At 44.6% G+C, this 133,216-nt stretch overlaps 2 protein-coding genes and 1 pseudogene across 3 annotated transcripts; 1 reads left to right on the top strand and 2 right to left on the bottom strand.

The window, feature by feature from the left end:
- Positions 1 to 15,521: 15,521 nt before the first annotated feature.
- Positions 15,522 to 61,092, bottom strand: LOC140196933 (uncharacterized). 2 transcript variants are annotated; one of them, XM_072256880.1, is made up of 2 exons: positions 60,971 to 61,092; positions 15,522 to 17,154 (listed from the first exon to the last, which is right to left on the bottom strand). In XM_072256880.1, exon 2 carries the CDS (start codon positions 16,756 to 16,758, stop codon positions 16,024 to 16,026), a length of 735 nt encoding a protein of 244 aa, XP_072112981.1. In that variant the 5' UTR covers positions 16,759 to 17,154; positions 60,971 to 61,092; the 3' UTR covers positions 15,522 to 16,023. The 2 variants fall into 2 exon arrangements, with proteins under 2 accessions (XP_072112981.1, XP_072112982.1); XM_072256881.1 differs by lacking the exon at positions 60,971 to 61,092 and adding an exon at positions 25,690 to 25,749.
- On the bottom strand, positions 61,022 to 106,485 carry LOC140197114 (uncharacterized; annotated as a pseudogene).
- Positions 106,486 to 106,489: 4 nt separating this feature from the next.
- On the top strand, positions 106,490 to 114,307 carry LOC140196931 (uncharacterized). The gene is made up of 2 exons (XM_072256876.1): positions 106,490 to 106,524; positions 112,770 to 114,307. Exon 2 carries the CDS (start codon positions 113,176 to 113,178, stop codon positions 114,295 to 114,297), a length of 1,122 nt encoding a protein of 373 aa, XP_072112977.1. The 5' UTR covers positions 106,490 to 106,524; positions 112,770 to 113,175; the 3' UTR covers positions 114,298 to 114,307.
- Positions 114,308 to 133,216: the final 18,909 nt, after the last annotated feature.

Raw genomic sequence — 133,216 nt, 5'->3', positions numbered from 1 at the left:
GGGAGAGATGTCCCAGTCCATCTGTGAAGCAGCTGCAATTCTTCACCCTAATGCCTATTCTTTCTTTTCCAAGGCTGGGGCCCGATTCAAATCCGTGATCCACAGCTGCATCAAACTGCGGTCCTTCTCGGCGGTGTGTTCCCGTTCTCCGAGATCGCCGAGCGGCCATTTTTGATATCTCCAGGAGTGTCGAGGAAGGAAAAGGGGTGTACCTCCGGGATGTGGCCTTGTGCGACTCGATTCCTCGCTGGTGCCGCCAACAGAAGCATCGCAGAAGATCGGAACATCGAAAGAGCGGACGTCAAAGGTTTCAGCTCTTGAGCACTCATTATTTTTCTTTCTCTTGAAAGTGATGGCGAATTTGGTGCTGATTTCCATTAAGGAAACTCAAAATAAAAGGTTCGTTACAGACTGTAACATCGAAGAAGCTGCTGCCTTTCTCTCTCTCTCTCTCTCTCTCTCTTTCTCTCTCTCTCTCTCTCTCTCTCTCTCTGTCTATTGATAGTGAGAAAGAGAGCCTGTAGCCTGACGAACTGTTGGGTGTACAAAGGTTATTAATGCTTTCTAGCTGATGGTCTCTTTGGGGTCTTTGCTATTGATTGCAAGAACCGGCTGATGTGGTCTAAGATTTTATTGAGGCGGTGGAGTATTGAATAGGGCGCCGTGGAGCGGTTTGATGCTATCCCGTTGCTTGCGTTTGAAAGCGAAGAGTGACACGAACGTTTTCCATTCATACATTCTTTAGGTTTTCTTCCTCTTTCGTTGAGGTCTGCGGAGTAAGAATTTCTGGTTGCATATTGTGTACATTCTCTGATATCAAACGGAATCACTGAACAACTGAAATTTAAAGTCCCTTCAAGATACAATCAACTCACAATAGCGAGTTGTGGTAGAATTTATTGATTGAATACAACAGAGGTTTGGTCCATACAAAACAATACAGATAAATTAAATTTGCCAGGCAAAGTTAACATAATTGTCACTTCAGAAATAATAAAAAATGTTTATGTAGGATATAGAAACTAGACTTGACGTGCAAAATTTCAGCAAACCTCGCAAAGAACTAACCACATAAAACACAAAATGAATTTAAGGTCCAATGTCTGGTCAAACATGTTGCTTTCCTAGATCAGTTAGTGTTAGTCAACACCTTAGATAAAGATCTCCTGTTAGGAAACGAGTTAGGACAAGTGGCAGAAGTCAGTGTAGGGGCGCACTTTGGTTCCAGTGATCATAACACCATTAATTTCAACTTGATCATGGGCAAGGATAGATCTGGTCCTAGGGTTGAGGTTCTTAACTGCAAGAATGCCAAATTTGAAGACATGAGAAAGGATCTAAAAAGTGTGGGTTGGGACAGGTTGTTCTCTGGCAAGGATGTGATCAGTAGGTGGGAAGCCTTCAAAGGAGAAATTTTGAGAGTGCAGAATTTGTATGCTCCTGTCAGGATTAAAGGCAAAGTGAATAGGAATAAGTAACCTTGGTTCTCAAGGGATATTGCAACTCTGATAAAGAAGAAGAGGGAGTTGTATGACATGTATAGGAAGCAGGGAGTAAATAAGGTGCTTGAGGAGTATACGAAGTGCAAGAAAATACTTAAGAAAGAAATCAGGATGGCTAAAAGAAGACATGAGGTTGCCTTGGCAGTCAAAGTGAAGGATAATCCAAAGAACTTTTACAGGTATATTAAGAGCAAAAGGATTGTAAGGGATAAAATTGGTCCTCTTGAAGATCAGAGTGGTCGGCTATGTGACAATCCAAAGGAAATGGGGAGATCTTAAATAGGTTTTTTTGCGTCTGTATTTATTAAGGAAACTGGCATGAAGTCTATGGAATTAAGGGAAACAAGTAGTGAGATCATGGAAACTGTACAGATTGAAAAGGCGGAGGTCCTTGCTGTCTTGAGGAAAATTAAAGTGGATAAATCCCCGGGACCTGACAGGGTGTTCCCTCGGACCTTGAAGGAGACTAGTGTTGAATTTGCAAAGGCCCTGGCAGAAGTATTTAAAATGTCGCTGTCTACAGGTGAGGTGCCGGAGGATTGGAGAGTGGCTCATGTTGTTTCATTGTTTAAAAAAGGATGAGAAGTAATCCGGGAAATTATAGACCAGTAAATTTAACGTCAGTAGTAGGTAAGTTATTGGGGAGAGTACTAAGAGACAGAATCTACAAGCATTTGGATAGACAGGATCTTATTAGGGAGAGTCAACATGGCTTAGTGCATGGTAGGTCATGTTTGACCAATCTGTTGGAGTTTTTCGAGGAGGTTACCAGGAAAGTGGATGAAGGGAAGGCAGTGGATATTGTCTACATGGACTTCAGTAAGGCCTTTGACAAGGTCCCGCATGGGAGGTTAGGTAGGAAAATTCAGTCGCTAGGTATACATGGAGGGGTGGTAAATTGGATTAGACAATGGCTCAATGGAAGAAGCCAAAGAGTGGTAGTAGAGAATTGCTTCTCTGAGTGGAGGCCTGTGACTAGTGGTGTGCCACAGGGATCAGTGCTGGGTCCATTGTTATTTGTCATCTATATCAATGATCTGGATGATAATGTGGTAAATTGGATCAGCAAATCTGCTGATGATACAAAGATTGTAGGTGTAGTTACAGCGGTCCCCAACCACCGGCCGCAGACCGGTACCGGGCCGCGGACCGGTACCAGGCCGCGGAGCATGCGCTACCGGGCCGCGAGAAAGCGATATGATTTGGCAACATGAGTCAGCTGCACCTTTCTTCATTCCCTGTCACGGCCACTGATCAGCCACTACGCATGCGAGGTCGTGACCCACGCGTTATCTGTGTCAGGGTGGGAAGGAGATCAACTCCTCGATCTTGTAAATGACGACGGGCTGAAAAGTATGTTTGACATAATATCTCTGTCGGTAATTGGGATCAAAGTCAAGGCTAAATATCCTGAGATAGCTCCGAAGGCACTGAAAACTTTGCTTTCATTTCCAACATTTTTCTGCGAAGCGGACTTTTCTGCAATGAATGCAACGAAAACTAAATTGCGGAATAGACTGGACATAGGGAACCCCCTTCGAGTATAGCTGTCTCCCATCACCCCTCAATAGGACCGTGTTGTTGCAGGGAAACAAGCCCAGGGCTCCCACTGATTCAGCGATATTGGTGTGTTGCAATGATTTTATATATTTATACGGGGAAAATATGTGCTGTGTGTTTAATATCTAAATGTTACTTAAAATGTTATGATGCTATTAACTTATAAGTACATTATATAACCATATAACAATTACAGCACGGAAACAGGCTATCTCGGCCCTTCTAGTCCGTGCCGAACGCTACTCTCACCTAGTCCCGCCGACCTGCACACAGCCCGTAACCTTCCATTCCTTTCCTGTCCATATACCTATCCAATTTTTCTTTAAATGATAATATCGAACCTGCCTCTACCACCTCTACTGGAAGTTCGTTCAACACTTCAAGCTCCCCTGTCCTCCCCTGATAATTGACTTATCCCTGTATTCATGCGAGGAAAATATGCGTTGTGTGTTTAATATTAAATTCGTTAGATAAACCCTTTTAGAAACAAAATTGAGTGTATTACCCATTTATCACCTATATTTCAGTAGTGATTAACACCCATCCGCACGAACAGAATCGCCAAAAGGATTTGCTGCTGCGGGGTGGGTGGGTGGGAGGGGAACGGGCGGGTGGGCGGGGCGGGAATTGGCGGATCACGACGCGCATGCGCAGTGGTGCCCGCGGAAGGCTTCATAGCCATTGTAGTCTTTTGGGTCAACACGCATTTGACTGCTACTCTTGTCCGTTGGCAACCCTACCCCCACCCCCTCCCCCCGGTTGGCCGGTCCGCAAGAATATGTCAATATTAAACCGGTCCGCAATGCAAAAAAGGTTGGGGACCCCTGCCCTACAGCCCTCCTTATCGCTGGAAACCTCTCCCTTTTGTGGACAACACTGCCACTTGGCGGTGATTTGCTACAATAACAGGCCCTCGTGATTTGTGGACTCTCATTGTCAACAGGTGGCGCTCTGCCGCAATAAGGCTGAGAGACCGAAATGTCACGCTGCAGCCTGTCCAAATGTTTATTCAAGATTCAAGGTTATTCAGTTCCATTTCCAGCAGACAAATGTAAATGAGATCGAAATAATTATTACTCCGGCTGCAATGCAGCACAAAAACGCAATAGCAAAAACATATATTCAGAGTGTATGTACTGTGCACGGATTGATTGAATGTCCATAAAGCGACGCTCGGCAGTGGATTCTGCCCATAAGATGATAGACAGGAAATTATAAAAGAGAGATGTGTGGTGGTGTGGAAGGTTGGGTTAGTGGGTAGAGATATTTATCAGCCTTTATGCTTGGGAAAAGTAGCTGTCCCAGAAGCTGGTAGTTCTGGTGAGGAGGCTGCGTAGTCTACCCCTACCACCCCCTGCCCCGATGGGAGTGGGACAAACAGTTCATGAGCGGGATGGGTGGAGGTAGATCATGAAAATCATGTCGGTGCTTGATGTCAAGAGAGGGAATTTGGAAAATACCAACGAGATGCTTTTAGAACAGCATGTAATTGTGTCCACTAGGGAAAGTTAATTCTAGATTGGGTGCTGTGTAATGAACCAAATTTGATTAAGGAGCTTTTGGTAAAGGAAACATGTGGATACAGTGATCATGACATGTTAGAATTCGCCCTGCACTTTGAGAGGGGAAAGGTACAACAAGATGCATCATTATTAGTGGAATGAGGGGAACTACGGAGGCACGGGAGAAGAGCTCACCAAAGTTGATTGGAAGGGGACACTAGCAGGGTTGATGGCAGAATTGCATTGGCTGGAGATGCTGAACTTCACAGCCTCAGGGTTGAAGAGAAACACCTCGTATTCCACCTGCGTAGCTCCAAACTGAAGGCATGAATATCGATTTCTCCTTCCAGTAAAAAAAACACTGCCCATCGCCTTTCCTTCTACTATCCAATCTGGCTATTCACCTTTAAAGTTATGTAAATATGTTGCCATTCATTACGGGAGGACTATTTGTAAGGATATAATGTTGAGATGTTATCAGGCATTGGTTAAACCACACAGACTATTATGAGCAGTGTAGGGACTCATCTCAGGAAAATTATGCTGGAATTGGACAGAGTCCAGAGGAGGTTCATAAAAATGATTCCGAGGCTGACAGGGTATCCAATAGTGTTTAGTGAAAAATGAGGGAGGTTCTTGAATACCGAAAAGCCAAGAAAAAGTGCCTGTGGACTGGATTTTTCCTGTAGTCGGGGACCAGGGGAACACTCCCTCAGAACAGAGGGGCCTCCATTTACAACAGAGATCAGCAGAAATTCTTCCACTGTGTCGTATGATCTTATGATTATTCAACACGACTGTGCATGATCTAAGCTCCTGTGCCCATTCTCCTCGTTCCTCTTAATTAATTATTTATCTCCACCTCAAAAATATCCAGCCAACCGGACTTTGCACCCTCGTGGTAGTGAATCTCAAAGATTGTACACTCAAATAAATAGATACCTCATTGATCACAAAGGAAATTATATAGAAGGTACAGAAATTTCCAGGAATTTTCACACATCTCCATTTGAAATACGCACCCCTTATCGACCCCTCTCTGCCACTCTCTAACTGACGAGAAGAGATGCTCTCTCAAGATGCTCCACAAATACCCTATCGTTTGTGAATATGTTCTAAATTCAGGACCAAATCATCTCACCTCTGCTGGTAAATCATCCCATGCATCACACTGGTAAAATTGCTCTGACTGGCTCCACAGATACTCTTAAGATTTCTTTCTGCTTGGAGATTAAAACTCTAGGTATGGCCTCACTAACACCCGTACAATGGTAGCTACACCGGCCCATTTCATAATCTCCACTCCCTGTGTGGTGAAGGCCAAAATACAATCTGTCTTTTTAACGACTTGATACAGAATGACAACGTCCTCATTAGATTTCCTTCCTCTGTTTCTGTGTTATCATCAGATTTGGACATCTCACATCTCGTTCGCTCCTCCAGACGATTCAGCAGTGAACATGTCTACTGAGAATATAAACATGTGCCAGAGCAGGTCTGTAGGGTTAGTACTTTACTCTGGTTGTCAGATGTGGGAATCCTGGGAGTCTTCCAATCTTCCAGATGGCCATACCTGCGCCAGGTGCACCGAGGTACAGCTTCTGAGAGACCGTGTTAGGGATCTGTTTTTCAAATCTTTTTTTTTCCAAAATAAACACGAGTAGATCGAAGTACACAATACTTACAATGTCTCAAGAAAAAAATATTTTATAAAGATTGAAAAAAATTTTGTGATGGAAAAAAAAACCTTGCTAAGCAAGAAAAGTAGGAAAAAAGAAAAATCCCATTAGGTGTTCAACCCCAGAGCCATGCACCATACGTAAAGCTTCTAAAGATAAACATCAAGCCGCCAGCAAAACAGAAAGTACAAAAAAAAATTTACAATTAGATCATGGAGAGTCCATCAATTAACTCAAATGATAATAACGAGTAAATGAACCCCATCTTTTCTCAAAATCAAACATAGGTTCAACGTGTTGGGGATCTGGAGCTGCGCCTTGATGACCTACAGCTTATAATGGAATGGGAGCAGGAGACAGATAGGAGCTACAAGGAGTTAGTCACCCTAAGTTAGATAAATGGATGACTGTCAGGGGAGGGATGGGAAGAGCTCAGAGAGTAGAGAGCACCCTTGTGGCCATCCCGCTCAGTAACTGTTATCTCGTTTTGGATGCTATTGAGAGGGATGACCTGACAGAGGAAGGCCACAGCGATCCGGTCTCTGGTACTGAGTCTGGTTCCGTGGTGCAGAAGGGAAAGAGGAAGATGAGGAATGTGGTAGTCATAGAGGATCCCATAGTGAGGGGAATGGACAGGAGGTTCTGTCAGCCTGATCAAGATACCCGCATGTTGTGTTGCCTTCCAGGTGCCAGGGCATGGGATGTCTCGGATCGGGAGCAGAGTATTCTGAAGGGAGAGGGTGAACAGCCAGAAGTCGTGGTACACGTCGGTACCAATCACATAGGTAGAAAAAGAGAAGAGGTCCTGAAGAGAGAATTCGGGAGTTAAGTAGGAAGCTGAAAAGCAGGACCTCCAGGGTAGTAATCTCAGGATTGCTGCCTGTGCCACATGCTAATGAGCGCAAGAATACCATGATCAGGCATATTATTGTGTGACTGAGAGACTGGTGTAGGGGCAGGGTTTCAGGTTCCTGGATCCTTGGGGCATTTTCAGGGAGATACGGCATGTACAAAAAGGATGGATTACAGCTGAACCCAAAGCAGTCCAAAGGTAAACCAGAAATTAAATCTGAAGTTAGTGAGGAAAGTAAGGATGAAGGGAGACATGTGCAGGAAAGACATTTTGGTCCTATTTGTAATTATTGTAAGAAACCTGGACATGTAATAGCTAACTGCTTTCGATTGAAAAAGAAAGAGAAGGAAGCCGTCCCAGATGCTTGTGTGCAGCATATTGAAACACCTGTAAATTCACAGAGTTTGATAAATACTAATGAAGATGTGTCAGAGTCTGACCAAGTTAAGACAGGATATGAAACTTTTATAACAGAAGGATTTGTATCCTTGAAAGAAGGGTCCAATTCAGTACCAATAAGAGTACTTAGAGATACCGGAGCTTCTCAATTACTAATCTTAGACAGTGTGCTAAAGCTTAGTGATGAGTCTGACATTAGTAAGGTAAATTATATGAGGAGTTGGGAGTGCCCATATACCAGTACATTTACATAGAGTAAGTTTAAGGTCAGGATTAGTTACAAGGGTTGTTAAAGTAGGACTACAATCCAGTTTACCTGCGAATGATGTTTCTCTTTTCTCAGGGAATGATTCAGCAGGTGGACAAGTTTTTCCTGAAGTGCATTTGACAATAAATCCTAATTCTGAGGAACCACAGAGGAATTCTAACACAGATTCTTCCTGTGTTGTAACAAGAGCTATGGCTAAAAAGACTGATGTCCAGGATGAGGTTGCTACCCATGACAGTTCAACTCAAGATTCGAATTTTGAGGATGTATCAGAAACTTTCTTACCTACATTATTTGATCAGGATTTTGGTAGTAAGTCTGACCAGGAAGATTTGTCTTTATCTCGGAAGGAGATGATAGCAGAGCAGGGTAGAGATCCTGAGATAGTTAAATAAAACGAGCAAGCTCTTCCAGATAGTGAAACTGAAAAAGTACCAGTAGGATATTATTTTGAAAAGGGAGTATTAATGAGAAAGAGGAGATCGCCTATAATTCCTGCTAGTGAGGAATGGGAAGTTAATCAACAGGTAGTAGTTCCTAAAATTTATCGAAATGAGATTTTAACTATGGCTCATAGTATTCCTTTGGGTAGTCATTTAGGGGTAAAGAAAACCATGAACAAGGTTTCTAAACATTTTTATTGGCCTAGTTTAAGAAACGATGTGGCGACATTTTGTAGAACATGTCATACGTGTCAAATTGTGGGTAAACTTAATCAGATTACTCCAGTGGCCCCACTGCCACCAATTCCAGTATTTGGTGAGCCGTTCTCAAAAATCATTATAGACTGTGTAGGTCCTTTGCCAAAAACTAAAACTGGACATCAATATTTATTAACTATTATGTGCACAGCATCTAGGTTTCCAGAGGCATTACCTCTTAGGAATATAACAGCCAAAACTGTGACAAAGGGTCTTATAAAATTCTTTACTTATTTTGGGTTGCCTAAGGAAATACAATCGGAACAAGGCAGTAATCTTATGTCTGGATTGTTTCAGCAGATAGTTTATAAACTGGGAACAAAACAGATTATCTCATCAGCCTATCATCCAGAATCACAAGGAGCCTTGGAGAGATTTCATTCTACATCAGAGACTATGATTAGGAAATATTGTGTGGAAAATGAAAAGGACTGGGATGAAGGTGTACATTTACTACTTTTTGCAGTATTAGAGGCAGTACAGGAATCATTAGGTTTTAGTCCTTCTGAACTTGTGTTTGGGCATAGAGTTTGAGGACCTTTGGCCTTGTTGAAGGTACAGTGGATTAATAAAGAGGTACACACTAATTTGCTAGATTATGTTTTAAAATTTAAAGAAAGATTATATAAAGCTTGTAGTTTGGCAAAGGAAATTTTTAAAATTAGCTCAAGGGGGGATGAAGACTTGGTATGATAAGGAAGCTAGAATGAGGTTATTTAAGCCTGGGGTTAAGGTGTTGGTTCTTTTCCCAGTGCAAACGAACCCACTACAAACTAAATTTCATGGTCCTTATGAGATTAAATCTAAGGTAAATGATATGGATTATGTGATAAAAACCCCAGATCGAAGAAAGCCAGCACAGCTATGTCATATAAATATGATACCGTATTATGAGAGAGAAGCTGCTACTATGACTGTTGTGATCAATAATGAGTCTGATCTTGATAAAAACTTAATGGATGATTGATCTGAAACTCATTTTAAACCCAACATTATTTCAGCCAGGTCCCAAATTCAAAAATTCTAGAAAATTTCTAGAACGTTTGGGAAAAAGCGTCCATTAGGAATTTGAGAGGATGAGCTGGAGGGCAGTAAACATTAAGAATACCATAAGACCATAAGACAAAGGAGCAGAAGTAGGCCATTCGGCCCATCGAGTCTGCTCCACCATTGTATCATGAGCTGATCACATTCCTCTCCATATATTGAAGCCTTAACAATCACAAATCTCCCATACTTATCCTTAATACAGTCTAATAACTTAAAAGATAAGTTCTTCCAAATTAAAATGGCCACCTCTCTACTCCTGGTATTAAAGAATGAAAAATAGACCTGATGAAATCCACTCTGTTGCAGTTTTAGATGTTCTTTATCATTTAAAATGTGTCTCCTGCAATAAGGCTATGTCCACCCTTTCCTTTTTCAGGTTTAGGAGGATTTTTTTCTCTTAATTGGTGAATGACTCCCCTTAATGTTCCAAGTGCACAATTTTAATATATTACTGGTCATAACACTTTATAACAATCATTTGACTCCAGAAGAGAAGAAACCCGACTTAAGATCAGCTGAACAGCAATAAGTGAATTTAAAAAACACCAAAAAAAACAAGGCGTCAACAGCGCTGAACAAGAGGACTTACCCCACAGTTAAAGAGGATATCTGAACCTTCTAGCACCCCATATTCTGCCCCACTGCCAATATGGCATTTATCGTAGTCAAAAATGAAAACAGGGCATAATTTATCAATCCACCGATTTGTTACCATCATGTTTAATGCTCCTTCAGGCTGGAGCAGCACTGCTAATTAAACAAATAATGAAACTATATTAATCAAAACAAGTACGTTACCCACCCTATAAGATTGTCATGGTCTGGTCAGTGAAGTCAGCATTCCGGTTCATCGATCCTTATTCCAGGTTTTCTGGTTTTCCTTTGTCCTGCATGTGCCTTAATTGAGGCACATGATTCTCATTTTGGGCCGGCTACATAAACAGCTCCTGGGTTCAGCTTCAGTTGTTGGACTGTTCCCTCCCCTTCCCCTTCCTTCTGAAGCCTCACCTGCTACCTTCGCCTGTGTCCTCGCCTGTAACGCCTTCAGGTTTAACCGCCAGGACAAGACCGGAGCCTTGCTGTGTCTAGATAAGGAACTGTCTTCCGTTTTCTGGAACTGTCTCTTTGTGTTCTCGCCTTCGCTAGGTAGGTCCAGCCGTTTGAAACATAGAAACATAGAGAATAGGTGCAGGAGTAGGCCATTCGGCCCTTCGAGCCTGCACCATTTATTATGATCATGGCTGATCATCCAACTCAGAACCCCGCCCCAGCCTTCCCTTCATACCCCCTGACCCCCGTAGCCACAAGGGCCATATCTAACTCCCTCTTAAATATAGCCAATGAACTGGCCTCAACTGTTTCCTGTGGCAGAGAATTCCACAGATTCACCACTCTCTGTGTGAAGAAGTTTTTCCTAATCTCCGTCCTAAAAGGCTTCCCCTCTATCCTCAATCTGTGGCCCCTCGTTCTGGACTTCCCCAACATCGGGAACAATCTTCCTGCATCTAGCCTGTCCAATCCCTTTAGGATCTTATACGTTTCAGTCAGATCCCCCCTCAATCTTCTAAATTCCAATGAGTACAAGCCTAGTTCATCCAGTCTTTCTTCATATGAAAGTCCTGCCATCCCAGGAATCAATCTGGTGAACCTTCTTTGTACTCCCTCTATGGCAAGGATGTCTTTCCTCAGATTAGGGGACCAAAACTGCACACAATACTCCAGGTGTGGTCTCACCAAGGCCTTGTACAACTGCAGTAGTACCTCCCTGCTCCTGTACTCGAATCCTCTCGCTATAAATGCCAGCATACCATTCGCCTTTTTCACTACCTGCTGTACCTGCATGCCCACTTTCAATGACTGGTGTATAATGACACCCAGGTCTCGTTGCACCTCCCCTTTTCCTCATCAGCCACCATTTAGATAATAATCTGTTTTCCTATTTTTGCCACCAAAGTGGATAACTTCACATTTATCCACATTAAATTGCATCTGCCATGAATTTGCCCACTCACCCAACCTATCCAAGTCACCCTGCATCCTCTTAGCATCCTCCTCACAGCTAACACTGCCACCCAGCTTCGTGTCATCCGCAAACTTGGAGATGCTGCATTTAATTCCCTCACCCAAGTCATTAATACATATTGTAAACAACTGGGGTCCCAGCACTGAGCCTTGCGGTACCCCACTAGTCACCACCTGCCATTCTGAAAAGGTCCCGTTTATTCCCACTCTTTGCTTCCTGTTTGCTAACCAATTCTCCACCCACACCAATACTTTACCCCAATACCATGTGCTTTAAGTTTGCACACTAATCTCCTGTGTGGGACCTTGTCAAAGGCCTTTTGAAAATCCAAATATACCACATCCACTGGTTCTCCCCTATCCACTCTACTAGTTACATCCTCAAAAAATTCTATGAGATTCGTCAGACATGATTTTCCTTTCACAAAGCCATGCTAACTTTGTCCGATCATTTCACCGCTTTCCAAATGTGCTGTTATCACATCCTTGATAACTGACTCCAGCAGTTTCCCCACCACCGACGTTAGGCTAACCGGTCTATAATTCCCCGGTTTCTCTCTCCCTCCTTTTTTAAAAAGTGGGGTTACATTTGCCACCCTCCAATCCTCAGGAACTAGTCCAGAATCTAACGAGTTTTGAAAAATTATCACTAATGCATCCACTATTTCTTGGGCTACTTCCTTAAGCACTCTAGGATGCCGACCATCTGGCCCTGGGGATTTATCTGCCTTCAATCCCTTCAATTTACCTAACACCACTTCCCTACTAACATGTATTTCGCTCAGTTCCTCCATCTCACTGGACCCTCTGTCCCCTACTATTTCTGGAAGATTATTTATGTCCTCCTTAGTGAAGACAGAACCAAAGTAATTATTCAATTGGTCTGCCATGTCCTTGCTCCCCATAATCAATTCACCTGTTTCTGTCTGCAGGGTTTGCTGCTACCTTGAGCTGAGAACTGTCTCTGTGTCCATGCCTTCAATAAGTAGGTCCAGCCGTTTGCCGCTATCTTGAGTTGGGAACTGTGTGTCCACGCCTTCGCTAGGTAGGTCCGGCTGTTTGCCACTACCTAGTGGTATGAACTGCCTCTGTGTCCATGCCTTCGCTAGGTAGGTCCGGCCATTTGCCACTACCTTGTGTTGCGAACCGTCTCGTCGTGTTCAGCACTCTGTGTATGAGTCCCAGCCCTACCCCTACCAAGGAGGGGTCCCGGCTCTGTATACCATGTTCCTGTCTCCCTCAAGACCAAACCTCTGCGCTCCTGTCTCCCAAGACTAAAGCTCTGTGTTCTGTGTTCCTGTCTCTCAAGTACAAGACTCCGTTTTCCATGTTCCTCCTCTCCCTTGACCAAGGCTCTGCATTCCTGTTCTCCCTCGGCCAAGTCAGGGCTTCGTGTTCTTGTCCTGTCCATGTGCCTTGTCCTGTGCAGGAGTTCCACGTCCAGTCCTGTAGCCACATCTTGTCTTCGACTGGATCCGGAGTCCAAGCCAGAGAGAAGACCCAGGTTCTGGGCCCCTGTCCAGTCTCTGGCTCGGAGTCCTAGCTCAGGCTCCTAGTTCCTAGTTCCTTGTCCTGGTCCTGCTTTCCTTGCCAAAGTCCTAGCCCAAGTCTGTATTCCTGTCCCAGCTCCTAGTCTGTCTTGAAATTGGGTCTGCTCCCGGTGCCCCCGTCATGACAAAGATATCTTGCCATTGAGTAATTAAAAGGTAAAATAAAGCGACCATCGAGCATGTTATCGTCCATAACCAGGGCTACTCAATATATACATTCTTTAGCCCAACATGTCTAGAAAAGTCTTAGCTTTGTCAGGAGATTCAAATATCTTGATGGTCCTGTTGTAGGTGACTTCTAGCACCACTGGGTGTAGCATAAAGTAATTCAGATATAGCAGTTTGGCACGGACTAGAAGGGCCGAGATGGCCTGTTTCCGTGCTGTAATTGTAATATTGTTACATGCTTATAAAGTACTGCCATTTCTTTATCTGGTCAAATCCCTTGTGCTTCCCAACAACGGCTGCCGAAAAATCTTGAAAAAACATAAGCTTGGATCCCTCCACTAAAGCCTGGGCATCAGTCCCATGGCGTCTCAAAGCCTCGATCACTCTTTGCTTGTCACGGAAATTATGGAACCGGACGAGGACGGGTCATGGGTGTTGGTCTGGGCCCGGTTTTTGGAGCCAGCGTACGATGAGCTCTTTCAACTTTGATGCATCCAGCCTTTGTTTCCAACTCAAGGAAATTAGGCAGCCAGCCCTCAAAAAACTTCACTGGCTGGCTGCCTAACTTCCTTGATTTTTTCCATATGTTCTTTCTCCTACCTCTATTCTCAAGATCATCGATATGGTCAGACAGGCTTTGAACTTGCTTTTCCAGCGCCTGGATACGGCTTTTGGCCTGATCGGCTACAGTCTCTACCGCGGAGACTCGGCCCTCGTCCTCATCATTCTTGTATCAATATTTTTAAGCTCCAGTGTGTGGTTCCGGAGTGTTAGAGAGAGTGGACCCAGCTTCTCGTCCATCATTTTGGATATGTTCTCCATAACTTCCTGAATTACTTGATGAAAAGCAGGGTCCAGCATGCCACCATAGCTAACAGCAGCTCGCTCCTCAGCCCCGGGCGAGTGCTCTGTGCAGTCCATCTTGGTCGCCTTTTCAGTACCTTTTGATGGCATGGTGTTGAAGCAGCTCAAAAAACTCATCAATGTTCATGTTATTAAATCCAACACTTGGGTATTTAAAAAAAAAATAAAGGGATAGGTTTATATGCGAAATTATCAGTGTAGCACTGCTGAGCTCAGCAAAGCAGACTTTTTACTGCACCACCATCTTGAAACCCCTGGGATCCTGCAGCAGTTTAACTCAATCTGATTACCTACACAGGTACAATCAAGTGGCAAATATCTTCCAACAAATATGAGGAAATCTGCAGATGCTGTAACTTCAAGCAACACACAAAATGCTGGTGGAACGCAGCAGGCCAGGCAGCATCTATAGGAAGAGGTACAGTAGACATTTTGGGCAGAGACAATTCATCAGGACTGACGAAGGGTCTCGGCCCGAAACGTCGACTGTACCTCTTCCTTTAGATGCTGCCTGGCCTGCTGCATTCCACCAGCATTTTGTGTATCTTTCCACAGATTATTGCTTTAAAATACAAACTGATGAATGACCTCCATCACTTCATAAAGGCACCATAAATTCAAGACTGAGCCAGTTTTAGAGTCAAAATCTTACAAATTATATGATAATCAATACATTATTACAGATAGGACAATCTATAATAACCATCTGGATATGATGTTACAGGATAAACAAGCAGGAACAACTCCCTCAATAAATATAACCATTCCCAACACACACATGTTCCTCTTATTTTTCTGTGTCAATCAGCTTCCAAATATTGCTACTCTGTCATTCGTTGCCACGCCCCACTGCTGATTCCCTTCTCCTCATCATACGTTCTTACCCCGACCATTGTCCAGAGCCCCAAACTCTGCCCTGTGCAGACCCGCCTCTGATTTCTGATGCTGCTCCGTTAACATCCAACTAACGGTTTCCCATTCTGCTTTCAGTCTTTAGAGGACAGTGGTGTTTTCAAAAACCCTTTAGAAGCAGGGAAAATGACCCATAATGTGGAAATGAGCCCTGAATAGGGAGGTTAACTCCCAATGTCATTCTTCCTCAGCCCAGAGATTAGAGGGGCAAAGAACATCTCAGACAGAACTGCAGTCATATCGACTTCGTCAGTCTGCAGAAAATTCAAGGGAATCCCCTTCGCACACCGAGTGGTGACTGTTTGGAACCCATCACCACAGGGAGAGTGAGAGATGAACAACAGGCGAGGATTTAAAAGGACTGTCGTGGAACTGAATCACTGGCAGGGTCCAGCCGACCTGAGTTGACTCTGTACTGTACACTAGATGTATAATAAATTCACTAAGCACCAGAGACAGAGTTCAAAATAGAACTGATTTATTTGTCTCAGATGCAGAATATTAAACTCCAGTCCCATAAAAGGTGAATGTGCAGCAGAAGAAACTCCTCCCATGCCCAGTGACCCGGGTGCAGAACTGGGTGTGGTGAGCAGCACCAATAATTGCAGAGTCCAGCACCAACTGTCACTCTCAAAACTGCATTCAGCAACAGTGATGGACAAATATTCAGCATGCAGCTTATTGAAACTTTCTCTCATTGTGAACCCGGTAGTGTGTTACAAGGTTACATTACTGAGTGAATCCCTTCTTACATTCACAGCAGGTGAACGGCCTCTCCCCTGTGTGAACTGACTGGTGTGCCAGTAGTTGACATGGCCGAGTGAACCCCTTCACACATTCTGAGCAGCTGAACGGCCTCTCCCCAGTGTGAACTGTCTGGTGTACCAGCAGATCAGATGACCAAGTGAATCCCTGACCACATTCTGACCAGATGAACCACTACTCCCCACTGTGAACTGACTAGTTTGCCATTAGGTCGGATTATCGAGTGAATCACTTTCCACAGTCTGAGCAGGTGATCGGCCTCTCCCCAGTGTGAACTCGCTGGTGTCTCTGTAGGGTGGATGACTGAGTGAATCCCTTCCCACATTCTGAACAAGTGAATGGCTTCTCCCCAGTGTGAACTCGCTGGTGACTCTGTAGGGTGGATGACTGAGTGAATCTCTTCCCACAGACTGAGCAGTTGAACGGCTTCTCCCCAGTGTGAACTCGTTGGTGTCTCTGTAGGTTGGATGACTGAGTGAATCTCTTCCCACAGACTGAGCAGGTGAACGGCCTCTCCCCGGTGTGAACTGACTGGTGTGTCAGTAGGTGAGATGACAAAGTGAATCCTTTCCCACAGTCTGAGCAGGTGAACGGCTTTTCCCCAGTGTGAAATCGCTGGTGTCTGTGTAGGTTGGATGACTGAGTGAATCTCTTCCCACATTCTGAGCAGGTGAATGGCTTCTCCCCAGTGTGAACCCGCTGGTGACTCTGTAGGGTGGATGACTGAGTGAATCTTTTCCCACAGACCGGGCAGGTGAACGGCTTCTCCCCAGTGTGAACTCGCCGGTGGCTCTGTAGGGTTGAAGAGTGAGGGAATCTCTTCCCACAGTCTGAGCAGGTGAAATCCCTCTCTGCAGTGTGAGCTGACTGGTGTCTCTGTAGATGAGATGCCTGAGTGAATCCCTTCCCACATTCTGAGCAGGTGAACAGTTTCTCCTTGGTGTGAACTCGCTGGTGAGCCATTTGTTCAGATGACCGAGTGAATCTTTCCCCACAAATTCAGCAGATGACCAGCCTCTGCCCAGTGTGAACTGACTGGTGAGTCCACAGGTGGGATGACCGACTGATTCCCTTCTCACCCACAGAACAGATGAATGGACTTTCCCAGTGTGAACTTGCTGATGTACCTTCAATTGAGATGACCGAGTGAATCCATTCCCAATGTCTGAGCCCTTCTCCTGTGTAAAATGACGGGCGTGCCAGTTGGTCAAATGACCGAGTGAATCCCTCCCCACAGTCTGAGCAGGAAGGATCGTAGATTGGATCCCTTGCTCCACTCTTTAAATATATCGACAGAGACAGCAAAACTGGCGTGCCGTGTTCGAGATTCCCGGAGACAAATTCCTTCTAATTTTTGACCTGTAAGAAGATAGACAAAATCCATCAGTGGGTGAAGGACAACATTTCAAATGTGATCACTTGAGTTGTCAAGGTGTGATCTGGTATCATACTGTTAAAGTGAGGTTCAACCCAAGTTGGACAGAAAAATCATTTTCTAACTGGGCACAGAGCTGGTAGCTGGAATGACCATTAAACTCTCTGATGTTCTTCCCGGCTCTGTAAGAATGGGGTATTTCTGCCATCTCCAATCTGTGACCTGGCTCAGTTTGACTCTCTCCATTGGTATTATTCTCTGTTTCTGCTGAGCTGCATGGGTGCCTGACCCCACAGTAACTGAAACACTCTCACACAAATAGCCTTTGTTAACGTGCAGCTAGGATTTTCTTTTATGTACTGTTAATTTAAAGTGCCACAGTTTAACGCCATATAAAAAATTCCTTCTGAGATGAATTGGTGGTCCGCACAGCTGTTTAAAGGACTTAGAGTGAATATTAGTATTACTTCAGGTTCTTGTCACAGTCACAGAAAAATACAACACAGAAACAGGCCCTTTGGGCCAACTAGTTTGTGCTAAACTATTTAAACTGCCCACTCCCATACTCCTACCATCCAGGTACCTATGCAAACCTCTTTAATGCCGAAATTGAGCTCGCATGCACCAGTTGTGCTGGCTGCTCATTCCACACCCGGATGACTGTCTGTGTGAAGAAGTTTCCCCTCATGTTCCCCTTAACGATTCACCTTTCACCCTTAACCAATGGCCTCTGGTTGTAGTCCCACCCAGCCTCAGTGGAGAAAGCCAGCTTGCATTTACCCTATCACCTCTCTATCACAATCAAATCTCCCCTCAATCTCCTATGTTCCAAGGAATAAAGTCCTGACCTGTTCAATCTTTCCTTATAACCCAAGTCCTCCAGACCTGGCAACATCCTTGTGAATTTTCTCTGAACTCTTTCAACCTCTTTTATATCTTTCATGTAGGTAGGTGACCAAAACTGCACACAATACTCCAAATTAGGCCTCACCAATGTCTTACACAAGTCAACATAACATCCATCTATGGTTGTCAACACTTTGGTTCATGAAGGCCAATGGGCTGAAATCTTTCTTTCCGTCCCTATCTAACTGTGACACCACTTTCAGTGAATTGTAGATCTGTATGCCCAGATCCCTTTCTTCAACAACACTTCTCAGTGTCCTACCAGTCACTGTATAAGACCTTGGTCCTACCAAAGTGCAACACCTCACACTTGTCTGCATTAAATTCCATTTTCCAATTCTCAAACCATTTTCCCGGCGGGTCCAGATTGCACTGCAAGACATGATAGTCTTCCTCGCTGTCCACTACACCACCAATCTTGGTGTCATCCACAAATTTGCTGATCCAGTTAACCATGTTATCATCCAGATTACTGATATAGATGACAAACAACAACAGTGAAACCCGACGCAGATTGGGGGACCACTTCTTGGAGCACCTCTGCTCTGTCCGTCACAACAGACAGGATCTCCCGGTTGCCACCCACTTCAGCTCTGCTTCCCATTCCCATTCAGATATGTCCATACATGGCCTCCTCTACTGCCATGATGAGGCTAGACTCAGGTTGGAAGAGCAAAACCTCATATACCGTCTAGAAAGTCTCCAGCCCCTTGGTATGAAGATAGAATTCTCCAACTTCCGGTACTTCCCTCCCCCTCCCTTCCCCCATCCCTATTTCACTCTGCCCCCTCCCCCAGCTGCCTATCACCTCCCTCATGGTTCCGCCTCCTTCTACTACCCATTGTGTTTTCCCCTATTCTTTCTTCACCTTTCCTGCCTATCACATAGTCATAGTCATACTTTATTGATCCCAGGGGAAAATTGGTTAAGGCACCTCCCTGCTTGCCCTCCCGCACCGCTTTATCTTTCCACTTACTGGTATTTCACCTGACACCTACCATCCTTCTCCTTCCCATCCTCCCCACACCTTCTTTATAGGGCCTCTACCCTACCACTTTCAGTCCTAATGAAGGGTTCCGGCCCGAAATGTTGACTGATCGTTTCCATGAATGCTCCCTGACCTGCTGAGTTCCTCCAGCGTGTTGTGAGTGTTGCTTTGACCCCAGCATGTGCAGAGTATTTTGTGTAAAAACAGATCCAGCACTGATCCCTATGGAAACCACCAGTCACAGACCTGCAGTCAGAGAGGCAACAATCTGCTAGCACTCTATGGCCTCTCTCAAAGCCAGTGTCTCAACCAATTTCCTGTCTCATCTTGAATGCTGAGTGACTGAACCTTCTTGACCAACCTCCCATATGAGACTTTGTCAAGTGCCTTGCTAAAGTCCATGTAGACAACATCCACTGCCTTGCCTTCATCCACTTTCCTGATAATTTCCTTGAGAAACTCTGTAAGATTGGTTAGACATGACCTACCATGCACAAAGCCATGCTGCCTATCTTTAATCAGTCCACATCTATCCAAATACTTATATATCCATATCCTGCACATCCGTTCCAATAACTTTACCCCTACTGACGTCAAGTTCACCAATGTACAATTTCTTAGTTTATTTTTAGAGCCTTTCTTGAACAGGGGAACAACACTGGCTGCCCTCCAGTACCTCACCTGTCACTGTGCTTGGGCCCCAACAATTTCTGCACTTGTCTTCCACAGGGTCCCAGGGAACAACTTGTCAAGCCCTGGGGATTTATCCGCACTAATTTGCCTTAAGACAGCAAACACCTCCACCTCTGTAATCTATACAGGGTCAATGAACTTGATGCTGCTTTACCTCACTTCTATGCTCTCCTTGTCCATCTCCTGAGTAAATACAAATGCAAAAAAAATCTCCCTCATCTATTTTGTCTCCTTATGTGGATTACCATTCTGATCTTCCAGAGGATTAATTATTTTCCCTTGCAATCTTATTGCTCTTAACATATCTGCAATAGCCCTGAGGATTCTTCTTCACCTTGTCTGCTGGGGCAACCTCATGCCTTCTTTTATTTCTTTCATAAGTGTTCACTTGAATTTCCTGTACTTCATAAGTACCCCATTTCTTCCTATCTGCCTGTACCTGGTATGTACCTCCTTTTTATTGAACTGGGAGATGAAAGTCAAAGGGCTGATAGAGCTGCACAGTGGGAGGTGGGGTTTTAAACTAAAGTTGCAGGGAGAATGGGAGCCTGAATAACAGAACAGTTAGTGGAGGGGTTGTGGAGACAGTTGTTGTTCAGACCTCAGAGAAAGTCTGAAATGAAAAAGTTGAGCATGGTACAGTGAATATGCTGTGCCCTGTATATTTCAATACAAGGAGCAGCGTAGGAAAGGCAGATGTATTCAGGGTATGGATCAACACCTGGAATTATGACACTAGGATGTGGCAACTGTGGACTGGGACAGGCTCTTTATGTCAAAGGTGTGCTTGGTAATTATATGCAGGAAAAAAGGATGTCAGGAGTGAAGGTAGGACCGATTAGAGATAAAGGTGGGAAGATGTGCCTGGAGGCTGTGGAAGTGAGCGAGGTCCTCAATGAATACTTCTCTTCGGTATTCACCGATGAGGGAACTTGATGATGGTGAGGACAATATGAGTGAGGTTGATGTTCTGGAGCATGTTGATATTAAGGGAGAGGAGGTGTTGGAGTTCTTAACATAGAAAATGTAGAAGACATAGAAAATAGGTGCAGGAGTGGGCTATTCGGCCCTTCAAGCCTGCACCGCCATTTAGTATGATCGTGGCTGATCATCCAACTCAGAACCCTGTACCAGCCTTCCCTCCATACCCCCTGATCCCTTTAGCCACAAGGGCCATATCTAACTCCCTCTTAAATATAGCCAATGAACTGGCCTCAACTGTTTCCTGTGGCAGAGAATCCACAGATTCACCACTCTCTGTGTGAAGAAGTTTTTCCTAATCTCGGTCCTAAAAGGCTTCCCCTTTATCCTCAAACTGTGACCCCTCGTTCTGGACTTCCCCAATATGGGGAACAATCTTCCTGCATCTGGCCTGTCCAATCCCTTGAGGATTTTATACGTTTCAATGAGATTCCCCCTCAATCTTCTAAATTCCAGTGAGTATAAGCCCAGATGATCCAGTCTTTCATCATATGAAAGTCCTGCCATCCCAGGAATCAATCTGGTGAACCTTCTTTGTACTCCCTCTATGGCAAGGATGTCTTTCCTCAGATTAGGGGACCAAAACTGCACACAATACTCCAGGTGTGGTCTCACCAAGGCCTTGTACAACTGCAGTAGTACCTCCCTATTCCTGTACTCGAATCCTCTTGCTATGAATGCCAGCATACCATTCGTCTTTTTCACCGCCTGCTGTACCTGCCTGCCCACTTTCAATGACTGGTGTATAATGACACCCAGGTCTCGTTGCACCTCCCCTTTTCCTAATCGGCCACCATTCAGATAATAATCTGTTTTCCTGTTTTTGCCACCAAACTGGATAACCTCACATTTATCCACTTTAAATTGCATCTGCCATGAATTAGCCCACTGACCTCACCTATCCAAGTCACCCTGCATCCTCTTAGCATCTTCCTCACAGCTAACACTGCCGCCCAGCTTCGTGTCATCCGTAAACTTGGAGATGCTGCATTTAATTCCCTCATCTAACTCATTAATATATATTGTAAACAACTGGGGTCCCAGCACTGAGCCTTGCGGTACCCCACTAGTCACTGCCTGCCATTCTGAAAAGGTCCCGTTTATTCCCACTCTTTGCTTCCTGTCCCCCAACCAATTCTCTATCCACATCAATGCCTTACCCCCAATACTGTGTGCTTTAAGTTTGCACACTAATCTCCTGTGTGGGACCTCATCAAAAGCCTTTTGAAAATCCAAATATACCACATCCACTGGTTCTCCCCTATCCATTCTACTAGTTACATCCTCAAAAAATTCTACGAGATTCTTCAGACATGACTTTCCTTTCACAAATCCATGCTGACTTTGTCCGATGATTTCACCGCTTTCCAAATGTGCTGTTATCACATCTTTTATAACTGACTCTAGGATTTTCCCCACCACCGATGTTCAGCTAACCGGTCTATAAATCCCCGGTTTCTCTCTCCCTCCTTTTTAAAAAGCGGGGTTACATTCACACCCTCCAATCCTCAGGAACTAGTTCAGAATCTAAAGAGTTTTGAAAAATTATCACTAATGCATCCACTATTTCTTGGGCTACTTCCTTAAGCACTCTGGGATGCAGACCATCTGGCCCTGGGGATTTATCTGCCTTTAATCCCTTCAATTTACCTAACACCACTTCCCTACTAACATGTATTTCCCTCAGTTCCTCCATCTCACTGGACACTCTGTCCCCTACTATTTCCAGAAGATTATTTATGTCCTCCTTAGTGAAGACAGAACCAAAGTAGTTATTCAATTGGTCTGCCATGACCTGGCTCCCCATAATCAATTCACCTGTTTCTGTCTGTAGGGGACCTATATTTGTCTTAACCAATCTTTTTCTTTTCACATATCTATAAAAACTTTTACAGTCAGTTTTTATGTTCCCTGCCAGTTTTCTCTCATAATCTTTTTTCCTCTTCCTAATTAAGCCCCTTGTCCTCCTCTGCTGGACTCTGAATTTCTCCCAGTCCTCAGGTGAGCCACTTTTTCTGGCTAATTTGTATGTTTCTTGTTTGGAATTGATACTAGCCCTAATTTCCCTTGTCAGCCACGGGTGCACTACCTTCCTTGATTTATTCTTTTGCCAAACTGGGATGAACAATTGTTGTAGTTCATCCATACGATCTTTAAATGCTTGCCATTGCATATCCACCGTCAACCCTTTAAGTGTCATTTGCCAGTCTATCTTAGCTAATTCACGTCTCATACCTTCAAAGTTACCCTTCTTTGAGTTCAGAACCTTTGTTTCTGAATTAACTATGTCACTCTCCATCTTAATGAAGAATTCCACAATATTATGGTCACTCTTACCCAAGGGGCCTCTCACGACAAGATTGCTAATTAACCCTTCCTCATTGCTCAATACCCAGTCTAGAATAGCCTACTCTCTAGTTGCTTCCTCGACATGTTGGTTCAAAAAACTATCCTGCATACATTCCAAGAAATCCTCTTCCTCAGCACCCTTACCAATTTCCATATGTAGATTGAAGTCACCCATTATAACTGCTGTTCCTTTGTTGCACGCATTTCTAATTTCCTGTTTAATACCAGCCCCAACCTCACTACTACTGTTAGGTGGCCTGTACACAACTCCCACCAGCGTTTTCTGCCCCTTAGTGTTATGTAGCTCTACCCATATCCATTCCACATCCTCCCGGCTAATGTCCTTCCTTTCCATTGTGTTAATCTCCTCTTTAACCAGCAATGCCACCCCACCTCCTTTTCTTTCATGTCTATCCCTCCTGAATATTGAATATCCCTGAATGTTGAGCTCCCATCCTTCGTCACCCTGGAGCCATGTCTCTGTGATCCCAACTATATCATATTCATTAATAACAATCTGCACTTTTAATTCATCCATCTTGTTACGAATGCTCCTTGCATTGACACACAAAGCCTTCAGGCTCGCTTTTATAACACCCTTCGCCCTTATACAATTATGTTGAAAAGTGGCCCTTTTTGATTTTTGTCCTGGATTTGCTGGCCTGCCACTTTTACTTTTCACCTTACTACTTTTTGCTTCTACCCTCATTTTACACCCCTCTGTTTCTCTGCACTGGTTCCCATCCCCCTGTTGTGAACTAACCTCCTCTCTGCTAGTCTCTTTAATTTGATTCCCTAAATACATTAGGATGGATAAGTCCCCAGGGCCTGACGGAGTATTCCCCAGGCTGCTCCACGAGGCGAGGGAAGAGATTGCTGAGCCTCTGGCTAGGATCTTTATGTCCTCGTTGTCCACGGGAATGGTACTGGAGGATTGGAGGGAGGCGAATGTTGTCCCCTTGTTCAAAAAAGGTAGTAGGGATAGTCTGGGTAATTATAGACCAGTGAGCCTTATGTCTGTGGTGAGAAAGCTGTTGGAAAAGCTTCTTAGAGATAGGATCTCTGGGCATTTAGAGAATCATGGTCTGATCAGGGACAGTCAGCATGGCTTTGTGAAGGGCAGATCGTGTCTAACAAGCCTGATAGAGTTCTTTGAGAAGGTGACCAGGCATATAGATGAGGGTAGTGCAGTGGATGTGATCTATATGGATTTTAGTAAGGCATTTGACAAGGTTCCACACGGTAGGCTTATTCAGAAAGTCAGTAGGCATGGGATCCAGGGAAGTTTGGCCAGGTGGATTCAGAATTGGCTTTCCTGCAGAAGGCAGAGGGTTGTGGTGGAGGGAGTACATTCATATTGGAGGATTGTGACTAGTGGTGTCCCACAAGGATCTGTTCTGGGACCTCTACTTTTCATGATTTTTATTAACGACCTGGATGTGGGGGTAGAAGGGTGGGTTGGCAAGTTTGCAGACGACACAAATGTTGGTGGTGTTGTAGATAGTGTAGAGTAGTGGTCACCAACCTTTCTAAGCCCAAGATCCCCTACCTCTACCTCAGTGAAAGGCAAGATCTACCTACTAAATCGTTTAGAGAAAAAACAGCTCAGATTGTACTTCCAATTTGAGGCCTTTTATTTGGGTGAACTGTATTTGAATTACACAAAATACTTTTGTCAAACTTTCAAATTAATTCAAACAAGAAAACACTGTAACTAGCATATCAAACAGGCCATAGCTGTCTTTCTTTAAGAATATTACAATACTTCACACCTTTAATTCTAAGTTTCATTATTTAATTTTATTTCAACACGAAAAATAAATGAATAAAAATTGACTGTTGCACTCAGTGTTATGACTGGGGATGAATACTTTCTGCTAGTTTCCTGAAATATTGCTCATAACTACAGACAGCCAGTCTGAGACAGTCTGTGAGGTGTAGGGTTGCCAGCTGTCCCGTATTTCCCCCGCTAAGGTAGAACGTTCCTATGAAACCTTTTGTGCCGAAATGCTTTACACCAAAGAAGCAATTACCATTAATTTATATGAAAAAAATTTTGAGCGTTCCAAGACCCAAAAAAATAACCTACCAAATCATACCAAATAACACATAAAACCTAAAATAACAGTAACATATAGTAAAAGCAGGAATGATATGATAAATACACATCCTATATAAAGTAGAAATAATGAAAATTAAGCCAAAACCGATTCGTGGGGTAAAAAAAAATTGGCACATCACGCATGCGCACACAGGTGCCCGTGCAAGGCTTCATGGTCATGGTAGTCTTTACGGGGTAAACGCAGATGTCCCGGGATTTGACTACTACTTTTGTCCCTTATTTGGGAGTGAGAAAGTTGGCAACCCTAGTGAGGTGTCTGTCAGTAAGTCAGCTCCTGTACTTAGGTGTAATAATTTTCATCTGTGAAAATGCAATTTCACATAGATAAGTTAACCTGAAGTAGGCACTGACTTTTATTGCTATAAAACCAACGTGCACACCGCGCATTGCTCGGCCCCATCAGTAGTAATTGCCACCAGTTTATGAATGGGGATGTTATTTTCACAGACATATTTTTAAACTCATTGTAAATATCCTCACCTCTCGTTCTCTCCTTTAATTGCAAAAGAGTGAGGAAGCCCTCCTTTGTTGTAAAATCCTGGAAAGCCATTGTGACAAATACAACATGCTGAGCTGTTTGCATTACATCCAGGGATTCATCAAACTGTAGTGAAAAATATTCACAGAGTGACAAATACTTTAACACTTGTCAATCCACGTCCTCTGACAGTGACTCTACCCTCCTTGTCACTGTTGCAGGGCCAAGCGGTATATTACTTATTGCGGTTGCGATGCCGTTTTTGTTTCTAAAGTCATTAAAAACAGTCTCTGCGGTAATGGCCATTGCTTCCTTGAATAAATTGCCATCTGTAAAAGGCTTCTTCCGTTTCGCCAAAAGGTGACTTACACGAAATGATGCTTCAATAGCAGCCTTATTTTGAGCAGCATGATTTGTGAAAAACGATTGCTGGGCCTTCAACCCCAATTTCAGCTCCTCAACTTTCCAGGCACGAATTGTGCTCTTTGGGGGGTAGGAGTCTTTAAATTCCTGGTGGTTGGTGTTGTGGTGCCGCTCCAGATTCCCTCTTTTAGTCAGTGCTTGTGTTTGCTGGCACAACATACATACACACTTGTCTTTCACCAAGGTAAATAGAAATTCCTCTTCTTATTCTGGATGGAATTTGTATGTTTTTGCCTTCTTTCGTGGAGCCTCCACCATGCTATCAGGGTATCACGAGCGAGTGCCGATTGCGCCGCCTCTGATCTGAGCCGACATTCACCTAATTAATTAGCTTGTTTATTTCGGCTTTTTTTTCTTGAAGGTGTGCTGTGCACATCCCGACTACCGCTGCAACCCTGCATGCTTCGCAGCCCGGAGGTTGGGGACACTGCCGTATATTGATGTTTGCGACAGTCTGTACTGTTACCTAATCTGATTGGTCACTTTGATGCAGCACAGGCTACGCTGAAAATGCAGCACATGGCGGGGGAACTACACACATGCGCACTGGGCAGAAAGAACGGAACTAAACCCCCGCAACCCAGAAACAATCTCTCTTTACAAACAGCTTTTTAGTGAAAATATTGTTATATTACCATTATCCTAATTAGTATTACTTACTTTTATAATGCTCACATTACAACAGTATTTGTGTATTTATTTTTGATTTTTCTTCGGGATCTCCTGGGAAAGTCTCAAAGATCGACCGGTCGATCGCAATCGACGGGTTGGTGACCCCTAGTGTAGAGGACTGTCGAAGATTGCAGAGAGACATTGATAGGATGCAGAAGTGGGTTGAGAAGTGGCAGATGGAGTTCAACCCGGAGAAGTGTGAGGTGGTACACTTTGGATGGACAAACTCCAAGGCAGAGTACAAAAGTATATGGCAGGATACTTGGTAGTGTGGAGGAGCAGAGGGATCTGGGGGTACATGTCCATAGATCCCTGAAAGTTGCCTCACAGGTGGATAGGGTAGTTAAGAAAGCTTATGGGGTGTTAGCTTTCGTAAGTTGAGGGATAGAGTTTAATAGTCGCGATGTAATGATGCAGCTCTATAAAACTCTGGTTAGGCTACACTTGGAGTACTGCGTCCAGTTCTGGTCGCCTCACTATAGGAAGGATGTAGAAGCATTGGAAAGGGTACAGAGGAGATTTACCAGGATGCTGCCTGGTTTATGATCAGAGATTAAGGGAGCTAGGGCTTTACCCTTTGGAGAGAAGAAGGATGAGAGGAGACATGATAGAGGTGTACAAGATAATAAGGGGAATAGATAGAGTGGATAGCCAGCGCCTCTTCCCCAAGGCACCACTGCTCAGCACAAGAGGACATGGCTTTAAGGTAAGGGGTGGGAAGTTCAAGGGGGATATTAGAGGAAGGTTTTTTACTCAGAGAGTGGTTGGTGCGTGGAATGCACTGCCTGAGTCAGTGGTGGAGGCAGATACACTCATGAAGGTTAGGAGACTACTAGACAGGTATATGGAGGAATTTAAGGTGGGGGCTTATATGGGAGGCATGGTTTGAGGGTCAGTACAACATTGTGGGCCAAAGGGCCTGTACTGTGCTGTACTATTCTATGTTCTATGTTCTACGTAAGTGGGAGGCCTTCAAAATGAAATTTTGAAAGTACAAAGCGGGTATGTGCTTGTCAGAATAAAAGGTAAAGATAAAAACTGTAGGGAACCTTGGTTTTCAAGAGATATTGAAACCCTGGTGAAACACAAAATGGAGTTGCATAACAGAGATAGGCAGGCAGGTTCTTATGGAGTATAAGAAATGCAAGAGAATGCATAAGAAATAAATCAGGATGGCTAAAGGAAGGCATGAGGTTGCCGTAGTAGAAGAAAAGATGAAGGAGAATTCTAAGAGATTTTAGAGATAGATTGAGAGCAAAAGGATTGCAAGGGACAAAGCTGGTCTTCTGGAAGACCAGAATGGTAATCCATGTGTGGAAACAAAGCAGATGGGGGAGCTCTTAAATATTTTCTTCACCTGTATTTACTCAGGAGATGGATACAGAGTCTATGGAAGTATGAGAAAGTGGCGTTAACGTTGTGGACTCTGTACAGATTAAAGAAGAGGAGGTGGTTGCTATCCTGAGGCAGATTGGGGTGGATAAATCTCTGGGGCATGACAAGGTGCTTCCTCAGACCCTATGGGAGGCAGCTGCAGAAATTGTCGCGGCCCCCAGCAGAGATAATTAAATCATCGTTGGTGACAGAGGGAGGTGCCAGAGGATTGGAGAACAGCTAATGTTGTTCTGCTGTTTAAAATAGAACATAGAGCATAGAAATCTACAGCACATCACAGGCCCTTCAGCCCATAACGTTGTGCCGACCATGTAACTTACTCTAGAAACTGCCTAGAGTTTCCCTAGTGCATAAACCTCTTTTTTTCTAAGCTCCATGTACCTATCTAAGAGGCTCTTAAAAGACCCTGTTGTATCTGCCTCGGCCACCGCCGCTGGCAATGCATTCCATGCACTCACCACTCTCTGAGTGAAAAACTTACCCCTGACATCCCCTTGGTACCTATTTCCAAGCACCTTAAAAATATGCCCCCTTGTGTTAACTATTTCAGCCCTGGGAAAAGCCTCTGGCTATCCACACGATCAATGCCCCTCATCACCTTATACACCTAAAAAATGCTCTAAGCATAAACGAGGAAATTATACATTGCTTTGAGGATATTTTGGAAGTATACAAAATTATGAGGGTATAGATAGGGTAAGTGCAAGCAGTTCTTTTTCCGCTGAGGTTGGGTGGGATGATGACCAGATGTCATGGGTAAGTGGCTTCCCCATTTAACGAAAATTTAACGGGAACACGTGCAAAATCTCTTCACTGAATTGATTGTGAGAATGTGGAATGAGATGCCAGCACAAGTGATGAATATTAGCTCGGTTTCACCATTTAAGAGAAGTTTGGATAGGTACCTGGATGGTAGGGGTATGAAGGGTGATGGTCCCGGTGCAGATCTTTGCATTAGACAGCTAAATGTTTTCAGCATTGACTAGATGGGCTGAATGGCATATTTCTGTACTGAACTTCTCCATGTTTCTGTGACAGAAAAGCTGGCCAAACTTGATTGGAAGAGGAAACTGATAGGAATGACAACGGAGCAGCAATGGCTGGAGTTTCTGGGAGCAATTCGGGAACTGAGTGATAGATACATCCCAAATAAGTGGAAGCATTGGAAAGGCAGGAGGACACAATGGTGGCTGAAATAAGATGCCAAAGCCAACATAAAAGCCAAAGAGAGAGCAAACCATAGAGGAAATTATTGGGAAGCTTTTAAAAGCCAGCAGAAGACGACTGAAAAACAAGTCGGATGAGCTCAAGGCATGGAATTATGATATTGCAGTCATTAATGAGTATTGGTTGCGCCCAACAGCCTGACGTATTTAGAGGAACAAAATATGCGGGGCCTCAATATCTCTTGAAAACCAAGATTCTCTGCACCAGTTACCATTCAACTTTTATTTTGATGGGCACATACAAACTAGACTTCACTTCTGAAGAACTCCCATTTACCAAGTACTCCTTTGCCAGAAAGCAGCCTGTCCCAAACCACACTTGTCAGATCCTTTCTGATACCATCAAAATTGACCTTTCTCCAATTCAGAATCTCAACCCGTGGTCCTGACCTCTCTTTTTCCATATTTACTTGGAATCTCATGTCATTGTGATCACCAGATGCAAAGTGTTCCCATACACTAATTTCTGTCACCAGCCCTGGATCATCTCCTAACAGCTTATTGCACACTTCTTTGTCAGGAATTGTGTACTGACTGAGGGCCCATTTGACAAACTGTACCCCATCTGATCCTTTTAGAGTATGGGAGTCCCAGTCAATATATGAAAAATTAAAATCGCTTACTATATCAACATTTGTTTCTTGGCAAGGTCTGCAATCTCCCTACCTATATGTTCCTCTAAATGCCTCAGACTGTTGGATGCAACCTTGTCCCAGTAATGGCTAAAATATCATACTTCCATGCCCCGAACTCATCTGGCTTTCCTACGATACTTCTTGCATTATGATATACACAGCTTAGGACAGTCACTGCACCATGCTCAACCTTTTGATTCCTGACTTTGTCCAAGGTCTGAGCAACATCAGTCTGGTGTCAAGAAAACAAAATCTCCCTCAATGTCACAAAAACAAAGGACCTGCTTGTAGACTACAGGAGGAATGGAGACAGGCTAACCCCTATTGATATCTGGGGTTGAAAGGGTGAACAGCTTCAATTTCATTGGCATAAACACCACTAACGATCTCTCCTGGTCTGTACATACCTGCTGTGTTGTGAAAAGAGCACAGCAGCACCTCTTTCACCTCAGACGGTTGAAGAAGTTTGGCATGGGCCCCAAAATCCTAAGAACTTTCTACAGGGGCACAACTGAGAGCATCCTGACTCACTGCATCACTGCCTGGTATGGGAATTGTACTTCCCTCAGTCACAGGACTCTGCAGATTGTGGTGCAGACAGCCCAGCGCATCTGTAGATGTGAACTTCCCAATATTCAGGACATTTACAGAGACAGGTGTGGAAAAATGGCCCAAAGGATCATTGGGGGCCTGTCACCCCAACCACAAATGGTTCCAGCTTCTACCATCCGGGAAACAATATTGCAGCTTAAAAGCCAGGACAACAGGCTCTGGGACAGCTCCTTCCACCAGGCCATCAGACTGATTTCATGTTGATACAATTGTATTTTTATGTTATATTGACTGTTCTGCTGTATGTACTATTTATTAAAAATAACTATACATTGCACATTTAGACAGAGACATAACGTAAAGATTTTTATGTATATGTTAGGGATAAATTTGACCTAGTGAGGAAGATAAAGAATGGTAGGGTGAAGGAAACATGGGTGACAAGTGAGGCTGAAAATCTAGTCAGGTGGAAGAAGGCAGCATACATGAGGTCTAAGAAACAAGGATCAGATGGGTCTATTGAGGAATATAGGGAAGCAAGAAAAGAGCTTAAGAAGGGGCTGAGAAGAGCAAGAAGGGGGCATGAGAAGATTTTGGCGAGTAGGGTAAAGGAAAACCCTAAGGCATTCTTCAATTATGTGAAGAACAAAAGGATGACAGAAGTGAAGGTAGGACCAATTAGAGATAAAGGTGGGAAGATGTGCCTGGAGGCTGTGGAAGTGAGCGAGGTCGTCAATGAATACTTCTCTTTGGTATTCACCAATGAGAGGAAACTTGATGATGGTGAGGACAATATGAGTGAGGTTGATGTTCTGGAGCATGTTGATATTAAGGGAGAGGAGGTGTTGGAGTTGTTAAAATACATTAGGACAGATAAGTCCCCAGGGCCTGATGGAATATTCCCCAGGCTGCTCCAGGAGGCGAGGGAAGAGATTGCTGAGCCTCTGGCTAGGATCTTTATGTCCTTGTTGTCCACGGGAATGGTACCAGAGGACTGGAGGGAGGCAAATGTTGTCCCCTAGTTCAACAAAGGTAGTAGGGATAGTCCGGGTAATTATAGATCAGTGAGCATTACATCTATGGTGGGAAAACTGTTGGAAAAGATTCTTAGAGGTAGGATCTATGGGCAGTTAGAGAATCATGGTCTGATCAGGGACAGTAAGCATGGCTTTGTGAAGGGCAGATCGTATCTAATAAGCCTGATAGAGTTCTTTGAGGAGGCGACCAGGCATATAGATGAGGGTAGTGCAGTGGATGTGATCTATATGGATTTTAGTAAGGCATTTGACAAGGTTTCCACACGGTAGGCTTATTCAGAAAGTCAGAAGGCATGGGATCCAGGGAAGTTTGGCCAGGTGGATTCAGATTTGGCTTGCCTGCAGAAGGCAGAGGGTTGTGGTGGAGGGAGTACATTCAGATTGGAGGATTGTGACTAGTCGTGCCCCACAAGGATCGGTTCTGGGACCTCTACTTCTCGTGATTTTTATTAACGATTGGATGTGGGGGTAGAAGGGTGGGTTGGCAAGTTTGCAGACGACACAAAGGCTGGTGGTGTTGTAGATAGTGTAGAGGATTGTCGAAGATTGCAGAGAGACATTGATAGGATGCAGAAGTGGGCCGAGAAGTGGCAGATGGAGTTCAACCCGGAGAAGGGTGAGATGGTACACTTTGGAAGGACAAACTCCAAGGCAGAGTACAAAGTAAATGACAGGATACTTGGTACTGTGGAGGAGCAGAGGGATCTGGGAGTACATGCCCACAGATCCCTGAAAGTTGCCTCACAGGTAGATAGGGTGGTTAAGAAAGCTTATAGGGTGTTAGCTTTCTTAAGCCGAGGGATAGAGTTTAAGAGTCGCGATGTAATGATGCAGCTCTATAAAACTCTGGTTAGGCCACACTTGGAGTACTGTGTCCAGTTCTGGTCGGCACACTATAGGAAGGATGTGGAAGCATTGGAAAGGGTACAGAGGAGATCTACCAGGCTGCTGCCTGGTTTAGAGAGTATGCATTATGATCAGAGATTAAGGGAGCTAGGGCTTTACTCTTTGGAGCGAAGGAGGATGAAAGGAGACACGATAGAGGGGTACAAGATAATAAGAGGAATAGATATAGTGGATAGACAGTGCCTCTTCCCCGGGGCACCACTGCTGAATACAAGAGGACATGGCTTTAAGGTAAGGGGTGGGAAGTTCAAGGGGGATATTAGAGGAAGGTTTTTTACTCAGAGAGTGGTTGGTGTGTGGTATGCACTGTCTGAGTCAGTGGTGGAGGCAGATACACTCGTGAAGGTTAGGAGACTACTAGACAGGTATATGGAGAAATTTAAGGTGGGGGGTTATATGGGAGGCCGGGTTTGAGGGTCAGCACAACATTGTGGGCTGAAGGGCCTGTAATGTGCTGTACTATTCTATGTTCTATGAAGCATATAAGTAATAAAATCAATTCAGTTCAATTCAACCTCTCCACTTCCTGTTCTGGCATTCGGGCTTCTATTCCCACTGCAACTTTAGATTAACCACGCCCCCTCCCCACTCGCACTAGCAAGCCTCAGCACTTGGATATTAGTTCCCTTCTAGTTCTGTTCCCCTAACTAACCAACCCCCTATCACCCCTTTGAATTTCCTTTGCCAGGTAATGCCCCCCACAATAGTTTATACATTGTTTATACCTGTTGTTGTGGGGAATGGCCTCAAGTGTACTCTGTGATGGCGATTTAACCTCATTCCTCTTCCTGACTCTCACCCAGTCTCCTGTGTCCCGCACCTCGGGTGTAATTCACTTTATGTCATATCTATCACCCCTTCCGACACCTGGATGATCCGGAATTCATCCATTTACAGCTTCAACTCCTTAAAGTGTAGGGTTACAAGCTGCAACTGGGTGCACATTTTGCACATGAGGGCATCAGGGACACTGAGGGTCTCCCCGCCTTCCCACCAATGTCCCCTCTAAATCTTGTACTGTGCAATTTTTTTGCCCAGTGACATGTGCACACTGTATTTCATATGGAGAGGTATTCATTTTAACAGCTAGCAAATCACTGTGAATAAGAACTTTGATCTCCTCTGGGTTTGATCAAGTTCATATATAGCAGGCCTGTAATGGGTAATGAAGGATTTTCTCGACAGAGCTTTTGCATGGGAACCATATGTGATTTGCTTGCTAAATGATGCTTTGAAAAGTCAGATTTCCAAATATCACTCCACTTCTTCCCACTTGTAAATTCTCCAGCAAATTTTGCATCTCCACAATACACACAGGTGACACCAGTTTCTGTATTGTGCACAAATATTTCCCATGAATACTCCCCTGGTGGTGAACTCATTGATGGCAAAGCCAATGAAAATAAAGGGAAGGGCAGTAGTCTGTCTCATTGGAGCCTGGCACATTTGTGATGTGAAAGCTACTTGTTGCCTAGGGCAAATGTGTTTGATAACATTATGTACCCAGAGAGAATGGATTCTCACTGGTAGAAAGGTCTAGAACAAGACGAGGTAGAACAAGCAGCACACACAAAATGCTGGAGGAACTCAGCAGGCCAGGCAGAATCTATGGAAAAGAGTGCTAATGCTGAGTTCTGCTGGCAATTTATGGCAATGAGGAAAGTTCAAGACAGCTATATTCCAAATAAGAAGAAAGTTCTATTTTAACTTCATCAGTCCACAGGACTTCTTTCCAAAATGTGTCGGGTTTGTTTAGATATTCTCTGAACCTTTTGAATAGAACTTTTTGGCTGCAATGAGCAAAGGTATGTTTGGAGAAAAAAGGGTGCAGAATTTCATGAAAAGAACACCTCTCCAACTGTTAAGCACGGGGGTGGATCGATCATGTTTTGGGCTTGTGTTGAAGCCAGTGGCATGGGGAACATTTACTCGTAGAGGGAAGAATGAATTCAATTAAATACCAGCAATTTCTGGAAGCAAACATCACACTGTCTGTAAAAAAGCCAAAGATGAAAAGAGGATGGCTTCTACAACAGGATAATGGTCTTAAACACACCTCAAAATCCACAAGGGACTACCTCAAGAGGCACAAGCTGAAGGTTTTGCCATGGCCCTCACAGTCCCCCAACCTAAACATCATTGAGAATCTGTGGATAGACCGCAAAAGAGCAGTGCATGCAAGACAGCCCAAGAATCTCACAGAACTAGAAGCCTTTTTGCAAGAAAGAATGGGTGAAAATCCACCAAACAAGAATTGAAGGACTCTTAGCTGCCTACAAAAAGCGCTTATAAGCTGTGATACTTGCCAAAGGGGGTGCTACTGAGTACTGACCATGCAGGGTCCCAAACTTTTGCTTCAGACCCTTTTCCTTTATTGTTATTTTGAAACTGGAAAAGATGGAAATAAAAAGGTTTTCTTGCTTAAAATATTAAAGAAATGTGTCATCTTTAACTTTATGGCTTTTTTTTTAAACACTGCTCGGGGAGAAGGGTCTGCACTGCGCAGGCGCGTGACATAGCACACCAAGGTTTAAAAGAGGAATTTTCAACAGTTCTTGTTTCAGTCGAAGCAAGCAGCTGAGAAGAAGAGTGTGAAGAAATCGGGTAGAAAAAATATTGTTTTTAAACACTGCTCAGGGAGAAGGGTCTGCACCGCGCAGGCGCGTGATGTAAGGTTCCCCAAGGTTTAAAAACAGACCACCATATACAGCGGCCATCGTCGGAGTGGACTGAGTCAGAGTGGGACTGCTTTGGCTCAACAGGCTTCGGCGAGAATAATTCAGAGGCCTGGGTAGGTTCTGGTAAGTTTTTTTGTTCAGATTATTTAGAGTAGAGAGAATGCCAAGCAGGATATTGGAATGCTCCTCTTGCAGGATGTGGGAAGTCAAGGAGCCCTCCGGTGTCCCTGACAACGACACCTGCCAAACTGCGTTAGGGAACTGGAGCAGGAGCTGGATGACCTCCGGATCATTCGGGAGAATGAGGAGATTATAGATAGTAGCTACAGGGAGGTAGTTACGCCAAAGGAGCAGAGCACAGGAAATCGGGTTACTGTCAGGTGAGGGAAGAGGAAAGGGCAGGCAGAGCAGGGTTCCCCTGTGGCCATTCCCCTCAACAACAAGTATACCGCATTGGATACTGTTGGGGGGATGACTTATCTGGGACAAGCTGTGGCAGCCAGATCTCTGGCACTGAGTCTGGTTCTGCAGTGCAGAAGGGAGGGTAGTGACAGGAGACTCGATAGTTAGAGGTACAGATAGGAGGTTCTATGGTTGTGACAGAGAATCCAGGATGGTTTGTTGCCTCCAGGGTGCCAGGGTCAAGGATGTCTCTGATCGATTGCATGACATTCTGAAGTGGGAGAGTGATCAGCCAGATGTCGGGGTGCACATCGGTACCAATGACACAGCAAGGAAGAGTGAGGAGGTCCTGGAGAATGAGTATAGAGAGCTTGGTAGGAAGTTGTAAAGCAGGACCTCATGGGTGGTAATCTCAGGATTGCTACCTGTGCTACGTGCCAGTGAGGGTAAGAATAGGATGCTCTTACATATTACTATTTAACTATTTATGGTTTTATTACTATTTAATTATTTATGGTGCATTTTAACAAAAACCAATTTCCCCCGGGATTAATAAAGTATGACTATGACTTCGGAGGATGAAGAAGTGGCTGAGGAACTGGTGTAGGGGGCAGGGTTTCAGATTTCAGGATCATTGGGACCACTTCTGGGGCAGGTGGGGCCTGTACAAGACAGATGGGTTACACTTGAACTACAAGGGGACCAATATCCTTTCAGGGAGGTTTGTTAGTGCTATTGGGGAGGCTTTAAACTAGATTTGCAGGGGGACGGGAACTAGAGTGCCAGAGCTGACAGTGTGGCTGGGGTGAAAATAAATGATGTTAAAAGTTCAAGCAAATCCACAAATAGAAAGGCTGTGAGTGGTGGTAAAAATCTTCTGAGGTGTACATATTTCAATGCTAGGAGTATTGCGGGGAAGGTGAACGAGTTGAAGGTGTGGATTGACACGTGGAATTGTGACGTTATAGCAATTAGTGAAACCTGGCTACAGGAGGGGCAGGACTGGCAGCTTAATATTCCAGGGTTCCGATGTTTCAGATGTGATAGAGGCAGAGGAATAAAAGGTGGGGCGGGGGGGAGCATTGCTTGTCAGGGAAAATGTTACAGCAGTGCTCAGGCAGGACAGATTAGAGAGCTTGTCTACTGAGTCCTAATGGGTGGAGCTGAGAAACAGGAAAGGTATGGCCACATTAGTGGGGTTGTATTATAGACCACCCAATAGTCAGTGAGAATTGGAGGAACAAATCCGCAGAGAGATAGCAGGCAACTGCAGGAAACATAAAGTTGTGGTGGTAGGGGATTTTAATTTTCCATATATTGATTGGCACTCCCATACTGTTAGGTGTCTATATGGTTTAGAGTTTGTAAAATGTGTTCAGGAAAGTTTTCTAAATCAATATATAGAGGTACCAACTACAGGGGATGCAATATTGGATCTCCTGTTAGGAAACCAGTTAGGACAAGTGACGGAAGTGTGTGTAGGGGAGCACTTTGGTTCCAGTGATCATAACATCATTAGTTTCAACTTGATCATGGACAAGGATAGATCTGGTCCTAGGGGTGAAGTTCTGCACTGGAAGAAGGCCAAATTTAAAGAAATGAGAAAGGATCTGAAAAGCGTGGATTGGGACAGGTTGTTCTCTGGCAAGGATGTGATCGGTAAGTGGGAAGCCTTCAAAGGAGAAATTTTGAGATTGCAGAGCTTGTATGTTACTGTCAGGATTAAAGGCAAAGTGAATCGGAATAAGGAACCTTGGTTCTCAAGGGATATTGCAACTCTGATAAAGAAGAAGAGAGAGTTGTATGACTTGTATAGGAAACAGGGAGTAAATAAGGTGCTTGAGGAGTATAAAAAGTGCAAGAAAATACTTAAGAAAGAAATCAGGAGGGCTAAAAGAAAACATGAGGTTGCCTTGGCAGTCAAAGTGAAGGATAATCCAAAGAGCTTTTACAGGTAAGTTAAGAGTAAAAGGATTGTAAGGGATAAAATTGGTCCTCTTCAAGATCAGAGTGGTCGGCTATATGCGGAACCAAAAGAAATGGGGGAGATCTTAAATGGTTTTTTTGCGTCTGTATTTACTAAGGAAACTGGCATGAAATCTATGGAATTAAGGGAAATAAGTAGTGAGATCATGGAAACTGTACAGATTGAAAAGGAGGAGGTGCTTGCTATCTTGAGGCAAATTAAAGTGGATAAATCCCCAGGACCTGACAGGGTATTCCCTTGGACCTTGAAGGAGACTAGTGTTGAAATTGCAGGGACCCTGGCAGATATATTTAAAATGTCGGTGTCTACGGGTAAGGTGCTGGAGGATTGGAGAGTAGCTCATGTTGTTCCGTTGTTTAAAAAAGGATCAAAAAGTAATCCGGTAAATTTTAGGACGGTAAGTTTGACATCAGTAGTGGGAAGTTATTGGAGGGAGTACTAAGAGACAGAATCTACAAGCATTTGGATAGACAGGGACTTATTAGGGAGAGTCAACATGGCTTTGTGCGTGGTAGGTCATGTTTGACCAATCTATTGGAGTTTTTAGAGGAGGTTACCAGGAAAGTGGATGAAAGGAAGCAGTGGATGTTGTCTACATGGACTTCAGCAAGACCTTTGACAAGGTTCCACTTGGGAGGTTAGTTAGGAAAATTCAGTCACTACGTATACGTGGAGAAGTGGCAAATTGGATTAGACATTGGCTCGATGGAAAAAGCCAAAGAGTGGTAGTAGAGAATTGCTTCTCTGAGTGGAGGCCTGTGACCAGTGGTGTGCCACAGGGATCAGTGCTGGGTCCATTGTTATTTGTCATCTATGTCAATGATCTGGATGATAATGTGGTAAATTGGATTAGCAAATTTGTTGATGATACAAAGATTGGAGGTGTAGTGGACAGTGAGGAAGGTTTTCAGAGCCTGCAGAGGGACTTGGACCAGCTGGAAAAATGGGCTGAAAAATGGCAGGTGGAGTTTAATACAGACAAGTGTGAGGTATTGCACTTTGGAAGGACAAACCAAGGTAGAACATACAGGGTAAATGGTAAAGCACAGAGGAGTGCAGTAGAACAGAGGGATCTGGGAATACAGATACAAAATTCCCTAAATGTGGTGTCACAGGTAGATGGGTTTGTAAAGAGAGCTTTTGGTACATTGGCCTTTATTAATCAAAGTATTGAGTATAAGAGCTGGAATATTATAATGAGGTTGCATAAGGCATCGGTGAAGTCAAATCTGGAGTATTCTGTTCAGTTTTGGTCACCAAATTACAGGAAGGATATAAATAAGGTTGAAAGAGTGCAGAGAAGGTTTACAAGGATGTTGCCGGGACTTGAGAAACTCAGTTACAGTGAAAGGTTGAATAGGTTTGGACTTTATTCCCTGGAGCGTAGAAGAATGAGGGGAGATTTGATAGAGGTATATAAAATTATGATGGGTATAGATAGAGTGAATGCAAGCAGGCTTTTTCCACTGAGGCAAGGGGAGAAAAAAAACCAGAGGACATGGGTTAAGGGTGAGGGCGGAAAAGTTTAAAGAGAACATTATGGGGGTCTTCTTCACACAGAGAGTGGTGGGAGTATGGAATGAGCTGCCAGACGAGGTGGTAACTGCGGGTTCTTCTTTAACATTTAAGAATAAATTGGACAGATGCATGGATGGGAGGTGTATGGAGTGATATGGTCCGTGTGCAGGTCAGTGGGACTAGGTAGAAAATGGTTCAGCACAGCCAAGAAGGACCAAAAGGCCTGTTTCTGTGCTGTAGTTTTTCTATGGTTTCTATGGCTTTTGGAAATCAGTTCATCTTTTACTCGCTTAGCTATTCACAGTAAAATAAATTTTGACCAGAGGTGCCCAAACTTTTGCATGCCACTCTATGGAAAAGAGTACTAATGTTGAATTCCTCCGGCATTTTGTCTGTGTTGCTTGGATTTCCAGCATCTGCAGATTTTCTCTTGTTTGTGATTGGAGGTAGAACAAAGGTGATTTTCTCAACTGGTGATGTAAAAGATTTTGTTCCCTTCGTCCAAGCTCCGAATCCTTGCATTTAGACAGCTGGAGCTCAGCTCTGTCTGAGAGATCCATCTGCTCCTATTCCCTCATCAGCCGGAAGTTCCCCAGGGCCCGTGTATGGATCGTGGGGCTGAGAGACAGGGAAGAGCATAGGACTGTCCCAGGATTCTGGGCCACAGTATCCGGAGTTCACAGCAATTGTCCCTCAGTTGGTGTTACTAGCCCCAGCCACAGAGACCCTCTCTTACCTGCAGCCGATCCTCACAATGCCTTTTGAGTACTGCGTGCATGCGCGATATTCAATAACGTCCGCAACACTGACGCCTGCATTTTCGATCAGTGCTTCAGCAATAGCGAAAATTGTAACACAGAGCTTTCTGGGTAATCACGGTGCCATTTAAAGCTTCTGCAAGCACTGATTCCATGTCTATACCTAATTTTTTTTTTGTGTAGATAACTCAGCAGCTCTTTTAATGCAGAATGCAGTTCCCATAATCAATACACTTAATATCAGCAAACTTTCCACATGTCTAATGCCGAAGTAGAACCTTCTTACAAATGCAGATATAAAACACAAGAGATTCTGCTGTTGCTGGAAATGTAGATGCACAGACACAAAATGCAGGAGGAACTCTGCAGTTCAGGCAGCAACTAAGCAGAGGAGTACACAGTCTGGACATGCTGAAGGGGCTCGGCCTAAATGTTGTCTATTGACTCCTTTCCAGATTTGCTCCCTGATCTGTTGATTTCCCCCAGTATTTTGCAGAAATTAACCACCTTTTTTTTGATCAACCAGTTTCCAAATGTTTCTGATCTTTCATTTGTAGCCACATCCAAAACCCTAACTCAGGCTGGCAACTCTGGTTTCTGACTCTGCTCCATTGAAGATTCACTAGTTAGTCTGCTGTCAGTCTTTAGAGGCGCATTGCAACAACCCAGCTGTCTGAGGCACAGTCCTTTGAAATTAGTGAAAATGACCCAAAACGTTGAAAAGAGCCGGGAAGAAGGAGTTAACTACCTTACTCCAGAGCCCTGGGGAACGTCAAAACCACAGTGAGCTCATCGTCTTATTCAGTCTGGAGAAAATCATGCAGGGAATTCATCAGATGTATAAGATGATGAGAGACATTGATCGTGTGGATAGCCACAGGCTTCTTCCCGGGACGGAAATGGCTAACACAAGGGGCATGGTTTTAAGGTGCTTGGAAGTAGTTGCAAGGCAGATTACTACCCTCCAGGGTCGTGATCTCGGGATTGCTATCTGTGCCACGTGCTAGCGAGGGCAAGAACAGTAGGATCAGGCAGATGAATGCATGTCTGAGAGACTGGTGCAGGGGGCAGGGGTTCAGATTCTTGGATCACTGGGATCTCTTCTGGGGGAAGTATGACCTGTTCAAAAAGGACAGGTTACACCTGAACCCGAAGGGGGCCAGTATCCTGGCAGGAAGGTTTAATAGAACTGTTAGGGAGGGTTTAAACTAATTTGGCAAAGGGATGGGAACTGGAATGAGCAGAGGAAGGGGAAAACAGAAATAAATCAAAGATGGAGAGCAGTAAAGATGTCAGGAAAGACAGGCAGGTGATGGGGCAGATTTACAGCCATCAGGATGAGTTGGAGTGCAATCAAAGCAAAAAATACCAAATATTGGTCTGAAGGTGTTATACTTAAATGCACGCAGCATAAGGAATAGGATGGATGATCTTGTCATACAGGTACAGATTGGCAGGCATGATATTGTGGCCATCACTGAGACCTGGCTAAAGGATGCATGTTTCTGGGAGCTGAACGTCCAAGGATACACGGTGTCTCAGAAGGATAGGAAGGTAGGCAGAGGGGGTGGCGTGGCTTTATTGGTAAGAAATGATATTAAGTCATTAGAAAGAGGTGACATAGGATCAGAAGGTGCAGGATCTTTATGGGTTGAGCTAAGAAATCGCAGGGGTAAAAGGACCCTGATGCCAGTTATATACAGGACTTGCATTAGGGTTAGGGTTAGGGTTGCAGCTGCAGTGATGTGGACTACAAATTACAACAGGAAATAGAAAAGGCTTGTCAGAAGGGCAGTGACATGATAATTGTGCGGGATTTTAACATGCGAGTGGATTGGGAAAATCAGGCTGGCACTGGATCTCAAGAGAGAGAATTTGCAGAATGTCTGCAAGATGGCTTTTTAGAACAGCTTGTTGTTGAGCCTACTAGGGGATTGGCTGTACTGGATTGGGTATTGTATTATGAACCAGAAGTGATTAGAGTGATTGAGGTGAAGGAACGCTTAGGAGGCAGTGATCATAACATGATTGAGTTCACTGTGAAATTTGAGAAAGAGAAGCCGAAATCCGATGTGTTGGTATTTCAGTGGAAATTACAGTGGCATGATAGAGGAACTGGCCAAAGTTGACTGGAAAGGGACACTTGCAGGAAGAATGGCAGAGCAGCAGTGGCTGGAGTTTATGTGAGAAGTGAGGAAGGTGCAAGACAGATATATTCCAAAAAAGAAGAAATTTTCGAATGGAAAAAGGTTGCAACCGTGGCTGACAAAAGAAATCAAAGCCAAAGTTAATGCAAAGGAGAGGGCATACAAGGAAGCAAAAATCAATGGTAAGACAGAGGTATGGGATGTTTTTAAAAGCTTACAGAAAGAAACTAAGAAGGTCATTAAGAGGGAAAAGATGAACTATGAAATGAAGCTAGCAAATAATATCAAAGAGGATACTAAAAGCTTTTTCAAGTACATAAAGAGTAAAAGACAGGTGAGAGTAGATATAGGACTGATAGAAAATGATGCTGAAGAAATTGTAAGATAAGGAGATAAGGAGGAACTGAACGAGTATTTTGCATCAGTCTTCACTGAGGAAGACATCAGCAGTATACCGGACACTCAAGGGTGGCAGGGAAGAGGACTGTGCGCAGTCACAATTACGACAGAGAAAGTACTCAGGAAGCTGAATAGGGTAAAGGTAGATAAATCTCCCAGACCAGATGGAATGCACCCTCGTGTTCTGAAGGAAGTAGCTGTGGAGATTGCGGAGGCATTAGCAATGATCTTTCAAAAGTCAATAGTTTCTGGCATGGTTCCGGAGGACTGGAAGGTTGCAAATGTCACTCTGCTATTTAAGGGGGCAAGGAAGCAAAAAGGAAATTATAGACCTGTTAGCTTGACATCGGTGGTTGGGAAGTTGTTGGAGTCGATTGTCAAGGATGAGGGTACAGAGTACCTGGAGGCATATGACAAGATAGGCAAAACTCAGCATCGTTTCCTTAAAGGAAAATCCTGCCTGACAAACCTATTGCAATTTTTTGAGGAAATTACAAGTAGGTTGGACAAGGGAGATGCAGTGGATGTTGTATATTTGGATTTTCAGAAGGCCTTTGACAAAGTGCCACACATGAGGCTGCTTAACAAGATAAGAGCCCATGGAATTATGGGAGAGTTGCACACGTGGATAGAGCATTGGCTGATTGGCAGGAAACAGAGAGTGGGAATAAAGGGATCCTATTCTGGTTGGCTGCTGGTTACCAGTGGTGTTCCACAGGGGTCCGTGTTGGGGCCACTTCTTTTTACATTGTACATCAACGATTTGGATTATGGAATAGATGGCTTTGTGGCTAAGTTTGCTGATGATACGAAGATAGGTGGAGGGGCTGGTAGTGCTGAGGAAACAGAGAGTCTGCAGAGAGACTTGGATAGATTGGGAAATGGGCAAAGAAGTGGCAAATGAAATACAATGTTGGAAAGTGTATGGTTATGCACTTTGGCAGAAGAAGTAGACAGGCAGACTATTATTTAAATTGGGAGAGAATTCAAAGTTCTGAGATGCAACGGGACTTGGGAGTCCTCGTACAGGATACCCTTAAGGTTAACCTCCAGGTTGAGTCAGTAGTGAAGAAGGCGAATGCAATGTTGGCATTCATTTCTAGAGGAATAGAGTATAGAAGCAGGGATGTGATGTTGAGGCTCTATAAGGCGCTGGTGAGACCTCACTTGGAATACTCTGGGCAGTTTTGAGCTCTTTATTTAAGAAAGGATGTGCTGACGTTGGAGAGGGTTCAGAGAAGATTCACGAGAATGATTCCGAGAATGAGAGGATTAACATAAGAGGAACATTTGTCCGCTCTTGGACTGTGTTCCTTGGAGTTCAGAAGAATGAGGGAGGACCTCATAGAAACATTTTGGACATTGAAAGCCATGGACAGAGTGGATGTGGCAAAATTGTTTCCCATGGTGGGGGAGTCTTGTACGAGAGGGCATGACTTAAGGATTGAAGGGCGCCCATTCAGAACAGAGATGCGAAGAAATTTTTTTAGCCAGAGGGTGGTCGATCTATGGAATTTGTTGCCATGGGCAGCAGTGGAGGCCAAGTCACTGAGTGTATTTAAGGCAGAGATTGATAGGTATCTGAGTAGCCAGGGCATCAAAGGTTATGGTGAGAAGGCAGGGAAGTGGGACTCAATGGGAGAATGGATCAGCTCATGATAAAATGGCGGAGCAGACTCGATGGGCCAAATGGCCAACTTCTGCTCCTTTGTCTTATGGTCTTATGTCAGAGGTAAGTTTTTTACACAAAGAGTGGTGTGTGTGCGGAATGCACTGCCGGTGACGGTGGTGGAGGCCAATACAAAAGGGTATTTTAAGAGATTCTTAGGTTGGTACATGGAGCCTAGAAAAATAGAGGGCTATGTGGTAGGGTAGTTCTAGGCAGTTTCTAGAGTAGGTTACATGGTTGGCACAACATTGTGAGTCGAAGGTGCTGTAGATTTATATGATTCTATGAAATTCAAGGAAAATCTCTTCTCCGATGGAGTGGTGGCTAGTTGCAACCTGTCATCAGAGGGGGGATCGGCGGGGATACATTTTGATATACTGTACTGATATGGAACAGAAACATGGGCAGGCACCAGATGGGTTGAGTGGCCTCTCTAGTGTACATTGTGAGTGTGATAGACAGTAAGTACCTGCGACACGGGATTTGATACAGAACTGATTTAACTTTCACAGATCCACAATATTAAACGCTAGACTCGTTTAAGGCTAACATCAGCAGAATGGAATGCTCTAATGCTCAGTGACCAGGGTTCAGTCCTGGGTACGTTGAGCAGCCGCAAGAACTGTAGATTCTGACTGTAACCGTCCCTCATGAACGTGCAGCTGCCTTCAGTCACCGTGATGGTTAAACATTTAACACAGAGCTGATTTGAACTCCCTCACTGATGTGAAGTTGCTGGTGTTGCCGCAGCTGGGATGATTGAGTAAAACTCTTTGCTCACTCTGGACAGAAATGTGGCCTCTATTTATGGTGAACTCACCGGAGCATCACGACGTGGGTTAACTGAATGAGCCTCTTTGCACATGAAGCAGGTGAATGGCCGCTTCCCAGTGCGAAGCTATTGGTGTATCTGCGATGGCCGACTGAATCCCTTCCAAAATGAGAGCCAGTGAATGACATCTCACTGCTATCGATGCTACGGCAATGTATCCAGTCAGATCACAGACATGGAGACGTGATCGGGCTCTCCTTGTAGCGAGTGGGGCGCTGTCCTCTCCAGCATCTCTGCCTCCACATTCAAGGATCGGCAGCATTCAAGCGCTGGTGAACTGACAGATACAGCGGAACTAACGTGCTGTTGTGTTTGAGATCCCCATACACAAATCCTTTGACATTTTCACACTGTTAAAAATTTACAAAGCACATCAGTGGGTGAAGGACAACATTTCAACTCAGACAATTTTAGTTTCCATGGTGCCTTCTGATAAAAACACAGTCACAGCTCAAAACAATTTGGAGCAACAAGACTTCATCTTCTAACTGGCTACAGTTCCGGCATCAGGCACAATATCAAACTCTCTGCTTCCCTCTCTGTATCAAAATGGATCCTTCCTCCCCTTCATCAGTCTGTGACTTGGCTCAGTTTGTTTGTCTGTCTCCTTCGCATTCTGAGCATGCGCCACACACCCACTAAGATCACATTTTATTTACACGGCTGCGACTAGAGACTTTCTGATTATTACGTCCCTCCTGGCATTTGACGGTGGTAAACTCAGAGTCAGCAATGGTATTGAACCTCAGGAGTAGGTTACTGGACCTTTTCGTTGGAAATCGATAAAGTACCGGTAGTGTGTGGCTGAATGAATGGGTCATTTCAGACTGGAAGGAGGTAGCATTTGGAATAACCCAGAGATCAGTCCCTGACCACAGTTGTTCACAGTTTAATGGCCTGAGGGAGGCAGCGAGATGTGAGATGTCCCAGTCTGCTAGTGATGCAGAAAGAGTGGAGTTGGGGGAGGGGAGACTATTCACATGCAATTTTGTAGCTTTCCAATCAGTTCATAGTGCACTGTGGGACTGCAGTGGCGGGTTCCATTGCTGGGATCAGTGTACATTCACTGTCGGCTATGAGGATTTTGTGAATCAAGCCCCATTCTCCAATTTAGAATCTCAAGCCACAGAGCGAGCTAATCGTTTGTATATTTAAGTTCTACTTACGGGATTCTGATAACCAGATACTATAGCCCACCATGAGGAATTCTGCAGATGCTGGAAATTCAAGCAACACACATCAAAGTTCCTGGTGAATGCAGCAGGCCAGGCAGCATCTCTAGGAAGAGGTACTGTCGATGTTTCGGGCCAAGACCCTTCGTCAGGACTAACTGAAAGAAGAGCTAGTAAGAGATTTGAAAGTGGGAGGGGGAGGGGGAGATCCAAAATGATAGGAGAAGACAGGAGTGGAAGGGTTGGAGCCAAGAGCTGGACAGGTGATTGGCAAAAGGGATATGAGAGGATTATGGGACAGGAGGCCCAGGGAGAAGAAAAACAGGGGGCGGGGAGGAAGCCCAGAGGATGGGCAAGGAGTATAGTCAGAGGGACAGAGGGAGCAAAAGGAGAGAGAGTGAAAGAATGTATGTATATAAATAAATAAATAACGGATGGGGTACAAGGGGGAGTTGGGGCATTAGCGGAAGTTTGAGAAGTCAATATTCATGCCATCATGTTGGAGGCTACCCGGACAGAATATAAGGTGTTGTTCCTCCAACTTGAGTGTGGCTTCATCTTTACAGTAGAGGAGGCCGTGAATAGACATATCAGAATGTGAATGGGACGTGTAATTAAAATGTGTGGCCACTGGGAGATCCTGCTTTCCACGGCTCTCCACAACTTCTCTATCCAGTCCTTTCAATATCTGACGTCATTCATAAATTTGGCCACAGGGCCATTGATACTGTCATCCGATGCACTGACATAGAACATAAACAGAAACGTTGCCAACACAGACCCCTGTGGACCTCTGGGGTAGTAATCTCAGGATTGCTGCCTGCGCCACGTGCTAGTGATGAAGGAATAGCATGATCAGCCGTATTAATGTGTGGCCGAGAGACTTGTGTAGGGGGCAGGGGTTCAGATTCCTGGATCACTGGGGCCTCTTCCGGGGGAGGTATGACCAGTACAAAAAGGACGGGTTATACCTGAACCCAAAGGTGTCCAATATCCTAGCGGGCACATTTAATAAAGCTGTTAGTGAGTGTATAAACAATTTGCGGGGAGATGGGAACCGGAGTGATTGGGCTGAGAAAGGGGAAAACAGAAATAAATCAAAGATAGCGTGCAACAGAAATTATAGAAAGAACAGGCAGGAGATAAAGCTTAATCAAAGCCAGTGGCATGAGTTACAGGACAATAGATCCGTGGTGCAATTAAAATAGAAACCAAGAAATACTGGACTGAGAGTGTTGTATCTGAATGCACACAGCATAAGGAATAAAACAGATGATCTTGAAATTCAGCTACAGATTTGCAAATATGATGTGGCCATTTGTGAAACTTAGCTAAAGAATGGCTGCCATTGGGAGCTGAACGTCCAAGGATATAAGGTGTATCAGAAAGATAGGTTAGTAGGCAAATGAAGTGGTGTGGCCCTGTGTACAAGAAATAATATTAAATGATTGGAAAGGGATGACATAGGATTGCAAGGAGTAGTCTCCATAGGTTGAATTAGGAAACGGCAAGGGTAAAACGACCCGAATGACAGTTGTATACAGGCCTACAAACAGCGGCCGGGATGTGGATTGCAAATTTAGCAAGAGATAGAAAAGGCGTGTCAGAAAGGCAATGTCATGATAATCGTTGGGGATTTTAACAAAAAGTGGATTTGGGAAAAGCAGGTCAGTACTGGACCTCAAGAGAGAGAATTTGTAGAATGTCTAAAGGATGGCTTTTTAGAACAGCTCGTTGTTGAGCCCACAAGGAAATTGGCTGTGCTGATTTGTGTCTTGTGCAATGACCTGGAGGTGATAAGGGAGCTTAAGGTTAAGGAACCCATCAGGAACAGTGATCACAATATGATCAAGTTCACATTAAAATTTGAGAGGGAAAAATAAAGTCCAATGTGTCGGTTTTTCAGTGGAATAAAGGAAATTACAATGGCATGAGAGGTCAGCCATTGCATCCGGTGCTCCCGGTGCGGCCTCCTCTACATCGGTGATACCCGATGCAGATTGGGTGACCGCTTTGTCGAGCACCTCTGCTCCGTCCACCACAACAGACAGGATCTCCCAGATGCCACCCACTTCAACTCTGCTTCCCATTCCCATTTGGATATGTCCATACATGGCCTCCTCTACTGTCATGATGAGGCTAAACTTAGGTTGGAGGAGCAACATCTCATATACCATCTGGGTAGTCTCCAGCCCCTTGGTATGAACATTGAATTCTCCAACTTCTGGCAATTTCCTCCCCCTCCCTTCCCCTATTCCAGTTTCACTCTGCCCCCTCCCCCAGCTGCCTATCACCTCCCTCATGGTTCCGCCTCCTTCTACCACCCATTGTGCTTTCCCCATTCCTTCTTCACCTTTCCTGCCCATCACCTCCCTGCCTCCCTTCCCCCACCCCTTTATCTTTCCCCCTACTGGTTTTTCATCTGGAACCTACCAGCCTTCTCTTTCCCACCCTCCCCCCATCTTCTTTATAGAGCCTCTACCCTTCCCTCTTCAGTCCTGACGAAGGGTTCCAGCCCAAAACGTTGACTGATCGTTTCCACGGATGCTGCCCGACCTGCTGAGTTCCTCCAGTGTGTTGTCAGTGTTGCTTTGACCCCAGCATCTGCAAAGTATGTTGTGTTGGTATGAGAGGTGAAGTGGCTGAAGTTGACTGGAAAGGGACGTTTGCAGGAAGGACAACAGTGCAGCAATGGCTGGAGTTTCTGTGAAAAATGAGAGGAGTGCAAGACAGATACATTCCAAATAAGAAGAAATTTTCAAAGGGAAGGAGGACATTACCATGGCTGACAAGTGAAGTCAGGGCCAAAGTTAAAGCAAAATAGAGGACATACTAGGAAGCCAGAGCTAGTGGGGAGATAGATGATTGGGGAGCCTTTAAAAACTTGCAGAAGGAAACACAAGGCTGATTTATACTTGTGCGTCAAATGTACGCCATAGGTATGGTGTAGCATCGTACCCTATGCTGTACTCTATGCCAACCCTATGCCGTAGCCTAACGCGCACTTCTCCCAAAATGTAACTACGCATCGCTGCAATGCAGACCGCAACAACTGTGATTGGTCCGCGTGGTAGCATCGCATTTCCTCCTACGCTGCAATAGCTTGCCATTGGGCGACTGAAGGGCAGGGAAGGAACTCTGGCTGCAATGCTTTCCATAAAGCTTTACAGACCTCCAAACTTATGGAGGACCCTGTGCTTGACGCCAGTTTGTAGCTAGCTGCTACAGCCTGGTGACTTCCACCTGAAGCTAAAACTGGAATGGTGATTGCCAGTCTCTGAGTATACTGTGCATACACTGATGCGAAATAAATGGTTGGAGACGATGAACCAAATCATCAAATCTACCTGCTGAGATCCAAAAATATTTGAAATGCATTTCCTTGTCCATGTCTGTCAGTGGCTGGACAAGCAGAAAAAATTCACCCTCCTTCAGTTACAGTCACCATTGTTTTAAGTTTCAGTTTCTTCGTGTTGAAACTCAAACTCAAACTGAAACTCACACAGTGCCACCGCCAATGAGCGTTCCCGCCGCGAATTGCAGAGCGATGCAGACACACCAACACTCAAGTGTAAATGCTCACAACGGCGTATCCCACTTGCGTAGGCTACAGCATAAGCTAGTACGCGCAAGTATAAATCAGCCTTAAGAAGGTCACTTGGAAGGAAAAGATGAATTATGAGAGGATGCTGGTGACTAATATCAAAGAACATACTAAAAGTTTTTTTAAGTATATAAATGGTAGATATAGGACAATACAAAATGACGCTGGAGATATTATAAAGAGAGATGCAGAGATGGCAGAGGAACTGAATACGTATTTTGCATCAGTCTTCGAAGACATCTGCAGAATACCAGACATTCAAGAGTGTCAAAGAAGTGAAGTTTGTGCAGTGAAAATTACCACTGAGAAGGTGCTGAGGAGCTTAATAGTCATAGTCATACTTTATTGATCCTGGGGGAAATTGGTTTTCGTTACAGTTGCACCATAAATAATTAAATAGTAATAAAACCATAAATAGTTAAATAGTAATATGTAAATTATGCCAGGAAATAAGTCCAGGACCAGCCTATTGGCTTAATGGTCTGAGGGTGGATAAATCTCCTGGACCTGATGGAATGCACCCTGGGATTCTGAAGGATCTATCTGGAGAGATTGTGGAGGCATTAACGATGATCTTTCAAGAATCGATAGATTCTGGGATTGTACAGGATGACTGGAAAATTGGAAATGTTACTCCGCTATTTAAGAAGGGTGGGTGGCAGCAGATGGATCTTTTAGCCTGACATCAGTGGTTGGGAAGTTGTTGGAATCGATTGTTAAGGATGAGATTATGTAGTACCTGAAGGAACATGACAAGATAGGCTAAAGCCAGCATGGTTTCCTGAAAGGAAAATTCTGCCTGACAAACCAACTGCAATTCTTTGAGGAAATTACAAGTAGGGAGATGCAGTAAACATGGTGTACTTGCATTTTCAGAAGGCCTTTGACAAGGTGCTGCACATGCCAACATTGCCACACATGAGGCTGCTTAGCTAGATAACAGCCCATGGAATTACAGGGAAGTTACTAGGGTTGGTGGAGCATTGGCTGGTTGGCAGAAAACAGAGAGTGGAAATAAGGGGATCCTATTCTGGCTGGCTGCCGGTTACCAGTGGAGTTCCACAGGAGTCGGTGTTGGGACCGTTACTTTTTACGATGTATGTCTATGATTTGGACTACGGTTTTAATGGATTTGCGGCTAAATTTGTCGATGATACGAAGATAGGTTGAGGACACAGAGACCTGCAGAGAGACTTAGATAGTTTAGGGAATGGGCAAAGAAGTGACAAGTGAAATACAATGTTGGAAAATGTATGGTCATGAACCTTGGTGGAAGAAATAAACGGGCAGACTATTATTTAGATGGGGAGAGAATTCAAAATGCAGAGATGCAAAGGGACTTGGGAGTCCTTGTGCAGGATACCCCAAAAGATTAACCTCCAGGTTGAGTCGGTGGTGAAGAAGGTGAATGCAATGCAATGCAATGTTGGCATTCATTTCTAGAGGTATAGAATATAAGAGCAGGGTTGTGATGTTGAGACTCTATAAGGCACTCATGAAACCACACTTCGAGCATTGTGTGCAGTTTTGGGCTTATTTGAGAAAGGATAAACTGACATAGGAGAGGGTTCAGAGAAGATTCACGAGAATTATTCCAGGAATGAGAGGTTACCATGTGAGGAACATCTGGCACCTCTTGGGCTGAATTCCCTGGAGTTCAGGAGAATGAGGGGGGATCTCATAGAAACATTCCAAAAGTTAACAGGCCTGAACAGATTAGATATGGCAAAGTTACTTCCCATATGGTAGGATATTCTAGGACAAGAGGGTACAAGGTCAGAATTGAAGGACATCCATTTAGAACAGAGAGGCAGAGAAATTACTTTAGTCAGAGGGTGGTGAATCTGTGGAATTTGTTGCCACGAGCGGCTATGGAGGCCAAGTCATTGGGTGTATTTAAGGCAGAGATAGATAGGTTCTTGATCAGCCAGTGTATCAAAGGGTATGGAGTGAAGGCGGGGGAGTGGGGATGACTGGAAGAATTGGATCAGTACATGATAGAATGGCGGAGCAGGCTCGATGGGCCAAATGGCCTACTTCTGCTCCAATATTTTATGGTCTTATGGTCTATTCCACTGTTTCGACCTGCCAAAGTGCAGCCAATATTTCCGGGTATATGACCCATTCATAGGAGAATTTAGCCTTTTCTATTTTTCTGAGCTTCTCATAAATGTGTACAGTTTAGTGAAGCTTTGTTCCAGAATTTCCACACAATTAAAAGAGTTTATTACATTTTTTAAAATTTTTGCACTACTTATATAATTTAACTATTTAATATGTATATTATTATAATTCATTGTTATTAAAATCTATTGTTATGAATTAGGTTCTACTGCTGCTTCAGGTAGGGTAGGTCCTGAATGCAGAGATTGAGGGTTAGAGACAGAAGGGTCAGAGATTGCTGCACCCTTGGCTTTATCACTGGCCAGAGAAGTAGTGTCAGAGCTTTGGAATGTTGAAAATATTATTCCTTTGTTTAAAAAAAGAAGTACAGATAACTATGAAAATTATAGTCTAGTGAGTCCTATTTCTGTGCGCAAACTATTGGAAAAGATCGTTAGAGACATTATTTATGAGAATTTGAAGACCCAATTTGAAATAGTCATTATGGCTTCAGAGGGGCAGGTCATGTCTCAGAAGCCATGTTGTATTTTGTGAGGATATGACAAAGCACATTGATAAAGGTAGAGACATTGATCTGGTAAAAATGGATTTTAATAAGGCATTTGATAGGTTTCACCATGATAGGCTATTTCAGTATTCAGGGAAAGTTGTCTGGTGTATTCAAAATTGTTTTTTTTATCCAGGGAAGGCAGAAGATAATTGTGCAGAGTGTTTTCTCCCTGGAGTTTGGTAACCAGTGATGACGTGCATGGACACACGTAAACACAAGGAATTCTGCAGATGCTGGAAATTCAAGCAACACACATCAAAGTTGCTGGTGAACGCAGCAGGCCAGGCAGCATCTCTAGGAAGAGGTACGGTCGCCGTTTTGGGCCGAGACCATTCGTCAGGACTAACTGAAGGAAGAGCTAGTAAGAGATTTGAAAGTGGGAGGGGGAGGGGGAGGAGGAGATCCAAAATGATAGAAGAAGACAGGAGGGGGAGGGATGGAGCCAAGAGCTGGACAGGTGATTGGCAAAAGGGATATGAGAGGATCATGGGACAGGAGGCCCAGGGAGAAGGAAAGGGGGGGGGGGACCCAGAGGATGGGCAAGGGGTATAGTGAGAGGGACAGAGGGAGAAAAAGGAGAGTGAGAGAAAGAATGTGTGTATATAAATAAATAACGGATGGAGTACGAGGGGGAGGTGGGGCACTAGCGGAAGTTAGAGAAGTCAGTGTTCATGCCATCAGGTTGGAGGCTACCCAGACGGAATATAAGGTGTTGTTCCTCCAACCTGAGTATGGCTTCATCTTTACAATAGAGGAGGCCGTGGATAGACATATCAGAATGGGAATGGGATGTGGAATTAAAATGCGTGGCCACTGGGAGATCCTGCTTTCTCTGGCGGACAGAGTGCAGGTGTTCAGCAAAACGATCTCCCAGTCTGCATCGGGTCTCGCCAATATATAGAAGGCCACATCGGGAGCACCGGACGCAGTATATCACCCCAGCCGACTCACAGGTGAAGGGTCGCCTCACCTGGAAGGACTGTCTGGGCCCCTGAATGGTGGTAAGGGAGGAAGTGTAAGGGCATGTGTTGCACTTGTTCTGCTTACAAGGATAAGTGCTAGGAGGGAGATCAGTGGGAAGGGATGGGGGGGGCGATGAATGGACAAGGGAGTCGCATAGGGAACGATCCCTGCGGAAAGGCCTTAAACGAGGCCTTGGTGAGACCACACCTGGAGTATTGTGTGCAGTTTTGGTCCCCTAATCTGAGGAAAGACATCCTTGCCATAGAGGGAGTACAAAGAAGGTTCACCATATTGATTCCTGGGATGGCAGGACTTTCATATGATTAAAGACTGGATCGACTAGGCTTATACTCATTGAAATTTAAAAGATTGAGGTGTGATCTTATTGAATCATATAAAATCCTAAAGAGATTGGACAGGCTAGATGCAGGAAGATTGTTCCCGATGTTGGGGAAGTCCAGAACGAGGGGTCACAGTTTGAGGATAAAGGGGAAGCCTTTTAGGACCGAGATTAGGAAAAACTTCTTCACACAGAGAGTGGTGAATCTGTGGAATTCTCTGCCACAGAAAACAGTTGAGGCCAGTTCATTGACTATACTTAAGAGGGAGTTAGATATGGCCTTTGTGGCTAAAAGGATCGGGGGTATGGGGGGAAGGCTGGTACAGGGTTCTGAGTTGGATGATCAGCCATGATCATACTGAATGGCGGTGCAGACTCGAAGGGCCGAATGGCCTACTCCTGCACCTATTTTCTATGTTTCTAAAGTGGGGGGGGGGGGGAGGGAAAGATGTGCTTAGTGGTGGGATCCCATTGGAGGTGGCGGAGGTTACGGAGAATAATATGTTGCACGTGCATGGATCTGTTCTGTGATCTCCTGTTTTTAGTGGGTTTTTTTTAGAAATGATCTGTTTGAGGAAGTGGAAGGGTGGAATTCGTAAGTTTCCAGATAATATGGAGATTGCTAGGGTTGTGGTCACTATAGAAGATTGTCATAGGTTACAACGGACATTGAAAGGATGCAGAACAGGGTTGAGAAGTGCCAGATGAAGTTCAACATGGAAAAGTGCGAAGTGATCCACTTTGGAAGGACGAATTTGAAGGCAGAGTACGGGGTTAACAGCAGGATTGTTAGCAGTGTGGAGGAACAGAGGGATGTTAGGGTCCACATCCACAGATCCCGCAATGTTTCTTCACACCTTGATAGGCAGTTTAAGAAGACGATTTGGGTATCAGCCACATTAGTCAAGAGATTGAGTTCAGGAGCCATGAGGTCACGTTGTAACTCTAAATATCCTGGTTAGACCACACTTGGAATATTGTGTTCACTTCCGAGCGCCTCATTATAGGAAGGATGTGGAAACGATCGAGAGGGTGCAGGGGAGGTTTACCAGGATGCTGCCTGGATTAGAGAGCATGTACTCTGATGATACCTTGAGCGAGCCAGGGTGTTTCTTTTTGGAGCAAAGGCGGAGGAGATCTGACGTGATAGATGTGTACAAGATGATCAGAGGCATACAGTAGATCGAGTGGACAGATAGAGACTTTTCTCCGGGGCAGAAATGGTGGTTATGAATGGAAATAATTTTTTGGTGAATGGAGGAAAGTATGGGGAGAATGAAAAGTACAGACGGGAATAAGCACAGACCTTGTGGGTGAGTATTAAACTATTACAAGAGATTAGGCAGGAAGGAGGAAGAGGTAACGGGAAACAGCTATTTTTGGGCAAGTCCACATCCAACATGTGGACGGTGTTTGAAGTCTAACTACACAGAGTACAGGACAGGTATCTTCCAGCCAGAAGAAAGGACAAGAATGGCAAGGTAGAGAACCAGGGATGTTGAGGGATGTCATGAATGTAGTCCAGAATAAAACAGAAAGTAGTTAAAGCTTAGGAAGCTAGAATCAAACAGAGACTTTAAGGATTAATATGAAGCCAGAAAAGAACTCCAAGAAAAAAAAAACTCGAGGAGAATTAGGAAAGCCATTGCAGCCCTTAAAAACTCCTTGGCAATTATGATTAAAGAGAATCGCAAAATATTCTACACATACATCAGGAGCAAGAGGAAAACAAGGGAGAGGGTGGGACCACTCAAGGACAAATGGTGAGGGGAACATTTGGTTGGATACAAAGGATTTGGCTGAGGTTATAATGAGTACTTTACATCAATATTTACCAAAGAAAAGGACATGGAGCATGGGGAGATCAAAGTGAAGAGTATTAATATGCTCAAGTATTTTTAAGTAACTAAGCAGGTAGCTTTGGGCTTTTAAATAGCAGTAAGGTAGATAAACCCCAGGGCCTGATGGGACACACCACAGATTATTCACTGAGGCAAGTGAAGAGATTGCTGGGGCCTTGGCCAATATCTTTGTGCCCTTGCTAGCCACTGGCGAGGTCCTGGAGGACTGGTGAGCAGCCAATGTTGATCTAATATTCAAGAAGGTAACCATGGATAATCCTGGAAGTTATAGACTGCCAGTGGTAGGGATAGAATTTATGAGTATTTGTAAAACCATAGCTTTATTATGGGATCCAACATGGCTTTGTTTGGAGTCTTACTGACTTGATTGATTTTATTCATGTTGTGATGAGGATGATTGATGAAGGCTGAGCTCAGGAAGTTGTTTTCACACATTTTTGTGAGGCCTTTGACAATGTCCCACATGGGAGGCTCATCCAAAAGATTAAGATGTATGGGATCCATGGTGAATTGGATTCAGAACTGGGTTACCCATCGAAGACAAAGGGTGGTGCTTGAAGGGAGGTATTCTAACAGGAGATCTGGGTTAGTGGTGTTCTGTGGGAATCTGTACAGGAACCTCTGCCGTCTGTGATAGACAAAAGACAATAGGTGCAGGAGTAGGCCATTCAGCCCTTCGAGCCAGCACCGCCATTCACTGTGATCATGGCTGATCATCGACAATCAGTATCCAGTTCCTGCCTTATCCCCATAACCTTTGATTCTGCTATCTTAAAGAGCTCTATCCATCTCTTTCTTGAAAGCATCCAGAGACTTGGCCTCCACAGCCTTCTGGGGCAGAGCATTCCATATATCCACCACTCTCTGGGTGAAAAAGTTTTTCCTCAACTCCGTTCTAAATGGCCTACCCCTTATTCTTAAACTGTGGCCTCTGGTTCTGGACTCACCCATTAGGCGGGAACATGCTTCCTGCCTCCAGCATGTCCAATCCCTTAATAATCTTATATGTTTCAATAAGATCCCCTCTCAGCCTTCTAAATTCCAGAGTATACAAGCCAAGTCGCTCCATTCTTTCAACATATGACAGTCCCGCCATCCCGGTGCACTGCGCTGCACTCCCTCAATAGCAAGAATGTCCTTCCTCAAACTTGGAGACCAAAACTGCACACAGTACTCCAGGTGTGGTCTCACCAGGGCCCTGTACAGCTGCAGAAGGAGCTCTTTGCTCTTATACTCAATTCCCCTTGTTATGAAGGCCAGCATGCCATTAGCTTTCTTCACTGCCTGCTGTACTTGCATGCTTGCTTTCAGTGACTGATGTACAAGAACACCTAGATCTCATTGTGCTTCCCCTTTTCCTAACTTGACTCCATTCAGATAATAATCTGCCTTCCCGTTCTTACCACCAAAGTGGATAACCTCACATTTATCCACATTAAACTGCATCTGCCCACTCACCCAGCCTGTCCAAGTCATCCTGCATTCTCATAACATCCTCCTCACATTTCACACTGCCACCCAACTTTGTGTCATAGGCAAATTTGCTAATGTTACTTTTAATTCCCTCATCTAAATCATTAATATATATTGTAAACAGCTGCGGTCCCAGCACTGAACCCTGCGGTACCACACTGGTCACCGCCTGCCATTCCGAAAGGGACCTGTTAATCGCTACTCTTTGTTTTCTGTCAGGCAGCCAATTTCCAATCCATGTCAGTACTCTGCCCCCAATACCATGTGCCCTAATTTTGCCCACTAATCTCCTGTGTAGGACTTTATCAAAGACTTTCTGAAAGTCCAAGTACACTACAGCCACTGGCTCTCCCTTGTCCATTTTCATAGTTGCATCGTCAAAAAATTCTAGCAGATTAGTCAAGCAAAATTTCCCCTTCGTAAATCCATGCTGACTCGGACCGATCCTATTACTGCTATCCAGATGTGTCGTAATTTCATCTTTTATAATTGACTCCTGCAGCTTTCCCACCATCGATGTCAGGCTAACTGGTCTATAATTCCCTGTTTTCTCTCTTCCTCCCTTCTTGAAGAGAGGGACAACATTAGCCTCCCTCCAATCCACAGGAACTGATCCTGAATCTATAGAACGTTGGAAAATGATTACCAATGCGTCCACAATTTCTAAAGCCACCTCCTTAAGTACCCTAGGATGCAGACCATCAGGTCCCGGGGACTTATCAGCTTTCAGACCCAACAGTCTATCCAACACCATTTCCTGCCTAATATAAATTTCCTTCAGTTCATCCATTACCCTAGGTCCTTTGGCCACTATTATATCTGGGAGATTGTTTGTGTCTTCCCTAGTGAAGACAGATCCAAGGTACCTGTTCAGCTCGTCTGCCATTTCCTTGTTCCCCATAATAAATTCACCAGTTTCTGTCTTCAAGGGCCCAATTTTGGTCCTAACTATTTTTTCCCTTTTCACATACCTAAAGAAGCTTTTACTATCCTCCTTTATATTCTTGGCTAGTTTACCTTCGTATCTCATTTTTCTCTGTGTATTGCCTTCTGTTGCTCTTTAAAAGTTTCCCAATCCTCCGGCTTCCCACTCGTCTTTGCTATGTTATACTTGTATGTAAACAACCGGATAAAACTGTCCATGGGGTGGGGATGGAATAGATGACAGTCAAAGAGCACAGTGGGATATCCTGTAAATTAGCTGCAGATAATGGCAGAGAAGTGGCAGATGGAGCTTAACCTGGCCATATGTGAAGTGTTGCACCTCGGCAGGTTAAATGTAAACAGACGGTACACTATTAAGTGCAACAGTGGTGATCAGCAGGGGGATCTTGGAGTCCAAGTTCATCACTCCCTGAACGTGGCTACACAGATTGACAGGGGGTTAAGAAGGCAAATGGTGTGCTTGCCTTTGTGAGTCGAGGCATTGTGTTCAAAAGTCAGGAAGTTATGTTGCAACTTATAAAACTCTAGTTGGACGACATCTGGAATATTTCATACAGTTCCTGTCGCCCCATTCTAGGAAAAATGTCAGAGTTGAAGAGAGTGCAAAAGAGTTTACGAGGATGCTGCCTGGATTAGAGGGCCTGTAATTGGACAAACTGGTTGTTTTCTCTGGAGCGGTGGAGACTGAGACGAAATCTGATAGAGGTTTATAAGATTATGAGGGGTATAGATAGAGTAGGCAGACAGTATCTCTTTTGAGGGGTTGGAATGTCTGATACCAGAGGGAGAGAAGGGGTAAGTTCAAAGGAGAAAGGCAACCTCTGTGTGAAAGGCAGGTTCTTTAGACAGATTAGTTGGAGCCTGGAATGAGCACCTGGGGTTTGGTAGAGACAGGTACTGTATAGTAGGGACTTTTCACAGACTCTTAGACAGGCACATGAATGTGAGGAAAATGAAGGGATATGGATATTGTGTCTGCATAATGGATTAGTTTAGTCAGCTATTTGATTATTAATTCACTTGGCCACTTTCAGGGAGCTAAGAACACTGAGGTCCGAACTATTGTTCCTGTGCTGTACTGATCTATGTTCTATAACATTGTTCAGTTTACAATGTTTCAATGTGATTCTCAGTTCAGTGTGTTGTTTTACCGTACCGAACTCCAGGATTTCTTTCAGCATTGTGTCCAATTTTGCCAATCCATTCCCCATTTCCACAAAGGATTCCCACATCTCTCCCTGGGACTGGGAGCTTTTCCCCATCACCAGGCTGAGGAAGAGTGGGGAATCCTCTGTCGGGATTCCCTTCTCTGTGAGTTCTGTGATCTCCTGTAAACAATGAACTTGTTGAGTGACGGACCCAGTGAAAGAGAATCCGCTCAGTGATGGGACGTCCCAGTGACTCTGAGCACAGGAACAGTCACTGGTCAGCCTCTCCACCCACACTGTAAATTTCTGGGTTCAGTCATTAGCAGCAAAGCACTGACAGTGGAAATTACAGATCAGAATATTATTACAGTCACAGAGACCAGCAGCTCTGAAGCAAGCCCTTCGGCCCTTCTAGTCAATGCGGACCTGTTTTAGTTTTTTAATGCCTGTTTCCAACTACCTGCACCATAGCCTCCATACACCTCCCATCCATGTCCTCAGCCAAATTTCTCTTTAGTGTCTAAATCAAACCCACATCCACCACTTCCACTGGCAGCTCATTCCGCACTCTCACCAAACTCTGAGTGAAGAATTTCCCTTCAGATTCCCCCAAAATATTTCACCTTTCACCTTGAACTTATGTCCAATGTGGGGGTAAGAGGGAAGATGGGGTGGAGAGGGAAGGCAGTAAGGACGGGGAGAGGCTGACTGGGGACAAGGAAACAGAGGGGCGTGTTTATACCTACTATTTTTCAAAAACGCAATTATTTGAACTTACTTGCTACAAATGTACAATCCATACCCTGTACATTCTCAGCCAAATTACTGATTACAGATGACAAGTAACATGAAGAGCAGTGTGAGCTGCCTTAATGACTATCATCCAGTGGCTCTCACATCTCTGGTGATGAAATGTGAAGGGTTTGTCATGGTGAGAATGAACTCCTGCCTCAGCAAGGACCTGGACCCGCTGCAATTTGCCCATCACAATAGGTCTACGGCAGATGTGATCGCAATGGCTTTTCACATAGCCTTAGATCACCTGGACAATACAAACACCAAAATGTTCTGCTAAACAACTGACAATTGCACCTTTACCAACTGCTCACATGAGACTACTGTCTATATCCGTGACACAGGAAATCACATCACTGTCACTCTCCTGATACCGTGTCTGACTCCGGGTATCCTCCCTCACTAAACCTCTTCCTCAGTCACCATCTGTGAGATTATATATAAAGAAATTTAAACGATCTATCAGACAGCTCCTGTACCCCTCCACCCCTGACCATGCTTCGTTGGTTAAATCTCTCCCTTCTCAGCATCTTCCTTTTCCCGTTTCCCATTGTAACTGCAGATATGCCAACAGATCCGAATCCGCTGTACAAACCCGTGTCCTTCTTTGACGCAGAAGTCGCAGACACCCCCAACTCCCCACCTGCTTCCTAATCTGCACTCGCAGCCCATGAGGGTGACAACGGTTTCCTACTCTGGGGCTTTGTAACAAACACACAGTTAACAGCAAGATGAGTCAATGATTGATATAAAGAGAAGAATTGTTGCTTCCTGAAAGGACACCCGAGCGTCCGATACAATGGACCAGATCCTCCCTTGTCTCCTACTTCATTTCACCCGGGTCACGGAACGTCCGATCATCCCACTTTCTCACATCACCACCTTCCCCTCACCCCCAATCGCCTACCGTCCCACACCTTTCCCATCCTCACCCCGCATCCACACGTCCACCTCTCCCCACACACACAGACAGATCCCCAAACCCCAAACCCCTTCCCCGCTTAGGGAGCCACAACTAATTGATCCCACAGCCCGGGCTCGAGAGCAAAGCTAAAACCGCGGCTACGATACCAGAGAGAGCGAAGCCTCCAGTCGTTCGTCAGAGCTCGGTCCCGACCATTTCTATCCGCAACCAGCCGCCGATTTACACGAACACGACATAAACCTCCTCCTCTCGGGAGAACCACGGCGACACCTGGGGTCGGCACTACGCCTGCGTCCAGCAGGAAGTTCGGAGGTTGCCACAGCGCCACGGGCGACCGGAGGGCTGCACATCGCCACCGGTGGCCGGCGTGACGACGGAGAAGAAATCACAAACCCGAGGAAGTCTGCAGATGTTGGAAATCTCAAACAGCACTCACAAAATGCTGAAGGAACCCAGCAGGTCAGGTAGCATCTATCGAAAAGAGTCGACATATCCAGTTGAGATCCTTCTTCAGGACTGAGAAGGAACGGGGAAATATCTGAATAAAAACTGGGCGGGTGAGGAAAAGGCTCGCTCGAAGATGATAGTTGAAGCCAGGGTAGGTGGGAAATCACAAGAGCAGGAGGGAAAAAAAATCTAATCGGAGAGGAGATTAGACAATAGGAGAAAGGGATGGAGGAGTGGACCCAGGAAGAAGTGAAAAGCAGGTGAGGGGAATGAAAGGTCAGAGGAAGTAAATTGTGAATTGGTGCCTCAGCTGGAAGGACTGTTTGGACAAGGGAGAGAGTTCAGCCTTGCCGTCCTTTCACTGTGACACCCCCGAACTCCACATCAAGTCCATCCAAACGAATCTGGGCGAACGTTAATGATCAACAAATATGATACCGCTCAGTAATCAGCTGTCTGAATGAATAACTGACTTTAAAGAGGAAGAGGTGACTATGATCCACATTGTTAGCGTGTTGAGTTTACCAGGAGACAAAGACTGCAAGGATGAGAGGTTTTCTGTTGACAAATATACTGTGTGTAGACCCCGCTGGCAATTCTGGTGTTGTGACCCAAGTCGAGATAAATACCACGCTGCCCACTCCACCAACAACACGGCACAACCGGACATATAACAGGAGACTTTACATCTGACAACACTGTATTCAGTGATGAAACCAGTGATTAATGTTGTTGTACCACTGAAAACATAATCATAATTGTAGGCCGTATCTCGGGTAATGATGACTTTGAGTACAGAGAGGAAATTAAGAACCTGGTGGCATGGTGCGAAGACAATAACCTATCCCTCAATGTCAACAAGAATCAAGGACGCGACCCACCCAGCCAACACACTTTTCGTCCCTCTTCCCTCCGGGAGAAAGCTCAGGAGCTTGAAGACTCGTAGGCCAGATTTGGGAACAGCTTCTTTCCAACTGTGATAAGACTACTGAACGGATCCTGACCCGGATCTGGGCCGTACCCTCCAAATAACTGGACTTGCCTCTCGGTTTTTTTACACTACCTTACTTTCCAGTTTTCTGTTCTCTATTTATGATTTATAACATAAAATTTAATATTTACTATTGTTACATGCTCAAGGAGATTTTTTTTTCTGTGAGAATGATGTAATGGTCTTTTGGAGGTCACCTGATGTGATTTTCCCACCGATGTGAGGTCACATGATGACATACAAACCATAGAAACTACAGCACAGACATAGGCCTTTTGGCCCATCTTGGCTGTGCCGACCCATTTTCTGCCCAGTCCCACCGACCTGCACACGGACCATATCCCTCCATACACCTCCCATTCATGTATCTGTCCAATTTATTCTTAAATGTTAATAAAGAACCCGCATTTACCACCTCATCTGGCAGCTCATTCCATACTCCCACCACTCTCTGTGTGAGGAAGCCCCCCCTAATGTTCCCTTTAAACTCCCACCCCACCCTTAACCCATGTCCTCTAGTTTTTTTCTCCCCTTGCCTCAGTGGAAAAAGCCTGCTTGCATTCACTCTATCTATACCCATCATAATTTTATATACCTCTATCAAATCTCCCCTCATTCTTCTACGCTCCAGGGAATAAAGTCCTAACCTATTCAACCTTTCTCTGTAACTGAGTTTCTCAGGTCCTGGCAACATTCTTGTAAACCTTCTCTGCACTCTTTCAACCTTATTTATATCCTTCCTGTAATTTGGTGACCAAAACTGAACACAATACTCCAGATTCGGCCTCATCAATGCCTTATACAACCTCATCATAACATTCCAGCTCTTATACTCAATACTTTGATTGATAAAGGCCAATGTACCAAAAGCTCTCTTTACGACCCTATCTACTTGTGACGACACTTTTAGGGAATTTTGTATCTGTATTCCCAGATCCCTCTGTTCTACTGCACTCCTCAGTGCCTTCCCATTAACCCTATATGTTCTACCTTGGTTTGTCCTTCCAACGTGCAACACCTCACACTTGTCTGTATTAAACTCCATCTGCCATTTTTCAGCCCATTTTTCCAGCTGGTCCAAGTCCCTCTGCAGGCTCTGAAAACCTTTCTCACTGTCTACTACACCTCCAATCTTTGTATCATCAGCAAATTTGCTGATCCAATTTACCACATTAGCATCCAGATCATTGATATAGATGACAAATAACAATGGACCCAGCACTGATCCCTGTGGCACACTACTAGTCACAGGCCTCCACTCTGAGAAGCAATTCTCCACCACCACGCTTTGGCTTCTTCCATTGAGCCAACGTCTAATCCAATTTACCACCTCTCCATGTATACCTAGCGACTGAATTTTCCTAACTAACCTCCCATGTGGGACCTTGTCAAAGGCCTCACTGAAATTCATGTAGACAATATCCACTGCCTTCCCTTCATCCACTTTCCTGGTAACCTCCTCGAAAAACTCCAATAGATTGGTCAAACATGACCTACCACGCACAAATGCATGTTGACTCTCCCTAATAAGTCCCTCTCTATCCAAATGCTTGTAGATTCTGTCTCTTAGTACTCCCTCCAATAATTTACCTACTGCCGACGTTAAACTCACCGGCCTATAATTTCCCGGATTACTTTTCAATCCTTTTTTCAACAACGGAACAACATGAGCCACTCTCCAATCCTCCGGCACCTCACCCGCAGACAGTGACATTTTAAATATTTCTGCCAGGGCCCCCGCAATTTCAACACTAGTCTCCTTCAGGGTCCGAGGGAACACTCTGTCAGGTCCCGGGGATTTATCCACTTTAATTTTCCTCAAGACAGTAAGCACCTCCACCTTTTCAATCTGTACAGTTTCCATGATCTCACTACTTGATTCCCTCAATTCCATAGACTTCATGCCAGTTTTCTTAGTAAATACAGATGCAAAAAACCTATTTACGATCTCCCCCATTTCCTTTGGTTCCGCACATAGCCGACCACTCTGATCTTCAAGAGGACCAATTTTATCCCTTACAATCCTTTTGCTCTTAATATACCTGTAAAAGCTCTTTGGATTATACTTCACTTTGACTGCCAAGGCAACCTCATGTCTTCTTTTAGCCCTCCTGATTACTTTCTTAAGTATTTTCTTGCACTTCCTATACTCCTCAAGCACCTGATTTACTTCCTGTTCCCTATACATTTCATACAACTCCCTCTTCGTCTTTATCAGAGTTGCAATATCCCTTGAGAACCAAGGTTCCTTATTCCTATTCAATTTACCTTTAATCCTGACAGGAACATACAAAGTCTGCACTCTCAAAATTTCCCCTTTGAAGGCTGCCCACCTACCAATCACATCTTTGCCAGAGAACAACCTGTTCCAATCCACGCTTTTTAGATCCATGATTCATGGATAGAGAGTGACCCATGACTCTCTAGGAAGAGGTACAGTCAACGTTTCAGGCCGAGACCCCGGTCTCAGCCTGAAACGTCGACTGTACCTCTTCCTAGAGATGCTGCCTGGCCTGCTGTGTTCACCGGCAACTTTGATGTGAGAACGTGCTGTATCTCCGTTTCTGTTGCGTGTTTATGTTTGTGACGCAGTTTCATTTTTAAAAGAGAGTGTGCGTTCTGTTGCAAGATCCCATATTATTGGACTGGAAGTTTTTGCTAGATGTGTTGATTTACTCAATTCCAAGATTAGAAGGGAGAGTGAAGAATTTATCGAAGTGCAGGATCGAGGGATCCGGAGGAGTCGGCATCGTTCGGCAGTTTGATAAAGGATCGACCTTATCGAGTCTTCGTTGGAGTAGCAACCTGCATCGGGGATAACACTTGCCAAAAAGAGCAAGGAGTTCGTATAAAATGTCTGAGCCCACTGTGGTGGCGAGCAGAGGGATTCACCATATTGGGGGGCAAACACCGGCAGCCTGTTGACCTACAAGCGGGGCCAATGGTCAAGGCAAAGTGGGGATAGGAGTGGTGATGGGTCCCGGGTCTTATTGAATGACAGGACGTGCTAGAGGGGCCGAGTGGCCTGCTCCTGTCCCTGGTGTCTGTGCGTTTAAATACGAGGAATAACCAGACCCTTCCTGGGCCTGCAGGATGTCCCAGTCGGTGTTGTAGGGACCGGTGCTCGGAGCCCACTTGTTCCCCAACTGTATTAACAATTTGGCTGAGGGACCAAATCAACATTGCCAAGTCTGTTATTGACACAAGATGTACATTTATATCCTGAAAATGACACCAACTGTATATTCGATCCCGAGAGTTTCGGGAATTTGGAAAAATTAAATAAGGGTGTCTGTGCGTTTTTGTTTCCCGGGGTTTGTTTCCACGCCGGGATATCGATGCAGTGAAGCGGAAGTTCAGAGCCGACACAGCGGGGTCCGATACAGGTCAGACAGGGTAAGTTACAGGCGACACTCCGCTCCAGGTCACTCAGCACCGGAGCATGTAGAATAATACCGCAGTAATTCGGAGCAGGTCAGGGAGAATATTAAATAAACCGAACATGGGAACTTTCTGATCCGATCCCCTGACAGAGTGTGACCAAACCGCGGCGAAGAGTAGTTGCAGAATTTAAAATAAGCTAGCTGAGCCGAGCAGGGCCCGTGTGGCGGAAGCCGAGGAGGAGATCGATGCCTGCGAACGGGAGAAGTAAATCTGCAACGAGCTTTGGAAACTGTCCATGGACAAAGTCGGAGACAGCGGGGCTGAGCGGGACCGGACAGTGTGAACAGATGTGACCCGATCGCGGGAATCACTGTCGCTGAGAAAGTTGCCGAGGCTTTCTCGGCTTATCATATCAGTCAGAAACCTGATGCACAGAGATTTACACTGATTTTCCAAAGCGTTCTCGGCCTCCTTCCCGAACGCTGCTCTCCGTGCAGCGCCCCAGACTGTACCGTTTTTTCCGGCATCGGCACCTTTGAGGCGCCGGCGATTCCTGCCTTCTGCGTTTTAAACCTCCGGGAATGAGCTGCTCTCCATTTCCAGGATCTCTTTGCCCCGAGAGCCACGGAGTGGGCAGACAGCAACTCACTCGCTCTCTCTGTTGTTTCCCAGTGAATTTAGTGGCGATGGTGATCCTGTCCCGGGGAAAAAGCGGCCTCTCTACCTGCACCACTCGCTACCTGGTGGCCACGGCAGCGGCGGATCTACTGACCATCGTGTTTGCGGTGATATTATGGCGAGTTGGTTATTATTACTTCCCCGGGACTTTCCCGGACATCACACCCGTGTGCAATGTGACCCCTCCCCTGGGAGAGGCAGCCACAGACTGTTCTGTCTGGTTCACCGTCACTTTTACTTTGCATCGGTGTGTCGCCATTTGTTGCCAGAAGTGGAAAACGAAATATTGCACCAGGAAAACTGCGGCTGTGGGTCTGACAGCACCCGGCGTTCTGCTCTGTTTTAATAATGTGCCCTTCGTCTTTATATATCGTCCTGTGAAAGTGGTTGACAATATACCGTGGGACCGTATTGAAATACCGGGCTACGATACGGATCCCGGGTGGGTGGGATATGAGTCCGTAAGGGGCTGAGGGGTCAGAGCAAGGCGGAGAACTGCAGTGACCCGGAGATGGAGAGCAGGAGGAGGTCTGTGACCTTAGTTCTCACCATCTCCGGAAGTTTCATCATCCTGTGGTCGGTGAGCGTTGCCGAATTCCTTTATTACATTATTGCCGGACTGGATCGGAATAATTACAACGATTCTGAGTACGTATTTCAACATACGGGAGACATGCTGATGATATTAAGCTGTTGCACAAACACGTTTATTTATGGGGTAACTCAGTCCAAGTTCAGAGAGCAGTTCATCAGCGCAGCGAAATATCCGCTCATGTCAATTATTCAGCTAATTAACAAACTCTTCTCGGCGGCATCGCAATGTTTTCGATCTTGACTCTACAGAACCGGCGGTCATCGGAGAACGTGGCAGCGGGGAGAGTAAATCTGGTTTAGAGCCCGAGGGAAACACAGCACAGGAACAGACTCTCCGGCACCCGCACGCCGCGACCTCCACTCCTACCAATCATTAAGCTTAACCTACCTTTTATTTTCAGTTTTCCACCATATTCCCGCTCTCGTCACCGCCAGACCCTTTTCGGTCTGAGAAAGCGAGACAGGTTCTGGGGACTTTCAAGAGCAAATAGGCAAAAATGCCGCTCATTTGTTACTTTAGTCTTTTGCATGGGAATTAAATGGAAAAAAAATGTCAAAACGAACTTACAGTAAAGCTTGCACTTGTCCATCGCATTAGATAAAGATGTTACGGAGGAGTGTTTAACACCACAGCACTCCTTCATAATTGTGCAATTTTTTACGGAAACCTTCGATGCCTACTCTACTTCAAGGAAAATAATGTCATCTCACCTCCTGATTTCTAATAAATTTCAATCCGATCAAATGGAGTGTTGACTCTCCTCTACATTCACTCCAGTAGAATTGCATGTTTATTAATTTTATTTTTTTTTAACTCAGCTAAAACTGGTAAAAATTCCGTTGTAGACACCGACAAGGACACTCATTTCTCAATTGTTTGGAAAAGGCACTGGGCTGAAAAGTAGGAATCTGACAGCGTGGGAGAGTGGATCATGGGAGAAAGGGCAGGAGAGGAGACACCAGAGAGAAATATGACGTAGTGGAGGAGAAGCGAAGAGGGAGGACAGAATGAGAGAGGGAAAAGAGAAGGTTGAGGTGGAAGTTAAAGAAATCGATGCTCAAGACGTCAGGTTGGAGGTGACTCAGATGCAATATGAGGTGTTGATCCTCCAACCAGAGAGTGGCTTTATCTTGGTAGTAGAACAATGAACAGGCATGTCAAAATTGGGACTAAGAGTGGATTTTAAATGGTTGGTCATTGGGAAATACAGTTCGTTGCAGACGGAACGAATGTGCTTGATAAAGCCGTCTCTCAATCTACATCGGGCCTCACTGATGTACGGGAGGCCGCACTGGGAGCGCCGAATACAGTAGATGAACCCAACAGACCCGCAGGTGAAGTGTTGCCTCACCTGGAAGGGCTGATGGTGATCCTGAATGGAGTGAGTGGGGAGGTAAATAGGAACGTGTAGCACTTCCCTCGCTTGGAAGGACATATTCCAAGAAAGGAATTAGTAGGGAGGGCCGAATAGACAGGGAAATCTCTGTTGAAAACAGAAAGTTGGCGGGGTGGGGGGTGGTTGGATAAAAGTGTGTTTGGTGGCTGGAGATGAGAGAATTTGTGGGGGATGATGTGTCATAAGGTGGGCATTAGGAGCGGACTCAAATGCAAGGCACAGGCACTGAAGTACTAAGAACAGGACTCGGTGTGTCAAGAAAGCAAGGGAAGTGGGGAAGAAAGGACGCTGGACGTTGATACAGGCCCTGGACGAGACTAAGGTGCAGGGCCTGGGCTAGAACATGGACAGGAAACACAGAACCCGGACAAGGAACTAGGAACAAGGAGCCTGGACTAGGGACACGGTACTCCGCAACTAGAGCCTGGACAAGGACCCGGAACCTCGGTCTTGGTTGGGACTAGGAACCTGGATCTTGACTCCGAAACGGGGTGTGATGTAGGGGTTGGAAGGATTTTTAGAGATGGAGAGGGGTGTAGGGGTCGGAGGGGTTTACAGAAATGGAGAGTGGTGTAGAGTTTGAAGGGTTTTTAGAGATGGCGAGGGGTGTCGTAACACCTTGCCACCACTGTGAAAATGTACTTTACTTGTAGTACCAAAATGGTAATGTTATCTGTAACAAAATGAAGCCTGTATTGTATCAGAATGTTTTGCTATTAATGTTCGTGCAACATTATGCTGAGTGAACCTGAATCCCTGACTGTACACCCGCAGTCCCCACACAGTATTTCATCTGCCACTTCACTGCTTGTTCTCCAAACCTGTCCAAGTCTTTCTGCAGACACTCGCTTTACTCTAAACTACCTGCCCGACACCTACCTTCTCTTCAACTCCAAAGTTGCTCACCAGGCCATCAGCTCTCTCATTCAATCGTCGAAATCCAGCATGAAAAGAAGCAATCTCAACAACGACCCAACGGAACGCCATTCGCTACCGGCAGCAAACAGAATAGGCTCGCATTGTTCTGGCTCTTTGTCTCCTGCCAGTAAACTAATCTTCGACCGATAGTAGTATCTATCCTGTAGTACCATGAGGTGTGATCTTGTTCAGCAGCTTCATGTGCAAGACCTTGTTGAAGACCATCTGAATATCCAAGCAAGCAACATCCACCGTCTCTCCTTTGTCTATCCTGCCTGTTATTTCATCAAAGAATTCAACGGATTTCTCAAACAGGATTTCTCAAACAAGATTTCCCCTGAAAGAAACCATGTTGACTGAGGCCCATTTTATCATGCAATGCCAAGTACCCCGAAAAATCATCCTGAATGGACAACAACCACTGAGGTCCTACTAACTGTCCTATCATTTCCTTTCGTCTGCCTCCTTCCCTTATTAAAGGATGGAGTGACATTTACAACTTTTTAGTCCACCAGAACCACTTCCATATCGAGTGATTCTTGAAAGGTCATTACCCATTCTTTAAACATAGAAACATAGAAAATAGGTGCAGGAGTAGACCATTCGGCCCTTCGAGTCTGCACCGCCATTTATTATGATCATGGCTGATCATCCAACTCAGAACCCTGCACCAGCCTTCCCTCCATACCCCCTGATTCCCGTAGCCACAAAGGCCATATCTAACTCCCTCTTAAATATAGCCAATGAACTGGCCTCAACTGTTTCCTGTGGCAGAGAATTCCACAGATTCACCACTCTCTGTGTGAAGAAGTTTTTCCTAATCTCAGTCCTAAAAGGCTTCCCCTTTATCCTCAAACTGTGACCCCTCGTTCTTAAGAGAAACAAGGAGGGGAGGGGGCGGGAGTTCTTCACTCAGAGTCAGTGAGAAAATGGAATGAGATGCCAGAGCAAGTGGCAGGGTCGATTTCACATTGAAGAGAAGTTTGGATGAGTACATTGATGCAAGGGTATGGAGGGATAAGGCTGCAGAGTGTTCTATGACTCTAATGCCTTCAGAAACTCTTCAACCACCCCTTTCCGAACACCGGGGTGCTCATAACTGGTCCAGGAGTCTTATCTACCTTGAGGCCTTTCAGCTTCCAAAGCACATTATTTCCTTAGTATACTCCATACTCACTTTTCCCAATACTCTTGAATTATTGGCTTTTATTTTTTGGAGGGAAAAGGTGATGTCAGAGTAAGAAATGTAGGGGGACAGCAGAGGAAGAAGAGAGGTGAGGAAGAAGAGAGGTGAATATGAAACATAAGAACATTAAGATGTAGGAGCAGAATTAGGTTATTTGGCCCATCAAGTCTGCTCCGCCATTTCATCATGTCTAATCTAATTTTCCTCTCAGCCCCAATCTCCTCCATTCTCCCTGTATCCTTTCATGCGCTGACCAATGAAGAATCTATCAAAGATTTGAGAAACTTTACTTCACTTTATTGTTGCCAAACAATTGATACTAGAACGTACAATCCTCACAGCGATATTTGATTCTGCACTTCACGGTCCCTGGATTACAAATCGATAGTAAATATTAAAAATTTAAATTATAAATCATGAATAGAAAATAGAAAAGGGAAAGTAAGGTAGTGCGAAAAAAAAAACCGAGAGGCAGGTCCGGATATTTGGAGGGTACGGCCCAGATCCGGTCAGGATCCGTTCAGCAGTCTTAACACAATTATAAAGAAGCTGTTCCCAAATCTTGCCATACGAGACTTCAAGCTCCTGAGCCTTGTCCCCGATGGAAGAGGGACGAAAAGTGTGTTGGCTGGGTGGGTTGTGTCCTTGATTATCCTGGCAGCACTGCTTCTACAGCATGCGGTGTAAAGTGAGTCCAAAGACGGAAGATTGGTTTGTGTGATGTGCTGCGCCGTGTTCACAATCTTCTGCAGCTTCTTCCAGTCTTGGACAGGACAACTTCCATACCAGGTTGTGGTGCACCCTAGAAGAATGCTTTCTACGGTGCATCAATAAAAATAAGTGAGGGTTTTAGGGAACAGGTCAAATTTCTTTAGTTTTCTCAGGAAGTAAAGGCGCTAGTGGGCCTTCTTGACAGTGAACTCTACTTGGTTCGACCAAGTCAGGTCATTTGTGATATTGACCCCGAGGAACTTAAAGCTTTTGACCTGTTCCACTTGCGCACCACCGATGTAAATTGGGTCGTGCTGTCCGCTACTCCTTCTGAAGTCAACAACCAATTCCTTCGTCTTGTTGACGTTGAGGGATAGGTTATTGTCTTCGCACCACGCCACCAGGTTCTTAATTTCCTCTCTGTACTCAAACTCATCATTACCCGAGATACGGCCTACGATTGTTGTGTCATCAGCAAAATTATATATTGAGTTTGATGGAAACTTGGCTACACAATCATGGGTGTACAGTAAGTACAGCAGGGGGCTGAGTACACAGCCTTGTGGGGCACCGGTGCTCAGAGTGATTGTAGAGGAGAGCTTGTCCCTATTTTTACAGCCTGGGTCCTGTCTGTGAGGAAGTTGAAGATCCAGCTACAGATCTGAGTGCTAAGGCCCAGGTTCCGGAGCTTAGGAATCAGTTTATTTGGAATGATGGTATTAAAGGCAGAGCTGTAGTCAATGAACAGGAGCGTTACGTATGCGTCTTTATTCTCCAGGTGTTCTAAGGACGAACGTAGGGCTAGAGAGATGTATCTGCTGTTGACCTGTTGCTCCGGTAGGCGAATTGCAAAGCGTCAAGGTTGACCGGTAGGCTGTGGTTGATGTGTGCCATAACCAATCGCTCGAAGCACTTCATAGCAATTGATGTCAGAGCCACAGGTCGATAGTCATTCAGGCATGCCACCTTGCCTTCTTCGGCACTGGAATTATCGTTGCCTTCTTAAAACATGAGGGGATCTTAGACTGAAGCAAGAAGCAGCTGAAGTTGTCAGCAAACACTCCAGCTAGCTCGCTTGCACAGGCCCGGTGATCCCCTCCTGGGACGCCATCTGGGCCCGTTGCCTTCCCTGGATTTATCTTCAGGAAGGCCCTTCTAACATCCTCCTCGGTGACGATGAATCTCGATGCCACCAGGTCCGGTTCATCTGGAGGGAGCAGGACACTCCTCTTCTGTTCGAATCTTGCGTAAAATACGTTAAATTCTTCAGGAAGAGAAGCACCACAGTTATTGATATTCCCAGCCTTTTCTTTGCCCCCAATGATCTCATTTAGACCCTGCCATAGTCTACTGGTATCCCTCTGGTTAGAGATATCTTCGGGATATGTTCCGATTTTGAGTTTGTGTTTGTTTAATTATGAAACCTGATTTGGAAAAGGGATTCTTTTGTTTGATTGGGGTGTGAGTGGTATTCGGCAGCAATGGATGTTGACGAGTTTCTGGAAACGCCAAACCCGGAGGTTTTAGTGAATGCGAGAAAGCCTGAGGTGTTGGAGATTGCTAAAAGGTTGAACCTTAAAGGTATTACGAAGGGTACAACTAAGCCCATAATACAGAGAAAAATCGCTGGACATTATGTAAGTTTGGGAGAGTTTGATGAGGAGGTGCGAGGAAGGTTTCCACTGAGTACACTGGAAATGCAGTTGCATCTTGAACAGATAAAGTTTGAGAAATTTAAAGCAGAAATGGCAGAAAGAGAGGCAATTAAAATAAGGGAATTTCAAGAAAGAGAAGCTGAAAAACTGAGGAAATTTGAGTTAGAGATGGAGAAATTAAAGATGGAAAATGGATCTTTTGGTTCTAGGAAACAGTTTGTAGCAAGTCGTGAGGTTATTTTGGCTCCCCCATTTAATGAGACAGAAGTGCGTAAATATTTCCAGCATTTCGAAAGTGTTGCTCTGAGTTTAGAGTGGCCGAAAGAGAAATCGGCAGTGATGTTACAAAATGTAATTAGAGGAAAGGCACAACAAGTTTATACTGCTTTAAATGCTGAGCAAGCACTTGATTATGATATTGTGAAGCAGCATATGTTAAAGGCGTATAAATTAGTTCCAGAAGAGTAGAGAGAAAGGTTCAGAAATTTGAGAAACCAGTGGGTAAAACGTATGTGGAATTTTCCGACGAGAAATGTGTGTATTTTGAGAGATGGGTTTCCGCTAAAAATGTGAACGGAGAGTATAATAAATTAAATGGGTTGATTTTGCAGGAGGAACGTAAAAGAAGCATTCCTGTTGAAGTGAGGACATATTTAAATGAAAGTGTGAGGGGATCCTGAAGTACCGCTATTAACTGTGCCTTTGAATAGAGAGAGAGAGAGAGTTATTTAACACCGGTTTTTGTGAAGAGAGAGAGAGAGAGAGAGAGAGAGACGAAGATTAACGGTTTGACTGTCACTTTAAGGCACTGGAAGTAACTTTGGATTTCTACTGAGTTTGGAGTTGGAGACAGCACCGAGCAGCTCGTAAGTTGCTATGGTGACTGAAGGCAGGTTGTTCACACTTTTCAAGGACAGTCTGCCTGCTTGCATTTCTTACACAGACAAAGGGAGATGGGATTATTTGAGTGACAGTTGATGCTCAGTACGGGAAGATAAAATAGCAGGTCAGATGATACAGACCTCAGACTCATGTTTGGACATTGAATGAGCATTGTGGTGCCCGCAGGAAAAGTGGATTTTGGAGAATTGATCAGGCGGATCGATCCATCGTCTTGCAGTGGAAAGAAGGAAAAGGGTTGACTAATGGGGAGTTGTCCATGTTTCCACACTCGCCTGGGGGATAGCTCCACCATAGAAAACCGGTCCCCTTTGTTAAAGTTACAGTCGGTGACTTTGAAAGGATTTCGAAGGACGACGAGAAGATCAATGGCGTCAGCTCACCTGAGGACTCAAATCTCTCTCTCTCTTTCTCTCCATCACTACTCAAGTAAATACCACGAACTGAACTGAACTGAACTTTACTCATCATCGCAAGACTGTATCTTTTTACCCCTAGACTTAAAGAAGCTTGTTTTTTCATACATATATTTCCACACTTACTTACTTATATATATATATATATATAATTATTACTAACCTGTTTGATTTACCTACATTTATATTACTGTATTGCGTAGTTACTAATAAATATTATTAATTTATAGAATACTGGACTCCAAAGTGTTTTCCATCTCTGCTGGTTCTTTATTCCCATCACAGTGTTCATGACAAAAGGGACACTGCTACGTTGCAGGAGATTGCTAAATTGGCTGATGAGTATACTGTAATTCATAAGAGTAAATTTTCTCCGGGTAGAACCTTTAAAAGGAAAAATAGCACAGAGTCAAAGTAAACCAGAAATTAAAATTTGAAATTACTGAGAAAGGTAAGGTAAGGGAGACATGTGAAGGAAAGACATTTTGGTATTATTTTTAATTATTGTAAAAAACCTGGTCACGTAATAGCTAACTGTTTTCGATTGAAGAACAAAAAGAAGGAAGCCATCCCAGATGCTTGTTAGCAGCATATCGAAAAACCTGTAAAACCACAAGGTTCGGGAAATACAAATGAGGTTTTGTTAGAGTCTGACAGAGTTAAGAGGGGATATGAACATTTTATAACAGAAGGATTTGTATCCTTGAAAGTGGGATCCACTCCTGTACCAATAAAAATACTTAGAGATACCAGAGCTGCTCAATCGCTAATATTAGACAGTGTTCTAAAGTTTAGTGATGAGTCTAATATTGGTGAGGTAAATTATATAAGAGGAGTTGGGAGTGCCCTTATGCCGGTACATTTACATAGAGATAATTTAAGGTCAGGGTTAGCTACAGGGCCTGTTAAAGTAGGACTACAACCCAGTTTACCTGTGAATGATGTTGCACTGTTGGTAGGGTATGACTTAGCTAATGGACAAGTTTTTCCTGATGTACATTTGATATTAAAGCCTCTTTCTGAGGAACCACAAAGGGGTTCTAACACGGATACTTCTAGTGTTGTAACCCGAGCTATGGCTAAGAAGACTGAGATACAGGATGAGGTTGTTAACCGTGACAGTTCAACTCGAGATGCAAATTTTGAGGATGTGTCAGAAACTTTCTTACCTTCATTATTTGATCAAGGTGCATATGATAAGTCTGACTATGAAGGTTTGTCTTTATCTCGGAAGGAGATGATAGCAGAGCAGGGTAGAGATCCGGAGATAGTTAAATTAAAGGAACAAGCTCTTCCAGATAGTGAAATTGAGAAGGTGCCAGTAGTATATTATTTTGAAAAGGCAGTACTAATGAGGAAGTGGAGATCACCTACAATTCCTGCAAGTGAAGAATGGGAAGTTAATCACCAGGTAGTAGTCCCTAAAGGTTATCGAAATGAGATTTTAACTATGGCTCATAGTATTCCTTTGGGTGGCCATTTCGGGATAAAGAAAACTATGAACAAGGTTTCTAAACATTTTTACTGGCCTTGTTTAAGAAAAGGTGTAGCGACATTTTGTAGAACGTGCCATACGTGTCAAATTGTGGATAAACCTAATCAGGTTACTCCAGTGACCCCAGTGCTACCAATTGCAGTATTTGGTGAGCCGTTCTCAAAATTCACTGTAGACTGTGTAGGTCCTTTGCCAAAAACTAAAACTGGACATCAATATTTGTTAACTATTATGTGCACAGCGTCTAGATTTCCAGAGGCAATACCTCTTAGGAATATAACAGCCAAAACTGTGACAAAGGCTCTGATAAAATTCTTTTCTTATTTTAGTTTGCCTGAAGAAATACAATCGGATCAAGGCAGTCATTTTATGTCTGGATTCTTTCAGCGGATAGTTAATAAACTGGGAGCAAAACAGATTATCTCATCTGCATATCATCCAGAATCACAAGGAGTCCTGGAGTGATTTCATTCTAACCTTAAAAATATGATTAGGATGTATTGTGTGGAAAATAAAAAGGATTGGGATGAAGGCGTACATTTACTACTTTTTGCAGTACGAGAGGCAGTGTAGGAATCATTAGGTTTTAGTCCCTTTGAACTTCTGTTTCGGCATAGAGTTCGAGGATCTTTGGCCTTGTTGAAGTAACAGTGGATTAATAAAGAGGTACACACTAATTTGCTGGATTATGTTTCAAAATTTAAAGAAAGATTACATAATGTTTGTAGCTTACCCAAAGAAAATTTAAAATCAGCTCAAGAAAAGATGAAGACTTGGTATGATAAGGAAGCTAGGATGAGGTCATTTAAGCTTGGAGATAAAGTGTTGGTTTTTTATCCGGTGCAAACAAACCCATTACAAGCGAAATTCCATGGACTTTATGAGATTAAATCCAAAGTAAATGATGTGGATTACTTGATAAAAACTCCAGATTGAAGAAAGCCAACACAGCTGTGTCATATAAATGCGATAAAACCGTATTATGAGAAATAAAATGCTACTATGACTGTTAAGGAAAATGATTAAGGAAATAAATAAAACTCCAATTTAGTCACAAAGTTTAATGTTACAGGAGTACAATATTTTGATCACTCATATTAAAGGTAAAGGTAATGTGATTGCTGATTGTCTATCTAGGTGTTAAAAGTACAATGATATTTTTTCTATGGAGTGGTATTTTAACATTTGCAACACTCCTACTGTATATTAGTTTGTAAAATGCTGAAAGATAATACTGTGTATATTGTGTATGTTGTAAATTTTGTACCTTAGTATTTTTTGTGAAAATTGTTAGTTGTTAAAATTTTGTTCCTTAAGAGACCAATTTTTTTTGGAGGGAGGTGTCAAGGAGATCTTGTGACGTTCTTGTGAGAGTGATGAAATGGTCTTCTGGAGGTCACCTGATGTAATTTTCCCGCCGATGTGAGGTCACGTGATGACCTGTTCACCACGGGTATAAAAGGGAAGACTTCTGGTGACGCAATTAGTTTTCCAGTTAGAACGTCAATGAGATATTCCGCTCCGCAGCTTATTTGCATTATGATGCAGTTTTGATTTTAAGCGGAGCTTTATGTTCTAATGTAAGGTCCAGAAATCTGAGCCGGAAGTTTGACAATTGCTGCCAGGTCTGTTAATGTATCTTTTCAGTAACTTTGGAAAGTGAAGACGGGACCCTGAAGGAGACGTTAGACGGGTTTGGAACGGATCGACCATTATTGAATTCGTTCAAGAAAGTGATCTACATGAGATAGCCTCTGTCAAAAGTGGCAGAAAGGCTGTGCAGGATCTATTCTACGAAGAAAGGTCAATGTCTTTAAAACCGTTTTATTTCCGTCGTCGTGAATCCTGTGGACGAGGCAGAATCCGACTGGGAGTGGCAGTGACGTGGTGGCTTCGAGGAATTTGTTACTTCATGAAAGTCTCTCCTAATTGACTATATCAATCTATTGGACTTTAATATTCACCATTCGAAGAACTGTCTTTGAATTTATCGCTTTAAGAACTAGTACTGAGTAGCGGTATACTGAATGGCCGCACAGCCGTTTGCTTCCGATTAGGGTTTTCGTTTCTTTTTCATTGTTTATCAGGGTTTCATAAATTTTTGTTTGTTTATAAATCCTGAGTCGATATATTCATTGTTGCCTATCACGTGACACCCAAGAAGAATGCTTTCTACGGTGCATCTATAAAAATTAGTGAGGGTTTTAGGGGACAGGTCAAATTTCTTTAGCTTTCTCAGGAAGTAAAGGCGCCGGTGGGCCTTCTTGGCAGTGGACTCTGCTTGGTTGGACCAAGTCCGGTCATCTGAGATATTGACTCCAAGGAACTTAAAGCTTTTGACCTGTTCCACTTGCGCACCACCGATGTAAATTGGGTCTTGCGGTCCGCTACTCCTTCTGAAGTCAACAACCAATTCCTTCGTCTTGCTGACGTTGAGGGATAGGTTATTGTCTTCGCACCATGCCACCATGTTCTTAATTTCCTCTCTGTACTCAAACTCATCATTACCCAAGATACCGCCTACAATTGTTGTGTCATCAGCAAACTTATATGTTAAGTTTGATGGAAACTTGGCTACACAATCATGGGTGTACAATGAGTACAGCAGGGGTCTGAGTACACAGCCTTGTGGGGCACCGGTGCTCAGAGTGATTGTAGAGGGGAGCTTGTCCCCTATTTTTACAGCTTGGGTCTTGTCTGTGAGGAAGTTGAAGATCCAGCTGCAGATTTGAATGCTAAGGCCCAGGTTCCGGAGCTTAGGAATCAGTTTATTTGGAATGAAGGTATTAAAGACAGAGCTGTAGTCAATGAAAAGGAAGCTTACGTATGCGTCTTTATTCTCCAGGTGTTCTAAGCAGGAATGTAGGGCCAGAGAGATAGTATCTGCTGTTGACCTGTTGCTCCGGTAGGCGAAATGCAAAGCGTCGAGGTTGACCGGTAGGCTGTGGTTGATGTGTGCCATAACCAATTGCTCGAAGCACTTCATTCCAATTGATGTCAGAGCCACAGGTCGATAGACATTCAGGCATGCCACCTTGCTCTTCTTCGGCACCGGGATTATCGTTGCCTTCTTAAAACACGAGGGGATCTTAGACTTAAGCAAGGAACAGTTGAAAATGTCAGCAAACGTTCCAGCTAGCTCGCTTGCGGAGGCCCGGAGAACCCTGCCCGGTACGCCATCTGGGCCCGTCGCCTTCCTTGGATTTATCTTCAGGAAGCCCCTTCGAACGTCCTCGTCGGTGACGATGAATCTCGATGCCACCAGGTCCAGTTCATCCGGAGGGAGCGGGACGCTGCTTTTCCGTTCGACTCTTGAGTAGAATACGTTAAGTTTGTCAGGACGAGAAGCACTGCAGTTATTGATATTCCCAGTCTTTTTCTTTGCGCCCAGTGATCTCGTTTAGACCCTGCCGTAGTCTACCGGCATCCCTCTGGTTAGCCTGGGCTTCCAACTTGGCTCGATATTGCCTCTTGGCGCCTTTAATGGCTTTCCGGAGTTCACGCCTGGATTCCGTGTAGCATACAAGAATATGGGACACTAGACATACTGCAGATGTGAGAAATCTAGAGGAATACATAAAATGTGCTGGAGGAGCTCAGCAAGTCAGGCTTGGTTAGGAATAAATGTTTCAAGCCAAGACCACACATCAGGACAATTGATACCGAGGTATCTGGAATATCAACAAGCAAGAAATTAGAAAATAGTGTCAAATAGTGAAAACTTAAGAAGATCTGCCAAGCAGAACTCAATAGTATAACAAATACAACAATGGGAATAAACACTTTCACTATAACCATAATAATGTCTTCTTTGGGAAAATACCTTGGTCCCATTCTGATCTGGAAAAGGTACAAAGAATAAAAACGACTGAAATGACAAATTTAGAAAACAGTATTTACACTGAAACACACCTATATCAACACTACCTCGTACAGGAGGAGGACGAGGAATTACAGACAATAAAAACTGACACAACAGTCAGATATATATAATTTTTATAGATGCACCATAGAAAGCATTCTTCTAGGGTGTCACGTGATCGGCAACAATGAATATATCGAGTCAGGATTTATGAACAAACGAAAATTTATGAAACCCTGATAAACAATGAAAAAGAAACGAAAACCCTAACCGGAAGTATGGCATATTATATAGTATCTATATATAGTATAGTAAAGTAAAGTATATTTTCTTCAAACACAAGCAGGATTTAGCACTCCATGCGAGCATATGCAATTGTGATATGAAGTACACACCAGAAAAATTAAATGAAAGGCCAACTCAGAAAAGTGAATCATAACTTGAAGAAAATGTTAACCAGTGGAATGAGGACGACCCTCCATGGGAAATATCCCAAAGATCTGAGCAGACTAGATGTTTGTCAATGAACCATCGAACGCCCGACTCAAATTGGGAGACGTCTTTGCAAAAAGAGAGATTCCTTGTGGAAATACAGGACAGGGTCGTTAACATAATAATTATCAAAAATACATAGAAGATAAACAAACAAGATGATAAATGCAGAAAATGCCAAGAGAAACCAGACACAATCCAACACATTCTGGGATCCTGCAGCAATTTAACTCAATCTGATTACTTACAAAGGTACAATCAAGTGGCAACTATCAATCACCAACATCTTGCTTTAAAACATGAATGACCACCGTAACTTCATAAAGGCGCCATAAATTTAAGCCTGATCCAGTTTTGGAGACAAAAGCTTAGAAATTATAGATAATCAATAGATTATTACGAATAGCACAATCCATAATCGCCATCCAGATATAATATTACAGGATAAACAAGCAGGAACAACTCCCTCAATAGATAAAACCATTCCCAATGCACATATGTTCCTTGACCAATGGAGCACCTCACAACAGGCATTGTTTGTGCCATCAGTCAGTCAACCGAATTATTTTCTCTGTCAGTCAGCTTCGAAATGTTGATACTCTATCATTCGTTGACACGCCCCGCTGCTGACTCCCTTCTCTTCATCATATATTCAAACCCTGACCATAGTCCACAGCCCCAAACTCTGCCCTGTGCAGACCTGCCTCTGGTTTCTGACCCTGCTCTGTAGAACATCCAACTAATGGTTTCCTATTATGTTTTCAGTCTTTAGAGGACAGTGGTGTTTTCTAACAACCCTTTAGAAGCAGGGAAAATGACCCATAATGTGCAAATGAGCCCTGAGTAAGGAGGATAACTCCCAATGTCATTCTTCCTCAGCCCAGAGATTAGAGAGTGAAGAACATCTCGGACAGAACTGCAGTCAGCTCGACTTCTTCAGTCTGCAGAGAATTCAAGGGAAACCTTTTCACTCACAGAGTGGTGACAGTTTGGAACCCATCCCACAGGGAGAGCGAGAGATGAACAACAGGGGAGGATTTAAAAAGACTGTCGTGGAACTGAGTCACTGGCAGGGTCCAGCAGGCCTGAGGTGACTTCCTACTGTACACTAGGTGTGTAATAAATTCACTAAGTACCGGAGACAGAGTTTAAAATAGAACTGATTTATTTGTCTCAGATCCAGCATATTAAACTCCAGCCCCATTAAAGGTGGATGTGCAGAAGAAACTCCTCCGATGCCCAGTGACCAGGGAGCAGAACTAGGTGTGGTGAGCAGCAGCAATAATTGCATAGTTCAGCACCGACAGTCACTCTCGAAATTGCATTCAGCAACGGGGATGGACAAATATCCAGCATGCGGTTTATTGAAACGTTCTCCCCAGTGTGAACCCGGTAGTGTGTCACAAGGTTAGATAACTGAGTGAATCTCTTCCCACACTCACAACAGGTGAACGGCCTCTCCCCAGTGGAACTCAATGATGCACCCTTGGTGGAGATGGCTGAGAGAATCTCTTCCCAGAGTCTGAGCAGATGATCGGCCTCTAACCGCTGTGAACTCGCTGGTGTTTCAGTAGATGAGATGATCATGTGAATACCTTTCCCCATTCACAGTAGATGAATGGCCACTCCCCAGTGTGAACTGACTGGCGTCTCTGTAGGGTGGAAGAGTGAGGGAATCTCTTCCCCCAACCTGAGCAGGTGAAATCCCTGTCTGTAGTGTGAACTGACTGATGTCTCAGTAGGTGAGATACCTGAGTGAATCCCTTCCCACAGTCTGAGCAGGTGAGTGGCCTCTCCGCAGTGTGAACTGACTGGTGTCCCATTAGTTGGGATGACTGAGTGAATCCCTTCCCATATTCAGAGCAGGTGAATGGCTTCTCCCCATGTGAACTCGCTGGTGTGTCTGTAGGTTGGATGTCTGAGAGAATCTCTTCCCACAGTCTGGGCAGGTGAAATCCCTCACTGCAGTGTGAACTGACTGGAGACTCAATAGGTGAGATGATGTGGTGAATCCCTTCTCACAGTCTGAGCAAGTGAATGGCCTCTCCCCAGTGTGATCTGACTGGTGTGCTTGTAGGCTAGCTAAGTGTGTGAATCCCTTCCCACAGACTGAGCAGGTGAATGCCCTCTCCCCAGTGTGAACTGACTGGTGTCTCCGTAGATGAGATGCCTGAGTGAATCCCTTCCCACAGTCTGAGTAGTTGAACGGCTTCTCCCCAGTGTGAACTTGCTGGTGTCTCTGTAGGTTGGATGACTGAGTGAATCTCTTCCCACAGACTGAGCAGGTGAAATCCCTTACTGTAGTGTGAACTGACTGGTGAATCAGTCGGTGAGATGATATGGTGAATCCCTTCCCACAGTCTGAGCAGGTGAATGGCTTCTCCCCAGTGTGAACTGTCTTCTGTAGCAGCAGGTGGGATGACTGAGTGAATCCCTTCCCACAGTCTGAGCAGGTGAATGGCTTCTCCCCAGTGTGAACTCGCTGATGTACCTTTAGTTTAGATGAGCAAGTGAATGCCTTCCCACAGTTCGAGCAGGTGAACGGTCGCTCCCCGGTGTGAACTCGCTGGTGTGTCATTAGGTGAGATGACCGTGTAAATCCTTCCCCACAAATTCAGCAGATGACCAGCCTCTGCCCAGTGTGAACTGACTGGTGTGTCCACAGGTGGGAAGGCAGGCTGAATCCATTCTCACACGCAAAACAAATGAATGGCCTTGCCCAGTGTGAACTTGCTGATGTACCTTCAGTTGAGATGACCAAGTGAACAGCAGGAAGGCCTCAAAATCCCCGGCTTTCCCTGCTGTTGGTGACCGAGATTGAGGTCGAATCCTTCGGACAGAGATGGCGCTCAGTACTCGGTGTTGGAGAGCTGATCGGAGGCTCGAAGTTTTCGGATAACTCAGAGTCGGACTGTGGTATTGTTGCATTGTTGTAACTATATGTTATAATTATGTGTTTTTTTTTAGTTTTTTCAATCTTGGTCTGTCCTGTGTTTTGTGATATCACACTGGAGGAAATATTGTATCATTTCTTAATGCATGCATTACTAAATGACAATAAAAGAGGACTGCGTGTCTTCATAACCTATTCCCACTGTCTGAGCAAATGAATGGGTTCTCCCTTGTGTAAAATGACAGGCGTACCAGTCGGTCAGATGGTCGAGTGAATTCCTCCCCACAGTCTGAGCAGGAAGGATGATCGAGTCAATCCCTTGCTCCACTTCTTAAATATCTGGACAGAGACAGCAAAACTGGCGTGTTGTGTTCTAGATTCCCGTAGACAAATTCCTTGTCATTTTTAACCTGTAAAAAAGATTTATAAAATCCATCAATGCGTGTAGGACATTTCAGATGAGATCACTTGAGTTGTCAAGGTGTGAACTGACATCACACTATTACAGTGAGGTTCAACACAATTTGGATGGAGAAATCATCTTCTAACTGGGCACCGTGCTGGTATCTGGAATGACCATTAAACTCTCTGATGCTCTTCCTGTCTCGGTAAGAATGGGGAATTTCTGCCATCTCCAATCTGTGACCTGGCTCAGTTTGATTCCCTCCATTGGTATTATTCCCTGTTCCCACTGAGCTGCATGGGTTTCTGGTCCCACAGTAACTGGAACACTCTCATGCAAATAGCCGGCAGTGTATTCCATGCACCCACCACTCTCTTTGTGAAAAACTTACCCCTGACATCTCCTCGGTATCTACCTCCAAGCACCTTTAAACTATGTCCTCTCGTGTTAGCCATTTCAGTCCTGGGAAAAAACCTCTGGCTATACACAAGATCAATGCCCCGCATCATCTTGTATAGCTAAAAAAGACTCTAAACAAAAACAAGGAAATCAGACATTACTTTGAGGATTTGTTAGAAGTACACAAAATTATGAGGGTATAGATAGGGTAAATGCAAGCAGCTTTTTTCACTGAAGTTGAGTGGGACGACAAACAGAGGACATGGGTAAGTGGGGAAGGTGAAAATTTAACAGAAACATTTCGAAAAGTTCTTTACTGAAATGGTCGTGAGAGTGTTGAATGAGATGCCAGCACAAGTGGTGACTATGAGCTCGGTTTCACCATTTAAAAGTAGTTTAGATGGGAGCCTGGATGGTAGGGGTATGAGGGCGATGGTTCCGGTGCAGGTAGTTGCATTAGACAGCTTAAATGTTTTTTCGGCATTGACTAGATGGGCCAAATAGCATGTTTCCGTACTGAACTTCTCCATGTTTTTATGACAGAGAAGCTGGCCGAACTTGGTACCCTGTACCAGTTACCTTTCAACCATTATTTTGGCAGGCACATACAAACTCTGCACCGTCAAAATTTCAATTCTGAAGGGCTCCCTCTTACCAAGTACTCCTTTGGCAGAAAACAGCCTGTCCCAAATCACACTTGTCAGATCCTTTCTGATATCATCAGAATTGTCCTTTCTATAATATAGAATCTCAACCTGTTGTCCAGACGTCTCTTTTTCCATATTTACTTTGAATTTCGTGGCATTATGATCACTAATTTCTGTCATCAGCCCTGGATCTTTTCCTCACAGCCGACTGCACACGCCTACGTCGTGAATTCTACGTACTGATTAAGGGCACATTTGACAAACTCTACCCCGTCTCGTCCTTTTACAGTATGGAAGTCCCAGTCAATATATGGAAAGTTACAATCAGTTACTGAATCAACCTTCGTTTCTTGGCATGGTCTGTGATCTCTCTGCAAATTTGTTCCTCTAAATCCCTCAGACTGTTGGGTGCAACCAAGTCCCAATAATGGCTACAATATCATCATTCCCTGTCCTGATGTCATGTGGCTTTCCTACGATGCTTCTTGCATTGTGATTTACAGAGCTCAGCACATTTATCGCACCATGCTCAAACATTTGATTGCTGACTCTATCTGAGGTCTGAACAGCACCTGACAAGAAAACAAACTCTCCCTCATTGTCACAAAGACAAAGGAGCTGATTGTGGATTACAGGAGGAATGGAGACAGGCTAAACCCTATTGACATCAATGGATATGGGGTTGAGAGAGTGACCAGCTTTATGTTCCTCGGCATAAACATCACCAAGGATCTCACATGGTCTGTACATGCCGGCTGTGTTGTGAAAAGAGCACAGAGCACCTCTTTCAGCTCAGATGGTTGAACAAGTTTGGGATGAGGCCCCAAATCCTAAGAACTTTCGACAGAGACACAATTGAGAGCATCCTGACTGGCTGCATCACTGCCTGGTCTGGGAACTGTACTTCCCTCAATTAAAAGACTCTGCAGAGAGTGGTGCTGACAGCTCAGCGCATCTGTAGATGTGAACTTCCCACTATTCAGGACAGTTACAGAGACAGGTGTGTAAAAAGGGCCCAAAGGATATTGGGGACCTAATTCACTACAAGAACAAACTGTTCCTGCTGCTACCATCCAGGAAACGGTACCACGGCAAAAGGACAAACAGGCACCGGGACATCATCTTCTACCAGGCCACCAACTGATTAATTCATGCTGATGCAATTGCACTTCTATGTTATATTGACTGTACTATGTACAAACTATTTATTATAAATTACTATAAATTACACATTGCACATTTAGACGGAGACATAACGTAAATATTTCTACTCCTCATGGATTATGAAGGATGTATGTAATGAAGTCAATTAAATTCAATTCAATTTAATTCACCCTCTCCAATATCTGTTCTGACATTCTGGCTGCCATTACCCCGACAACTTATTTTAACCACATCACACCGCACCCCCCCCCCCCCACACTCGCTGTAGCAAGCCTTACCAGTAGGATATAAGTCCCCTTTTGTCCTTTTCCCCTAACTAACGAATCCCCTATCACCCCTTTGTCTTTCTTCTGCCAGGTATTCCCCCCAACAGTTTCTAAAGCGGTCTGATGACGTTTTTGAGGATATTGGGGATGCAGGGGTTCATGACCTTCAAGGATTTTGTACTCTGTCAGCATTAGTTGCATCCTTTGTTTATGCCTCGCGCAGCTGTGAGGTTGTGAAATAGCTAAACAACTTCTTTGTACCTTGTACTTTAACAATCTTGTACGAAGAATTGGAAAACAACTCCATGTATATAGATAATGATGGCCTCTTTGAACTGTATAAACGTTGCTGTATGTAACCTGCTGACAGAGGTTCGTCACGAGCAGCCAGAGAGAGAGGAATTCTGTCTCTCTGATGCTTGGCTCCGAACCCTCTCACCGGCTGAGCTCGAACAAATAAACTGATGAAAAGGATAAAGCAAAGAACTGGGTCGTGTGGTTATTGGTCAGGCAAATTTAGGTTTACATTTGGTGCCGTAACTCGGATCCCAGCGTAGGGAACGTTTCTCTGGACTGAGTAAGCGACCGAGGGTTTGAATCAGACACAACCGAGTGGTAGGGCGCCCCTTGTGTCCGGTCAGGCATTCTGCCGCTCGCCCACCGAAACCTGTACCTTGACGGGATCCAACCACTAAGCACAAGAGGAGACGACAGGTAAGAGTTAAATTTGAGCATCAAAGTGAGGTTGCTGCAGGTGACATTGGCTATTCTGTATTACGCTTGGAACAGGATTATGAGCCCCCGTCCGGGGAAGTGGTCGCCGCTGCCCGAATTCTGTAAAGGGTTGCGCATGCCTCAGGATATGGCCAGTTGAAATTTAATGATAAGGATACGAGACTAACAACCCGGTAAATTTCTCACCTCGGCAGCAAAATGGGACAAATTCAGGATAAAGGAGGGAAGGGAACCCCCCTCCCTACAGAAAAGGATATTTGGATGATAAGTGCTGCACTAACTAAGCGACTGGGAAACGATGTGTGGCCACCCAGGGGAACTTGGGATATGAACTCTTGTGAACAAGCAGTAAATTTAATTTGGAAAAAGAATTGCAGGAAAAAAAATCGAAATTATTGATTAAAGAATGGAAAGATAAAGCTGATACCAAATGGAATAGTACTTTACTGGCCAGTTAGAGGAACAATGCATGTGATAAAGGGGTGTACAGGTATGTACGTTAGAAGGAAATCCCAAGAGTTGGGAAACATTAAAGATGGAGTGCGAATGGGTAGATGGGAAAAGGAAAAAGAGAACAAGAGAAACAAAGAAAACAGGTAAAGGCAGATATAGATAGACAGGAAGGTTTAGATTGGCATGCGAGATCCAGGGCCAATACGGGATCCCGAACCCATATCTGGCATACCGAACCTGTTTGAGGACAGTGACCGTGATGAGGAGTGGGTACCCACCGTATCCGCCCCCCCCCCCACCTTACCAGGGGCCAAGTGCACCTAGTGCCCCCGAACCTCAATCCTCCCAGTAATCAGATACGGTGGCCGTTCGGGTAAAACAGTGCCGGCAGGGAAGGGCAGGTCCATATACCCTGAGATCCAGAAAGGGAATACCGAAAATTATTCCAAGACGGGGAGGGAAGAATCCAATAAAACCCCAGAGTTAATGGCTCCACAAAGATAATTGTCCACCCGAATGTTGCCCAATCCATGAGCAGGAGGAGGGGCAGCCCTCAGTGATTCCTGTGTATGCACGCTGGAAGCCTCAAGAAATGATAACGATCATGAATCAGGCCCCAGATAGAAAAGAGAAACCAGCACAATTTGCTCAGTAGGTCTGCAGTACTATACAAATGTATAATTCGACCTCGCAAGATTTATTCAGTCTCTGCTGCATGATTCTCTCAGCTGAAGAGGGGTCGAAATGGAAGGCAGAATTAAGATGCCAAACCTATCAGGAGTTACAAGCGGGAAACCATATTGAGAATGAACAGACAGACCAGATTATTCAAGCCTTGGAAAGGGCTCTCCAGCAACCTGTAAACATCACTGAAGTACTTGAATGCAAACCTAAGCCTGGGGAATCGGGACCAGACTATCAGGAGCGATTTGTGTCCTGCTACAGCACTTTCGCAGGAGACCAAGCCTTTAATGATGGGAATACGTCCCCCCAGTTTAATGTCTTACTGCTCCAATGCTTACCAACTAAGTTAGCCAACATGATTAAAACAAATAATATAGATTGGTCTGACAATGACCGAAATCGAAAGGACGAGCTTTGACATACTACTGGGACCCGGCTTTTGAATCCCGAAGGGAACTAATATTAAAGGCCAATATGTTCAGCGGGAAGAAGGACGCGAGCGGGCTATATCTGGGGCACAAAAAGGGGAACAAAAAGTGACCAAGAGACAGATGGGGACAACAACCTGTTTAGAAATTGACAAGCAAGGATGCTTCCTGCCCTGAGTACCACCCCTCAAGACGAGCCCAATGTAATATTGCAAACTGGTGGAATTCCAGTTCGGTTTATGTTTGGTATGGGGGCAACCACAACCACTCTCGATCAGGAAATAGTATCGGAAAAGGGATTCCGGCTATCAGACGCTAAAATCACTGTGTCTGGGTTCGAAGGCACGGAACGGACGTATTCACGTACTCAGCCACTGCAGGTGAAATTCGAGGGGACCCAGTGTGACGTTTCATTTACAGTCACCACCAGTCGGGGGTGTAATCTAGCAGGGAGAAACTTGCTCTATCCGTTAGAAGTCGAGATTCTATGCACGGACAAGGGAATCACCCTGGGACTAGCGAACAACCGACAGCTTCCCCAGTTTGCGACCCGCTCCCCCCCCCCCCCCCACTGGTGGGCACTTAATCTAGACTCCACTGCGTTTGAACCCCTTCTGCCAGTGGCCGACCCTCATGCGACTCTGTGCTATGACCCTACGGGGTGCTCAACTGAGAAAAGCCAATATTATGCACCCCTCGAGGGACAGAAGTTCCTAGTCACGGTGATTGGAGAGGTTCAAGGAAAAGAGTGCAGTGTATTACTGGCCGAAGTTCCGGATTTCCTTTGGCAACAGACAGGACTGGTGGTTCCCCATACCACCGTTAGGGTTTGCCCTGGGTTCAAGACGAGAGCCTAGGGTTTCTTGCCTACACCCTGACGAAAAAAGCCTCCAGCACTGAGGGAGATTGGCAAGACTTGGCCGCGGGCCAACTCCGATACTGGAAGGACTATGAGGTGAAGATGGGACATCTGGTAAGACTATTTTAATATTGACCGAACCCAAGATGTTGTACCACATCTCTGGGCAATTTCAGGCCATGATGTCTGCCGCACCAACTGCCCCTCTGTCCAGATCACCGTGAAAGAAGGACAGACTCTCCCATCCATTACGCAATACCCCCTCAAGGCCGAGGCAACGTTTTATGAGGATGGAATCTCTTTTGTGGATCCAGCAGGAAAACAATATTCTGGCTGTGCGATAGTGACGGGCAGTGAAATAGTTGAGCAGGCCTCTTTTGAGGCAGCTGTCTCCACCCAGAAGGCTGAGCTGTTTGCTCAGACTCGTGCCTGTATCCTAGCAACAGACAAAAGTGCGAACATTTACACAGACTCCTGTTATGTATTTGAAATTGTACATGACTACAGGGCTCTCTGGGAACATTGGGATTCTTGACTTACTCTGGACATCCCATTAGGAATGCAACCTTTGTAAATGACTTACTTACCGCTCTACAGGTATCTCGAGTTTTGGCTATTATTAAATGTACGGCCCATACCCGCGTATCCAACTGGGTCACTAAAGGCAATGCTTTAGCAGATTAGACAGCGAAAAGTGCGGCACAATCCTCGATAGCTGTAGTCCCCTTGGGTTCCCGTCAAGTAACTCACCGCGACTCAAGCAGAACGGGTTTGCCAGACATGCTGGAGGTACGTACTTTTCAGGGGGACGCCCCTGAGGAGGAGAGCAAACTGTGGTCCCAGATGGAGTGCCAGAAAGACCCCGATCTAGGTTTCTGGACCACCCCAGCAGGACAGGTTTGTGTTCCTACAGATTTTACCAATATTGGTCGATTATGTACATAATTGTACACACCTGGAAAAGGAAGGAATGGTTGGTAACCTGTACCCTGCACGCCGGGTACGGGTCCTTTGCCAGGTGGACTATTTTCTGGTCTACAAGTTGATTTTATTGTATTGTCTAGAGTACATTACTATAGATACTGCTTAGTTATTAGAGATGTGTTTAGTAGCTAGATTGAAGCTATTCCAACTACCAATAATACTGCTATAACTGTTGTGAAGGTATTATTACGGGGAATAATTCCCATGTATGGCCTGCCAGAGGTGCTGAGCTCTGACAATGGCCCACATTTTGTGGCGAAAGTAAACGAAGAGGTATGTAACGAACTAGTTATCAAGCAACAATTCCACTGTGTACACCACCCACGGGCTGCTGGCATAGTGGAAAGAGCCAACGGCACTCTGAAGAGTAAATTGGCCAAACTAACCGCGAAGACTGGACTCACTTGGTTGAAGGTACGACCTATTCCACATGAGGGTTACCCCACGGGGGAAAACAGGGTTGTCACCAGCTAAAATCATTTATGGACAGCCCATGAGGACACCCTGGGGACCATGATCTTGTGTACCATTGTTCCCAGAAAGTCAACCAGCAAAATTGGACATGCAAAATTGGAGTTCAACCCGGAGAATTGTGATGTGGCACACTTTGGAAGGACAAACTCCAAGGCAGAGTACAAAGTAAATGGCAGGATACTTGGTAGTGTGGAGGAGCAGAGGGATCTGGGGGTACATGTCCACAGATCCCTGAAAGTTGCCTCACAGGCAGATAGGGTATTTAAGAAAGCTTATGGGGTGTTAGCTTTCATAAGTCGAGGGACAGAGTTTAAGAGTCGCGATGTAATGATGCAGCTCTATAAAACTCTGGTTAGGCCACACTTGGAGTACTGTGTCCAGTTCTGGTCACCTCACTATAGGAAGGATGTGGAATCATTGGAAAGGATACAGAGGAGATTTACCAGGATGCTGCCTGGTTTAGAGAGTATGTGTTATGATCAGAGATTAAGGGAGCTAGGGCTGTACTCTTTGGAGAGAAGGAGAATGAGAGGAGACATGATAGAGGTGTACAAGATAATAAGAGGAATAGATAGAGTGGATAGCCAGCACCTCTTCCCCAGGGCACCACTGCTCAATACAAGGGGACATGGCTTTAAGGTAAGGGGCGGGAAGTTCAAGGGGGATATTAGAGGAACGTGTTTTACTCAGAGAGTGGTTGGTGCGTGGAATGCACTGCCTCAGTCAGTGGTGGAGGCAGATACACTCGTGAAGTTTAAGAGACTACTAGACAGGTATATGGAGGAATTTAAGTTCGGGGGTTATGTGGGAGGCAGGGTTTGAGGGTCGGCACAACATTGTGGGCCGAAGGGCCTGTAATGTGCTGTACTATTCTATGTTCTATACCCTAGGGGAAGAGATGGGGAAATATATATGCCAACTAACCAAAATTTTCCAAGCATTACATTCACAGGTACAACAGGCTTACTAGGAAGGGAACTACCCCACAGAGAGGAGTGACTATCCCACCGTAGAATCTGGGAATTTTGTCCTGGTCAAGAATCGGGTTTGAGGGAAACTCGGACCTCAGTGGAGAGGAACATATCAGGTGTTACTGACCACTCCCACGGCTGTGAAACTGAAGGTGCAAACTCAGTGGATACATCGAACAGACTGCAAACGTATTACTGAAGGACCAGAGTAGAAGGAGTCTGTCGGACTAAAGGAAAATGAATTGGTTGATAGTGGTGTTTGTGTCTTTGAGAGGGCTCACCCCAGCATCTGGGGGCCCCCATGTTAACACCTTTCTGTCTCTCTGTCACACCTATGCCAAACAGGTAGAACTAGGGGCCTGCTGGGTTTGTGTCGAATTCCCGCAACATGGTAAAACTATGATTCCAAAGTCAGTAATCCCGCTCAACCAGAGTGAGGAACTCTCAGCCTGGGCTTTCTCAAATAACGCCTGGGGAAGTGAGGTGAGGAACTGTGGTCCAGTCAGAGATGACTGTGACTGTCAGTGTTTTGAGGGATGGCATCTCAGGCTCCCACCAAATGGAACTTCCAAATGGAGAGAAGTAGGATGAGAAGAGACATGATAGAGGTGTACAACATAATAGACAATAGGTGCAGGAGTACCCCATTCGGCCCTTCAAGCCAGCACCACCATTCACTGTGATCATGGCTGATCATCCACGATCAGTATCCAGTTCCTGCCTTATCCTCATATCCTTTGATTCCGCTATGTTTAAGAGCTCAATCCATCTCATTCTTGAAAGCATTCAGAGATTGGCCTCCACAGCCTTCTGGGGCAGTACATTCCATACATCCACCACTCTCTGGGAGAAAAAGTTTTTTCTCAACTCCGTTCTAAATGGCCTACCCCTTATTCTTAAACTGTGGCCTTTGGTTCTGGACTCACCCATCAGCGGGAACACGCTTCCTGCCTCCAGCATGTCCAACCCCTTAATAATCTTATATGTTTCAATAAGATCCCCTATCAGCTTTCTAAATTCCAGAGTATACAAGGCCAGTCGCTCCAATCTTTCGACATGTGACAGTCCCGCCATCCCGGGAATTAACCTTGCCACCCCGGGAATTAATCTTCATCCTGGTACGAGAGGGAAAGCAACCAGAAGTCGTGATACATGTTGGGACCAACGACATAGGCAGGAAGAGGGATGAAGTCCTGAAGTGTGAGTTTCGGGAAGTAGGCAGAAGGCTGAAGAACAGGACCTCAAGGGTGGCGTTCTCAGGGTTGCTGCCAGTGCTACGTGACAGTGATGGTAAGAATTGGAGGAGATGGCAGTTGAATGCGTGGCTGAGGAGTTGGTGCAGGGAGCAGGGTTTTAGATTTTTGGATCATTGGGATCTCTTCTGGGGAAGGTGGGACCTGTACAGATTGGATAGGTTGCACCTGAACTCAGGGGAGCAATATCCTTGCAGGTAGGTTTGCTAGCATGGTTCGGGAGGGTTTAACCTAATTTGCGAGGGAGATGGGACCCAGAGCGATAGAGCAGTGAAAGAAGTGCATGGAGTAAAGCCAGATCGAACATACAGAAAGGCTTTGGGAAAAAAAAGCAGAATAAACGGTGTAAAGACAGTAAGGTAGAAGGGCTGAAATGTGTGTACCTCAATGCAAGAAGCATTAGGAACAAAGGTGATGAACTGAGAGCCTGGATACATACATGGAATTATGATGTAGTGGCCATTACAGAGACTTGGCTGGCACCAGGGCAAGAATGGATTCTCAATATTCCTAGATTTCAGTGCTCTAAAAGGGATAGAGACGGCGGAAAAAAGGGAGGAGGGGTGGCATTGTTGGTCAGGGATACTATTACAGCTACAGAAAGGGTGGGTAATGTACCAGGATCATCTTTTGACTCAGTATGGGTGGAAGACAGGAACAGGAAGGGAGCAGTTACTCTATTGGAGGTATTCTATAGGCCCCCTGGTAGCAGCAGAGGTACAGAGAAGCAGATTGGGAGGCAAATTTTGGAAAGGTGCAAAAATAACAGGGTTGTTATCATGGGTGATTTTAACTTCCCTAGTATTGACTGGCACCTGATTAGTTCCAAGGGTTTAGATGGGGCAGAGTTTGTTAAGTATATCCAGGACGGATTCCTGTCACAGTATGTGGACAGGCCGACTAGGGGGAATGTCATACTAGCTCGAGTACTAGGTAATGAACTGAGTCAGATCACAGATCTCTTAGTGGGTGAGCATCTGGGGGACAGTGACCGCTGGTCCCTGGCCTTTAGCATTATCATGGATAAGGATAGTATCAGAGAGGACAGGAAAATTTTTTAATTGGGGAAGGGCAAATTATGAGGCTATAAGGCGAGAACTTGCGGGTGTGACTTGGGATGATGCTGTTGCAGGGAAATGTACCATGGACATGTGGTCGATGTTTAGAGATCTCTTGCGGGGTGTTAGGGATAAATTTGTCCCGGTGAGGAAGATAAAGAATGGTAGGGTGAAGGAACCACGGGTGACAAGTGAGGTGGAAAATCTAGTAAGGTGGAAGAAGGCAGCATACATGAGGTTAAGGAAGCAAGGATCAGATGGGTCTATTGAGGAATATAGGGAAGCAAGAAAGGAGCTTAAGAAGGGGCTGAGAAGTGCAAGAAGGGGGCATGAGAAGGTCTTGGAGAGTAGGATAAAGGAAACCCCAAGGCATTCTTCAATTATGTGATGAAAAAAAGGATGACAGCAGTGAAGGTAGGACCGATTAGAGATAAAGGTGGGGAGATGTGCCTGGAGGCTGTAGAAGTGAGCGAATTCCTCAATGAATATAGAAACATAGAAACATAGAAAATAGGTGCAGGAGTAGGCCATTCAGCCCTTCGAACCTGCACCGCCATTTATTATGATCATAGCTGATCATCCAACTCAGAACCCTGCCCCAGCCTTCCCTCCATACTCCCCGATCCCCATAGCCACAAGGGCCATATCTAACTCTCTCTTAAATATAGCCAATGAACTGGCCTCAACTGTTTCCTGTGGCAGAGAATTCCACAGATTCACCACTCTCTGTGTGAAGAAGTTTTTCCTAATCTCGGTCCTAAAAGGCTTCCCCTTTATCCTCAAACTGTGACCCCTCGTTCTGGACTTCCCCAACATTGGGAACAATGTTCCTGCATCTAGCTTGTCCAATCCCTTTAGGATTTTATACGTTTCAATCAGATCCCCCCTCAATCTTCTAAATTCCAACGAGTACAAGCCCAGTTCATCCAGTCTTTCTTCATATGAAAGTCCTGCCATCCCAGGAACCAATCTGGTGAACCTTCTTTGTACTCCCTCCATGGCAAGGATGTCTTTCCTCAGATTAGGAGACCAAAACTGCATACAATACTCCAGGTGTTGTCTCACCAAGGCCTTGTACAACTGCAGTAGTACCTCCCTGCTCCTGTACTCGAATCCTCTTCCTATAAATGCCAGCATACCATTAGCCTTTTTCACCGCCTGCTGTACCTGCATGCACACTTTCAATGACTGGTGTATAATGACACCCAAGTCTCGTTGCACCTCCCCTTTTCCTAATTGGCCACCATTCAGATAATAATCTCTTTTCCTATTTTTGCCACCAAAGTGGATAACTTCACATTTATCCACATTAAATTGCATCTGCCATGAATTTGCCCACTCACCCAACCTATCCAAGTCACTCTGCATCCTCTTAGCATCCTCCTCACAGCTAACACTGCCACCCAGCTTCGTGTCATCCGCAAACTTGGAGATGCTGCATTTAATTCCCTCATCCAAGTCATTAATATATATTGTAAACAACTGGGGTCCCAGCACTGAGCCTTGCGGTACCCCACTAGTCACCGCCTGCCATTCTGAAGAGGTCCCGTTTATTCCCACTCTTTGCTTCCTGTCTGCTAACCAATTCTCTATCCACATCAATACCTTATCCCCAATACCGTGTGCTTTAAGTTTGCACACTAATCTCCTGTGTGGGACCTTGTCAAAAGCCTTTTGAAAATCCAAATATACCACATCCACTGGTTCTCCCCTATCCACTCTACTAGTTACATCCTCAAAAAATTCTATGACATTCGTCAGACATGATTTTCCTTTCACAAATCCATGCTGACTTTGTCCGATGATTTCCCCGCTTTCCAAATGTGCTATTATCACATCTTTGATAGCTGACTCCAGCAGTTTCCCCACCACCGACGTTAGGCTAACTGGTCTATAATTCCCCGGTTTCTCTCTCCCTCCTTTTTTTAAAAACTGGGGTTACATTAGCCACCCTCCAATCCTCAGGAACTAGTCCAGAATCTAACGAGTTTTGAAAAATTATCACTAATGCATCCACTATTTCTTGGGCTACTTCCTTAAGCACTCTAGGATACAGACCATCTGGCCCTGAGGATTTATCTGCCTTCAATCCCTTCAATTTACCTAACACCACTTCCCTACTAACATGTATTTCGCTCAGTTCCTCCATCTCACTGGACCCTCTGTCCCCTACTATTTCTGGAAGATTATTTATGTCCTCCTTAGTGAAGACAGAACCAAAGTAATTATTCAATTGGTCTGCCATGTCCTTGCTCCCCATAATCAATTCACCTGTTTCTGTCTGTAGGGGACCTACATTTGTCTTTACCAGTCTTTTCTTTTTTACATATCTATAAAAGCTTTTACAGTCAGTAAATATTTCTCTTTGGTATTCACCATTGAGAGGGAACCTGATGATGGTGAGCACAATATGAGTGAGTTTGATGTTCTGGAGCATGTTGATATTAACATAGACATAGACATAGAATAGTACAGCACAGTACAGGCCCTTCGGCCCACAATGTTGTGCCGACCCTCAAACCCTGCCTCCTCTATAAGCCCCCACCTTCGATTCCTCCATATACCTCTCTAGCAGTCTCTTAAACTTCACTAGTGTATCTGCCTCCACCACTGACTCAGGCAGTGTATTCCATGCACCATCCACTCTCTGAGTAAAAAATCTTCCTCTAATATCCCGTTGAACTTCCCACCCCTTACTTTAAAGCCATGTCCTCTTGTATTGAGCAGTGGTGCCCCGGGGAAGAGGCGTTGGCTATCCACTCTATCTATTCTTCTTATTATCTTGTACACCTCTATCATGTCTCCTCTCATCCTCCTTCTCTCCAAAGCGTAAAGGCCTAGCTCCCTTAATCTCTGAGCATAATGCATACTTTCTAAACCAGGCAGCATCCTGGTAAATCTCCTCCGTACCTTTTTCAATTCTTCCACATCTTTCCTATAGTGAGGTGACCAGAAATGCACACAGTGCTCCAAGTGTGGCCTAACCAGAGTTTTACAGAGCTGCATCATTACATCGCGACTCTTAAACTCTATCCCTCGACTTATGAAAGCTATCACCCCATAAGCTTTCTTAACTACCCTATACACCTGTGAGGCAACTTTCAGGGATCTGTGGACATGTACCCCAAGATTCCTCTGCTCCTCCACACTACCAAGTATCCTGCCATTTACTTTGTACTCTGCCTTGGAGTTTGTCCTTCCAAAGTGTACCACCTCACACTTCTCCGGGTTGAACTCCATCTGCCACTTCTGCATCCTATCGATGTCTCTCTGCAATCTTTGACAATCCTCTACACTATCTACAACACCACCAACCTTTGTGTCGTCTGCAAACTTGTCAACCCACCCTTCTACCCCGACATCCAGGTCGTTAATAAAAATCACGAAAAGTAGAGGTCCCAGAACAGATCCTTGTGGGACACCACTAGTCACAATCCTCCAATCTGAATGTACTCCCTCCACCACCACCCTCTGCCTTCTGCAGGCAAGCCAATTCTGAATCCACCTGACCAAACTTCCCTGGATCCCATGCCTTTTAACTTTCTGAATAAGCCTACCGTGTGGAACCTTGTCAAATGCCTTACTAAAATCCATATAGATGACATCCACTGCACTACCCTCATCTATATGCCTGGTCACCTCCTCAAAGAACTCTATCAGGCTTGTTAGACACGACCTGGCCTTCACAAAGCCATGTTGACTGTCGCTGATCAGACCATGATTCTCTAAACGCCTAGAGATCCTAGCTCTAAGAATCTTTTCCAACAGCATTCCCACCACAGACGTAAGGCTCACTGGTCTATAATTACCTGGACTATCCCTACTACCTTTATTGAACAAGGCAACAACATTTGCCTCCCTGCAATCCTCCGGTACCATTCCCGTGGACAACGAGGACATAAGAGAGAGGAGGTGTTTGAGTTGTTAAATTACATTAGGACGGATAAGTCCCCGGGGCCTGACGGAATATTCCCCAGGCTGCTCCACGAGGTGAGAGAAGAGATCGCTGAGCCTCTGGCCAGAATCTTCATGTACTCGTTGTCCACGGGAATGGTACCGGAGGATTGGAGGGATGCGAATGTTGTCCCCTTGTTCAAAAAAGGTAGTAGGGAGTGTCCGGGTAATTATAGACCAGTGAGCCTTACTTCTGTGGTGGGCAAGCTGTTAGAAAAGATTCTTAGAGATAGAATCTCTGGGTATTTAGAGAATCATAGCCTGATCAGGGTCAGTAAGCATAGCTTTGTGAAGGGCAGATAGTGTTTAGCAAGCCTGATAGAGTTCTTTGAGGAGGTGACCAAGCATATAGATGAGGGTAGTGCAGTGGATGTGATCTATATGGAGTTTAGTTAGGCATATGACAGGGTTCCACACGGTAGGCTTATTCAGAAAGTCAGGAGGCATGGGATCCAGGGAAGTTTGGCCAAATAGATTCAGAATTGCCTTGCCTGCAGAAGGCAGAGAGTCGTGGTGCAGGGAGTACATTCAGATTGGAGGATTGTGCCTAGTGGTGTCCCACAAGGATCTGTTCTGGGACCTCTACCTTTCTTGATTTTTATTAACGCCCTGGATGTGGGGGTAGAAGGATGGGTTGGCAAGTTTGCAGATGACACAAAGGTTGGTGGTGGTGTAGATAGTGTAGAGGATTGTCAAAGATTGCAGAGAGACATTGATAGGATGCAGAAGTGGGCGGAGAAGTGCCAGATGGAGTTCAACCCGGAGAAGAGTGGGGTGGTAAACTTTGGAAGGACAAACTCCAAGGCAGAGTACAAAGTAAATGGCAGGATATTTGGTACTGTGGAGGAGCAGAGGGATCTGGGGGTACATGTCCACAGATCCCTGAAAGTTGCCTCACAGGTGAATAGGGTAGTTAAGAAAGCTTATGGGGTGTTAGCTTTCATAAGTCGAGGGACAGAGTTGAAGAGTCGCGATGTAATGATGCAGCTCTATAAAACTGTGTTTAGACCACACTTGGAGTACTGTGTCCAGTTCTGGACGCCTCACTATTGGAAGGATGTGAAAGCATTGCAAAAGGTACAGAGGAGATTTACCAGGATGCTGCCTGGTTTAGAGAGTATGCATCATGATCACAGATCAAGGGAGCTAGGGCTTTAGTCTTTGGAGAGAAGGAGGATGAGAGGAGACATGATAGAGGTGTACAAGATAATAAGAGGAATAGATAGAGTGGATAGCCAGCACCTCTTCCCCAGGGCACCACTGCTCAATACAAGAGGACATGGCTTTAAGGTAAGGGGTGGAAATTTCAATGGGGATATTAGAGGAAGGTCTTTTACTCAGAGAGTGGTTGGTGCGTGGAATGCACTGCCTGAGTCAGTGGTGGATGCACTAGTGAAGTTTAAGAGACTACTTGACAGGTATATGGAGGAATTTAAGGTGGGGGCTTTTATGGGAGGCAGGGTTTGAGGGTCGGCACAACATTGTGGGCCGAAGCGCCTGTACTGTGCTGTACTATTCTATGTTCTATGTTCTATGTTCTATCAACGTACGCTGCACTCCCTCAATAGCAAGAATGTCCTTCCTCAAATTTGGAGACCAAATCTGCACGCAGTACTCCAGGTGTGGTCTCACCAGGGCCTGTTCAGCTGCAGAAGGACCTCTTTGCTCTTATACTCAACTCCCCTTGTATGAAGGCCAGCATGCCATTAGTTTTCTTCACTGCCTGCTATACTTGCATGCTTGTTTTCAGTGACTGATGTACACCTAGATCTCGTTGTACTTCTCCTTTTCCTAACTTGACTCCATTTAGATAATAATCTGCCTTCCTGTTCTTACCACCAACGTGGATAACCTCACATTTAACTACATTAAACTGCATCTGCCATGCATCTGCCACTCACCCAGCCTGTCCAAGTCACCCTGCATTCTCATAACATCCTCCTCACATATCACACTGCCACCCAGCTTTGTTCCATCGGCAAATTTGCTAATGTTACTTTTAATTCCCTCATCTAAATCATTAATATATATTGTAAACATATATTTAAACATAAATTTGTTGAGATTGTACCTGGAACATGGTGCAAAATCCCGCTCCCCACACTAACACGGGTTATATGGACCAAAGAACAAACTGCAGGAGGAACTCGGGGGGGTCGGGCAGCATCTGTGGAGGGAAATGGACTGTCAACTTTTTGGGCCAAGACCCTCCCTCTGGACCGAGAGTGAACGGGAAATAGTCAGAGAAAAGTGGTGAGGGGTGGGGTGGGGCAAGAGCTGGGGAGTGAGAGGTGGATCCGGGTGAATGGGGAGGTGGGAAGGTGTAAATAGTGACGGGGGTGAGAGGTGAGTGGATGGGGCAACACGGGGCTGCAGAAGATGGAAATTAATTCCATGGAGGATTAACAAAGAGGTTAGAGAGTATCTATTATAGAGAGTGCAATGAAGATTCACCTGACTGATTCCTGGAATGGTGGGGTCATCATATGAAGAAAAGATCAATTGCGATAACCCTTTCATTTGGAGAATGGAGGACTGAGAGGTGAACACATTGAAATGCATAATATCATTACCGGTTGAACCAGGGATCCCAGTCTCTGAAAAAAGGGGTGGACTGTCCGGGACTGAGATGAGGGGAAATGTCTCCACTCCGAGGGTGGTGAATGTTTGTAAATCCCCACCACAGAGGGCAGTGCAGACTCAGTGATCGTCCTCACATAGAACAGAGATCGGCAGATGTGTGCAGACCTAAGGGATCGAGGAAATGAGGATCGAGCAGGAACATATAGCTGAGATGGGAGTGCAGTCGCCATCTTGTTGATGGTTAGAGGGGCTGAATGGCCACAGATAGAAAAGAGCAGAGAGATCGAATAGACCTGAGAGGTAATCTCAATACACAGAGGTAGTGAATACCTGGAATGAGCTGTTCAGTGTATGCATTGATTGGTTATCTACCTCGGGTTCAGTATTCTCACCGTGTTTGGAAATTCCCTCTCACTGCCGTGTGTCTGTGAGCAGCTGGAAATTAAAGAAACACTCAAGATGGTGGAGACCTGAAATCAGATCAGAAATTGTTTGAAGCTATTCTGACACAGGGTGTTGGAGCTGAAACATTAACTTTGTTCCTCTCCACAGATATTCTTTATCTGCTGAGTGTTTCTTGTATTTGCAGTTTTTTAGAACATTTCGTTGGAATGATTTAAGTCTCCTGGGAAATGGACTTGTGTAGGACACACAATGTAAGTCATTCTCTTACAGCACAGAAACAGGACTTTCAGCCCATCTAGTCTGTGCCATTTTCTGCCTGGAACCATCCACGTGCACCCAGACTAGAGATGTCAATACCTCCCTCATCCATGTACCCACACAAACTTCTCTTCAAAGCTGCAATTGAACCTGTATCACCTCCTGAGTGAAGTAAAAATCAGAGCGAACAGGGTTGTCGGAACAGATCGGTTCGGAAGACTCCTGGGTACCGGCTTCCAGAGAGAATACGCTCACTCTACCACCACCCTCTGCCTTCTCTGTCAGGTCATTTCGGTGTCCACAAAGCCAAGTTCCCTTGGATCTAAATTCCTGCCAACGTGACCTGGCCTAATTTGGGGAACGTTATCAAAATTCTTACTCAAATCCAGTTGGTGCTTCTGAATGAATTTCAATAAATACTCCCGAATACCTGAAGTGAAGTGAACAGAGAAGAGATAAGCGCAGAATATGTGAAAAAGACTGAAAAAATGAAGTTCCATTGGGACAAAGAGATTGAAATTTCTGTGTGTATCTGTGTGTGTGTGTGTGTGTGTGTGTGTGTGTGTGTGTGTGTGTGTTATCCTCTGAACGTGTGTATTTTGTGAGGGACAAATGAACAGAAAAGTAAATGGAAGATAGAAAAAACAGATAGATGGAGAGAAGCACAGACAGACAGAGATATTTCCTCATCGCAGGAAAACTTATTGCTGTAATATGAGAGAATTAAAGAGGTCGGTGTGGACAGAAACGCCGGCGTGGACATCATAGACCTCACTACACACATCGATGCTATGAAACCCCATGGACAAGGTGAAGCTAACTGCCTGCTTGCATGAGCAGAGTATGTTGATTGCGGATTGTCATTGTGTGGTAGGTAAGGACAAAAGGAACTCTATCGCTATTGCGGCGGCAGGAAGATTAGGTAAGCGCGGCTGGGCTGTATGCATTTTAGAAGGGATGCTACAAACAAACATACCACTACCTCCTATACCCATCACTCCGCAGGGATCTCTCCCTCCGTGATTCCCTTTTTCATCTGTCCCTCACCACTGATCTTCCTCCCGGCACCTTTCCCTGCAAGTGGCCAAAGTACGACAGCTGTCCATTCAGCTCCTTCCTCACCACTAGTCAGGGCCCCAAGTGGCCCCAGTCATTTCTCCCAGGGGAGGCACCACTTCAGCTGCGAGACTGCTATGGTCGTCTATTGTGTCTCGTGTTGCCCATGCGGTCTTCTCTACATTGGGGAGACCCGTAATGAATTGGGGATGATTTCATAGAGCACCACCGCTCCATCCGCTCCATCCGTGACAAGCGCAGCTTTCCAGCGTCCAAACATTTTGATTCTGATTGTCATTCCCACGTTGGCTCCATTGATTCCTCTTCTGCCACGGCGAGACTGCCCTCAAAATGCAAGAGCAGCAACTTACTTTCCGTCGAGTTTGCCTCCAACCTGATGTCATGAATGTCAGTAAAAAAAAACCTCCCTCACCCCTCCCTTTTTCTTCCATTCACCACTCTGGCCCCATGCCTATTCTCACCCGCCTATCACCTCACACGGTGTCTCGACCTGTTTCCGTTTTCCCTGTACTCCACTGTCCCCTCCTACTAGATTGCTTCCTCTCCAGCCCCTTACCTTTCATACACACCTCACTTCATCTATCACTTTTCCCCTCCCCACGGCATTGTATTCTGGCGTCTTCCCCTTAACTTTCCAGAAATGAAGAAGGTCTCGGCACGATACGTCTACTGTTCAACCATTTTCATAAATGCTGCCCGACCTGCTGAGTTCCTCTAACATTTTGTGTGTGTTTCTTTGGGTTTTGAGCATCTGCAGAAATCCATCCGTTTAAGATATCGAAATGTACATACTTTTTGAAAATTTAAAATGGATGGAGACATACAGACGAGTGAATCCATAAGACGATAAGACCATCAGATATAGGAGCAGAAGTAGGCCATTCGTCCCATCAAGTCTGCTCCGCCATTCAATCATGGGCAGATCTTTCCAATGATTTAATATTATTTCCTGTACACAGGGCCACACCACTTCCTTTACCTACTAATCTATCCTTCTGATACACCTTATATCCTTGTAAGTTCAGCTCCCAATGACAGCCATTCTTTAGCCAAGTTTCACAAATGACCACAATGTCATATTTGCCAAACTGTAGCTGAATTTCAAGATCGCCTATTTTATTCCTTATGTTACGTGCATTCAAATACAACACTCTCTGTCTAGTATTTGTTGCTTTTTGTTTTAATTACACCACGACTCTATTGCCCTGGAACTCATGCCATTGGCTTCGATTAAGCTTTGTCTCCTGCCTGTTCTTTCTATAATCTCTGTTGCACGCTGTCTTTGATTTATTTCTGTTTTCCCCTTCCTCAGCCCAATCACTCCGGTTCCCATCACCCTGCTAAATTCGTTTAAATTCTCACTAACAGCTTTATTAAATGTTCCCGCTAGGATATTGGACACCTTTGGGTTCAGGTATAACCCATCCTTTTTGTACCGGTCATACCTCCCCTGGAAGAGGCCCCAATAATCCAGGAATCTGAACCCCCGCCCCCTACACAAGTCTCTCAGCCACACATTAATACGCCTGATCATATCTATTCCTTCATCGCTAGCACGTGGCGCAGGCAGCAACCCTGAGATAACTACCCCAGAGGTCTACAGGGGTCTGTGTTGGCAACGTTTCTGTTTACGTTCTATGTCAGTGCATCGGATGACAGTATTGATGGCCCTTTGGCCAAATTAATGCACGTAGTGGAATATTGAAAGGCCTGGATAGAGAGGTCGTGGAGGGCTATGGGATCTGGTTATCACAATGCCATAAATACAACTTAAGTATACAAACGATTGGCTTGCTCCACAGCTTGAAATTCTAATTTGGAGAAGGGCGCTTTATTAACAAAATCCTCACAGCCCACAGTGACTGTGAACTGATCCCAGCAATGGAACGCGCCACTGCAGCCCCACCGTGCACTCTGAACTGATTGCAAAGCTACGAAATTGCATGTGAATAGCCTCCCCTCCCCCAACTCCATCCAGCCACACACTACCGGCAGTTTATCGATGTCCAACGAAAAAGCCTAATAACCTACTTCTGAGGGTCAATACCATTGCCGGTTCTGAGTTTACCGCCGTCAAATGCCAGGAGGGACATAATAAGCAGAAAGTCTCTAGTCGCAGCCGTGTAGATAAACTGTGATCTTAGTGGGTGTGTGGCGCATGTTCAGAATGCGAAGGAGACAGACAAACAAACTGAGCCAAGTCACAGACTGATGAAGGGGAGGAAGGATCCATTTTGATACAGAGAGGGAAGCAGAGAGTTTGATATTGTGCCTGATGCCGGAACTGTAGCCAGTTAGAAGATGAAGTCTTGTTCCTCCAAATAGTTTTGAGCTGTGACAGTGTTTTTATCAGAAGGCACCATGGAAACTAAAATTGTCTGAGTTGAAATGTTGTCCTTCACCCACTGACATGCTTGTAATCCTTTAACGGTGTAGAAGATGCAAAGGATTTGAGTATGGGGCTCTCAAACACAACAGCACCTTAGTTCTGCTGTATCTGTCAGTTCACCAGCGCTTGAATGCCGCCGATCCTTGAATGTGGAGGCAGAGATGCTGGAGAGGACAGCGCCCCACTCGCTACAAGGAGAGCCCGAACACGTGTCCATGTCCGTGATCTGACTGGATACATTGCCATGGTGTTGATAGCAGTGAGATGTAATTCACTGGCTCTCATTTTGGAACGGATTCAGTCGGCCATCGCAGATACACCAATAGCTTCGCACTGGGAAGCGGCCGTTCACCTGCTCTGTGTGTGCGAAGAGACTCATTCAGTTAACCCACCTAGTGATGCTCCGGTGAGTTCACAATAAATAGAGGCCACATTTCTGTTCGAAGTGAGCAAGGAGTTTTACTCAATCATCCCCGCTGCGGCAACACCAGCAACTTCACATCAGGGAGGAAGTTCAAATCAGCTCTGTGTTAAATGTTTAACCATCACGGTGACTGAAGACAGCTGCAGGCTCATGAGGGACTGTTACTGTTAGACTCTGCAGTTCTTGTGGCTGCTCATCGCACCCAGGACTGATCCCTAGTCACTGAGCATTGGAGGAGGCTGTTCTGCTGATGTTAGCCTAAAACTACACTGGTGTTTAATATTGTGAATCTGTGGAAGATAAATCAGTTCTATATCAAATCCCGTGTTTCAGGTACTTAATGTCTTTATCACACTTACAATGTATACTAGACAGGCCACTCAGTCCATCTACCCCTGCCCATGTTTCTGTTCCGTATCAGTAGTTTAAAACCTATCCCTGCCGTTCTCCTCTCACTCTCCCTGTGATGACAGGTTGGAACTAGTCACCACCCCGTCGGAGAAAAGATTTAAATACTTCCCTTGAATTTCATAGAATCATATTAATCTACAACACATTACAGGCCCTTCGGCCACAACGTTGTGCCAATCATGTAACCTACACTAGAAACTGCCTAGAATTACCCTACCGCATAGCCCTCTATTTTTCTGGGCTCCGTGTATCAATCTAAGAATCTCTCAAGATACCTTATTTATATTGGCCTCCACCACTGTCACCGGCAGTGCATTCCGCACACCCACCACTCTTTGTGTAAAAAACTTACCTCTGACATCTCCCTTGCAACTACATCTAAGCACTTTAAAAACACACCCCTCGTGTTAGCCATTTCCGTCCGGGAAGAAGCGTCTGGCTCTCCACACGATCAATGTCTCTCATCATCTTATACACCTGATGAATTTCCTGAATGATTTTCTCCAGTCTGAATAAGACGATGAGCTCACTGTGATTTTGACTTTCCCCAGGGCTCCGGACTAAAGTGGTTAAACTCCTTCCCTGCACTTTTTAACGTTTTGGGTCATTTTCACCAATTTCAAAGGACTGTGCCTCAGACAGCTGGGTTGTTGCAATGCGCCTCCAAAGTCTGACAGCAGACTAGCAAGTGAATCTTCGATGGAGCAGAGTCAGAACCCAGAGTTGCCAGCATCAATCAGGGCTTCGGGGCTCCAGAAAAAAAAAATGGGACTTACAGCTTAGGAGGAGGAAGAAGAAGAGAAATCAGACCACCAGGATGTGGCTACAAATGAAAGATCAAAAACATTTGGAAACTGGTTGATCGAAAAAAAATGGTGGTTAATTTCAGCAAAATACTGGCGGAAGTCAACAGATCAGGCAGCAAATGTGAAGAGGAATAAGTAGACAACATTTAGGACGAGCCCCTTCAGCATGTACTCCTCCGCTGAGCTGCTTCCTGAACTGCAGAGTTCCTCCAGCATTTTGTGTGTGTGTCCACATTTCCAGCAACAGCAGAATCTCGTGTTTTATATCTGCATCCTGTGTTATATATCTGCTTAAGAAGGTTCTACTTTGGCACTAGACACGTGGAAAGTTTGCTGATATTAAGTGTATTCTTATGGGAGCTGCTTTCTGCGTTAAAAGAGCTGCTGAGTTTGCGACACAGAAAAAAACTGAGGTGTGGACACAGAACCTGTGCTTGCAGAAACTTTTAATGGCACCGTGATTACCCAGAGAGCTCTGCCTGACAATCTTCGCTGTCGCCGAAGCTCCGATCAAATGCGCATGCGTCAGACTTCGGCTGGTCCCGAATATCGCGCATGCGCGCAGTACTCTAAAGGCCTCGAGGGAAGCACCACAGGTAAGAGCAGATTTAAACACCGACTTCGGGACAATTACTGTGCGCTTCGGACACCGTGACCCGCAATCCCGGGTCAATCCTGTTCTCTTCCCTCTCTCTCAGCCTCGGGGAGCTTCCGGCTGATGAGGGAATGGGAACCGATGGATCTCTCAGACAGAGCTGAGCTCCAGCTGTCTAAATGCAAGGATTGGGAACTCGGAGAAAGGGAACAAAGTCTTTTACATCAGCTGTTGAGAAAATCACCTTTGTTCCACTTCCAATCACAAACAAGAGAAAATCTACAGATTTTGGAAATCCAAGCAACACACACAAAATGCCGGAGGAACTCAGCATTAGTACTCTTTTTCATAGATGCTGCCTGGCCTGCTGAGTTCCTCTAGCATTTTGTGTGTGTTGCTTGTTCTACCTCCACTTGTTCTGGACCTTTCTACCCGTGAGGACATGTTTTGACCCATTCTCTCTGGGTACATAGTGATATCAAACACCTTTGGCCTGGGCAACAAGTAACTTTCACGTCACAAACGTGCCAGACTCCAGTGAGACAGACTACTGCCCTTCCCTTCATATTCATTGGCATTGCCATCAATGAGTTCACCACCGTCAGTCACCTGGGGGAGGGTTCAGGGGAAATGTTTATGTCCAATACAGAAACTGGTGTTACCTGTGTGTATTGTGGTGATGCAAAAGTTGCTGGAGAATTTGCAAGTGGGAGGAAGTGGCGTGATACTTGGAAATATGACGATTTAAAGCATCATTTAGCAAGTAAATCACATGTGGACAATGTGCAAAAGCTCTGGCGAGAAAATCCTGCATTATCCGCTATAGGCCTGCTACATAGGTTGTGTGAGACTGCAGATGAACTCGATCAAACCCAGAGGAGATCAAAGTTCTTATTGACAGTGATTTGCTAGCTGTTAAAATGAATACCTCTCCATATAAAATTCAGTGTGCACATGTTGTTGTCACTGGGTCAAAATTGCACAGCACAATATTTCTGTGCATACTGGTCATTGTGGGAAGGTGGGGAGACCTCCACTGTCCCTGTTTTGAGAGTGTAGAGTTTGTATGTGCTTGCCAAAATAAAAGTTGAATGGTAACTGGTACAGGGAGCCTTGGTTTTCAGGAGATACTGAGGCCCCGGATATTTTGTTCCTCTAAATACCTCAGACTGGTGGGTGTGACAAAGACTTATTAATGACTACAATAATTCCACGCCCTGACATCACCCGACTTTGTTCAGTTGTCTTCTGTTGGCTTTTGAAAACTTCCCAATAATTTCCTCTATGGTTTGCCCTCTCTTTGGCTTTTATGTTGGCTTTGGCTTTTCATTTCAGCCATGGTTGTGTCCTGCCTTTCCAATGCTTCCACTTATTTATCTATCACTCACCTCCCGAATTCCTTCCAGAAACTCCAGCCAATGTTGTTCCATTGTCACTCCTCCCAGTTTTCCCTTCCAAACAAGTTTGGCCAGCTTCTCTGTCATAGAAACGTCGAGAAGCTCAGTACAGAAACAGGCTATTTGGCCCATCTATCAATGCTGAAAAAACATTTAAGCTATCTAATACAACTACATGCACCGGGACCATTACCCCCCATACCCCTACCATCCAGGCCCCCATCCAAGCTTCTTTTAAATGGTGAAACCGAGCTCACAGTCACCACTTGTGCTGGCATCTCATTCCACACTCTCACGACCATTTCAGTAAAGAGCTTTTCCAAATGTTCCCGTTAAATTTTCACCTTCCCCACTTACCCGTGATCTCTGGTAGTCATCCCACCCAACCTCAGTGGAAAAAGCTGCTTGCATTTACCCTATCTATACCCTTATAATTTTGTATACTTCTAACAAATCCTCAAAGCAATGTATAATTTCCTTGTTTGTGTTTTGAGCCTTTTTTGGTGTATAAGATGATGAGGAGCATTGATCATGTGGATATCCAGAGGTTTTCTACCTGGGCTGAGATGGCTAACATGAGGAGGCATAGTTTTAAGGTGCTTGGAGATAGATACCGAGGGGATGTCAGGGGTAAGGTTTTTACACAGAGAGTGGAGGGTGCGTGGAATACACTGCCGGCTATTTGTGTGAGAGTGTTTCACTTACTGTGGGGCCAGGAACCCCTGCAGCTCAGTGGGAACAGTGAATAATACCAATGGAGAGATCAAACTGAGCCAGGTCACAGATTGGAGACGGCAGAAATGCCCCGTTCTTATAGAGACAGGACGAGCATCAGAGAATTTGATGATCATTCCAGACACCAGCAGTGTGCCCAGTTAGAAGATGATTTCTCTCTCCAACTTAGTGGACTCGTCTAGGGAGGCTATTTGGGTGGAATTGAGGGGTGTGATTGGCAGCTAAGGATTCCGGAATTTCATTGCTTCAGGTGTGATAGAATAGGAGGGCCAAGAGGGGAGGTGTTGCATTGCTAGTCAGAGAAAATATAACAGTGATGCTCTGGCAGGATAGATTAGTGGACTCGTCTAGAAAGGCTGTTTGGGTGGAACTGAGGAATAGGAAAGATGTAGTGACGCTTATAGGGATGTATTATAGACCACCTAATGGGACCGAGAACTGGAGGAGCAAATTTGTAAGGAGATAGCAGACATTTGTAGTAAGCACAAGGTTGTGATTGTGGGAGATTTTAATTTTCCATTCATAGACTGGGAAGCCCATTCTGTAAAAGGGCTGGAGGTGTGGAGTTTGTCAAATGTGTGCAAGATAGTTTTTTGCAGCAATACATAGAGGTACCAACTAGAGAAGGACAAGATCTCCTTCTAGGGAATGAGATGGGGCAGGTGACGGAGGTATATGTTGGGGAGCACTTCGGGTCCAGTGATCAGAATACCATTAGTTTCAATATAATTATGGAGAAGGATAGGACTGGACCCAGGGTTGAGATTTTTGATTGGAGAAAGGATAACTTTGAGGAGGTGAGATAGGATTTGGAAGGAGTGGATTGGGACAATTTGTTTTATGGGAAGGATGTAATAGAGAAATGGAGGTCATTTTAAGCTGAAGTTTTGAGGGTACAGGATCTTTATGTTCCTGTTAGGTTGAAAGGAAAGGTTAAAAGTTTGAGAGAGCCATGGTTTTCAAGGGGTATAGGAAACTTGGTTTGGAAAAAGAGAGGGATCTACAATAAATATAGGCAGCTTGGAGTTAATGAGATGCTCGAGGAATATAAAGAATGTAAAAAGAATCTTAAGAAAGAAGTTAGAAAAGCTAAAAGAAGATACGAGGCCGCTTTGGCAAGTACGGTGAAAATAAATCCAAAGGGTTTCTACAGTTATATTAATAGCAAAAGGATAGTGAGGAATAAAATTGGTCCCTTAGAGAATCAGAGTGGACGGCTATGTGTGGAGCCAAAAGAGATGGGGGAGATTTTGAACAATTTCTTTTCTTCGGTATTCACTAAGGAGAAGGATATTGAATTGTGTAAGGTAAGGGAAACAGGTAGGGTAGTTATGGAAAGTATGATGATTAAAGAAGAGGAATACTGGTGCTGTTAAGGAATATAAAAGTGGATAAGTCTCCGGGTCCAGACAAGATATTCCCTAGGACATTGAGGGAGGTTAGTGTGGAAATAGCAGGGGCTCTGACAGAAATATTTCAAATGTCATTAGAAACGGGAATGGTGCCAGAGGATTGGCGTATTGCTCATGTTGTTCCTTTTTTTAAAAAGGGTTCTAAGAGTAAACCTAGCAATTATCGGCCTGTGAGTTTGACATCAGTGGTGGGTAAATTGATGGAAAGTATTCTTACAGATGGTATATATAATTATCTGGATAGACAGGGTCTGATTAGGAACAGTCAACATGGATTTGTGTGTGGAAGGTCATGTTTGACAAATCTTATTGAATTTTTTGATGAGGTTACGAGGAAAGTTGACGAGGGTAAAGCGGTGGGTGTTTTCTATATGGACTTCAGTAAGGCCTTTGACAAGGTTCCACATGGAAAGATTAGTTAGAAAGGTTCAATCGTTAGGCATTAATATCGAAGTAGTAAAATGGATTCAGCAGTGGCTGGATGGGAGACGCCAGAGAGTAGTGGTGGATAACTGTGTGGCAGATTGGAGGACGGTGTGTAGCGGTGTGCCTCAGGGATATGTACTGGGTCCAGTGTTGTTTGTCATATATATTAATGATCTGGATGATCGGGTGGTAAATTGGATTAGTAAGTATGCAGATGATACTAAGATAGGTGGCGTTGTGGATAATGAAGTAGTTTTCAAAGCTTGCAGAGAGATTTAGGCCAGTTAGAAGAGTGGGCTGAAAGATGGCAGATGGAGTTTAATGCTGAAAAATGTGAGATGCTGCATTTTGGTAAGACTAATCAAAATAGGACTTACATGGTAAATGGTAGGGCATTGAAGAATGCTATAGAACAGAGGGATCTAGGACTAATGGTGCATAGTTCCCTGAAGGTGGAATCTCATGTGGATAGGGTGGTGAAGAAAGCTTTTGGTATGCTGGCCTTTATTAATCAGAGCATTGAGTATAAAGTTAGGATGTAATGTTGAAATTATATAAGGCATTGGTAAGGCCAAATTTGGAGTATTATGTACAGTTATGGAGTATTATGGAGTATTATGTGACTAGTGGTGTGCCACAGGGATCAGTGCTGGGTTCATTGTTATTTGTCATCTATATCAATGATCTGGATGATAATATGGTAAATTGGGTCAGCAAATTTGCTGATGATACAAAGATTGGAGGTGTAGTAGACAGTGAGGAAGGTTTTCAGACCCTGCAGAGGGACTTGGACCAGCTGGGAAAATGGGCTGATAAATGGCAGATGGAGTTTAATACAGACAAGTGTGAGGTATTGCACATTGGAAGGACAAACCAAGGTAGAACATACAGAGTTAATGGTAAGGCACTGAGGAGTGCAGTAGAACAGAGGGATCTGGGAATACAGATACAAAATTCCCTAAAAGTGGCGTCACAGGTAGATAGGGTCGTAAAGAGAGCTTTCGGTACATTGGCCTTTATTAATCAAAGTATTGAGTATAAGAGCTGGAATGTTATGATGAGGTTGTATAAGGCATTGGTGAGGCCGAATCTGGAATATTGTGTTCAGTTTTGGTCACCAAATTATAGGAAGGATATAAATAAGGTTGAAAGAGTGCAGAGAAGGTTTACAAGGATGTTGCCGGGACTTGAGAAACTCAGTTACAGAGAAAGGTTGAATAGGTTAGGACTTTATTCCCTGGAGCATAGAAGAATGAGGGGAGATTTGATAGAGGTATATAAAATTATGATGGGTATAGATAGAGTGAATGCAAGTAGGCTTTTTCCACTGAGGCAAGGGGAGAAAAAACCAGAGGACATGGGTTAAGGGTGAGGGGGAAAAAGTTTAAAGGGAACATTGGGGGGGCTTCTTCACACAGAGAGTGGTGGGAGTATGGAATGAGCTGCCAGACGAGCTGGTAAATGTGGGTTCTTTTTTAACATTGAAGAATAAATTGGACAGATACATGGATGGGAGGTGTATAGAGTGATATGGTCTGTGTGCAGGTCAGTGGGACTAGGCAGAAAATGGTTCGGCACAGCCAAGAAGGGCCAAAAGGCCTGTTTCTGTGCTGTAGTTTCTATGGTTCTGGTCACCGAATTATAGGAAAGCTGTCAATAAAATTGGGAGAGTACAGAGGAGATTTACTAAAATGTTGCCTGGGTTTCATCTCCTAAATTACAGAGAAAGGTGGAACAAGTTAGGTCTTTATTCTTTGGAGTGTAGAAGGTTGAGGGGGGACTTGATAGAGGTGTTTAAAATTATGAGGGGGATTGATAGAGTTGACGTGGATAGGCTTTTTCCATTGAGAGTGGGGAAGATTCAAACAAGAGGACACGAGTTGAGAGTTAAAGGGCAAAAGTTTAGGAGTAACATGAGGGGGAACTTCTTTACTCAGAGAATGGTAGCTGTGTGGAACGAGCTTCCAGCAGAAGTGGTTGAGGCAGGTTCGATGTTGTTGTTTAAAGTTAAATTGGATAGATATGTGGACAGGGAAGGAATGGAGGGTTATGGGCTGAGTGCAGGTCGGTGGGACTAGGTGCGAGTAAGAGTTTGGCACGGACTAGAAGGGCCGAGATGGCCTGTTTCCGTGCTGTAATTGTTATATGTTATATGGTTAACTTGGGTTGAACTTCACTGTAACATTGTGATGCCAGATCACACCTTGACAACTCAAGTGATCTCATCTGAAATGTTGTCCTACCCCCACTGATGGATTTTGTAAATCTTTTTACAGGTTAAAAATGACAAGGAATTTGTCTATGGGAATCTTGAACACAACACGCCAGTTTTGCTGTCTCTGTCCAGATATTTGAGAAGTGGAGCAAGGGAATCAGTCGATCATCCTCCTGCTCGGACTGTGGGGAAGGATTCACTCGATCATCTGACCGACTGGCATGCCTGTCATTTTACACAGGGAGACGCCCATTCATCTGCTCAGACAGTGGGAATGGATTCACTCAGTCATCTCAACTGAAGGTACATCAGCAAGTTCACACTGGACAAGGCCATTCACCTGTTCTGTGTGTGAGAAGGGAATCAGTCGGTCTTCCCACCTGTAGATACACCAGTCAGTTCACACTGGGCAGAGGCTGGTCATCTGCTGAATTTGTGGGGAAGGATTCACTGGGTCATCTGACCTAATGGCTCACCAGCAAGTTCACACCGGGGGGAGGCCATTCACCTGCTTGGACTGTGGGAAGGGATTCACTTGCTCATCTAAACTGAAGGTACATCAGCGAGTTCACACCGGGGAGAGACCGTTCACCTGCTCAGACTGCGGGAAGGGATTTACTCGGTCATCTGACCTACTGGCACACCAGACAGTTCACACTGGAGAGAGGCCATTCACCTGCTCAGACTGTGGGACGGGATTCACGCAGTCATCTAAACTGAAGGAACATCAGAGAGTTCACACTGGAGAGAGGCCGTTCACCTGCTCAGACTGTGGGAAGGGATTCACACGGTCATCTAAACTGAAGGAACATCAGAGAGTTCACACCGGGGAGCGGCCGTTCACCTGCTCAGACTGTGGGAAGAGATTCACTTGCTTATCTAAACTGAAAGTACATCAGCGAGTTCACACTGGAGAGAGGCCGTTCACCTGCTCAGACTGTGGGAAAGGATTCACTCGGTCATCCGACCTACTGGTACACCAGTCAGTTCACACGAAGGAGCAGCCGTTCACCTGCTCGGACTGTGGGAAGGGATTCACTTGCTCCTCTAAACTGAAGGTACATCAGCGAGTTCACACTGGGGAGAGGCCATTCACCTGCTCAGAGTGTGGGAAAGGTTTCACTCAGTCATCCCACCTACAAGCGCACTGGTCTGTTCACACTGGGGAGAGGCCGTTCACCTGCTCAGACTGTGGGAAGGGATTCACATCATCATCTCAACTGAAGATACATCAGCGAGTTCACACTGGGGAGAGGCCATTTACCTGCTTAGACTGTGGGAAAGGATTCACTCAGTCATTCCACCTAAAAGCACACCAGTCAGTTCACACTGGGGAGAGGCCATTCACCTGCTCAGTCTGTGGGAAAGGCTTCACTTTGTCATCTCAACTGAAGGTACATCAGCGAGTTCACACTGGGGAGAGGCCGTTCACCTGCTCAGACTGTGGGAAGGGATTCACTCGGTCATCTCTACTACAGAGACACCAGCGAATTCACACTGGGGAGAAGCCGTTCACCTGCTCAGTGTGTGGGAAGGGGTTCACTCAGTCCTCCCAACTACAGAGACACCAGCGAGTTCACACTGGGTAGAAGAGGCTGTTTGCCTGCTCAGACTTTGGGAATAGGTTCTCTCAGCCAAATCAACCAAGTATTCATCATTGAGTTCACACTGGGGAGATCACCTGCTATGAATGCGGGAAGCGATTTACTCAGTCATCAAACCTTATGTAACTCTGGCTCCGGCTAGCAGCTTAATATAGGGGGTGATAGTCCCCCAGCCCGGCCAAACTTAAGAAATCTCATTTGGGTGGATGCTGCATGATGTGTCCCCTGTTACAGATCAGTACCCTGAAATAGCAAACAGTACACAATATGTGATTAAATGATTGAGATTTAGAATTCCTACTTTGGCTATAGGGTTAGTAAGGAAAACAAAAATAAAAGAAAAAGGGCCTATTCTCTCCATTCACGTCTTCTCATCTCTCCCCAGAAAAAGACCACAAAAATCTCTCATCCAGGCTGACAAGAAAGAACACTTCTGTCATTGGATAGCCTCGCACTCCAAAACCCTGTTATCTCTAGCCATAATCTAAACATTGCTGCTACAGAGAAACCATTACCTCAGCAGTGAAACATTACAGAGAGCCATTACATGAGCAGTGAAACCTTATAGCATGTTACACTTACGACACACTACAAGTTTCATACTGGGGAGAAACTTGCAATAAGCTGCATGCTGGATATTTGTCCATCACCATTGCTGAATGCAATTTCGAGAGTGACTGTCGGTGCCGAACTCTGCAATTATTGCTGCTGCTCACCACACCCAGTTCTGCACCCTGGTCACTGGGCATGGGAGGAGTCTCTTCTGCTGCACATTCACCTTTAATGATACTGGAGTTTAATGTTATAGATCTGAGAGAAATACATCAGTTCTGTTTTAAACTCTGTCTCTGGTACTTAGTGAAATTATAATACAACTAGTATACAGTAGAGAGTCAACTCAGGCCGGTTGGACCCTGCCAGTGATTCTGTTCCATGACAGTCCTTTTAAATCCTCCCCTGTTGTTCATCTCTCGCTCTCCCTGTGATGATGGGTTCCAAACAGTCACCACTCTGTGGGTGAAGACGTTTCCCTTGAATTTTGTGCAGACTGAAGAAGTCGAGGTGGAGGGAGCCAGCAGCGGGGTGTGGCAACAAATGTCAGAATAGCAACATTTGGAAGCTGATTGACAGAGAAAATCTTTTGGTTGTCTGACTGATGACACAAACAATACCTGTGGTGAGGTGCTCCACTTGTCGAGGAATATGAGTGAGTTGGGAATGTTTTTATCTATTGAGGCAGTTGTTCCTGCTTGTTTATCCTGTAATATTATATCCAGATGGTTATTATGGATTGTTCTATCTGAACTAATGTATTGATTATCATATAATTTGTAAGATTTTGACTCTAAAGCTGCAGCAGGCTTGAATTTATGGTGCCTTTGTGAAGTGTTGGAGGGCATTCATGAGTTTGTATTTTAAAGCAATATTTTGTTGAATGACATTTGCCATTTGATTGTACCTCTGTAAGTAATCAGATTGAGTTAAACTGCTGCAGGATCCTGGAATGTGTTGGACTGTGTCTGGTTTGTCTTGCATTTTCACCTTTAATGAGACTGGAATTTAATATTCCTGATCTGAGACAAATAAATCATGTCTATTTTAAACTCTGTCTCTGGTACTTAGTGAATTTATAACACAACTAGTGGACAGTGCAGAGTCAACTCAGCCCGGCTGGACCCTGCCAGTGATTCTGTACCATGACAGTTCTTTTAAATCCTCCCTTGGTCCCCCTCACTCTCCCTGTGGTGATAATTCCAAACAGTCACCACTCTGTGGGTAAAGAGGTTTCCCATGAATTTTCTGCAGTCTGAAGAAGTCGATCTGACTGCAGTTCTGTCTGAGAAGTTCTTCGAACCTCTAATCTCTGGGCTGAGGAAGGATGACATTGGTAGTTATCTCCCTTAATCACAACTCATTTCCACATTATGGGTCATTTTCCCTGCTTATAAAGGGTTGTTAGAAAACACCACTGTCCTCTGAAGACTAAAAGCAGAATGGGAAACCATTATCTGGATGCCCAATGGAGCAGGGTCAGAAACCAGAGGCGGGCCTGCACAGGGCAGAGTTTGGGGCTCTGGACGATGGTCGGGGTAAAAACGTATGATGAGGAGAAGGAATCAGCAGCAGGGCGTGACAACGAATGTCAGAGTAGCAACATTTGGAAGCTGATTGACAGAGAAAATCTTTCGGTTCTTTGAGTGATGACACAAACAACACCTTTGGTGAGGTGCTCCACTGGTCAAAGAACATGTGTGTGCCAGGAATGTTTTTATCTGTTGAGGATGTTGTTCCTGCTTGTTTATCCTGTAATATAATGGTGAAAGTTCTGGATGACGGCGACGAGTCAGAGGCCTTCCCAGTGACAAATGGCGTCAAACAAGGCTGCGTTCTTGCCCCGACTCTGTTCGGTATGGCATTCTCTGCCATGCTGACAGATGCCTTCCGTAACTACGAAGAAGGAATCCACGTCAGGTACAGGACTGACGGCAGGTTGTTCAACCTTAGGCGCCTGCAGGCAGTTACAAAGGTGCGAGAGACTGTCATCAGAGACTTCTTGTTTGCTGATGACTGCGCACTCAACGCCAGCACAGAGCAGGAGATGCAGCGTGAAATGGACTGCTTCTCACAAGCCTGCGACAACTTCGGTCTCACTATCAGCACCAAAAAGACCGAAGTTATGTACCAGCCTGCCCCAGGAAAGTCATACCAGGAGCCACGCATCACGGTGAAGGGCCAGAACCTCCAGGCAGTCGACAACTTCACCTACCTGGGCAGCATACTCTCGCACAGTGAACATAGACGCTGAGGTCAACAACAGGATTGCCAAAGCCAGCGCCGCCTTTGGGAGACTCCGTGAGAACGTCTGGGAGCGGACAGGACTCAGCCTTACCACCAAGCTGAAGGTCTACTGTGCAGTGGTCCTTACCACCCTCCTTTACGCCAGCGAGACCTGGACTGTCTACAGCAGGCACGCCAAACAGCTCAACCACTTTCACCTGAGCTGTCTCCGCAGATTCCTCCACATCAGGTGACAGGACAAAGTCCCCGACACGGAAATCCTGGAACGAGCTGGGCTCTGCAGCGTCTACACCCTCCTGCTAAAAGCCCAAACCAGGTGGGCTGGACATGTGGTCAGAATGCCAGACAGCCGATTGCCTAAGCAGCTGCTGTACGGAGAACTGTGTCAGGGCAAGCGCTCAGTCGGGGGGCAGAAGAAACATTACAAAGACTGCCTTAAAGCGTCCCTCAAAGGCCTGGGTGTTGACATCAACACGTGGGAGACGCTTGCCCTCGACCGTCCAGCTTGGTGCAGCAAGATCACCACAGGAGCCCGTGCAGCTGAAGTCAGGCGCATCATCGAGGCGCAACGAAAGCGTGCTGTGCGCAAGGCCTGAGCAGCATCCACTGCCACGACAGCACCCACCCACTTGTGTCCCACATGTGGGCGAGCCTTCAGGGCCCAGATTGGCCTCATCAGTCACCTCTGGACCCACAGCCACCAATCTCCCATTTGACTCTGAAGCCATGGTCATCTTCGACTACGAAGGACGAATAACAACAATCCTGTAATATTATATCCGGATGGTTATTATGGATTGGCCTATAATGTATTGATTATCATCCAATTTGTAATATTTTGACTCTAAAACTGGATCAGGCTTGAATTTATGGCACCTTTTTGAAGTGATGGAGGGTATTCATGAGTTTGCATTTTAAAGCAAGATTTTTGCCACTTGATTGTACCTTTGTAAGTAATCAGATTGAGTTAAACTGCTGCAGGATCATGAAATGTGTTGGATTGTGTCTGGTTTCTCTTGGCATTTGCTGCACATTTCCTTGTTTGTTTGTATTCCAAGAATTTTCATTTTTTTTTCCTTTTGTTCACCACCGTGTCCTATATTTCTGCAAGGAACCCCTCTGTTTCTGGAAAGAGGTCTCCAACTCTCAGTCAGGTGCTTGATGCTTCCTTGTCACCATCTAGTCTGCTCAGATCATTAGGATGTCTCCCATGGAGGGTCATACTCATTCCACTGGTTAATGTTTTCTTCCATAGTGATGATTCATTTTTCTGAGTTAACCTCTCATTTAAGTTTTTTTGCCTGTATTTCCTATCACAATTACATATACACACATGGAGTGCTGAATCCTGTTTACTTTTGATAAAAATAGATATTTAGAAGTTTTATCTGACTGTTGTGTGATTTTTTAAAAAAATTTCATGTGTGTTATTTCTCTTCCTCTTTCTGTCCAAGGTCGTGTTAATCTAAGTGGGTCTGAGTGTAAATAGTCTTTTCTAAAGTTTTCTAAAGTTCTTATTTCTCTTTGTAAATTTTACTGATTGAAATGGGACCAAGATATTTTTATTAAAAAAGTAGTCAATGTCGGTATTGATGAGAGTATTTCTTGCCTTTGTTGCATTTGTTAACTATTGAGCTCTGTTTGGCAGGTTTTTTTAAGCCTTGAACTAAGTTTTGTCAAAGATTTTCCCTATTTCGCACTACTTTCTATTTTCTTTGCTTGTTGACATTCCAGATACGTGGGTATCAAGAATCCCGATGAAGGGTCTTGGCCCAAAATGATGATTCCCGTCCATAGATGCTGCCTGACATGCTGAGCTCCTCCAGCACTTTGTGTATAGCTCTCTAGATTTCTAGCGTCTGCAGGTCCTCTTGTCTCCCGGATACTTATTTGTTTCTTGAAAGAACAAGCTGGTAGTGGCGTTCTGTGGCTCTGTTGGTAAAATATTAAATAAAATCATTAGATAGAGGTGGCATAGGGTTGGAAGGTGTAGAATGTGTGGGTAGAATTAAGGAACAGCAAATGTTAAAAAAAAAATCCCTGATAGGAATTATATAGAGACTGCCAAACAGTTGTAGGTATGTGGTCCACAAATTACAATGGGAGATAGAAAATGTGCCAAAAGGGCAACGTTACAATAGTCGTGGGCGATTGTCATGCAGGTGATTAGGAAAATTAGGATGGTGTTAGTCTCAAGAAGATGAATTCCCAGAGTGCCTGCAAGATGCTTCTTTAGAGCAGCTTGTGGTTTCAGCTCACTTGGGGATCAACTATTCTCGATTCGGTGTTGTAATGAAGTGGAAATAATTAGATCACTTCAGTTCAAAGAACCCTTCGGGGCAAGTGATCTTAATATGATCAAATTCACCCTGATATTAGAGAAGGAGAAGCTAAAGTCAGATGTGGATAAAAGAGAATTAGAGAGGCATGAGAGAAGAATTGGTATAAAATTAATTTGAAAAGAGCACAGGCAGGGATGAAAGCAGAGAAACAATGGCTGGAATTTCTGGAAGCAATGCAGAAATCACAGGATATACACGTCACAAAGAAGAAGTAGTATTCTAAAGGTAAGGTGACAAAACCGTGGTTGATAAGAGAAACCAAAGACAACATAAAAACCAAAGAGAGGGCATAGAGCAAAAATTACTTGGAAGTTAGAGGATTGGGAAGCTTTTAAAAACCAATGGAATGCAACTAAAATAATTAAGAAGGAAAAGATGGAATACAGCGGTGAGCTAACCAGTAATATTAAAGAGGATACCAAATTTTTCTTCAGGTACATAGAGTGTAAGAAAGAGGTGGAAGTGGATATCAAACCACTGAAAAATGATGCTGGAGAGGTAGCAATGGGGTGGGGGTGCAAGGTGATGGCGGATGAACTGAATAAGTATTGTACATCACTCTTATCTGTCGAAGACACTGGCAGGAATATGGAAATCCCAGATGTCAGTGGTCAGAATGTGTAAAGTTACGTTACTTGGGAGAAGGTTCTTGGGTAACAGATGGTCTGAAGGTAAATAGGTCACCTGGACCAGATGGTGTACACCCCAGAGATCTGAAGGAGTTGGCTGAGGAGATGTGGAGGCATTAGCAATGATCTTTCGAGAATGGTGAAGGAAATTATATCCTAAGAAGTTTTTTCATTCTCTACTCCCCCTCTCCTAGTTTCACCTCTCACCTACCACTTCTTCCACCCCTTTCACCCCCACACTTCTTACTCTGACGTCTCACCTTTTTTCCCCCAGTCCTGTCAAAGGTTCTCGGCTCAAAACGTCGCCTGTTCACTATTTCCCATATATGCTGCCTGGCCTCCTAGGTTCCTCCAGCATTTTGTGTATGTGTTGCTTGGATATCCAGCATCCGCAGATTTTCTCCTGTTTTTAATAAAAGCAAAAGTGGAGTCATATAATACAGCAAGAAAATAGTGGGAAGTTAGAGGATTGGAAAGCTTTCACATAACCAGCAGGAGACAACTAAAAAAAAACACACAGGAGAGGCAAGATGAAAAATTAAGGTCAGTGAGCCAATAATATCAAGTATCAAAAGTTGTTCAGATATATATAAAGAGTAAAAGAGAGGCAAGAGTTGACACTAACACTGGAAGATGATGCTGGCGAGTTAGTAACAGAGCAAAGAAAAAGCAGCCAAATCTAATAAGTATTTTGTGTCATTCTTCACTGTGTAAGGCACTGGCAGTATAAGACCATAAGACATAGAAGCACAATTAGGCCATTCAGCCCCATCAAGTCTGCTGTGCTGTTCTATCATGTCTGATCCCGGTTCTCACTCAACCCCATGCACCTGCCTCCTCGGCATATCCTGTAATGCCCTGACTGATCAGCAAACTATTAGCTTCTGCCTTAAATGTACCCACAGACTGGGCCCCCACTGCCGTCTGTGTCAGAAAATTCCACAGATTCACTGCTCTCTGACTAAATAAAATCCTCCTTAACTACTCTAAAAGGTCGCTCCTCAGTTTTGAGGCTGTGCCCTCTGTTATGGCTACCCCACCATAGGAAAAGTCCTCACCTCATCCACCCTCTCTAGACCTTTCCACATTCGGTGAGTTTCAGTGAGATTTACCCCCCTCCACCCGCATTTATTAAACATAGGTCAGTGTGGGAGTACAGGCCCAAGGCTGGCAAATGCTCCTCATATCTTAACCCCTTCATTCCTGGAATCATCTTCTTGAACATCCTCTGGACTCTCTCCAATGACAACACACATTTTCTGAGATATGGGCCACAAATACTCAAAGTGTGGCCTAAGTAGTGTCTTCTAAAGTATCAGCATTATCTCCTTGCTTATATATTCTACTTCACTTTAAATAAATGCCAACATTGCATTTGCCTTCTCCACCACAGGCTCAACCTGTAAATTAACCTTTTGGGAGTCTTCCCCAAGGACTCATATTTCCTTCTGTACTTCTGTTGTTTGAACCTTCTCCTCAATCAGATAATAGTTCATATCGTTACTTTTGCCAAAATGCATTATTGTACATTTCCCAATATTGTATTCCATCTGCCACTTCTTTTTGCCCATTCTTCAAATTTGTCTGTGTCCTGCTACAATCGCATTGCTTCCTCAGCATGACCAACGCCTCCAGCTATCTTTGTATCATCCACAAACCTTGCTGCAAAGCCACAAATTCCATTATCTAAATCTTTGACAAATAATGTGAAAAGTAGCGGACGGAATACTGACCCCTGAAGATCTCTAGTCACTGCTAACCAACCAGAAAAGGCCCCTTTAATTCCCACTCGCTGCCTCTTTGCTGTCAGCCATTCCTGTCATCCATGCCAGCATTTCTTCTGATTTTTATCCTGTTAAACAGTCTCATGTGTGATACCTTATCAGATGCCTTCATAAAATCCAATTAAATTACATCCACTGCCTCTCGTTTGTCCATCCTGCTGATGACTTCCTTGAAGATTTGTCAAGCAAGATTTCCCTGGACAGAAACTATGCTGGCTGACTTATTTTGTCATTAGTCTCCTCGTACCCCAAAACCTCATCCGTTTTAATAGACTCAAACGCTTTCCCAGCCACTGAGGTTAGGCTAACTGGACTATAATTTGCTCTCTTTTGCCTTCCTCCCTTCTCAAAGAGTGATTGACATTTGCAATCTTCCTGTCCTCCGGGACCATGCCAGAATCAAGTGATTCTTGACAGGTCATGACCAATGCATCTTTCATCTCTTCAGCAACATCTCTCAGGACTTTGGAATGTAGTCCATCTGGTCCAGGTGACTTATCTACTTTAAGAACCTGAGTTTGCCTAGCATGTTTTTCTTTGTAATGGTGATAGCATTCACTCCTGCTCTCTGATACTCACGGATCTCTGGCATACTGCTAGTATCTTCCACAGAGAAGATGGATGCAAAATACCTATAAAGTTCATCTACTATCTCTTCCCCATTTCTACCCCATGAGCATCATTCTCCAGAGATCCAATATAAACTCTCGCCTCCCTTTCACATTTTTTATAATGGTTTATATTATTAACTAGTTTGCTTTCATATTTCACCTTTTCCCCTTCATATAACTTTTTTTTAGTTGCCTGTTGTTGGATTTTAAAGGCTACCCAATTATCTAAGTTCCTACTCACTTTTTCTACCTTATAAGCACTTTCCTTGGCTTTTATACAGTCCTTAACTTCTTTTGTCAGCCACGGTAGCCTCGCCCCACTGTTTGAGAACTACTTCTGCGGGACACATCTATCTTGTACATTATGAACTATTCTCAGAATTGTCGGCCATTTCTGCTCTGGCGTCATCCTCAGCAGTATCCTTCTCTAGTCCACCTGGGGAATCACCTCTCTCATGCCTCTGTAATTCCCTTTATTCCATTGCAATACTATGCATGTGACCTATGCTTCTCCCTCACAAATTGCAGTAGAATTGAATCATATTTTTATCACTGCTTTCTAATGGTTCCTCTACATTAACCTCCATAATAAGATCTGGGTTATTACACGACATCTAATCTAAGATAGCAGTTCCCCAAGTAGGCTCCACCATCAGCAGCTCTAAAAAGCCATTTTGTAAGCATTCAATACATTCCCTCTCTTGCGATCTGACACAAATCTGACTTTCCCAATTCTCCTGCAGATTGAAGTCACCCACTACAATTGTGTCATTAAATTTATTACATGAATGCCAAACATTCAGGAGTATCTGGGGCAGAAGTGAGGATAAATGCTTTTACCAAGGACAGAAGGTGTTTTGGAAGCTGAAAGGCCTGAAGGTAGATAAGACTCCTGGACCAGAAGGTGAACACCCCAGGGTTCAGAAAGAGGTAGCTGTAGAGATTGTGAAGGCATTAGAGTCATAGAACACTGCAAGACAGGAAAATGCCATTGGTTCAATCTAGTCTCTGCCAAAGCATTAATCTATCGAGTTCCAACACCTTCCACCTGAACCGTAGCCCTCCATATCCTTCTAATCCACGGACCTAAGCAAACTTATCTTAAAGGTTGAAATTGTCCCTATCACTTGCACTGGCAGCTCGTTGCACACTCTCCCCGCCTCTGAATGAAGAAGTTCCCCCTTAGTTTTCTCTTAAAGTAATGAGTAATAATCTGTCACTAATCACTAGGATTTGGAATGGTTCTGGTGGACTAGAAAGTTGCAAATGTCACTCCACTCTTTAAGAGGAGAGGGAGGGAGAAGAAAGAAAATTATAGGACAGTTCGTCTGACCTCAGTGGTTGGGAATATGTTCGAGTGTATTAAGGGTGAGTTTTTTCAGTACTGTAATTGGGAACGCATGGTGAAGTAGGCCGAAGTTGGTCGTATTCCTTTAGAGGAATTCGTGTCTGAAAAATCTCTTGCAATATTTTGAGGAAATAAAAAGCAAGATGGATAAAGCAGAGGCAGTGGACGTTGTTTGCATGGATTTTCAGATGATCTTTAACAAGGTACCCCGTGCAAAGCTTATTGAGGAAGTAAGGAGGCATGGGATCCAAGGGGCATTGCTTTGTCCATCCAGAACTGGCTTGCCCACAGCAGGCAAAGAGCAGTTGTAGATGGGTTATATTCTGCATAGAGGTCGATGACCAGTGGTGTGCCTCAGGGATCTGTTCTGGGACCCCTACTCTTCATGATTTTTATAAATGACCTGGATGAGGAAGTGGAGGGTTGGGTTAGTAATTTTGCTGATGACACAAATGTTGGGGGTGTTGTGGATAGTGTGGAGGGCTGTCAGAGGTTACAGCGGGATAGTGATCGGATGCAAAACTAGGCTGAGAAGTGACAAATGGAGTTCAACCCAGATAAGTGTGAGGTCGTTCATTTTGTTAGGTCAAATATGATGGCAGGATAGAGCATTAATGGTAGGACTCTTTGCAGTGTGGAGGATCAGAGGGATCTTGGGGTTTATGTCCATCGGACACTCAAAGCTACTGTGCAGATTGACTCTGTGGTTAAGAAGGCATACAGTGCATTGACTTCCGTGGGATTGAGTTTCAGAGCCAAGAGGTAATGTTGCAGCTATATAGGACCCTGGTCAGACCCTACTTTGAGTAATTTGCTCAATTCTGGTCGCCTCACTGCAGGAAGGACAAACCAAGGTAGAACATACAGGGTAAATGGTAAAGCACTGAGGAGCGCAGTAGAACAGAGGGATCTGGGAATACAGATACAAAATTTCCTAAAAGTGGCGTCACAGGTAGATAGGGTCGTAAAGAGTGCTTTTGGTATATTGGCCTTTATTAATCAAAGTATTGAATATAAGAGCTGGAATGTTATGATGAGGTTGTATAAGGCATTGGTGAGGCCGAATCTGGAGTATTGTGTTCAGTTTTGGTCGCCAAATTACAGGAAGGATATTAATAAGGTTGAAAGAGTGCAGAGAAGGTTTACAAGGATGTTGTCGGGACTTGAGAAACTCAGTTACAGAGAAAGGTTGAGTAGGTTAGGATTTTATTCCCTGGAGTGTAGAAGAATGAGGGGAGATTTGATAGAGGTATATAAAATTATGATGGGTATAGATAGAGTGAATGCAAGCAGGCTTTTTCCACTGAGGCAAGGAGAGAAAAAAACCGGAGGACATGGGTTAAGGGTGAGGGGGGAAAAGTTTAAAGGAAACATTAGGGGGGCTTCTTCATATAGAGAGTGGTGGGAGTGTGGAATGATCTGCCAGACGAGGTGGTAAATGCGGGTTCTTTCTTAACATTTAAGAATAAATTGGACAGATACATGATGGGAGGTGTATGGAAGGATATGGTCCGTGTGCAGGTCAGTGGGACTAAATGGTTCGGCACAGCCAAGATGGGCCAAAAGGCCTGTTTCTGTGCTGTAGTTTTTCTATGGTTTCCAGGAAGGATGTGGAAACCATAGAAAGGGTGTAGAGGGGATATACAAGGATGTTGCCTGGATTGGGGAGCATGCCTTATGAGAATAGGTTGAGTGAACACAGCCTTTTCTCCTTGGAGTGACAGAGGATGAGAGGTGTATAAGATGATGAGAGGCATTGATCATGTGGACATTCAGAGGTCTTTTCCCAGGGCAGAAATGGCTAGCATGAGAGGGCACAGTTTTAAGGTGCTTGGAAGTAGGTACAGAGGAGATATCAGGGGTAATTTTTTTTTTGTAAGCGAGTAGTGAGTTGTGTAATGGGCTGCCAGCAGAGGTGGTTTAGGCGGAAACGATAGGGTCTTTTAAGAGTCTCCTGGATAGGTACATGGAGCTTAGAACAATAGAGGCCTATGGATAAGCCTAGGTAGTTCTTGGGTAAGGACATGTTTGTCACAGCTTTGTGGGCCGAAGGGCCTGTATTGTGCTGCAGATTTTCTCAGTTTCTAAGGTATTGCACATGAGGCTGCTTAACAAGATCACAGCTCATGGAATTACAGGAAAGATACTTGTATGGATTGAAGGTTGGCTGACTGACAAGGGAGAAAGAGTCAGAATAACCTGGGCAAACACGAAGAAATCTGCAGATGCTGGAAATTCAAGCAACACAGACAAAATGCTGGTGGAACGCAGCAGGCCAGACAGCATCCATCGGAAAAAGCGAAGTCGATGTTTCGGGCCGAGACCCTTCGTCAGGGCTAACTGATGTCATATACCCCATGACGGGAATAAAGAACCAGCAGAAATAGAAAACACCTTGGAGTCCAGTATTGCTATTAACTAATAATGTTTATTAGTAACTATGCAATACAGTAATATAAATGTAGATAAATCAAACAGGTTAGCAATGATTTTATATATATAAGTAAGTAAATCAGTAAGTGTGGAAATATATGTGAAAAACCAAGCTTCTTTAAGTCTAGGGGTAAAAAGATACAGTCTTACAATGATGAGTAGTGTTCAGTTCAGTTCAGTTCATGGTATTGAGTTGAGTAGTGATGGAGAGAGAAAGAGGGAGAGATTTGAGTCTTCAGGTGTGCTGATGGCGTCGATCTTCTCGTTGTCCTTTGAAATCCTTTCAAAGTCACCGACTGTGACTTTAACAAAGGGGACCGGTTTTCTGTGGTGGAGCTATCCCCCAGGCGAGGGTGGACACATGGACAACCCCTCACCAGTCAACCCTTTACTTTTTCACTGCAAGAACGACTGCGGGCACAACAATGCTCATTCATTGTCCAGATCATGTGTCTGAGGTCTATCATCTGACCTCCTATTTTATCTTCCCATGCTGAGCACCAACTGTCACTCAAATAACTCCTCCTTCCTCTCTCTGTGTAAGAAATCACAAGCAGGCGAACTGTCCTTGAGAAGTATCAGCAACCTGCCAAAAATCATAGCATCGAGTGTCCATTAAATAACGCCCTCGGTCACCATAGCAACTTACGAGCTGCTCAGTGCTGTCTCCAACTCAGCAGAAATCCAAAAGTTAACCAGTTCTTTCTGGTTCCTTAAAGTGACAGTCCAACAGTTAGTCTTCGTCTCTCTCTCTCTCTCTCTCTTTCAAAACAACATGTTGGTGTTAAATAACTCTCTCTCTCTTCAAAAGCACAGTTAATAGGGGTAAACGAACACAGTTCATAGGGGTAATTCAGGATCCCGTCAACGGATTATAAGCCATGTAAACTACAAGTGGTCTCTGGACAACAGAAAGATTTCGAGGTCTTTTTTTTTGAACATTGGCTTCAAAATGTTGTAAGGCCAGAATAAGTGCTAGTAATTCCTTTCCAGCAATTGAATAATTTTTTCTGGTGCACACTGAAGTTCTTTGAGAAATAAGCTACTGGATATTCAATGTCATCCACTCCTTCCTGTAACAGTACTGCCCCAGCAGCTTCGTCACTAGCGTCTGTTGCTATAGAAAATGGCTTGGAAAAATCAAGTGCTTTGAGCACAAAATGATAACACAGGATGGATTTCAGACGTTCAAATGCCTCCTGGCAAAGGTCATTCCATACAAATCTTTCACTCTTCTTACTTGTTTCTAATTCCTTGTTCAACCATTTTATTTTTCCAAAGTTCATTATGTGAAGATGTTGTTTCATGGGCTGGGCTGAATTTATAATGACGTGATGCACTGCACCTGTGCACCATTTCAAAATGCCAATTAGTCTTTTCACTTGTTTTTGTGGTTTAGGGTCCAACTGATGGACATTATCAGTAATATTTTCCAAAACAATGGAATTCTGACATCTTGGTGAGACTAGATTCAGTGGGTAAACATGTTTTTCCACTCCTTTATCAGATTCCATGACTCCATTTTGTTCCATAACAATTCTCCCAGCTGCAATTCTAGCAAACAAGTGTTTTATTTTGATTCAGATATTTTGTAAACTTCCCTTTGCAAGGACACAAAGCCTATTAAATCTTTCCCAGAATTTTAAAACATACTTAAACACACTGACATATTTTCCTAAATCAGGCCATAGTTCTCTGAATAGGGTCAAAGGTCTTTTTGGCCTGTAACTGAATACAAGTTCCAACAAACTACCCTTCACTGCCTTCTGAATCGAATCTCCAACAATAGATAAGAGGAGGAGAACCCCCTCATCCCAATTTTTCCCATTTCTCACACCATATACTTTAATCATGTCCTAAAAGTTGAACTGTTCCAGGCCTCCCTTAGACTCTGTGTGATAGGCAGATGACACCATGTGCCTAGATTCCAATTCTCCAACTATCCCCTGGAATGTTCTCGAAGTAAAGTTACTGCCCTGGTCAAATTGAATTTCTTTGGGCAGAGCTTCCTGTGTGTAAAACTTACTGAATGACTTCATCATAGTCTTGGCCTCGATATTTTCAAAATACACTGCTTCAAGGGACTGAGACACAGCACACATAATTAATAACACATACTGATAACCAGCTGCAGTCTTTTGCAATGGGCCTACACAATCCACTATGACCCTAGGAAAAAGTTCACCAAAAGCAGATATCGGTTTAAGTAGTGTTATCTGAACAACCTGATTAGATTTCCTCTGAACTTGACAGGTATGGCAAATCCTGTTACAATTCACAACATCTTTTCTTAAACTAGGCCAGTAAAATTCCTTCATAATCCTATTCACTGTCTTTCTCACTCCATGATGTCCACCTAAAGGCATACTGTAAGCCATGTTTAAAATTTCAGCCCTATAAACTTTCAGAACCACCAAGTGACTTTCAGGCACAGTGGCTGGTCTCCATCTCCTCATCAACACCCCATCTTTAAGGTGATATCCTACTGACTCTCTAAACCTCTTCTCCGGTGAGAGCTATCTCCTTTAAAGCCACCATTCCAGAATCTCGCTTCTGTTCCTCTATAAATTCCTTCCTAAATAAGGACAAACCTTTCTGATACACCTTATTCTCATCAGCTGCACTACCCTGTAAGTCCTGCTGAAATCTGGAAGGTGGAAAGGTCTTTGACACATCATCATAATTTAAACCTCAGGTTTTGCGATCGTAGGCCTCACCAGGTTTCCTAACCATGCGAGTATCTACCCAGGAGGGATGAACATCAGTCTTTCTGTGTGGTTCCCTAGGAACAGCCTTGCTCATCAGCTGGATTGCTTAAACACTCTTATCTTGGAGAGCTGTCAACTTCCCAACATTGTTTCCCAAACTTAGCACCATCACCAGGCTTATGAGAACCATGTATACATTATGGAAGAGACCATACAATCCACGCATCTGATTACGACCTTCCCTTCAACTTGCTTCCATACCACCACCCTGAATAACAGCATGACCTTGTAGGTGTTCAAATGTCCAAACAAAATTCAACAGAGTAGCACGTCATTTCTCTGCAGTGCTTTGTCCTGCAAGCAGGTTCAAAGATCGCACAACCAATCCAACAGTTTCCAGCACTTTATCCAAAAGTCCAGGAGCAGCACTTTTCCCATTACTTTCATTAACACTGACCTCACCAATTTCCACCTCTTCACCAACTTTTAAACCATGGTCTAATACAAGTGACTGAGAATCCTCACAGTCCACTGGTATCAAGGTTAACCCGTTATTCACTGAACCAAGATCATCTGACACAAAAAAACTGCATTCATAGTCATAGTCATACTTTATTAATCCTGGGGGAAATTGGTTTTTTTAGTTACTCCATAAATAATAAATAGTAATAGAACCATAAATAATTAAATAGTAATATGTAAATTATGCCAGTAAATTATGAAATGTCCGGGACCAGCCTATTGGCTCAGGATGTCTGACCCTCCAAGGAAGGAGTTGTAAAGTTTGATGGCCACAGGCAGGAATAATTTCCTATGACGCTCTGTGCTGCATCTCCGTGGAATAAGTCTCTGGCTGAATGTACTCCTGTGCTCACCCAGTACATTATGTAGTGGATGGGAAACATTGACCAAGATGGCATGCAACTTAGACAGCATCCTCTTTTCAGACACCATCGTGAGAGAGTCCAGTTCCATCCCCACAACATCACTGGCCTTGCGAATGAGTTTGTTGATTCTGTTGGTGTCTGCCACCCTCAGCCTGCTGCCCCAGCACACAACAGCAGACATGACAGCACTGGCCACCACAGACTTGTAGAACATCCTCAGCACCGTCCGGCAGATGTTAAAGGACCTCAGTCTCCTCAGGAAATAGAGACGGCTCTGACCCTTCTTGTAGACAGACTCAGTGTTCTTTGACCAGTCCAGTTTATTGTCAATTCGTATCCCCCGGTATTTGTAATCCTCCACCATGTCCACACTGACCCCCTGGATGGAAACAGGGGTCACCGGTACCTTAGCTCTCCTCAGGTCTACCATCAGCTCCTTAGTCTTTTTCACATTAAGCTGCAGATAATTCTGCTCACACCATGTGACAAAGTTTCATACCGTAGCCCTGTACTCAACCTCATCTCCCTTGCTGATGCATCCAACTATGGCAGAGTCATCCGAAGACTTCTGAAGATGACAAGACTCTGTGCAGTGGTTGAAGTCCGAGGTGTAAATGGTGAAGAGAAAGGGAGACAAGACAGTCTCCTGTGGAGCCCCAGTGCTGCTGATCAGTCTGTCGGACACACAGTGTTGCAGGCACACGTACTGGGAGTGTTGTGTGCGGTTCTGGTCTCCGAGCAACAGGAAGGCTGTGAGAAAGCCAGAGAGGACGCAGTAAAAATTCATCGGGAATGTTTGGGCAACCGAGTGATACAGCAGAGGAAGAGGCTCCGAACCCCGCGATGTTCTGCCGAAGTGATTAATCTAACGAAGCCTAATACTAAACCCTTTCTCCTGGGCACTGAACACGTACGCTCTATCGCCACCACAGAACCATGGGTGTTAGTCGACAACTGGAGGAACTCTAGCCCTGTTACGGCGGAGGAAGAATCGGTTGAGAGCTAATGTTCTGGAAATGGGGAGGGAGGTTGCCTCATGGATCAGAGGGAATGAAAGGTTGGACAGTTGTTCTCTATGTAGCGATGGGGGCTGAGGGGAGCCAGAGGCAGACTGAGGCTGAGAAGGGATCTGAGAGAAGAGAACCGACATCGTTTGTTCACGAAGTGGAAAATCTCTATTACCAGAGGACGTGATTTCAAGGTGAGTGTGGGATAGTTCACAGACAATGTGTGGCACAAGTTTCTTTTAAACAGAGCGTGCTGTATGTGCTGCCGTGGCTACTGGCGGAGATCGATATGTTAAGGGTTTTTAAGAGGCTTTTTTTCACAGACACATGTGCAGGGTACAGAGGGATCTGGACGTATCCAGGAGAAAGGGTTCAGTATTAGGCTTCGTTAGATTAATCACTTCGGCAGAACATCGCGGGGTTCGGGGCCTCTTCCTCTGCTGTATCACTCGGTTGCCCAAACATTCCCTGTGAATTTTTACTGCGCCCTCTCTGGCTTTCTCACAGCCTTCCTGTTGCTCGGAGACCAGAACCGCAATCGCCGCTCCCAGTGCGGTCTCGCCGACAGCGCGTACTGCTGTCACGTGACGTCCCGACGCCCGTACTACATCCGCCTCCTTCACCGCCCTCTCTATCAGTGTTTACCTGTGTCCCGGTACTCCACGAGGTCGTGTCATTCACCGTGTTTCTCCGACTCCACATTCACTTCCGTTCCCTACCTCCCTCTCCATATTTTACTCCAGTCTGTACCTCTCGTTCTCTGTGCTCCTTCCTCTCTCTCTCTGTCTCTCTCTCTCTCACACACACACACACACACACACACACACACACACGGTCACACATACACACACACACAGACACACACACAGACACACACATACACACACACACACACACACACACACACACACACACACACACACACACACACACACGTTATCTCCATCATCCCATTGTCCGTCATCCCGCATCCAAAGAATCGCCACTTCTTCGCGCACCCATTTTCACTATCTCCACTTCCTGTCCCCGTTCCCTCACCCTCTCTTTCTCTCCATCTCTTGTCTCCCACTGTCTCCTTCCCACTCTCTATCACCCACAGCCTCCTACTCTCTTCCCACTCTCCCTTCACCTACATTCGTTTCCTCCTCCTCAACGCTTTCACTCTCTCTGCTCCTCTCTCCGCAGTTCCCTTCAATCCTCTCTCACCCTTCCCTTCACCCCCATCCCGTCTCTCTTACCCTCACTTCCCCGTCGCTGTTTATCTCGGATCATTTATCTATCGCTCTGTTTCCCGTTTCTCTTTCTCTTTCTTTCCTCACTTCTCACTCCTTGTTCCCCTCACCCAGGATCTCCACTCTGCCACTCTGCTCCACAGTCCCCTCTCTCTCTGTCCCTCTCTCCCTCTGTCTCTCCCTATAACTCTCTTATTCTCTTAACTATCTGCCTCTCTCTCACACTCTCTCTATACATACATTTTTCAGTTTCTCTATCTCACCTTGTATGACAAGGTGCCACACATGAGGCTGCTTAACAAGATAAGAGCCCATGGAATTACAGGAAAGTTACATACGTGTATAGAGCGTTGGCTGATTGGCAGGAAACAGAGAGTGGGAATAAAGGGATCCTATTCTGGTTGGCTGCCGGTTACCAGTGGTGTTCCGCAAGGATCAGTGTTGGGGCCGCTTCTTTTTACATTGTACATCAACGATTTGGATTAGGGAATAGATGGCTTTGTGGCTAAGTTTGCTGACGATACGAGGATAGGTGGAGGGGCTGGTGGTGCTGAAGAAACGGAGAGTCTGCAGAGAGACTTGGATAGATTGGAAGAATGGGCAGAGAAGTGGCAAATGAAGTACAATGTTGGAAAGTGTATGGTTATGCACTTTGGCAGAAAAAATAAACGGGCAGACTATTATTTAAATAGAGAAAGAATACAAAGTTCTGAGATGCAACGGGACTTGGGAGCCCTCGGACAGAATTCCCTTAAAGTTAACCTCCAGATTGAGTCGGTAGTGAAGAGGCGAATGCAATGTTGGCATTCATTTCTAGACGAATAGAGTATAGGAGCAGGGATGTGATGTTGAGGCTCTATAAGGCGCTGGTGAGACCTCACCTGGAGTACTGTGGGCAGTTTTGGTCTCCTTATTTAAGAAAGGATGTGCTGACGTTGGAGAGGGTACAGAGAAGATTCACTAGAATGATTCCGGGAATGAGAGGGTTAACATATGAGGAACGTTTGTCCGCTCTTGGACTGTATTCCTTGGAGTTTAGAAGAAAGAGGGGAGACCTCATAGAAACATTTCGAATGTTAAAAGGCATGGGAAGAGTGGATGTGGCAAAGTTGTTTCCCATGATA

This window comes from Mobula birostris, chromosome 4 (assembly GCF_030028105.1).
Source record: "Mobula birostris isolate sMobBir1 chromosome 4, sMobBir1.hap1, whole genome shotgun sequence".
Taxonomy (NCBI): Eukaryota; Metazoa; Chordata; class Chondrichthyes; order Myliobatiformes; family Myliobatidae; genus Mobula; species Mobula birostris.
This window is presented reverse-complemented; position numbering and strand designations above follow the sequence as displayed.

Excerpts from the sequence above, each read along its gene's own strand:
- LOC140196933 (XM_072256880.1), bottom strand. The coding sequence starts at position 16,758 with ATGGCTCACCAGCGAGTTCACACCAAGGAGAAACTGTTCACCTGCTCA.
- LOC140196931 (XM_072256876.1), top strand. The coding sequence starts at position 113,176 with ATGGCTCACCAGCAAGTTCACACCGGGGGGAGGCCATTCACCTGCTTG.